At 46.4% G+C, this 105,314-nt stretch overlaps 1 protein-coding gene and 1 pseudogene across 4 annotated transcripts; one reads left to right on the top strand and one right to left on the bottom strand.

Annotated features, from left to right (window-relative positions):
- Nucleotides 1–11,772: 11,772 nt before the first annotated feature.
- On the bottom strand, nt 11,773–13,195 carry LOC102119637 (aldo-keto reductase family 1 member D1-like; annotated as a pseudogene).
- Nucleotides 13,196–14,205: 1,010 nt separating this feature from the next.
- On the top strand, nt 14,206–104,303 carry CD247 (CD247 molecule). Of its 4 annotated transcripts, none has more exons than XM_045392143.3 (8): nt 14,206–14,390; nt 94,562–94,665; nt 95,929–95,985; nt 96,679–96,759; nt 99,887–99,919; nt 100,883–100,939; nt 101,856–101,897; nt 103,154–104,303. In XM_045392143.3, exons 1-8 carry the CDS (start codon nt 14,333–14,335, stop codon nt 103,217–103,219), a joined length of 498 nt encoding a protein of 165 aa, XP_045248078.1. In that variant the 5' UTR covers nt 14,206–14,332; the 3' UTR covers nt 103,220–104,303. The 4 variants fall into 4 exon arrangements, with proteins under 4 accessions (XP_045248078.1, XP_005539934.1, XP_065376987.1 ...); XM_005539877.5 differs by having other exon boundaries at nt 99,884–99,919; XM_065520915.2 differs by lacking the exon at nt 14,206–14,390 and adding an exon at nt 77,985–78,073.
- Nucleotides 104,304–105,314: the final 1,011 nt, after the last annotated feature.

Raw genomic sequence — 105,314 nt, 5'->3', positions numbered from 1 at the left:
GGAAGCAGAGGTTGCAGTGAGCTGAGATTGCAGCATTGCACTCCAGCCTGGGCAACAAGAGCAAAACTCCATCTCGAAAAAAAATTTTTTTAAATTTAAATAAATAAATAACATGGAAACTGCACACCAATATTGACAACCTTACTGAGTCATCAAGATTAAAAAGACAATATGGCTGGGCATGGTGGCTCATACCTGTAATCTCGGCACTTTGGAAGGCCGAGGTGGGAGGATCCGTTAAGGCCAGGAGTTCAAGACCAGCCTGGGCAACACAGTGAGACCCCTATCTCTACTAAAAAATAATTAAAACGTTGGCCGGGCATTGTGGTGTGTGTACCCATAGTCCCAGCTACTCAAGTGGCTGAGAGAAGAGGGTAGTTTGACCCCAGGAATTTAAGGCTGCAGTGAGCTCTGACTGCACCACTGCACTCTAGCCTGAGTGACAGTAAAACCCTGTCTCAAAAATAAATTTAAAAAAATGCAATATATTAATATGTGAAAATGACACACAAATGTAAGACACCCCTATTAAAGCAAAAGAGGTTCTTTTTTCCAATGGAAGGGTCTTGGCTATCAATAGCAATATTTAGTAGGTTATATATAACTATAGTTGACCCTTGAACAACACGGGTCCACTTATGCATGGATTTTATTCTACCTGTGCTACCTCTGAGATGGCAAGAGCAACCCTCCTCATCCTTCTCCTCAGCCTACTCAATGTGAAGACAACCAGGATGAAGACCTTTGTGATGGCCGAGCACAGTGGCTCATGCCTGTAATCTCAGCACTTTGGAAGGCTAAGGCGGGCGGATGACCTGAAGTCAGGAGTTTGAGACCAGCCTGGCCAACATGGTGAAACCCCGTCTCTACTGCAAATGCAAAAAATTAGCCAGACATGGTGGCGGGCACCTGTAATCCCAGCTACTCAGGAGGCTGAGGCAGGAGAATTGCTTGAACGTGGGAGGAGGAGGCTGCAGTGAACTGAGATCGCTCCACTGCACTGCACCACTGCACCCTGGGCAGAGTGCAGAGTGAGACTATGTCTCAAAAAAAAAAAAAAAAAAAGAAAAAGAAAAAGAAAGAAAGACCTTTATGATGATCCACTTCCACTTAATAAATAGTAAATGCATTTTCTAATTCTTATGATATTCTCAATAACATTCTCCTTGCTTTAGCTTACTCTCCTGTTAGAACACAGTATACAATACACACAGTGTACAAAATAGGTGTTAATTTACTCTTTATGTTGTTGGTAAGGCTTCTGGTCAACAGTAGGCTATTAGTAGTTAAGTTTTCGGAGAATCAAAAGTTATACGCAGATTTTTTTTTTTTTTTTGAGACAGTCTTGCTCTGTCTCCCGGGGCTGGAGTGCAGTGGCGCAATCTTGGCTCGCCGCAACCTCCGCCTTCCAGGTTCAAGCAATTCTTCTGCCTCAGCCTCCCAAGTAGCTGGGATTTCAGGTGCTTGCCTGGCTAATTTTTTGTTTTCAGTAGAGATGGGGTTTCACCATGTTGGCCAAGCTGGTCTTTGAACTTCTGACCTCGTGATCCACCCACCTCGGCCTCCCAAAGTGCTGGGATTACAGGCTTGAGTCACTGAGCCCGGCTATACGCAGATTTTTTTTTACTGAGTGGGGTTCAGCAGCCCTAACCCTTGAGTCATTCAAGGGTCAACTGCAATTCATCTTATCCATTCATAGTATCTCTCTAATCTTGCCCATGTCCCCAGCTTATTTTTTGCCATCTTTCACCGTGGTTTTTGATATAAAATCTTTGTGCAGTCTTTTACTTTCTTTTTTTTTTTCTGGGGTGTTTGGACATTAGGTGTGTTTTTCCTCCTTAGTGTCTCATTGAAAAAAGGCCCCAAAATTGTGTGGTTAATTTTTTAAAGGGCAATTAGTCTTTTGAGGGGTATGGTACACTAGGTAAACCTCCCACCAAAGTGAACTTGTGCCAGCTGTGAAGTTTGCAAACATGTCTTTAATAGCCATGCAATTTCAGCATCTGTAGTACTCAAGACCATTTCAATTCCAAGTTGCAGAATCAAAGTCAAATAAGAAAAAAGTTATTGGCTCGTGAGATGGAAAAGTCCCTGGGGCAGGCAGCTAGGCATGGCACGATCCAGGTTCTCAACAATGCAGCAAATGCTCTGTCTGTCTTTATGTCTCTTGCTCAGCTCTTCTCTGTGTTGGCTTCATTCTCAGGCAAGCTTCTTCCGTCTGGTGAGAAAGATGGATACCAGGCGTGCCTGATCCTCCCAGAGGAAGAAGGGAGCATGTTTTCCAACAGCATTTCTGTGAGAGATGGGATACTAAGGTGGCCTCCAAGATTTACACACCGTGGTACAATCTCCGTGATCATAGGAAGAACCTGTGAATACGATGAGTTATCACTCCTGTGCTTATGTGGTTTTATATGGCAAAGGGAGAGTGTTCTGGGTGGACCTGACCTGATCAGGCAAATCCTCTAGAATTGGAGTTTTCTCCAGCTGGTTCTAGAAGACTAAGTCAGAGAGATACTCTCTGGTTGGCCCAGAAGAAAGCAAACATCCACATTGTGAACTGCCTATGGGGGCCACCTGGCAAGGAACTGCAGGTGTTTTCTAGGACCTGAGAGCATTCCCTGGCCAATCATTAGCAGGAAAACAGGAAGTCACTCCTATAATTGTGAGGAAATAAAATTTGCCAACAACCAATGAGCTTAGAAGAAGACCCTGAGCCTCAGATGAGAACTGTAGCCCCAGCCAGCACTGATTTCAGCCTTGTAAGTACCTGAGCAGAGAACTCAGCCATGCTGTATCAGGACTTTTGACCTAGGTTACTGTGAGATCATAAATGTGTTGTTTTAAGCCACTACATATTGATAGTTTGTTATGCAGCAATAGAAAGCTAAAACAACTTCCAAAAATTCTACTGTGTAAGTTAGTATCCTTTGGTTGCAAGCAACAGAAATCAGCTCTGGATAGCTTAAGCAAAAAGGAAATTTGCTGGAACAGTGTTTGTGTAGTCACAGAATATGAGCAACTCCTGGGATTGGACCCAAGAAGGAGAAACAAACAAGGGTTATGTCAAGGTCTTCTTTCATTCCGTTAAGATTTAAATTCCAGGGGAGAAAGCAGCTGACTGACATTACCTGAGATTATAATCGGCAGGCACGGTGGCTCACACCTGTAATCCCAGCACTTTGGGAGGTCGAGGCAGGCGGATCACCTGATGTCAGGAGTTTGAGACCAGCCTGCCCAATATGATGAAACCCCGTCTCTACTAAAAATACAAAAATTAGCCAGGCGTGGTGGCAGGCACCTGTAATCCCAGCTACTCAGGTGGCTGAGGCAGAGAATTGCTTGAATCTGGGAGGTGGAGGTTGCAGTGAGCCGAGATTGCGCCAGTGTACTCCAGCCTGGACAACAGAGCGAGACTCCATTTAAAAAAAAAAATGAGATTATAGTCATGGAGGATAACTGACTCTTCAAAGCAAAATTGATACTATTGCTAGAAGATAGGGGTCTTAATGCCAGGCCTGCAAAAACATCCCTGCATTAATATGTTCTTCCCCTAATCGGTTACAATGGCCAGGGAGACAGAATACTCTAATGGAGCAGGTCTAGTCATGTGACCATCCCTGAGTGCAGAGAGGCTATGGGTTAGCTCCACTTGTGCTGCATGGGTTAATATGGGGGATCGGGGGAGGAAGGGATGCTGGGCGTAAATATATGTATATAATGTCTATTATGGCATCCCGTTTACTGAGAATCAGAGCACTTCAGTTGCAGTCTGGACTCTGAAACTAGCAATTCTGTATCTTCAGTAAGTCATGTTACCTTTCTGGGTCTTAATTCTCTCATTTACTAAATAAAGGTTAGACTAAATGATTTCCAGGCCCCATCTAACTGGGACAATGGTCTATGACTCAGTATTTAACACAAAGGTAGAAATAACTGATAAGGCTTTATATATCTCTCAAGGGCATGTGCTTCTGAGTGGAAGAAAAGCGTTCAATCAGTGGTGTGCTGGGGCATACAGAATGAACTTTTATATATAATGTCTGCCCCCACCGCAGCCAATTTCAAGTTACCAATGGTTTAACAACCAACTGGAAAAACTGAAAATTTAACAGCTGGTTCTCATGTGCTGATATCAGCCAGCTCCCGCACACTAGTATTAGAATTTTAGCCAAAAGAGTGACTCTCTAAGCGTGTATTTTTGGGTGGATATCAGTGGGTGAGTGGAGAGGGTGTGTTTTAGGGATCAGAAATCCACTGAAATTACATTCTATATGCAGTCATATCCTGGGCCACACTCAAAGTCAGCCAAATTCAGCTCAGATAAAGACTGGTGCTGGGTGTGGTGGCTCACGCCTGTAATCCCAGCACTTTGGGAGGCCGAGGCAGGCAGATCACTGGAGCTCAAGAGTTCAAGACCAGCCCAGGCAACACGGTAAAACCATGTTTTTACAAAAAATACAGAAAAACGTTAGCTGGGTGTGATGGTACACGCCTGTGATCCTCACTACTCGGGAAGCTGAGGTGGAAGGATCATTTGAGCCCAGGAGGTCGAGGCTGCAGTGAGCTGTGATCATGCCACTGCACTCCAGCCTGGGGTGACAGAGTAAGACCCTGTCTCAAAAAAAAAAAAAGGACCAGCAGTTACTGATATGTCAGTTTCCTCAGCCTCTACTCCCAGCCAGTGGGGGCTCCTTTAGGCTCTGCCCCCACCTCCAGCTTTGGTCAGACATGAAAGAGTCCTGGAACCCAAGGAGTCAATCAGAGCCATAAGATGTGGATCTGTGTGCAGGACGTGACAGGAGAGGGCCTTGCTTGGCCCAAATTTAGTGTCTTAGAAGGCAGGTTCTACCTGGGATACCTTCACTAAAGGGATGCTTGACCCTTTCTGCAAACCCATTCCCCTCTCTCCCCTCTTGATAACAGTAGTTGGGGTCCTGCACCCTCACTCCTTCAGTAAATTTTGATGGAGCACTTTCTATGTGCCAAGCACTGCATTCAGTTCTGGCCATTCAAGTTGCCTAAGACATGGTCTCTGACCGTGGGGACTGAATTTCCCAGACAGCATTTAAATTTTGTTTCCTGCTGCTCTCTGTCCCATCTAGTTTTCGGGTCAGGAATGGTCCGGTCTCTCTCTCTCCCTTCCTTCCCTTCCTTCCTCCCTCCCTTCTTCCCTTCCTTCCTTCCTTCCTTCCTTCCTTCCTTCCTTCCTTCCTTCCTTCCTTCCTTCCTTCCTTTCTCGCTCTCTCATATTATCAGTTATGTACTGGACACTATAGATTGCAAAATGAATAAGACCCTATCCATAAGACCCTCTTGAAGAGCTTGGATTATCATCCTGAGAACATCTATGTAAACAAATAACCAAGGCAAAAAAGTGACAAGTGTTTTTTTAAGGGAGCACTAAACAGTATGCGATGGACATAGCTAATAGGCTTGGTAGGTGTGGGCCAGGCTTCACAGGGAAGGGATATTTACGCCCTGTCTAAGAGCAAGCTCCTCGGGTGGGGAAAGGAGAGAAGGGCCTTCACACAAAGGGATTCTTGTGAGCCAAGGCTTGTGGTCACAAAAGGAAGGGCTGACACACAGGCTATGACGGGAAACTTCAGGTTGAGGCTGAAGAGACGAGGCTCCACCAAGGTGTTTGGCTGGGATCCTGCCAGTGGAAACGCGCTTTGTGAGGGAATAGCCTGTGTGGGCCTCCAGGTGCTGGCCAGCCCTGGACCAGTCAGCTGAAGGGAGCACAGGGCCTGGGTCAACATGCGGGGGTCTCAAGGGCTGGGGAAGTGCTTCCCCTCACAGGGGTCTTGGGAGAGGCTGCCTCTGGACACCCCAAGGGACAGAGACCAATCCTCTTTTTTGTGCTGCTTTCTCTGATGATCAGGAGCCAGGAAATTGGGAGGCTCAGTGCCGAGTCCCTGTTGCCTAGAAGGGGCTGTTGTAGAGAAAGAACCCCAGGGAAATCTGAAGCCTGGGAGGGCCCCTTGGGAGCAAGTGTTGTGAGAAGAGACCCAGCTCACCTGAAGCACGATGGTGCCTCAGAACAGCTTCTCCTCTAGGTGCAGGCAAAGCTTTCCCACTAAATTCTGATGAATCGACCCGAAGAGCAAAAAGGGGTCTTTATTGGCTCCTGTAATTGACAAGAGGACAATGGGCACCATCCTTCTCTTCCTGTCTCTGGGCTCTGCTTCGCTCTTGTTGGCCTCATCCCGTCAGGCTCTCTCCCGGTGGGAAATAGACGGCCTCCACTGCTGCAGGCCGCACTACCCCATGATCACCATTCTCTACGGGAAGATGGTGCCCCTTTCCCCGGAGTTCCAGCAAGAATCTTGAAAAGGGCTCTCCTGGGCCCTCCCCGAGCCAGTCTTTGTAGACAGCAGGATATGATGCCTGACTGGCTGTCACGGGGTCCCATGCCCATACCTGGAGCCAGCCAGCGGCGTACATCCCACTCCGTTGAGGGAATATGCGCTCCCCTCCAAGGGAAATGAGGTCGCTTCCAAAAAAGGGAGAGGAAGAGATGCTGGACAAGTTAAAATAATTACTTCACCAGAATTACTTATTTGAAAAATCATGATAATGTATTTAGCGCCAGCATCTCCTTCTTACCACACGGCTGCTTATGTTCTGCTTGGCCCTACACTTTGGATTGTTCCTGCCTGTAGCTGTAGCCATTTGGCTTCCATCAGTTCAGTCCCAGTCCTGAGCTCCAATCCCTTCCCCCATACCTTGTCTCTACATTTTCTTTATGCTACCCAATTTTCCAGTCAGTCGGTCACAGGGGCCTTTTTCTCTAATGACAATGACAACTTTTCCAGCTAAAAGCTCCATTCACCAGCTTCTGGGTTTCCCTTGCTATGCTCTTCCTGTGAGGAAGCTGGAGCATCCTCCTACTTATTATTGGACTTCCTGCCATCCTGAATGTTGCCATCCACCCTCCTACACATTCATCCGTCCAGCCACTCATTCACTGGGTCGCCCAACCATCCATCCATCCATGCATGCATGCATGCATGCATTCATCCATCTGTCCATCCACCCACCCATCAAAATATATCAGGAAGCAGGGATTCAGTCATGAGGAAGAGCCAGAACGTCCCTCAAGAGACACTCACAGCTCCCAGTCATCACGTTCTATCCAGCTTCCTCTCAGCTCCAGCTCATGGCCTTGCCTGTGTGCCCCTCTGCAAAGCTTGAGCCTCGTTCTAGTTGCCAACCCATCCTACTGCACACACCAGGGCAAGGCTGGCTGTTGCGGACAGTCATTGTTGTACGTATGCCCAGAATTCTTTCCCCTCATTTCTTCTATTACAAATGATTCTGTAAAGCTGTTAACTAGAGTTTACCAGCTCCAATTTCGTCTTGACCCCCTGGAAGCAATGGTCAGCCCAAAAAGTGGGCATATGGCCCAAGGTGGGCCCATTAGAGCAATTCCTGAGATTGATATGGGGATATTGAGTATTTTGGTTATCATTTGGTATGTCACAATCCTCCCAAACTCAGCGGCTTAGAACAAAAACCGTTTTAGTTTATTATTCTGTAGGCCAGCAATTTAGGCTGGACTCAGGCAGTGCTTTGTCTAGTCTCACCTGATGTCACTCACATGGCTGCAGTCCTCTGTTGGTTCAGTTGGGTCTGGATGATGTCAGAGAGCCTTCCTTGTCTGGAAGTCAGTGCTGGCTGTCAGCTGTGCCATGAGTTTCCAGCGGGTTAACACAGGCTTCTTAGTGTGGAGACTGGATTCCCAAAGCAATAAGAAATATGGCAAGTTCCAATGTGCAAATGCTATATAAGTCTTTGAGTTTTTTAAGATGAGAGAAGTAACATGCTTGCATACTGATAGGAATGATCCAGTTTAGAGGAAAATACTGACATATAGGAGAGAAAAAAGAGAATTTCTGGGGCAATGTCCTTGGGAAGCAAAGGAAGACGGAACCCAGTGGAGAAGTTGATAGCAATCTGATATGTAAATAAGTGTATTCATTGTAGTTTTAATTTTGATTTTTACCTACTATGAGTGATTTTGGTAATTTTTCATTCATTTGAAAGCTATGTGTTACTTTTTTTTTTCCCCATGAACTCTCTGTTCAAGTCCTTTTCTCATTTTTCTAACATTGTTTTAGACTCCTGTCAGCTTGAACATTTCACGAGGGCAAGGATTCTGTCTATTGAACTCTCAGTTATATCTTCAGTGTATAGTACCATGCTTGGCGCCTGGTGGACACTCAAAAATTATTTGCTAAAACTGAACAACGTTTGGGTGCTCTTTATGTATTAAGGAACTAAGCCCTTCGTCACAGTGCTGCGAGTGCCTTTTCTTAGTTTATAGTTTGAAATCTGTTACAACAGATTAATTTAGATTTTGTAGAATTTCCTATAAGTAGACTCTTTCAACATGTACTCTTTTAGCCTGGTCTCTTTCACTCAGTATATTGATTTTGAGATTCAGCCATGTCGTGTGCACTAGTAGTTTATTTTTCTTTTATTGTTCAGTATTATTTCATTGAATGGATATACCATAATTAGTTTTTCCATTCATTTGTTGATAAATATTTGGGTAGTTTTCCAGTAGTTTATTGCAAATAAAGCTGCCATGAGTGTTGATGTACAAATCTTTATATGGACATATATATATATATTTTTCTCTTGGTTAGATACATGAGTGCAATGGCTGGATCATATGGTGAGTGTATGTTTAACTTTCTAAAGAAACTGCCAGATCTTTCAGAAATTGTTGTACCATTTTACATTCCCCCCATCAGCGTATGAGAGTTTCAGTTCTTTCATATCCTGAGCAACACTTGATAACAACCAGTTATTTAATTTTAGCCATACTAACAGGTATGTAGCAGTGTCTCATTGTGGTTTTAACTTGTTTTTCTTTAATTATTAATGATATTTAGCATCTTTTCACATGCTTATTGGCTGTTCATTTATCTTCTTTTGGGAATTGTCTATTCAAACTTTGTGCCCATTTTCTTATTGAGTTGATTACCTTACTATTGAGTTAAAATAGTTCTTTACATATTCTGGGTATAAGTATCTGATGTATGTGTTTGGAAATAATTTCTCCTAGTCTATGGCTTCTTTTTCATTTTCCTACTGGTGTCTTTCAATGAGCAAAAGCAAAACCTTTTAATTTTGTTGAAGTCCAGTTCACAAGTTTTTTCTTTGATGGTTTTTACTTTTTGTGTTCTATCACAAATATTTTTCTCCTATATTTAATTCCAGAAATTTTATAGTTTTGGGTTTTACATTTAGGTCTATGAACCATTTTAGATAATTTTTGTGTATGGTATGAACTGAGGGTCAATTTTTTTTCAGTATAGATATCCAGTTGTTCTACCACCATTTGTTGAAAAGACTACCATTTCCTGCCGAATTTTTCTTGTACCTTTATTGAAAACCAATTGACCATATATGTTTAAGTCTATAGTACCCTAAGTACTGCATGATAATTACGCCCCTTTTAATATTTGATATCTGGCAGGGTTATTTCACTCTCTTTACTCTTCTTTGCAAGAATTTTCCTGACTATTCTTGTGTTTGTTTTAGCATTATTTTTGTATCAAGATATAATTAAAATAACATAAAATGTATCCTTTTAAAGTATATACTTAAATGGTTTTTAGCATATTCACTACGTTGCATGCCATCACCACTGTCCAATTCTAGAACATGTTCATCATCTCAAAGGAACCCTCATAGCTATTGGCAGTTAGAACCAATTCCCCACTCTCACCATCCCCTGGCAACTACTAACCTGCTTTCTATCTCTATGAATTTGCTTATTCTGGACATTTCATATAAATGGAATCATACAATATGTAACCTTTTGTGCCTGGCTTCTTCCACTTAGCATAATGTTTTCAAGGGTCATCCAAGTTGCAGCATGTAACAGTGCTTCATTCTTTTTGATGGCCGAGTCATATTTCATTGTTTGGATACAGCACATTTGCTTATCCATTCCTAGTTGTGGTCATTCGAATTGTTTCCAGTTTAGGGCCACTATGAATAATGCTGCTATGAACATTCTTTTACTAGTTTTTGTGTGAGCCTAGGTTTCTGATTCTCTTGGGTATGTACCTAGGAGTAGAATTGCTGGGTCACATGATACTATGTTTAACTTTTTGAGGAACTGCTAAATAGTTTTTCACAAGGGCTTCACCATTTGTATAACCCACAAAAACTATATGAGAATTCCAGTTTCTCCACATCCTTATCAACACTTGTATTGTCTGTTTTCTTATTTTAGCTTTCCTAGTGGGTGAGAATTGGTATGTCACTGTGGTTTTGATTCGTATTTCCCTAATGACTAATGATGTTGTACATCTTTTCATGTACAAACTGGCCATTTGTATGTCTTCTTTGGAAAAATGTCTATTTAAATCTTTGGCCAATTTTTCATTGGGTTATGTTTTTTATTGTTGAGTCATAGGGGTTATTTATATATTCTGAATCCTAGACCCTCATCAGTATATTTATAAGTGTTTTCTTTCATTCTGTGGGTTGGGTTGTCTTTTCACTTTCTTTGTTCTTTCTTTTGTCTTTCTTTGTCATTATACTTTATGATTTCTTGTGAACTAAATATTTTCTAGAGGACAAGCATTGTAAGTATTAACATCGGAATCAGTGAAAACGATCAGTATAGATCAAGTTTTTAAGTGATATTTTCTCAGAAATGTATGTGTACAGGCTATTGAAGATTATCTATAAGCAATTGGTCTTGGAAAAGCATAATTTTTGAAGAACTCTCTTGCCCTGTGAGAGTGATCTAATATGAATGAATAAAATATATTTCTGTAGTTGAACTGAAAATAGGTACATCTCTGTTGTTGAATTCTAATAATTTTATTGTCTTTAAAAATTTACATACAGTACAATTCCAGTGTTCTTTTGAACTTGCTATTTTCTCAAAATTCACATAGCTATCCCAATAACACTCTTAAAGCCTTAAGCATGGTAATGTTATAAAGCCTCTTCTTTTAATGTGTCTCCTAAAGTCCCCTTATAAAATGTCTTCTTTTAAAATAGCCATCTTTGGAATACTTTATGATGCAGAGTTTTATTTATGTATGTTAGTTGTTTCAAGCCACTTCACATCATGGTTGTTGTATGATCAATGTGGCAAGAGTGAATATAAGACAATGCAAGTATGGACCACTAGTTATGTTGAAACTCAGACCCTTTGAGGATGCAAAAGAGAACCAGCAAGTATGCATCCTTCAAGTTGAGTAAAAGCTAAACAAACATACATCGGATAGAAACAAACAACAACAAAATCCTTATGGCTTTGTTGATCACCGTGGTGTTTAACTGACTCTATTTTAAGACGTTTCTACACTTAGCCCTCTCTCCCTACTCAAGGTGCAGCAAATCACTTTCTTGTTAATAATGCATGTCTGTATCTTATCTTGGCTGTGTCTGTATTGCAGTCCACGGTTCAAGTCCTCAAGGCCACTGCCAGCACCCTGGCACACAGGGGCCTTCTGCTGTCTTTGTTGTCCTGTTGACTGCTAAAGAACTCAGACTAACAATGGTACTGCCCACATCCATGAGTTACTTTTTGCTTGTTGTCATCTGTTGCCTTTCAAGTCTTTTCTGGAATCTAATGGGGTTTTTTTGTTTGTTTTATTTTGTTCTGTTTGGTCTGGAACCCAGAAGACATTTATCTAGTAAAATATTAGGTGATAATTTCCTAAGAATTATTTCAACAGATTTAAACATTTTTTCTTTAACATAGGTGAGTCAAAGTCATTTACACTACACAAAAGTTAAGCATGTTTCCATCACCACTTTGCAGATAATAAAACGTTTTCATTTCCATGTCCATGGGGAACTATGCCCCCCAAGGACCTCCACACGTGGGAGGGAAGAATCTGTTCAGGAACTCTCTGAAGTCAGTATTCATCAAGAAATGGGTATTTTGGATGATCACACCACATGAGCATTTCCACGAAGCGGACATTTTCACTCCAGGCTTCAATGTCCTTCATTCAGTGAGAGAAAAGTCAAAGACCTGAAGGTTTTCCTTGATCTTTTCAGGATTAAACCTTTTAGGAATGACAGCCACCCCTTACTGGATGTTGAAACGCAAAACAACTTGAGCTGTCATTTTATTGCACCTTTTTAGAAGTGCGCCCTTTAACGAAGGCGGAGAAGACATATTTGTCCAGGTGGGATTCCTAGTGGTCCCCAAAGGGCTATATGCAATCATGACAATGTCATGTTGTTGGCAAAATTTCAAAAGTTTTGGCTGGGTGTAATATGGGTGGCACACAATCTCGTTGCTGACTGGCTTGGGTTTGAATCCTGGGTTGTTCTGGATGAGCTCCAGCTGGCCTGCTGTTAAAACTGGATACTCCGAGGGATTTCACCAAGCCAGCATCTTTGCAAGCTTCCGAAGTCTCCCAAGTGGCACACAGATTTGACTTGTGATATAACCATTTGCCATTCTCACGTATAGGGTAGACTTCATCTCCTGGCTTACGGACCGTGGGTATTTCAATGATGTAAAGATCCACACAATCTAGCTGGAGAACCTTGAGCATCCTCTCTAGGCTTGGGCAGACCAGCTCTGGGTCATGATTTGTAGCCCACAGCTTTCCACAGTAGAAGATATCCTTCCTCTGCACCTTTCCTTCTGCTATTTCCCCCTGATAGCCTCCCCAACTTCATTTTGGTAGATGTAGGCTTCATCAGTGCGTCAGCACCCCAGGTCAATGACAACCTTCACTGATGAAGACTCAGACTAAATGTAGAGACAGACTACTTGGGCTTTAGTGACATCTCTACCTACCACCTATTTGCTGTGTGGCCTTGAGTAAGTCATTGGCTCCCTTAGGGGTCAATTTAGGCTCTGAGTAGGTACCAAGTCTGACGACAGGAATGCTGTTTCCATCACTTAGAGGTATGCAGTGATCTGTAGGACTCATTTTCTTCATAGTGTCCTTTGATGCACAAAAGCTTTTAATTTTGATGAAGTCCAATGTATTAATTTTATATTGAATTGCTGTGACTTTGGAGTCTTGGCTATTCTTGTACATTAATTTTTCATATCAATTTTGGAATCAGCTTATCTTGTCCTAAAATTTTTTGTTGGTATTTTCAATGAAATAGATTGATTAATTAAGGGAGAAGTGTGGTCTCCTTAAAAGAGAGCTTCCTATCAAAGAAGGGTATGCCTTTCCATTTACCCAAGTCCTCTTGGTGTTCTTCAGCCATGTTTTAACATTTGTTTTATATAGATATATTACAACTTTTAGACGAAGTTCATGTCTAGGTTATAATGTTTTATTATTGTAAATTACTCTGATGTTTAAATGTTGGCAACTAACACAAGTGTTTAAAATACTATGTGAGCTATAGTATTTCAAACTATTCTATGATCCAAATTCAGGCTAAGTTCAGATCTGCAACCTCAGATCTACTCCAGCTCTTTGCTTTATAGATAAGGAAGCTGAAGTCTAGAGATGTTGAGTGACTGACTCCAGGCCACACAGCAAGTAGGTGGTAGGTAGAGATGTCACTAAAGCCCCAGGAATCTATCTCTACATTTGTCCTGACTCTGAATCCAGGGCTGTCATTTTACCAGCCACCATAAAATATTTGAGAGTCTAGGAAAACGGCAAATGTTCTTATATCCATCAAGAACTTGTATTTGCCTGGAGGTGGACTTTACCAATCAAGATAGGAATTAGATAAGAATTATTTTTTAATTTTTTTTAAAATCTTTTTTTCTGAGATGGAGTTTTGCTCTGTCGCCCAGGCTGGAGTGCAGTGGCGCGATCTTGGCTTACTGCAAACTCCACTTACCAGGTTCACGCCATTCTCCTGCCTCAGCCTCCCCAGTGGCTGGGACTACAGGTGCCCACCACCACGCCTGGCTAATTTTTTGTATTTTTAGTAGAGATGGGGTTTCACCGTGTTAGCCAGGATGGTCTCAATCTTCTGACCTCGTGATCCACCCACCTCGGCCTCCCAAAGTGCTAGGATTACAGGCGTGAGCCACCGCGCTTGGCCAAGAATTATTTTTTTTAAAAAAAGAACATTAAAAGAACGGTCAAATGAGAGAAAAAGCAAAATTCAGACAGACAGATACATACACACACCCCAAACCCTCAGACCTCCGGGGCTTCCTGCCTGTGAACCGAAAGGGGGAGTGTGAGTTTCTTGGCCTGTCGGCAGGTGCTTCTCAAAGGCCCCGCAGTCCTCCACTTCCTGGGGAGGTAGCAGCAGAATAAAACTAGCAGAGACTCCTTTTGTCCTCATCCTCCCGGCCACCGCTGCCTCAGCCTCTGCCTCCCAACCTCTTTCTGAGGGAAAGGACAAGATGAAGTGGAAGGAGCTTGTCACCGCAGCCATCCTGCAGGCACAGTTCCCAATTACAGGTAGGGCCCATGTGTCCACTGCAGGGAACTTCTAGAAACTCTTTGTGTATGTGGAGGGGGGCGGGGTGGGCGTGGGTAGTGGAGGGTGGTGAGGGGCTGGGGTCTCCTTCGAATCCTGCCCTCCTCAAATCAATGGGCAAGTGAGCAGTGAGGGGTTTGGCCCGGTGCTGGCATCGGCTCCGTCACAGCCGAGCTGGGCATCAGTTCAGAGCCAGCTGCTAGAAAACACAGCTCCTCCGGGTACAGATTTTTCCAGTGATAAGAGAGGAAGGAAGAAGGAAACAAGAGAGCAAACGAGGCAGGCCCAGGGTGGAGAAACGGAGAGCGAGTGTTTCACAGAACCTGGACAGGATCAGAAAATGTCAGCCAGGCCGTGTTTCGTGCTGCGACGTTCTAGTCTCTTCGGCTTCTTTCACCCTTTGGCTGGCTCCGTCACTCAGCCCCTTTTTTTCTTCCTTTGCCAACAAAGAAGATTTCATTGGTCAGTCAAGGCCATGGCCTCAAACACCCCAACGGGCCCGGGAGTAAGTGGAGGTAACTAAGGAGGAAAGGGGCACGGGCAGGAAGCACCGGGTGGCAGCCTCCATGGTGCCTTCGCCACCTCATGGCCAAGGGTCCGTGTCTAGGCTCAACCCTGTCATGGCTGTCCCCACACCCCACCGCCTGGGGCTGCCAGATGACTCACCGTCCTGGGCTCCGTGACTCACCCCAACCCGCCCCTTAGGCGGCCATCTAGCCCAGCCAGAGGGCCAGGCATTGACAGAACATGGGGCAGATGAGAGGATGTGCCTGGTTAAGTCACCACCACGAGCAGGGCCCAGCCAACAAGAGCGCTCGCTCCTCACCTCATTCCCGTTCGTGGGAGCTTTGCTGCAAGCCTTTAGCTTCCACCATGTTTTCTAGCCCAGGTAATGAGGAAGAAAACCAGTGAAAAGAGGACAAGACAAACTGCTCAGGGGGATTGGCCTCGTGGCATCTTCCTGAGAAGCGGGGCAGGCTGAATTTCAATCTAAAGAAACAGGGAAGGTGGAGCAAGCAAGTGTCCTCGGCCCACCTGACGGCTCCTGGCAGCTCACCTTGGTGTGGGAGTTTGTGTAGGGGCCCTGTTGGGAGGGCGGGAGAGGCCATGGGCACTTCTGCTCCCATCAGGGAGCAGGTCACAGCCCGGACCAGCGCCTGGGGGATTCTGAGGCCTGTGCAGCTGCAGGGGTTTCTGTCAGATCACAGCTGTTTTCTCAGAAGAGGCTTGTGGGGTCTGAGTCACACACACAGTGTGGCAGAGTGTACGTGCCTGAGCTTGCTCAGAGCAGCCCATCCTTATGTGCTGGGGACAAGGGGACGCAGAACAGCTGGAATTTAGTGACTGCAGAGGAGACAGCCAGGGGCAATAGCTCCAGCCTCTGAGCTTCAGGCTTGGGACACCCCACCAGGGAGATCATGTAACCTTTCAGGGTCTTTACCTGCAGTTTCCTTACTGGTCCATTTGTGTTCGGCTTGGAGAGACCAAGGTACAGGCAAAGTGAAGTTAGAAAAATGAAAGGCTGCTGGGTGGATGTGGCTGCCAAGCGTCGTAAACAGAACCCCACCCAGTAGACAAGATGGGGGCCGTGCCCCATTTCCACAAATAGGGGGCAGGAGGAGAAAACTGCACATTGGCTGGATTTTTTGCTTCTCAGTGCCACTTACTTTGCCTCTGTGGAGACTGACATTTTAGCTATTTTAGATAAGGCTAATAGACAAAAGTTTTTCAAAGTATAATAGCCCAGACAACAGGTACAGTAAGACAAGGCGTGACTCAGAGAGGCCTCAACACCGAGGGCTGCGGTGGTGCTTGTGCTGCCTGAGGGGACACCTCCACAGTCTTCTATGAGCGGAAAGGCTGCTTATAGCATTTCAGTCAGGTCTTCTCTCTCTTCTTGCTCAGTTACGTGACCCATTGCATACGTCCCTTTTAAAATGTCTACTTTTTACTAAGCTGTTGCATTTGCATTTCTTTGGAAATGACCAGATCATTAGGATCAAAGCAAATGATGACCTGGTCTGTCCACATGAGGAGGCCTCCCTAAGAGAGATTCTACCAAGATGGTCACCAGGGCTTGAGGCCAGAAGAACCTATGATGGCGTGGCTGCTGGCACGGGCACGCTTGTGCCTGCAGAGCCCCTAGTGCCTCTAACTCCCTACTCTGCAGTAGCCAAGAATGCACCCGGCGGTCAGTGTGGTCTTTGTCTTTTATCAGTGAGGAGATGCAGCTCTGACATGCAGCCTTGGGAAACGCAAGGCTTCCAGGCTTGTGAGCAGCTCTGCTTTTAGGAAGGTGGCTGGACGTGGTGGAAAGAGCCAGGCTAATCTCAGGTGCTGTCCCAGCGCTGCTGCTTCCTAGCTGTGCAACCTTAGGCAAGTGACTTAACCTCTCTGGGCCTCAGTTTTCTCACCTCTAAAGAAAGAATTATAATACCTTCTTTGCAGAGATGTGACAATGAGAAGTAATGTAATGTGTCTAATACATAGTAGACAGCCAATAAGTAAAAATTGTGTTTACTATTACTATTATTACATCTTGGACTGTCTTCTTGTTCTCAAAACCCAGAAACAGGCGATGGAAACCCGCGGCTGGAATTCTTAATTTGCTTTCAATGTGTTGTAAAGCAACAGTGGGCATTTTCTCCATCTGTTGCAATCCAACTCATCCTTCTTCTGATTTCTGGGCACACCCATACCAGCACAGAAACATAACAATTATCCCAGGGGTAGGCCCGATGGTGAACAAGGAGCAAAGCTCTGGCTGGTCATAGGATGACTGTTACATCCACCATTTTCATTTTTTAAAGATACTTACTCTGTAGGGGAATATTCTCCCGAAGTAAAAACATGTCCGAAAAAATATATACAAGATGGGGGCCGTGCCTCATTTCCACAAATAAGGGGCAGGGGAATTGGCTGGATTTTTTTACTTCTCAGTGCCACTTACTTTGCCTCTGTGGAGACTGACATTTTAGCTATCTTAGATAAGGCTAATAGACAAAAGTTTTTCAAAGTATCACTTTGAAAGGAATTAGAAACAAAATCCACCCAGTCATCACTGGTCGGGGTAGCCACCTAGATTCTGAAGCCAAAGGGCTATTGCGGGTGCACAGCAAAACAAGTATCTAAATGCAAACTTCTTGAACACTAAATCTTTGCTGACATTGCTGGGAGGTGAATGTCAGGCAAGTTAAGTGATACCAGTACACATTTTTCATCAATGGCATTTTCACCATCAGATTGTTTCACCCTCCAATTGCCTAGCTCTGCTCATCCAAATGAGCTATTTCATTTTTTGATTTTAGCATTTCTCAGGCTTACTAGCCTAGAGATCACATCTGCTGCTGCTAAGCATCCCCCAGAAACAGTCCTGGGGAGCTCTGGCTTAGGTGAATAACCACTGCTCTACTTAATTTTAAATTCTTCGTATTTTTGCTTTTGTTCTTTAAAAAAATGCATTTAATTGTTATTGGATATACACTTTTCCAGTCAAAAGTGACCCAGCATTGTGTGTTTGCTTTGTTTGGAAGGGTCCAGATGCCCTGAGGGAAGTCTCTTAGATTAGAGTTGTCCAAACACGCACTTTGGGAATCCTTTCTCCCAAGCCTTATTTAAATAAGGCTTAGGACCTTACATAGGTCAGATAATTGATTTAATAAATACCGGAAATAGTTCAAAATAAATTTCTTAGCTCTGCTTTGGCCAAGGCTAATTTTAACACTGAAGTGATGGTGTTAGTCACTTTGAACAAACATTCAATTTGGTTAAAAAAAAAAAAAAAAATTAAACCGGTCATTTGACCTGTTAGGCGAAACAAAATGATCACTTTAGTCAGTGCATGTACATAGTATGTCTTCCGGTCTAAAAAACAACTCTAAGTTCCCTGAAAACAAAGACGTCCCTGTCACACTCACAGCTCTACCCAGCACTTAGCATGGTGCCTGGAGCGGAGTCCATGCGCGATAAGCTCTACCCAGCACTTAGCATGGTACCTGGAGCGGAGTCAATGCGCAATAAGTACCAATAAGAATTGTTGAATGCACATTGGGAGGCCGAGGCAGGTGGACCACCTGAGGTCAGGAATTTGAGACCAGCCTGGCCAACGTGGTGAAACCCTATCTCCACTAAAAAAATGCAAAAAATTAACTGGGCGTGGTGGTGCATGCCTGTAGTCCCAACTACTTGGAAGGCTAAAGCAGCAGAATCGCTTGAACCTGGGAGGCGGAGGTTGCAGTGAGCCGAGATCGCACCACTGCACTCCAGCCCGGGCGACAAAGCAAGATTCCATCTCAAAAAAATAAATAAAATAAAATAAGAATTGTCAAACGAATTAAAAGGTGAGTGAATGAAGGAGATCTACATGCTTTCATATGATTAAATTAACTTTAATAGTTTATTTGGCAGGTATATTGAATTGGCATTATTTGGACCTTTCCTCTAGAGAATGTAGTATTAAACAATGTATTTTAAAAACAAAACAAAAACCAGAAATTAAACAGGTGGAGGGGACAGGGCAGTTTGAGTGATTAGAATTATTTGAGATGAGTTGCAAGGATGGTTTAAGATAAAACCCTGCCGTTATTAAAATTTTCTGGTTGGACCATATGAAATTTCCACTATTTGTTTATTTCAGATCTACAAAAAGGATAATTTCATATGATTCAACTAACATTATAACTAAAAATAAAGAAATATGCTCATTTTTTTCTGATTAGGCTTTAACACCAGAGAAAAGCAGAAAATAAACAAGGCTAACACTGTTGGAGATTGTTAACTAATGAACTAAGAATAAACTAACGAAAGGCATCAAGTAGAAAAAGACTGGATTAGAGTATAAATCGCAGTATCCAATCCAATCACCCAGTTTCCTCAAAATATAGAAAGAAAAAGCAAGATACTTACTATTAGTCTGGTTTGATCCAGGTTACTACATAAATATTTCAGGTAGCCAACATTTTTCTCTTCTCTTAGTTTGAGGTATTTTAATAAAGATATAAAAATCACTGAAAGAAGTTAAATTTTTTTCAAAATTCCTAACAAGCCAGCCCAATAATATTGCATTCTCACTTCTTTATATTCAATCCAACATTTTTTACAAGTGCGTACATATCTTTTTATAGTTATCATAAAAAAGTTTCAAGTGCTTTTTTTCTTAATATTTTATTGTAAGCATTGTTTTCATATTTAGCCTTTGTGATTGTTTTTAATTGCTATGTAAGCTTCCATAACACCCATGCATCATATTTTCTTCACTATTTCCTTATTGTTGTTCATTTGGACTATTTCTAATTTTTGTTATTTTAGCTAATCCTACAAGAAAATCTTTACATATGTAGCTTTTGTTACTTTCTTGGGCAAATCCAGGAATGACAATTGAAAGAATAGGTTAAAGTAAAACAGCATTTTGCGGGATACGCTAGACTTCTCTTGAAAACAATCCCATCAAGGAAAGAAAATGTGTCTCTAACTCTCTGTGACCATCTCCAAGCCTTTGTGTCTTCTCTGGAGCAGGCGCTATGGTGGAGGGAGAGGAGGCTCTGGAGCCAGAAGTCCTGTGCAGCCTTCCCCTCCCCACCTCAGAACCCCGTTCTTCCTCTGTGAGATGGCGGCAATGGTGCCTCCTCACGCAGGGGACTGTGGAGCGGAGATCTGATTCGGAAGTGCCTAAACACTAAAGGCACTTGGAAAGCCAGAACCATTAGCATATGTGTCTCAGTTTCCCAATCTGCAAAATAGAATATCATTTTCCCAGTGCAGTAATGGGGAAACACTGGACTGACATGCTTTTTTTCTTCCTCTGTCATTACATTGCAGTGTGTAGCTGGGCAGAAATTTCTCTCTAGGCTTTAGTTTTAGCATCTGTGAGATAAGAAATGATGAGAGGGTTGAACATCCCTTTTAGCTACAAAATAAGTTGGGTGTGCGCTTGAAATTACAAAGTTTTAAAGAACGTTTAATGACTCAGCCCCCGATCCTTACCCCACCCCACAGATACTGGCTCTCAGAATTCAGAGCCTGAACTTCCTTCTTCCTTGCCTCTCCAAATACTTTTTAAATCTGGGCTTTCACCTTATCACAGTATTTTTAACGTTCTAAGTGGGAGCCTCTGCTGTGAAAAATCCAAGGACAAAGTCCATCCCTTCTGCTTGTGCATTGGCTGCAGATTTACTGGGGGCCATGCAAGGACTTTGGTTGGTGAGAACGGACTTGAAGAGAAAGCAAATTACTGCCCGAAGCAGCCAAATTGCAGTGGTGAAAAAGTTAGGCGTTTGCACTGTCCACTTTGCTTGCCTGTTATGATTTGTGCTACCCAGCAACTAATTTTCAGGCTCAAGGAGAAAAAAATAAATAGAAAGCTTTAGAACAAAGACAAGCAGGACCCTTGCCAGTCCAGACCGCCGTTCTCTGAGTGCAGCCATCCCTTTATAGTTACAAAATGCGTTTCCATGCCTTTGTTTACTGGATCCTCATAGCCATCCTATGGCAAGTAGCAGAAAAAGTAGCAGGATTTATCTCTGCTCAAAAATGAAGAAAGTGAGGCTCATAGGTCTGGGGCCTTGCCTATGAGTAGAACCAGGCCACAAGCATGGTTTCTCGGGGCCCTTGTACAGCGCCCACACCTTGAACAGTGTGCAGCTGCTCGCCCAGGTCCGTGCACCGTCATATACCCAAAGACTGAATTCTGAAGCCTACTTTTAAAGATATTCCCCTTACTAAGCACTTACTCTTTTCCTCTCAATTTTTATGGTAAAAAATAATTATTTTGGTGCTGAACATTCTCATTTGATACACATTTTCTGCTGAGTATGAATATTAGGTTGTTAATATAGAACTATGTTTTTCTAGAATATATTATTATGGTTCTAAATGGAGAACTTACATTTTCTCCAAATCTGATAACTCCATGGTTTCCATTTTACTCTCAGAAAATGTGTCTCTTTTGGAACTTCTTGAGAGGGATGGGCCTCAATTTGCAGTTCAACCCACTCCTGTGTGTGCAGGTGTGCACAGCTCACCACGCCACCTTATGCAGAGGTTATAAGTAAAATGTAAGTTAAATCATATTTGAGAGGTTTTGCCCTAAATTAATCTGCTTGGTAAGAGTGGATCTCCATGTGGTGTGAAGGTTTTACATGTATGAGATTCTCTAAAAGAACAGCACACCGTCATGCACAGACTCTGAATTGAGATTTGCTTTTTTGCGAACTCCTCCAGGACTGGGAGAGTTATCTTTGAATGGCAAATGTCTATAATCTATTCACAATTATTTATGTCACATTTTAGCCTGGGGTTCACCTGCAGGCTCGGCGCAGGTAGTGCAAATCCTTGTGCTGTTGACTAGAGCAAAGCAAAAGATGGTTTTCTGGTGCTCAGAACAAACGCATAAAGCATTAAACAGCTGGAGATGTGAATATCTGAGACTCTTAGTGGGCTACCCCCAAAGCTGGCTGAGAGGAGGGCTGGGAAGAGGGGAAGTATTCAAGTGCTGCAGCAGGACGTCTGCGATGGGCTGTAGGTGCTGTTGCCTTTGCCAAGCCATGGCAGGTGGGGAGGAGGGCTCAGAATGGAAACCAACATCACCATTTAAGATGAACAAACCTCTACTCTCCTCTTTTGCTGTAGACACTAGAGTCTACTGTGTCTTCTTGTATTTTGCTAATTCCCCACCGTGCAAAATTGTACTGGCTCCAAGACAGAATGTGAATGACAGCCCTCAGTTAGACCTGCCCTTTCGTCATCTGGGTTGGGCATGATGGTGGAGAATGGGAGAGAAGTATGATAGGGGAAGAGAAGAAAAGACAGACTGGGGGAGGGGTGGAGGTTGCAACCTGTTCCCCTGGGTTGATTGGCCTGAGCAGCCTGCTGCAAGGAGAAGGCAGCTGAACCAGGTGACCCACTATGGGAAGAGCCTGAGCCCAAGCCCCAGGGTTGCAGGTCAGTGTGGGTGCTGGCAATGTGCACACCAGCATGTGTTTACCCATATGCTGTGGTGGTTGCAGGTGTCTGTGCCCCTGTGGGCATGTGCTGGCGCATGTGGTGCTGTGTGTTTGTAGATGTGTCCTGACATGCATGTGCAGGTGTGCATGCGTTGGTGTGTGTGGCGCATTGTATGCTCCCCTGTATGCTGATGGATGTGTGCCTGTGTCTGCAGGGAAGTGTTTTTATGTGCAGCAGTGAGTGATTTTGTATGTATGGTGTGTGTGTTTAGGAGGAGTTTGGTGGCAGCAGGACAGCTCCATAGAAGGAAGGGCAAACATTACTTGAGCTCAGGGCTGGCAGTCTGGGTTCTGGGTAGGTGAGCAGAGAGGTGGAGATGTCACAGATCATGTTCCAGGGATTCTGCAGAGAAGGGAGACAAGAAAATCTCTGTCGGATCATGAAGAGGTGTGAGTGGCTTCTTCACAGCTGCATAGACTTTTCAGGTTGGTCTGGCCTGACTCCCGTCAGAGCTCTCTCATCTTCCAAGTAAGCCTGGGGTCTTTCCTTTTTTGTAGCTTTCTTCCTCTCAATTCTCCAGACTTAGAATGCAGACCCCACCCCATCCCCCACCTGCAGAAACCCTATTCACCCCTTAATTCTAAGCCCAGATGTATGGGGATCCCCCAGACCCACTGTCGACATTGTTACCAGCGTTAAAGTGACACAAGCAGGTGGAAAATTGTTGTTCTCAGAATTCAGGGTTAAAAACCCAACAGAAATAGTTCCCTCGAGTGAGGCGTTCCCAGAGCAGAGACTCGGCACCCAGATAGTTTCAGGAACACTTATCTGTCAGCAGAAAATGTCACCAGCTCCCCAAATTCTCACCAGTTCTTCCCACAGCGACCATCCTACGTATTTTGGCTAAAATAGGCAAAAATGCATTTAATGTTTTTATTTTTTCACCCTCGGAATAGGTTGGCAAACAATCCAATAAGGTGGTTCCCAATGGCCTAATTTGCCCAGCAAGATAACCAGATGGATAATGAATTTTTTTTTTTTTTTTTTTTTTTTTTTTTGAGACGGAGTTTCACTCTTGTTGCCCAGGCTGGAGTGCAATGCTGCGATCTCGGCTCCCGCAACCCCATCCTGGGTTCAAGTGATTCTCCTGCCTCAGCCTCCCGAGTAGCTGGGATTACAGGCATGTGCCACCACACCTGGCTAATTTTGTATTTTTAGTGGAGATGGGGTTTCTCCATGTTGGTCATGCTGATCTCGAACTCCCGACCTCATGTGATCCACCTGCCTCAGCCTCCCAAAGTGCTGGGATTATAGGCTTGAGCTGCCGTGCCCAGCCATGATTTTTAATATTTGATTATTTAAACCATCTGACAGGCCACTTGACTTACCAATTGAGTAAATATTTACCAAGCACCTCTCATGTGCCCCGAATCAAACAAACAGTCCTGCAGATGGTTGGCTCAACCAGCCCACTGACCAGGCCAGTGTCTTGAAGATGAAGGTTAAATGATTGAGAGCCCGTAAGCAAAAGAAAGTATCCCTGGTCCCGGAAATCACGTTCTCGATTTTTACAAAAAAGTCTAAATTTGTCTTCAGGCTCACTTCTTTATGGTCTCATCTAATTTTCTTCATTGTGTGGGCCTGTGCTAATTTCCATGCTGAGTTTAGTAGCAAAGGAAGCGTATGTGGGGGATACCACCCAGGATTTTTGAGTCAGCTGAGAGAGCTTCAGAAATTCCTCCTTTGATTTCCTCAGAGTCTAGAGAAATCTTTGTCTTTTCTCCCACTTAACTATCAACGTTCAAAGCCCAGACCTACATAAAATACACAAATGCTTTCTGGACAAAATGAATCTTGTCCGTTTTCTTTGGGTTTCATTGGGAACAATAAAGATTGAGCTACAAAAGGTTGGCAAAGAGGATTATCCTTTTTCTTTCTATTAAACATAGAGGCTTCAAAAGAACAGCTCAGAAAGTCAAATAATTGTACCCACTATCGCTCACCTATCCATCTCCCTGCTGACCTGGCCTGTGAAATCCCCTTTAAAAACTTGGCCAGCTCTCACCTGCCCATTGCAAATGCCGTATTGTTAAATGTTCCCATCTATAATTCCATGAGGGAGGCTGCTATAAAGCAAACTCCTTCCATTTCAATGGAGCATCTCGTCAGGGAATAGCTCTTTGGGGTGGGAGTGGTGGGGTGCCTCTAATTTTCAAAGTGTTGTGATATCTTGTTGGAAAGGGAGCTACTTGGAAACCAGAAATGGGTTGTGAATAGAGTTATAGCCACAAGCTCTTGCGGTCCAGAGGGGCTGGTGGGAAGGACATGGAGGGTAAGATTTTGAAAGCCGTTTTTGATCTTCATGACAATTTCTTGATTTTGTCAGTTTGGAAGACACATCTGTTAGTTTTTAGGTATGGCTGTAAACACAAAGTCTCAGACTTGAAGCTGACCTAATTCTTCATTTGGTTTCAGACGACAGCTTCCTCAGAAAATTCCTGTCAGCCATTTTGAAGAGCACAAAATGGCTCCTATATGCCAAGGGATAGAGAGAATTTGCTATTTAGGGATTTTTTGTTTTGTTTTGTTTTTTGTTTTTTTAGATAGGGTCTCTCTTCTTCACTCAGACTGGAATGCAGTGGTGTGATTACAGTTCACTGCAGCCTCGAAATCCTGGGCTCAAGCAATCCTACCACTTCAGCCTCCTGAGCAGCTGGAACCATAGGGGCACACCATCGTGCCTGACTAATTTTTTCTTTTTTTGTAGATACAGGCTCTCACTATGTTGCCCTGGCTGGCTTTGGAAACTGCTGGGCTCAAATAATCCTCCAATCTTGGCCTCCCAAAGTACTGGAATTGCAGGCATAAGCCACCATGCTGGCCTATTTAGAGATTTTTAAATTTGGAGTTGAACATTTAATAGCAGCATTCAAGCCTGGAATAATATCAATTAAGAAAGAAAAGAATAGAAATCTAACCTTCCAATTGGCCAACCATCTAAAATTCAGTGTAGAATGATCAACACTGGGTCCTCTGTATGGAGTCAGAACAGAGGCCTGGTTCACCTGGCTCTCCATGTTTTCCCTGTAGAGTCCTTCAAACCGATGGTCTTTCTCCACCAACTTTGACCCTGGGCCATCATCTCTCTCTCCAATCACCATTCCTTCTCTTTGAAGGTTAAAAAGAAAAAATTTCAGGCCAGGCATGGTGGCTTACACCTGTAATCCCAGAACTTTGGGAGGCCAAGGCAGGTGGATCACCCGGGGTCCAGAGTTTGAGATCAGCCTGGCCAACATGGCAAAACCACATCTCTACTAAAAATAAAAAATAAAATAAAATAAAAAATAAAAAAAGCCGGGTGTGGTGGCATGCTCCTGTAGTCCCAGCTACTCAGGAGACTGAGGCAGGAGAATCGCTTGAACCTGGGAGGCTGGGGTTGCCATGAGCCAAGATCGCGCCATTACACTCCAGCCTGGGCGACAGAATGAGACTCCGTCTCAAAAAAAAAAAAAAAAAAAAAAAAAAATTCACAGGGAACATACAATAAGCCTTATTTAATGGAGTTCTGAATTATGTACATTTGAAAACATGCAATCTAAAAAATTCATAAAGTCTCACTATTTGTAATATTCAAGATAATGTAAGATTTTACATTTATTCCTATGAGAAACTAATCAGAATTTTGCAAAGTCTTTAGGAATGCATCTCTCATGTAAAGTGTAACTACTTTGTAGTCAGAAGTGGCTTGTGGCAATATCATGATTAGGCTGGGGTAGGGTTAGGGGCAGTACCGCTTAGTTCTACCTTTAGTGATAAGAAGAGTAGACAGCCAGCCTCAGCAACATAGCAAAAACCTGTCTCTTCTAAAATACAAAAAAAAAAAAAAAGAGAGAGAGAGAGACAGAGAGAGAGAAAATATTCACTGGGCACGGTGGCACCTGCCTGTAGCTACTTGGAGGTTGAGGTGGGAGAATCGCTTGAACCCGGGAGGCAGAGGTTGCAGTGAGCCGTGATCACACTATTGCACTTCAGCCTGGGCAACAGAGTGAGAGAAGGAAGGAAGGAAGGGAAGGAAGGGAAGGAAGGGGAAGGGGAAGGGGAAGAAAGAAATGAAAGAAAGGAAAGAAAGAAAAGAAAGACGGCATCTCTCTGGGAAGATTTTCTGTGACCAGAGTGGGACTGGGCTGGTATGTCAGAATCTTGGAATATTTGAGCTGGAAAGTATTATAGTTACCTTCAAGTTCCACTTCTGGATTTTATCAGGGGAGAAATGATGGCCCTACAGAGAAAAATAATCCAGATCAAGAAACTGCCATGTCATAAGCAAATGGCAAATTCAGCCCTTAAACCCAGGACTTTTGATTCTTGCTCTAGCTGCCTGTCTTCTGGGCTGCCAAGCTGCTCTGTTATAAGTAAATGGTGCTTCTGGAGCCAGTCACTGGGTCTCAGGTGTGTGTGACGAGACCCCACACTAGAATGACAGCCACAAAGAGCTGCAGGTGGCTGGGCCACCTGAGCTCATCCTGTCCATGAAGGGGATGGCCTTCAACTGTATCCGGGGGTACAAAAAGGCATTGGGTCATCCCTACAGTGAGGAAACCCCTACCCCGTCCCCCTACCAGGTAGCTGTCAATGCTGCTGAGAAGCCTACCGTGGTCTCCCTCCACTCCAGCTTCTGCAGGCCAAGTGGCCATTGTTGCTAGATTTTTTTCGCCCTATAGTGCCATAGGCCCTGACCTGCCTACCTCCTGGGCAACAGGCTGCTGGAGGGTGAGGGGCAGCCCTTGTGCCTTGCCTCACATGAGCTGCACTCATGCCACCTTCCAGAGAAGATGAATTTAGCCTTCCACCTGAATCCTTTCAGGAATGAAGCAGGCAGGCAGGCAGGCAGCAAGAAAGCTATAGACACACACAAGTAAATGTAGCCAGAGTGCTTTTAGTCTATAAAGATGTTCAGTAAAAGTTTAAGGAGTGAAGAAATGACAAAAATACCACGTATTATTCGTATATTCTAGGCTCAGACAATGTCTTATGGTATGTAAACCATATCTTAACAACAACAAAAAAGCTACTCAGGAGGCCGAGGCAGGAGGATTGCTTGAGCCCAGGAGTTCCAGGCTACAGTGAGCTATGATCATACAGTCTAGACTGGGAGACAGAGCAAGACCCTGTCTCTAAAAAAGAAAAAGAAAAGAAAATGTCAGCTATGTGTAAGGCAAGCTTCACTCACCAGAGGAAGCCCTTGGAAAGTTTTGTGCAAGAGAATATTATAACAATACGTAAATATAGGTAGGATATTTAAAGAAAAGCTGTAGTGAATTATTTGCTACTATGAGGACTCTTCTAATCTACTTGTTTTCCTGAGTGTGAATTTTCATTTATTGAATTTTTGTAGAATCGACAGATATATTAACTTTTCAAAAATAGAGATGTGCCCAGATTTTCCTGTCAGTTGTTCACCAGTGGATGAGATCTCAAAAGGTAGGCAAGATTGATCGCTAGGTTTTAGAAGGGTTTCCTTTTAAGGGCTTTTTAATGAAGCCCATTCGAACTGAGATTCCCACTGCCCCACTGCCCTAGCATCCCATTAATGACAAGGAGGGGCAGATAAATGCCTCTTTGTGCCAATAAATCAATGGCATCTCTGATTCTCTGCTGAGACTGTCCAGGACCATGGTGATCATAAGGACAGTGACCCACTGATCTTAGGCCTTGGCAGGCAAACTAGCCTTTATTAGTGATGGTGTGTCCTGTTAGGCGATGCTAGCTGGGGAGAGGAGACTAGAAACAATGAGAGAAAAACAAGTAATTTTCCTATTAGTGAAGAGGGCATGTTTTAATCATGTATTTCATCATCAGAAATATTGTCAGAGGTAGAAATGAAATGCAGAGCATAGCTGCACATTAATTCATTTTAAATGTATTTTCTGAGCAAGCACGATTGTATGTCAGGGGCTGCATTACAGTTGCTGCTCTCAAAGAACTCACGTATTTCTAGAGGAGAGGGATATGCCTGGCTGGTAAAGTGATAGAGGGTGGTAACTGTGAACACTTATGGAGCCAGGGCTTGTTTTATATGCTGTTTGCATGCATTAGGTCACGAATCCTGTGGCACTTTTATTGATGTCCCCACTTGATAGGTGGGGAATTCAGCCTTGGGGGTCCATGGCTGGCAGGAGCACAGCCAGCCTTTGGCCCCAGGCAGCCTGCCCTCCCTACCCCCACCATGAACCGCATTGCCTATACACAGCACCCCAGGAGCCCAGAGGTAGGAGTCTCCCTCATATTTGCTTGCCATGGACTTGGAGGCAGGAGTTGAGGTTTGTCTGCCACAGGGAGAAGGGAATTAGCAAAGGGAAGATCTGGTGGTAGGAATAGGATTTTCTGCCCCAGAAAACCAGGGAACACCAGCTGTGACTCTAGGTAACCCCTATTCCATCCCGGAACCTCGCTTCCCATCCTCAGGCTAGATGAAGAGGGGGTTGGGGGCATGGCCCTTGGCACTCTAACTGGTAGCCCACCCCTCCTCCAGGCCAAGTCCTCACCTGGCCCCATGGTTCCTGGTCCCAGGCAGACCCTGTTGCTACCTGCTTAGATGTGTCACCCTTCCTCGTCCCAAGGACCTAGCTCCTAAAGAATGTGTTCAGTGACGTTTATAACAAAGGCACTCTTCCCCAATCCGTGTTCAGCAAGATGTTAATACTATACTACAAAAAGAAGGAATGTACATTTTGGAAACATTAGTTTAAGTGCCCTGAAGAAGAGTTTTGTTTGCTGTTGTTTAAGTGCAGGACTTTTCCAAACCTTCTGTCGGCAAATGTGCATTACATGTTCCCAGGGGGAAGGGAGGAAGATATGGTTATGCAATATAATACAAATTAATTTCACCCCTCTTGGCATCTGGTTTTTCAGGGAACACCTATTAAATGACCTGCAGAATACAGAGTGAGGGCTCTAAGAGGAAGTTATAAGAAGGCTGGGCTAGAGGAGTAAAAGAAAGCATCCTGGGAGGTAGGATTTAAATGGGTAGGATTTAATGCAAAAAGGAGGAGGAGGAGACTTTGCAATTAAGGGCATGGCCTCAGCCTGATGACAAATGCCCCAGGGGGACCTCCTAAACTCTGTTCATTTTGAATACCTGTAGGAGCAGACACAAGCTGCCACCCCTCCTGTGTAAGGCTGAGGTGGTTCTTCCACAGTTTCCTGGGACTTGCCAGCAGGATGAAGTTCCAGTTGTTAACCGCAGTAGCTAGCCTCATAATGATTCCTTTCTTCACCTGCCTCACTTCCCATGTTCTTACTGTGTTCATTTCCTAGGGTTGCCTTAACAAAGTGCCACCAACTGAGTGGCTTAAGGAGCAAAATTTTATTGGCTCACAGTTCGGAAGGCTAGAAGTCCAAAGTCAAGGTGTCCGCGGGGTTGGTTCCTTCTGAGGGCTGTGTGGGAGAATCTGTCCCATGCCTCTCCCCAGCTTCTGGTGGTTGCTGGCAATCTTTGGTGTTCCTTTGCTTGTAGATGCATCACCCCAATCTCTGCCTTCATCTTCATGCTGCATTCTCCCTGTGTGTGCATAGCTGTCTCTGTGTCCAATTTTTCCCTTTTTATAAGGACACCAGTCATATTGGATTAGAGCCCACCCTAATGACCTCATCTTAACTTGATTATCTGAAAGCACTCTATTTCCAAATAAGGTGACATTCACAGGGGGTTAGGACTTCATTATCTTTTGAGGGGACACAGTTCAACCCATAACACCTACCAATGGTTTCTGGAATCATCTCTCAAAATAAACTATCTGTACTCTAATCTTTGTTTCAAGGTCAGCTTCTAGCAGAACTCATGTAAGACACCCTTTTAAAGATGGTACCTCGGAGGTACAGAGAGATTGTGAACCTTCCCTAGCACAATGTAACAAGTTCCTTGCAAAAATCCTGATTTGAGTCAACATTGTAATTTCTTACTTAAATCTAAGAATATGCCTCCCAGCTTCTTCCAAGACTATCTGGGGGAGTTGTTTCTAGGATGGCTCAATTTATTTGTTTTGAACGCTGATGGCGGTTCACCACATTGTGGCTCAATGAGTGTTGAGTATACGTTCACATGTAATAAATGCACAGGGCTTTGCCATTAGGCATCATTAGGGGAAGGACACTTCCAGCGTACTGCAGAGGCATTCTCTTCCAGCCTGGTTGCCTATCAAGCACCTGCTGAGATGACTGGCCCAGATGGAGATTGTGGGGTTGCTGAGCCAGCCCTGTCCCCTCCTTATCTCCGGAAGATGGAATAAATGCGTGTCAGAAGGGAGGGTGCCTCCCATCTCGGGATCACCGGGGTTGCCCTTCAGAAAAACATTGCCTGCACATTTTGTAGTCTTGAAATGAATCTGAGTGGCAATTCAAGAGGCAGAGCTTGTTTTAGATTTTAGACAGTTCTACCTGCGTCTTCCTCTTCTCTGCTCCAGCTCTGACATCTTGGCTCCACATACAGTGGTCTGAACTGGCAGACAGACCCTGAGAAGAGGAGAGGCCAAGGTGGCAGCTGTGGCTGGCCCCTCCTGCCTTCTGGTCTCCTAGGCTGGTGAAGGAAGTACAAACACCATTGTGTTTCCAGGTCACAGCTGCCAGGGCTCCACCTGTGGGGTGGGTGGCTCCAGTTCTGTTCTGAGTTAAGAAATGTTGCAAATATGTTTCCTTGAGAGAGACACTAGGAATTGACCATTCCTTTCTGCAACTTTCTGTAGCCAATAAGCATTTGAGAAACTGGAGAAGGGTTTAGCCCTGACTTGCAAGGGAAGACTGTGTGAGTGTGTTTTAATTAAGAAAAAAGTTAATTATAGTGAGACCTGCTTGTTTACAAAACAGATGTATAGTCCAGACAGATGTACAGGGATGACCTTGACTTTCTTTGTCATTGCAGGAAGGTGGGATATGTATGACCCCTGGTTAAGAACAATAGGAGGCTGGGCATGGTGGCTCATGCCTGTAATCCCACACTTTCAGAGGCCGAGGTGGGCGGATCACCTGAGGTTGGGTGTTCGAGACCAGCCTGACCAACATGGAGAAACCCCATCTCTACTAAAAAAAAAAATACAAAATTAGGCAGGCGTGGTGGCACATGCCTGTAATCCCAGCTACTCGGGAGGCTGAGGCAGGAGAATAGCTTGAACCTGGAAGGCGGAAGTTGCAGTGAGCCGAGATTGCGCCATTGCACATTGCACTCCAGCCTGGGCAACAAGAGCAAAACTCCATCTCAAAAAAAAAAAAGAACAATAGGATCAGAAGTCAGATGGCTGGGTCCATGTATACCTCCACCTCTCAGTTTTCCATCTCTGTGTTTGAAAAGAAGTCTGTCTATAAGCCTCTGCCTACCTCTGCCTGTTCCCATCCCATAGCACCAGGCTGACTTAGGCAGCCACAGAGCTGGGGTGGGAAGTTGGCCTCAGTGAGCAGATGGTACAGGGGCTGAGCTTAAAACAAAAATCACACACATTTCTTGGGGGGTATCCTCAAGGCCGATAACCCTCTTACTAGAGTGAAATGGAAAACCAAATGTGATTGAGCTGCCTGAGCGATAAAAGCATTTGTTGTTATTCTCTGATTCGCTCTGTTCATGGAGAGTTTAGTCATAGGAGTTTCTATTCTCAGAAACTCACAGCACATCGCAATACATAGCTCATTTGTCCTCAAAATAATTCTGTCCTGCATAAACGGCTGTGTATGTGTGGGGGGTGGCAATTATAAGAAACCATGTGTGTTGGAATTGCTGTCAGTTCTTTGAGATCATCAGATAAAAGCTAATAAATAACACGTACGTGTACAGGCCACCCCTCTAATTCATACCAGAAGTGCTGGTTGTAATCAAAGCATGGCATATTTTATTTTAAGCTATTTTGTAAATAACCTTTGAAACTGTGTTGACTGTGAAAGCAAAGATCCGACGTCCTGTTAAGGAAAGATGAAAACAGGCTAGAATTAAAGAGCAACATGAGTCTGGATAAAAGCAACAGGAATTACTGTAGTACAGTAAAGCATTGGGTCATGTCAAGTTTTCATCACATGGAGAATGGAAAGCTGCATCATAAATGCTCTCCACCTAATCATCCTGGGCATTCTCATTTTAGTGCGATGTATTGTCCTCTTGGAAGCAATAACCTCCTTTGGGTCGTGAGTAAAATAAGTTGGGTTCAGTGTTTTCGTTTCATGATCTAGAGAATATTTCTCCAGTGCAGCATAAGAAATAGAATATCACCCAGGAGAAGCTTTACATAGGCAGTGATAATGTGGAAAACTCTAATAAAGAGAACCCACATACCCCAGAGAGGAGAAGCCCTCTGTGTGTGTGATTGTTGTCAGGTGAGCAGTTATGGCACACTTTGTAGTTTTGCCAATGCTTTTATGTAAATGACTTTATGAAAAATCCACAGCCCTCTGCGATGTGTGGGTATAGCCTCTGTTACTGATGGAGGGACTAAAGCTTCAGGAAGGCAAGTGATTTGCTCAAGATTGGTTATCAGTAGAGTTGGGGTTTGAATTCCATTCTTCTGGATTCAAATCCAAGCTCGCCCTCTGCACAGTTACATGTGGGCAGGCTGTGCATGCATATCTGTGGCCTGGAGGAGTGGGTGAGTAACCTTACAGGAAGGAATACCCTGCAATAAATTTGCACCTAAGCTTCCATTATTACACATACTTTTCATTTTCTGTTTGTTTTCCTCTTAGAGGTTAAATTTTCCATTCTTGATTTTAACCCAAAGAAAGGCTAAGTAAATTCCAGGGGCCACTCTCGAATAAGGGCAGCTGGAAAAAAATACACAGTGCCCACCATCTAGCTTCACAGGGGGTGGACACCTTCAGTCATGGCTAAATCTGTACAGTTTAACCCTAGGAACAATTTCCCAGAAATAAAACCGCTGCTCTTTCTGATATTTGGTTAGTCTCCGGTTGGGTCAAGTCCCTCTTGATCGAATGCTTGCAGCAGGGTTTCTCGAGCTCTGTACTAAAACATTTGGGGCCAGATAATTCTCCGTGGCCGTGGGTACCGGGGAGGCTGTTCTGTGCATTGTAGAATGTTCAGCAGAATCCCTGACCTCTACCCACTAGATGACAGTAGCACTTCCCAAGTTGTGACAACTCAAAATATCTTAAGACTTTGCCAAATGTTTCCTGGGGGCAAAATCTGCTCCTGGTTGAGAACCAGTGGATTGGAGTCATCATTTGAGTTGATCAATCACTTCATGATGATTAGGCTATGATGGACAATTCAGGCTGACTTTATTTTGCTCATTAAGTTGACCAGAAGGCTGGCAATTGATCCATTGCTAAGCACTTTCCTGACACAGCTGAAATGATGTCCTTAGGGACCCCATGTGAGCATGGGTTTTGGGATGGTTCTTCCCAAGGAGGACAGCCATAAACCATGGAAAGCAACCACTTGACTCTGGGTGTCCCTGGTTTGCAAGTGCCTCTTGTGTCTGCCATCTGCATTTTTGTCTAGATGGTAAGGTTGAGGGAGGTCAGTTTCAGCAGAAAGTAAAAAGAGCATAGATTCATGAGGCAATCAGACCTAAATTAAAGTTTGGCTTTATCACTACCCAGCAGTGTGATCTTGGGCAAGTTTCTTGTCCTCTCTGAAACTGTCTTCTTCTTTATAAAAAGATTACCTACCTTGCAGGGTCATTGGGAGATTTAGAGACAATGTGTGTTATGGGCCCAGATGGAGCTAGGCCCATAGCAGCACTGTAATAAATGTTTTCGATTACTATAAATTGTAAAAGAATGAATGCCTGAATGGAAAGGTAGAAAGGCCCAATAGAGTGCCTGAGGCATCTCCATGGAGGAGGGTGCCGGTGGCCATGTCTGTCGGTGGTTGACTGCAAGACTCTTTTGATGGTCCCTGAAGCCTATGCTCATCCTCAGCTCTCTTGAGGCCCTCTTCACCTGGCCTCACCCAGTGTCCCTGCTCCTCTGACTCCTGAGGGACCTGAGCATTCCAAAATAGATGTTAGGAAGATGTGGATTCATGTAGAAGCATGCCAAGGCATTGTTGGTTTAGCAGTTGATCTTACCTGGGATGTGAAAGACAACCGAAGTCTGTGAGCAGCAGTGATAGAAATGTGAGCACATGGGCAGGATAGGAAGGCAGTTCTAGACCTGAGCAGCAGCGGAAGCCACTGCTTTTGGCCAGGAGTGGAGGAGACACAACAGAACAGGACTGGCAGAAGACACCACAGCCCAGTGTCCCCAAGACCAAGTTATGGCACCATCACCCATCTACAGCAAGATCTGTAGCAGGCACCAGGGAGAAAGGTCTAGACCCTCAGTAAACTATATGGCCAGGACAGTCCGAGGTCAAGCCATAAAAGAGGCTTTTTTGGCATCTTTTTACTTCTCCCTTGGGCATCATGGAATCCGTGCTTGGTAAAGAACCTTGGAGATCCCCTTTGCCTTGATTTCTTTGTTTCACTGGCCCTGAAAAAGGAGGTGGCAGAATCACAAAGCTGGTGGCTGAGCCAGAAAGTTTGTAGGTGGAATTCAGGTTATGGATTGGGTTGGGTTCCGCTTGAAGAGGGAGTACTGAGTTTGTTCCATTGAGAATTTGTGGTTCTAGCTCTGTAACCCAGGACTGAGTCTCAGCCCAGTGCTCTTTCTGTTATGCCAGGATGCCTCCTCATCCTATATCTTATTTTAACTCATACTGTTTCCAAATCAAATACCAACAACATTTACAACCTTTACTTTCTTATTTATTTAATGCTGCCCCTGAAAGTAGTAATTTGCCACTAAGAAAGCCCGCCCTGCCTTAGAATACTAAAGAAAACGAGAACTTGGCTGGGCGCCATGGCTCATGCCTGTAATCCCAGCATTTTGGGAGGCCGAGGCGGGCGGATCACGAGGTCAGGAGATCGAGACCATCCTGGCTAACACGGTGAAACCCCGTCTCTACTAAAAATATAAAACAAAATTAGCCGAGCATGGTGGCAGGCGCTTGTAGTCCCAGCTACTCAGGAGGCTGAGGCAGGAGAATGGTGAGAACCCAGGAGGTGGAGCTTGCAGTGAGCAGAGATTGCACCACTGCACTCCAGCCTGGGTGACGGAGTGAGACTCGGTCTCAACAACAACAACAAAAAAAAAAAAAAAAAAAAGAAAGAAAGAAAACGAGAACCAGGCAAAACAATTGCTGATTGTAGTCAGCAATTTCACTGTATCCTATTTAAACTGAAATGGACTTTATTTTCTGCTCTGAGAACCTAAAACACCACACTTTAAAAGATGATATTTATCATATCTTACAAGGTCAAAGCATACTTATTGTGTAAAACTTGGAAAAGGTAGAAAAGAACAAAGAGAAAATAAAAATCATTTTAAAAATTGTTACCCCCAAGTCTCATTAGCATGTTGGTGACTGTCCTTCTAGGCTTGGATATGTACATTTAATTTTGTAACTGTTCTTTTTACTTTAACAATAAATCATGGTCATCTCTCCCTGTCATGAAATATGTCTCTACATCAACTTTAGTGCCTGTAAAATGCCATAATTTATTTTACCACTGTCTTTTGTCGGACATTTAGATGGCTTCACGTTTTGACGCGTTATGAATTGTGTCACTGTGGACATTCCTGTGCATACATCTGTGCTCATCTTTGCGGCTATTTCTTTGGAATGCACTCCTGGCAGTGGGGTTGCTAGGTCTCCCCTCACTGTCAGTGTCCCTGCTCTCCAGGGCCTGCCTTTTGCATCACCTGCCCCCCCACCGTAAAGATTCCTAAGTTCTAGGACTATCTCCTTCTGATGGAGATCTCCCCGGTGATGTGGTGCACATCACCCACACCCCTGCCACCAGCCTGCTGTCCAACAGATGGAGCTGATAACCGGTGAGGAACAATCCTCAAACTTCTAACCAACTCAGTCCCTGATTAGACTTCTTGTCTTGCCTTATTCCTGGTTATGTCCCTTCTCCCTCCCAACCCTTGCCCACTTCTCAGCCCCATGCAGGAGACCCAGTTTGTCAGCTGGCCTTGCTAATTTCTCTCTTGACCCGGCCAGTCAGAGATCGTCTAGGTTCTTTCTTCCTACTCTCTGCCTGCTCTGTAGAGTCAGACCCTCCACAGGATGGAGAGCTTCGAGGCCAGAGAGATGTAAAACCTTTTCACTTCAGGATCTGGGGACAAGCTGCGGCTTTTGAGCAGATCCCCTCTCACGCTGGTTCAAGTGCTGACCCAAAGAGCAGGGGGGTTGCAGGGCTCTAGTGATTCTTGTGTGGCCCCAGCAGACGGGAGCTGGTGCAGCAGTCAGACATTTGGTGATATCTACAAAATCATCTAGTCCAACCTCTCTTCCAACAGAACTCACACTCAATAGCTTCTTTGATGAATGGAAATCCAGACTTCTGGGAACACTACTGTGATGAGCTACTCACTACCTTCCTTCCTTCCTTCCTTCCTTCCTTCCTTCCTTCCTTCCTTCCTTCCTTCCTTCCTTCCTTCCTTCCTTCCTTCCTTCTGCTTTATTTCACAATTCTTGCCATACAAAATGAACAAACACACAAAAACCACTACTGATGCTATTCATTCATTTATTTATGCAACCAATACTTATTATTTACTATGCAGCAGGAACAGTCTAGTTGCTTTGGAAACAATCATGAACAAACTGAACAACAACAACAACAAAATCCCAGATCCCATAGAACTAACAATTAAAGACGGAGACAGGGAATAAATGAGGTAAATTGAAAAATATATAGTTGTGATACATGCTGAGAAGAAAAATAACACAGAGAAGGTGCATAGGAAGTGTCAGGCTGGTGGCATGGGGATACAGTTTTGGGTAGGGTATGCAAGGATGTCCTTGCTAAGATGGTGGCATTCGAGTCAAGCCCAGAAGGAAGTGAGTGAGCAAGGCAGGTGGGAACCTGGAGAGGGTGGAGGTGGCAGTGCAGACTGGTGTGTTCCTGGAACTGCAAAGAAGTGGTATGAGCGAGGGGAAGGCCAGCAGGAGGTGAGGTCAGACGTACAGAGTTCTCGGGGGAGGGGGAGAGAATGACAGTTGCAAACAGCCTTGAAGGATATTTTGCTGTAAGGGAGGTGGAGGTCAAGGACTGGGAGCAGAAAAGATACATGATTATATGTTTTGGCAGGATCATTCTAGCAGCTGGGCAAGGAACATGCTGAGGGGGAATAAGGGCAGAAGTAGGCATTACTTAGTGATGTTTGTTCAAGAAATATTTGTTGCGTTCCTATGTGCCAAACACTGCATACATGATAAGGATAAAACAGGAGCTCACTCTTCTTCCCTCCAGTAGGTCACTGCAACAACTACTCCCACTCTGTCATTAACGAGTACTTACCCGGTCCCAAGCTCTGGGCTGAGCACACCCATCCATTATTGCATTTATTCCTCTCAGCAAACTGTAAGGTAACAACCCCAGGATATCCTCATTTTACAGATGAAGAAACTGAAGCTTAGAGAGGTTATGTAACATATCGTAAACCACACAGATACTAAGCAGACAGCCAAGATTTAAACCCAGGACAGTCTCACTCCAAAGCCTGCAATACTAATGACAGTGCTGTTGCTGGAAACTTTTTCTTACGCTGGCCGTTGAAAGTTTGCCTAAGACAGCATGAGAAGTGATCATATCTTCCAGGAAGCCACCTGGGCCGCCAGCCCTCCCCTCCTTGGGATCTGCCTTCCCACTGTATCTGAATTGAGGGTCCAACACTGCTCCTCGGACACAAGGTCCAGGCGGGGAGAGAACAGAGTCCAGGCCGACCAAGGCAAGTCACCTGGGCTCTCTGGAACCTAGACTGCTTTGCTGTAAAGCCCTGGAATAGGTCTCTACCCCTCTTTCCAGCTCTGAAATCCAAGGCGTATGTGATTTGAGGTAATCATTGTCTTGCCTCTCATGCTTGGTTTTCGATGGGACCTTCACATTCTTTAATAAACATTTATCTGTATCCAGGAGTTATAGGAGATACAAAATGCAAAGCAAAGCCCCTACCCTCTGAGGAATGCATGACTCATGATCTTTTCTGATCCTTTTAACAATCCAGAGACGTGGGCTGTGTAAAGCCACAGTGCAAAATAAAACTAGGAAAACACAGCAACAAGACCGCTATAGCTTTGAACGGCGCTGTTCACTAATTATTACCTCCCCACCCATTTTCTAATCTGACCCTCACAGCAGCCCTGTGAGGTCGACAGGGTGAGGACATTATCCCCATATCACAGATGGGAAAACTGCAGCCCAGGGAGCTATGCAATTTCTCCCGTGGTCCTCCTCACAGTGGTGTAGTGGAGCCGCTATGTTTATTGACCCCAAATCCAAGTCAACCCAACAGTCTCTAGAACATTCCAATTACCTGGCCAGTCCTCATTTAGGAGAACATCTGACTCTTTCAGAAAAGATGAAACAAATCCCCAATTTATTGGCAGAGGTTTTCCTGAACTGGCCCTGGGGATCCAAATTGATCGTGGCCATCAACACAGGCAGCAAAGACCCTTCAGAAGTGTTTTATTGACGAGCCACCTCCATCCCCCAGCCCTCCATCATCTAAAGTATCTCCTGACTCAGTTCTCTCCCCCTGCTTGTCCTCTTCTCCTGTTAGCTCTGGGGACACAGTCCAGATCATAGCCCCAAGCTCTGTCATCCTTTTGCAGCCTCCAGCCTCCCCCACCCCACCCAGCAGAGGCCTGGGAAGAAAGTCCTGGGTCCCTGAGGCTGCACCTGCAGACACAACAGATTCTGCAGCAGTGAGAACATATAGGATATTGTTGGTCTCTGGGGGGTGTGGGGAGGGGGGGTTACTGATTCTGTGCCTGGCCAGGGCACATGCTTACTGGAATTAATATTCTAGATGGAGAAGCCTAGCAGATGCCCACCTATGGAAAACACTTCAAATAAGAAGAATCTCGGAATTAGGAGGCCAGCTTCTGGTTCTCAGCACTGCCCCTAACTAGCTGTGGGGCCTCGAACACGTCACTTGATGCCTCTGGTCCTGTTTTCTTCTGTACATTATGGAGGATTTGGACAGAGATGATCAGTAAGGTCCCTTCTAGCCAGACTGTCAAGGTTCAAATTCTAGCTCTGCCACATTCCAGCCATGTGATCTTGGACAAGTTACTTTATCTTTCCTAAGCCTCAGTATCCCCATCTATAAAATGGGCACAATAGCACCTATCTCATATGGCTGTTGTGAGGACCCAAAGATACAATGCATGTCAGCCCTTAGCACAGGGCCTGGCACAGAGACAGTGCTCAGCTAAGTAGCTGTTCCTAAGCTGTTTATGATTTGAAGCTGAGGATAGAGATGCTTATTCTGAGAAGCAGAAAGGAACAGATGGAGAAGGAAAAAGAAAGATGGGACAAAAGGAGAAAAACTGACTGGGTGCGGTGGCTCGCACCTGTAATCCCAGCACTTTGGGAGGCCGAGGCTGGCGGATTGCCTGAAGTCAGGAGTTCGAGACTAGCCTGGGTAACATGGTGAAACCCTGTCTCTACTAAAAATGCAAAAATTAGCTGGGCATAGTGGTAGGCACCTGTAATCCCAGCTACTCAGGAGGCTGAGGCAGGAGAATCGCTTGAACCCAGGCAGTGGAGGTTGCAGTGAGCCGAGATTACACCACTGCACTCCAGCTTGGGCGACAGAGCAACATTCCGTCTCAAAAAAAAAAAAAAAAAAAGGAAAAATATTAAGGAAAATAGGACAAAATTGGGGGTGGAAAAAGGCAGGAAAAATTTGAGGGTAGAAACAGCAATAACTTCAACAGAAAAGTAGAACGATAAGCATACACCCCCAAAATACTCAGCCCCTTTCCTGCCACCCCTTCCTCTCTGCCCCTGGCAGACTCCATGGTAGCTCCTGGAATGATGCCTTTTATAACTGTGGGACATGTTCTTCCAGGCTGACACCTTCTGGGGGGGTCCCTGAACACAGCACGATCTCAGCCTCCCTCCCACACACCCACCCCAGGAGGCATCCCTTTGAGATGGATCTGAGTGGTTTCCCACCTCCTTCTAGGGGTGAACTGTCAGTTCAAGAAGGAGGTTTAGGGGGATGGGATGTCCCCTACCTGGGGCTAATGGGGAGACTGGGAAGGTGGTTTATGAATTGAAGCCGAAGACAACAGCCTACGTGACCAGAAAGGAAAATTCCCCTCCCTGCTAGGTAAGAAGCTTCACAGAAGCTCACCAGACTGTTGTTTTCTTTCTTTCTTCTTTTTTTCCTTTGTGCACACATAAGCTTCTAAATTTTGCAAACTGTTGCCTACCTTTGTCTCTGAGAGCAGTGGAAAATGTTGGACTAACAAAAATAAGTAACAGCCAGTGGGAGAATAATAGAAAGGCCAGGTCTCCTGGTCTACTTGGCACCGCAGGGGTTAAGCCTTTCTGTTGGTGAGGCAGCCTAACAGCAACCCCTGAGCCTGCTGACCTCTTCCGGCTCTCCTGGCCCCTCACACATGCGAACCGTGAGCATGCTCCAACACTGCCAAGACAGTCTTTGCCTGAGATCATTTTCATAGCATAGGCTGCCGATTTTTCCTCCAGGTTGTTTGTTTTTTTGCCTGGTAAAATACACATAACGTAAAATTTACCCTCTTAGCCATGTTTAAGTGCACAGTTGAGTGGTATTAAGTACATTAATATTGTTGTGCAACCATCGCCACCATCCGTCTCTAGAATTCTTTTCATCTTGCGAAACTGAAACTCTGTACCCATTAAACCATAACTCCCATTTCCCCCTCCTCCTAGCCCCTGGCAACCACCATTCTACTTTTTGTCTCTATGATTTTAACTACTTTAAGTAACTCATATACGTGAAATCGTACCATATTTTTCTTTCTGTGTCTGGCTTATTTCACTTAGCCTAATGCCCTCAAGTTTCATCCATGTTGTAGCATGTGTCTGAATTTCCTTCCTTTTCAAGGCTAAATAGTATTCCACTGTATGTGTCTGCTGCATTTTGCTCATCCATCCATCTGTCGATGAGTGCTTGGTGCTTCTACCTTTTAGTGATTGTGAACAGTGCTGCTATAAACATGGGTGCACAAATATCTCTTAAAGACCCTGCTTTCAATTCTTTTGGGTATATAACCAGAAGTAGAATTGCTAGATCATATGGTAGTTCTAGTTTTTTTTTTTTTTTTGAGACGGAGTTTCACTCTTGTTGCCCAGGCTGGAGTGCAATGGCACAATCTTGGCTCACTGCAACCTCCCCCTCCCGGGTTCAAGCGATTCTCCTGCCTCAACCTCCCAAGTAGCTGGGATTACAGGCATGCGCCACCACACCCAGCTAATTTAGTATTTTTAGTAGAGACGGGGTTTCTCCATGTTGGTCAGGCTGGTCTCGAACTCTGGACCTCAGGTGACCCGCTTGCCTCGGCCTCCCAAAATGCCGGGATTACAGGTGTGAGCCACTGCGCTCGGCCAGTAGTTCTATTTTTAACTTTCTAAGGAACCACCAGACTGTTTTCCACAATGGCTATACCATTTTACCTTTCCACCCACAGTGCACGGATCCTTCTCCACATCCTCACCAACACCTGTGATTTTCTGTTTTTTTAACTAGTAGCCATTTCAATGAGTATGGGGTGATCTAAATTTTTTAAGAAGCAAAACATGCCAAAACTAGGATTTCAAAAATTGTAAATACAGAATAAAATAGACTATTTTAAATGTGACAAATTAACAAATTAATTTTAGACTGCTTATATAAGTTCTTTCAAAGATAATTTCTATTTATTTATTTATTTTGAGACAGAGCCTTGCTCTGTCAACCCAGGCTGGAGTGTAGTGGCACGATCTCAGCTCACTGCAACCTCGGCCTCCCACGTTCAAACGATTCTTCTGCCTCAGCCTCCCGAGTAGCTGGAATTATAGGCACCTGCCACCACAGCAGGCTAATTTTTATATTTTCAGTAGAGACAAAAGTTCACCATTTTGGCCATGCTGGTCTCGAACTCCTGACCTCAAGTGATCCACCCGCCTCAGCCTCCCAAAGGGCTGGGATTACAGGCGTGAGTCACCGTGCCTGGCCTTCAAGAATAATTTATTTTATTTTATTTTATTTTTATTTTTTGAGACGGAGTCTCACTCTTGTTGCCCAGGCTGAAGTGCAGTGGCGTGATCTTGCCTCACTGCAACCTCCACCTCCCAGGTTCAAGGAATTCTCCTGCCTCAGCTTCCTGAATAGCTGGGACTATAGGCATGCACCACCATGCCCAGCTATTTTTTGTATTTTTAGTACAGACCGGGTTTCACCATGTTGGCCAGGATGGTCTCGAACTCCTGACCTCATGATCCACCCGCCTCGGCCTCCCAAAGTGTTGGACATACAGGCGTGAGTCACCGCGCCTGACCTCAAAGATAAGGAAGAAAGGGAGATAGAGAGGGGAAGATAGAATGAGAGAAGAAAAATTAAGAAAGATGAGGTCAGATGGCAGGGAAGGTGGAGAAGCTTTGCAGGCAGCGTCTGGAATACTGTTTTTGGAAATGTGAGGCCAGGCCCCACGCCTTCCTAATGCACCTGATCTTTCCACTGCCGTAGGTCCGGATATATGGATTTGCTTGGGGACATTGCTTGCCTTCACAGGGAGCCTCTGTGCTAGGCAAGGACACAAAGATGAGCGCTCTACAGTTCCCTATTTGGGCCAGAAGGTCAAAAAAGGGGGTGGGGTGGGGGGCACAGGCAGCTAAACTGGCTCTGCCTCCTGGGGCCAAAAGGCCAGCTTCCTCCCTGGGCCTGGCTGCTCAGAAACCTTGGCGCGGGCACAGGTCAGAGGCCGAACTGGGTGGTATTCAATCTTGGGTTTAATGCATTTTAAAAACGGCTTTTGAAGGTGCAAATGCATCACAGTTCTTTCATTTCAGGGAAACCGCCTGTGAGAAAGGGGGAGGTGGGGAAAACGCTGAGCCCAGGAGGGGGCTGCCCTGGGCTTTTGTCTGACAAAGCCGCAGCTCCTCAGCAGCGGGGCTCTTGCCCTTTGAAAACCAATCGGGCAGGAACCCTTCAGCCTCCTTTCTGAGAGCCAGTCACATCACATTTTACAGGTCTCAGAAAAGAGAGCCAAGTCCCTGCGCTATGTCACTCTGGGTTTGCGTCCCACGTCTCTGACACCCTGTTTTTCTGAGCAAACAGCCTCTAGGTGAACAACAGTATTTTACTTCTCTCATCGCTGAATAGGGTCAAACTTCCCATGGAATTCCACTACCAAACCAGATGAATAGAAAGAAAACTAAGAGACTACTAAATAGACAGGGCATTGCTGCTGTCTCAATGAGAGTGTCACCTACCCACAAAGCAGGCAGGAAATCTTTAATTAACCCTGTTTCTAGACACAAAAGCCCTTAATAACATTTCATCCTATTTAAATAAATATTTTCAAAGAAGGTGATGTAGGAACACTTATTTTTGCTATTGGAGTGCTAATTTAATATCATATATAGTTTAAATTATCATATAAGAACCTATAAGCAGAGTTTGGGGTGGGAAAGGGGGGTTGGATCCTTCTAGGAACTCTCCTTTATCTCTTTCATTTTTATTCCACTGTGACACTTCCCCCTCGGGAAAATCCTGCCCCGGATTTTTATTAGTCTTTTGTCTGCTGTCGGGTATTAAAACCTCACAAATCCATTATGTGCTTCTCGGAGCTGCCTTTCAAGTTGCCTCGCCACGAGGTGTGGACTAATGAATCAAACGGCAAGGGAAGCAGCTGCCCTCAGCCCTCTCCGAAGAGGCTGGGCCCACAGCCATCCTTCAGAAAATCCTCTCGGCAGGCCTTCCCTGTGCTCAGCTCACCCTTGCTTCCTTGGGTTTTTATTCAGAGCTGTCTGAGCTACAAGAACATATTCACATACGTGGCATAAAAACACGCATGCACGTGCAGAAAGGGAAATACTTGTTTGGCTCCATCAGGGAGAATATTTTTTTCAAAAATATCTCAATATTGTCATTATATCAACTGCTAAAGATTCTCTGATTGACTAAGGCTTCCAAACTTTCTCCTAGGCCCATCCGTGTACTTTCTTGCGAAATCCAGGTTTAGCAAAGAACTCTGCCAAGTTAGTTGAGCACAACTCGCTCACGACCCTCAACCCTCAATATCTGGTCCCCCTCAGTGTCAGATCAGGGTCCTCATCCTCCTCCATCCCCCCAGTGAGGTCTGATCCCCCGGGGCCTGTGTTCAGCTAGAGTCTTGTTGAGTTGGTTTAGCCAGAATCCCTCTCACTCCTGATATTTCCTTTTGGTAATTTTCTATCCATTGACCCCCTACCCTGCTCCTTGGCATAAATGCCCACTTGCTGTACTTGGAGTTGAGCCCAATCTCTCTGTCCTGCTGCAAGACCCCATTGCAATCGTCCTTATACCTGTCATGACAGTTTTGAATGAAGTCTGCCTTACTGTGCTTTAACAGGTATCATTGAATTATTTTTCTTTAACACTATTTAAAGTGTTATTTTATTTAAAGAAAATTATTTTTCTTTAACACTATTTAATATTTAACAATATTTAACTACTAAAATTATTAATCTTAGCAGTAAAATTATCTGTAAAATTTTCTTAGAATGTATGATCATCATCTCTTATCGCTGTACCCTGATTTCCACTTTACAAAGAGTACTCATATTATCATCTCATTTGTGCCTCTTAACAAACCTTTTGGGGTAGCAATTGTTATTTCCATTTGACAGCTGGAGAAACTGAGGTTGAATGAGTTCCTCAGGGGAACACAGCTAGAAAGTTGTATTGTGGGGCTGGCACACAGTGGCTCATGCTTGCAGTCCCAGCCCTTTGGGGGCTGAGTGGGGAAGATTGCTTGAGGCCATGAGTTCGATACTGACCTGGGCAACAGAGTGAGACCCCCCCATCTCTACACACAAAAAATTTTTTTTAATAAATTAGTCAGATGTGGTGGTACATACTTGTAATCACAGCTACTCAGGAGGCTGAGGCAGAGGGATTGATTGAGCCCAGGAATTTGAGGCCACAGTGCACAGTGGTCGTGTGCCACTGCACTCCAGCCTGGACAACACAGTGAGACCCTGTCTCAAAAAAAGCAAAGTTGGATGGTGGGACTAGGACCCACACTTCTCACTGCTAGCCTGGTGCTTATTCTTTTTGATCATGCTGGTGTGTCATGAAGTGGCACTCAAACAGTGTTGTTGGAATGGTGGGTTGTGCCTGCCTCATAGACTGAGATTGGAGCCCACTTTGGTCAGTGCCTCCAGTAAGGTTCTGCAGTTTAAGCATTGGATGGAGGTGCCAGGCTGAGGCTGCCAGTGGGTCCTGGGACCCACCTGTACTTGCTCCCTGGCAGTGTGGATTCAGGGACGCCCACCTGGAGGAACGGGCATCAGCTGGCCTGAACCTGCCAGCCCTGGAGCTGCCTCTTCTTCCTTTCTTTTTTTTTGAGATGGAGTCTTGCTCTGTCGCCCAGGCTGGAGTGCAGTGGCGTGATCTCAGCTCACTGCAAGCTCCACCTCCTGGGTTAAAGCAATTATTTGCCTCAGCCTCCCAAGTAGCTGGGATTACAGGCGCCTGCCACCAAGCCCGGCTAATTTTTGTATTTTTAGTAGAGACGGGGTTGCACCATCTTGGCCAGGCTGGTCTTGAACTCCTGACCCCGTGATCCACCCGCCTCAGCCTCCCAAAAGTGCTGGGATTATAGGTGTGAGCCACCGCACCCGGGCATTTTCTCATTTTCTTTCTTTCTTTCTTTCTTTCTTTCTTTCTTTCTTTCTTTCTTTCTTTCTTTCTTTCTTTCTTTCTTTCTTTCTTTCTTTCCTTCCTTCTTTCTTTCTTTCCTTCTTTCTTTCTTTCTCTCTCTCTCTGTCTCTTTCTTTCTTTCTTTCTTTCTTTCTTTCTTTCTTTCTTTCTTTCTTTCTTTCTTTCTTTCTTTCTTTCTTTTCTTTCTTTCTTAGATGGAGTCTTGCTCTGTCACCCAGGCTGGAGTACAGTGGCATGATCTCAGCTGACTGCAACCTCCATCTCCGGGGTTCAAGTGATTCTCCTGCCTCAGCCTCCCAAGTAGCTGGGATTACAGGTGCCCACCACCACGCCTGGCTAATTTTTGTATTTTTAGTAGAGACAGGGTTGCACCATCTTGGCCAGGCTGGTCTTGAACTCCTGATCTAAGGTGATCCACCCGCCTTGGTCTCCCAAAGTGCTGGGATTACACAGGCATGAGCCACCATGCCTACCCAGAGCTGCCTTTTCCAACTCACACAGAGGTATCAGAGCAGCTTGCAGTGGCCTGCGTAAGTGGCCAGAGCTCTTTCCTGGGGGTTGCAAGGGGTTTCTGTGCTGACCCCTAAGCAGGCAGCAAGCCCCACAAGCCAGAGAGAAAGGATGTGGTAGCAGAAACTGGCCTCTGAAGCGTGGGAAACAGATCTGCTTGCTGTCGGTGGCATGCCTGCCAAATCATGCTATCCGCAAACTCAAGGCGGGCGCTGGACCGGGGGCTGGGCCTGAGGTCATCTGGGCTCTAGTCCTAGTTCTGCTGCTGACACTCTTTGGTTTTATTTTTTTCAGTTTACAAAGTGTTTTCATATAAACAGTCTCAGCTGATTTTCACAACAACACTCCGAAGTTGTCCCATCCCTCGATTTTGCTCCAGTGCTCTGAGAGGTTAAGCGACCTGCTCACGTCCCGTAGCACTTCCTCGCCCTCCAAGGCCAGGGCACTTTCCCCAGAGTTGCCTCTCTCTGGCTGTGGTGATTCAGGCAGGTCCTGTGTCCCTTCTGAATTTGACTTCTCATTTAACAACTGAGGGGGCTGGTGCAAGAACAAAACCAGTGTCTTGATCTTGCTGTGATGAAAACATGTTTTCTTTCCACTCACTTTTCCATGTTGCTAATTTCTTTGGCCTGACAATGCCTCTTCTCTTGCTGTCTTGAGAGCAGCAGAGCTGAGGCCACCTGCCCCTCAGAGCATGGTGGTGTGTCCTTGCAGGGGTCAGAGTGGTATGTGGATGGCAGTGGGGACTGTGGAAGGAGGCTTCTGGAAGGCGGCCCACAATGACTCTTAACCCTCCCCTCCCCAGCCTCCAGTCGTTTTCTTTCAGCTAATTACCTGGTTGTTCAACCTTCTGGGCAGCTCCATAGCTTCTTTCCCCACCCCCAACATCCACAGCCCTCCTGGTATCTTCAGAGTTCAGCCAGAAGGAGGCAGAGAGTAAAACTCATATTGTTTTGGTGGGAAATAGTTAAGATGAATTTTACCCACCATTCGTGGTGGGTTGGATGTGGGGCTGGTGACAGGACTGAAAGGAGGGATTCCTGAGCTTGTACCCCTTAATTTACCTCCCCTCTGCCCTGGCGTTAACCACCCAGTAAGCCATGCCGGGGTACCCTCCCTACGGGAGCCTAGCACAGCAGCCAGCATGCTGACAAAAGGAGGAGTAAGGCAGCTCCCTAATCTCAGGCAGCTCTCAGCCTTTCAGGAAAGGCAGGTATGTGAACGGGTTGTTTTCCTGGGTCTCCCTCAATCCACACCCTAGACTGGGGTTTTGCTGCTGCTTCCACCCCACTACAATCCAAGGTGGGAGCTTCCCCACCCAAAAACAAACCTCAGCCTCTTCACTTTGTCCTTCTCCTTCTGCAATGCCAAGTGGTCAGGCCATCCCATTCATTTATTCACTCAACAAATATTTACTGAGCTCCCCAGACGCAGTGCCAGGCCACAGTGGCACAGGGACAGAGCTGTGAGCAGGGCGTGCAGGGGTCTGTCTGCTCTTGGATGGGCTGAGTTGGCTGCTCTCCCTGCAAGCTCCCTTTTCACTTTCAAATGTCCCCTTTAGATCTTCCGATAGGTCCACAGAAGGCAGAAAAGATCCCAGGTGAGCGCGGGTTGTAACCAAGTGAAGGAGTCCGTGCCATCTGCATCCATAAGGGTGTGATGTGTCTGGTTGTCCCTCACAGGGGGGTGCTAAAGGATGGGGACTAAAGGATTCAGGAGAGGGCCAGCATTTGGCCTGACTGTTATTTCCTGGGTTCTCTAGATACCAAATACCTGGGTTCTGCCAATGTGAGGCCTTCGCTTTTGAACAGTCTGACAGCAGAGCAGCAGGGAATGAGACCCTCCCTGGACAGCCAAGGACCAGGCAGTCCCTCCGCCTCAGTCCCAGCTGGAGAGTCATTCCGCCTCGGTTTTCTTCTGAGGTTGTGAGAGACAAGTGAACCTCTACAAGCCCTTCTTTTTGTTTTGTTTTGTTTTGTTTTTGAGACAGAATCTCGCTCTGTCGCCAGGCTGGAGTGCAGTGGTGCAATCTCAGTTCACTGCCACCTCCGCCTCCTGGGTTCAAGTGATTCTCCTACCTCAGCCTCCTGAGTAGCTGGGACTACAGGCGCCCGCCACCACGCCCGGCTAATTTTTGTATTTTTAGTAGAGACGGAGTTTCACCATGTTGGTCAGGATGGTCTCCATCTCTTGACCTCGTGATTTGCCCACTTCGGCCTCCCAAAGTGCTGGGATTACAGGCATGAGCCACCATGCCTGGCCTTTAAGCTTTTCTTAAATTCTAAATCATCCGACAAGTGGTAGGGCTTCCATCCTGTCATGCAAGGTGGGGGATGGCAGGTAGGAAGGGGCAGGTGTCCCCAGCACCACCCTTGGGCCACTGGCCACCACCTTGGGGTCATCTGCAGGTGGCCCAGAAGCTCAGGCAGAGAGGTCTTCCCTTCAAGACCCAGACCTTTACTTATTTTCCTAGGGTGGTAAAGGCAGCAGGTCGGGGGATTAATAAAGAACGTGGCTTTTTTTTTTTTTTTTAAGACAAAGTCTCACTCTCATCCCCCAGGCTGGAGTGCAATGGCACAATCTCTGCTCACTGCAACCTCTGCCTCCTGGTTTCAAGCGATTCTCCTGCCTCAGCCTCCCGAGTAACTGGGATTACGGGCACACACCACCATGCCAGGCTAATTTTTGTATTTTTAGTAGAGACAGGGTTTCACCATGTTGGCCAGGCTGGTCTTGAACTCCTGACCTCAGGTGATCTGCCCTCCTTGGCCTCCCAAAGTGCTGGGATTACAGGCGTGAGCCACCGTGCCCGGTCGAACGTGGCTCTTAAAATGCTCCTGCCAGAGCACTCCAGACAGTGCCTCCTCCTCCAGGAACTTGACCTCGGCCTCTGGGTTCCCCGAGGGGAAGGGTGTACAGAGGGGACTTCAGGGAGCTGGAGAAGCTCCTGCTGTCCTTGTGACTGAGATGGAGGTTTAAGGAGCCCCCACAACACAGTCAGCTTGTGGGGAAGAGGAGGAAACAGAGGGAAGGAAGATGGGCAGGGAGCAGGTGGTGTCTGCTGATTGGCGGTAAAGGAAGTGGTCTCTAAAAGGCCAAATTACCCCCAGAGAAACAAGAAGGGAACAAAGGGAGGACTCAAGGCTCTGCCTGTGTGGGGCACAGGGAATGAGGCTTGGGAGAGCTGTGATCTCACCTGCGATTTTGTATTCTCCACTCTGCCTCTGAACCCCACAGGCCCCGGCCTGGCCCACCATTCAGGTTCCCCAGCCCTGACTCCCACAGGGCACCAGCGGTGGCAGAGCAGTGGGACACTTGCTGTGGGCAGTCTGGGCAGCCTCTGTTCAGGAAGCCTCCTGCTACCACTGCAGCCAGCCAAGTGGGCAAGCCATTTCTCCTGTTCCTCCGGAAGTGGCTAAGGTGATGTGTGCTGGGGAGGGAGTGGGGAGGGGCACCCCTTCTTGGACTCAGTGAGTGACCTGGATTCAGAGCTGAGGGGCACTGCTGCAAAGTGCTGTGCAAATATAAAATCCTTTCATAGTCATTGTCATCGCCATCACTGGGCATATTGTGCCACCTCCCAGAGCAGGTGCCACGCTGCAGGTGATGTGGTCTTCCTGTCTTATGGAAGAGCTCCTCTACCAACTAACTGTGTGACCTCAGGCAAGTAAGTTAGTCTCTCTGAGCCTCTGACTCTTCTATGAGATAGGGAGAGTGTGGCCTATTTTCTGAGCCAGTTCTGAGGATTAAATGAAATAAACATTTATAACCAGTGTTAGGAACATAGGAGATGATAATAAATTCCAACTCCCTTGTGGGAAGAACTAGCATGAATCCAAAAAAAAATATCAGAATCTTCAAGGTTGGTGGGAAAGCAGGGTAGGGAGGGGGAGGGAGTCTATTTTTAGGGTCTAGACACCACAACCCTGAGAAGAGCCCTGATTTTCTTCGCTGGACACTGTGATTGATCAACTGAAGTCATTAGAATATTGGTTAGCTTGCTGGGTGCGGTGGTTCACGCCTGTAATCCTAGCACTTTGGGAGGCCGAGGTGGGTGGATCACCTGAGGTCAGGAGTTCAAGACCAGCCTGACCAACATGGAGAAACCCCATCTCTACTAAAAATACAAAATTAGCCGGCTGTGGTGACACATGCCTGTAATTCCAGCTACTCGAGAGGCTGAGGCAGCAGAATCGCTTGAACCCAGGAGGTGGAGGTTGCTGTGAGCCGAGATCACACCATTGCACTCCAGCCTGGGCAACAAGAGCTAAACTCCATCTCAAAAAAAAAAAAAAAAAAAAAAAAAAAGAATATTGGTTAGCTCCTTTGCAGCCCAGTCTGTGTGGTTACTGGATCAGATTAGGTACCTCAGAGAGGGCCAAAACCATGAGCCAAACAAGGGCTTACCCAGGCCTTCTCCCTCCCCACATTTTAGTTTTTCACCCATCCTTGAATAGGCCTGGGCTCTGTCCTAATGGGCTGTGGTAGCTGGGGCCGGATAAACTACCCCCACCTCATCTTCCCTTCTCAGGGTACGGGCAGCCCAAAGCCTCTCCGTCAAGTGAAGAGGCACGCAGCCCTTTGGATACGTGTCCAGAAGGATTCCTTAAGATCACTCCATGGTCCTCCTTGGTGCTGGAGGCCCGAGGTCCCAGCCTCCCTAGAAGTTGTTGCTTTCATAGCAGCTAGGTTTCCCCTGCTGTGGAGTCACAGTTCTCTACTCTTAGAAGTCAGCCCGTGCCCCAGCCAGCAGGAGCTTTGCTTCTGGAGAGGCTGAGGAGAGAAAGGAAGGGAGTGGCAGCCCCGAGTGCAGAGCTGTGTTTGGAAGACACGCAGAGAGGAAAGATGTTTACTCCACCCACCCCCACACAGGCCAGGGCAGGTTCAAAACAAACCCAGGCGGAGCCCTGAACAAGCTGTCTTGACTGTCAAGCAGCCTCTTGGCTGTTGGTGGGGAAGACCCGCCTTCTTTCTTGATCATCAGAATCTTGTGAGCACCAGGGGGGAATTTATGGGCCTGGTAGCTTTAGGCTCAGAAAGGTCACTGAGAAAGGAGATGCCAGATTGATCCCTTCATTCCAGAGCACCCAGGGATGGCGTTGTCTGCAGTTGGGTGGTGTTGGGGGCTGAACCTGCTGTGGTTCATGGTCATCCTTAGGCCAGAGAACTGTTCACAGGACCTGGAAGACCTCTCATTCATGCTTAGACAGTTCAGAGGCTGAGCCTCCTTCTAAGAGTTGTCCAGAGGGTAAAAAGGAAGGTCCCCAGGAAGTCTTGGTTGAGAGGCAGAGGAGGGAGTGGGCAGGTTCTTAGGCAGGGATAACACACTGTAAAAGATACAGGCAGGTCCTACTGCAGAAGACCCCAGATCAACTTGGACAGAGGCCTAGAGTCCTACTCAGCACCCAACCTTGGGTTCCATCGCTGCCTGCCCTGGGCCTTAGTGTGTCCCCTTTGAAATGGGGCAAACAGGAGTCCCTGGCCACCCTCACAGAACTGAATGCAGTGACAGGTATGGTCCTGTGACCCCCCTACCACTGCTTTTCCTGGAGGAAATTGAGACAGTGGTGCCATTTTCAGTGTGGCTCCATCTGGAGTATCATGTGCACCAATCAATTCAATGAGCCCCTTGTGCTCACTGCTGGATCGTGTGATGAACTTACTGCATCTGTCCTCAAGACATGTATGGTTTAGAAAAGAAATAAGACATTTCACACAAAATGATCAGAGCAGTCATTCTGAGTTTTTCTTTCCGCCCCCACCCACATTATAGATGGCACCAAAATATATGTTTCTCATGAGCTTCTATGAACCCATCCTCCCCCTGCTCCCAACTCTCTCCCCTACGTCATGAAATCTTTTGGAAAGCAAATGAGTGAAAATGATTTTAATATAGGTATAGGTTTGACTCTACCTGTTCTAATGAAAGTAAGTTATTTCCAGGTTTTAGTATTCTAACTACTATAAATGACAGTTTTCTTTCAGTGCCTCTTTTTGTTTGTTTTTGAGAGGGAGTCTCTCTCTGTTGCCCAGGCTGGAGTGCAGTGGTGTGATCTCAGCTCACTGCAACTTCTGCCTCTCAGGCTCAAGTGATCTTCCCACCTCAGCCTCCTGAGTAGCTGAGATCACATGAACATGCCACCACACCCAGGTAATTTCTGTATTTTTTGTAGAGATGGGATTTCACCATGTTGCCCAGGCTAACCTCAAATTCCGAGACTCCAGCAATCTACCCACCTCAGCCTCCCAAAGTCCTGGGATTACAGGCATGAGCCACCACACCCACCTCAACACCTCTTAATGGATAATGGTTGAGAATCAATATATGTACTAGAAACCAAGTCTAAGACAATGTTATAATTGTGCTATACGTCAGTCTTGTTGTTTCACATGTAAATCTTACATGTGAAAACAAGCTGTAGGTTAGTTTTATCTCGTCACAAATGTTCCCAAGAATACACAATAAAAGCCAAGAAATTGTAGCTTGTCATGAATTAAACAAATTACTTGTAACCAAATAATTTCAAAAGCAAAATTATAAAAATGCTTTCAACTGTTTTTATAGGAAAATAAATATATATTTAATGTTTAATGAACATTTTTTGTCACATTTGATTTAATGCAAGGTGAGCTGAAGAATTAAAAGGGTTTAAAAGGTCTTGCTTAAACCATCCTTCGAAATATGTCCCTATTTTCTTTAAAATCATCTGAGCAGGATATCCCACAGTCACTCTTGTTTACATGCTCCACAGCCTGAAGTTTCAGGTTTAAGAAGTTACAAAACAACCTTTCGGAGCTGGAAGAGATCTTGTTAGCTGGAAGGCTCCTGGGCTGGTTGAGCAGGAGGAGAGCTCTGGGGGTGTCAGGGGCAGGCCGGGGACAGGAGATGATCTTAAGAGCGGAAGTAGTACCAGTAGCATGCATGCTGCCTCAGTTTTTCTTGGTGTATTTAAGACTGGTGTGGCCTCATCTCCACTCCTTCTCCAACTAAATTAACCCTATTCTCTTTATTTTTATTCTACTTTCTAAACGGTTTCCCATTTTCGTGGCCCTGCCGAGACCTCTGCAGCTCTCTAAACCAAACGAAATGCTCAAAGTAAGAAAACTGTTTCTTTCTCTGCAGGGCAGGATTGTGTCTTAACTGTGGGGCTGCCCTGACAAATCACCTTTGACTCACAGGTCTACTATCCTTCCAGATCTAAAGAATGTCGGCCCAATCGGTTCTTGGCCGATTTTGGAATGGGGCATCAGATCATATGCAGTGGTCATTGAGTAACAGTGATCCAGCCGGTGCTGCTTTGGGTTCTGAGTCTGCTCTCAGCAGCAAGCTAGATGTTTTGGTTTGGGGCATAAGAGGCAAAAGAGAAGTAGAAAATGTGGCTCTGCAGTCATGAAGCTCATGCCAAAGAGGAGACGCACGAAGCAGTAAAGAATGCAGTCGTGCTAAATTATTTGGTGCAGGCGAAGAGCTGGCATTTGCAGAAGCCCAGTGCCCCTGGAGCATCTTCAACCAATGGGTAGAATGTGGATTGGCAGGAGGAAGGGGCATCCCCAGTCAGGGGTCAGCGGCAGTCCAGACAGGGAGAGGGTAGGTGTTAGTGAGTTCCCAGAGGGGTGGACCTGGCTGGATGGAAGAGATGTGGACTGGGGACGCAGGTGGAAAGTGAGCTGACCAGAATATGAGACCCTACAGCCACATGATGCTGGGGGGAGGTCTGTGATGTGATGCAAAAACAAACCTGAACTCCTGGGGTGGTTTTTGAACAGGGGGAGGCATGACCACCACTGGGCCGTAGTGTGCGGCAGATGGAGGCGGATATGTCACATCATGCAATTGCCAACGCTGTGTGGTCACAGAATCATGGTCGTGCAACCTAGATTAGCAGCTCTATGGGGGCCTTCAAGCTCATCTGGACTGAACTCCTTTTTTAAAAATTTCTTTTTAGTTTAGTTTCCATTTCCAATTAATACCACTCCCCTCCATTTTCAAAGTAATACACATGTAATTTAGAAAATTCTGAAAGTCGAGAAAAGAATACAGAAACAAACAATTTCTCATCCACATCCCCAGAGTAACCATAACCAGTGTCACCTGTTGCCCTGCATTCTGCATTTTTACGTGCTACTTTCTTTATATGGTTGGGATTAAACAGTAAGAATAATCCAACTGTCCATTAGCTGTGTGAGTTTGAATACTTTTAGTAACAGGATGGTTTATCTTTTTTGGTAACTAGGATCTCACTACACTTTTAGGTATGCCATGCCTTTTTAAATAGATAGCAAAATAAAAATGTTTTTCCATTATGAAGTAATATATGCTTATCTAGAAAATATGCAATATTAAAAACTGTAACGCTTTATATCACCCATAATCCAACTGTTCAGAAATTACCACTGTGAATATTTTGGGGTATTTTCTTCGAGTATTCTTCTAAAATAATGTGCATTTTAAAAACAAAATTGGAATTACACCATATACAATTTGAATCTTGCTGACTTTATTTATGAAATCATGGACGTTTCCATTTCCACCTCACATTTATTGGGTACTTAGCATGAACCAAGCTATCCAAAGCATTTTACCCATATTAACTTACTTAATCCTTACAACAACTTTTTGAGATAAGTGCAAATTTTTAATCTCGCTTTCACAGACAAGGTAAGAGGCACAGAAAGTAGGATTTGGAGACAAATAGTCTGACTCCAGACTCTGCATTCCTGTCCACAATACTGCCTCTCCAATTGGTTTTTAGTGAAGCTTCCTTCTACCAATCTGACCGGTGTTCCACTAGTTCTTGTTCAACCCCTCGAAGCCCCCCACCAAAAACACACACATACATAAGTCCAATCTCTTTTCCATGAGACAGCCTTTCAAATAGGAAAGCAGCTTTAAAGTCCTCAAGTCTTTTCTAGGCTTAACATTCTTATCTCTGCTGTTTTTCATGTCCCGAAGGCCCTTTGCCATGTTAGATACTCAGGCAGGTCTGGTTCTTCTATGTCCCATTAACTGAGTAGCTAGAAACAAATGCACGGCTGTGGTGTAACCTGCCCAAGGAAGTCTGGGGCCAGCCTCTCCATCTGTGTGTGAGAGACATCAGACAGCCGTCAGTGTAGCCGGAGGTGCATTGGCTTTTCCGTATAGCAGCTGTGCTGCAATGAACAGAGTGCTTCTCCACATTCTTCAGCCCCTCACAGCTCTATGGTCTGGCTCGTCTGGCCTGTTGATTCTTTGCCTGGTCTGCAGAGCGCAGCCCAGAAGAAAAGAAGAGTTGCCAAGGGCTTTAGCACAGTTGGACTAAGAACTTTCATGACATCCTGGTGGGGACCAAAATGGTCATCACGACAGAGGGGGAGACCAAGGCCCTGGCAGCAGGGCCAGCAGTTGCCCCCTCAGCACCAGCGTTTCTCCAGATGGCTTCCAAGTTTTGCACTAAGATATACCAAGAAATTATCAAGACTTCAGACCCAGGCCAGGCCCAGTGGCTCACGCCTGTCATCTCAGCACCTTGGGAGGCCAAGGCGGGGCAATTGCTTGAAGTCAGGAGTTTGAGACCAGCCTGGCCAACATAGCAAAACCCCATATATACAAAAAATAAAACATTAGCCAGAAGTGGTGGTGCACACCTGTAGTTCCAGCTACTTGGGAGGCTGAGGCGGGAGGATCACTTGAGCCCAGGAGGTTGAGGCTGCAGTGAGCTATGATCTGCTGTGCTGGACCACCACTGCACTCCAGCTTCCTGGGTGACAGAGCAAGACCCTGTCTCAAGAAAAAAACCAAAAAATCACTTCACAGCCAGTGTGCCAGAGTCCAAGCCCACAGGAGGGATCAGTGAGGCAGGAAGCTCTGGACACTGGAACTGCACAGATGGCACATTCAAGTCAGGGCCATCTTCCATCTCTGGGTCTGTTTGGAAAAAAGAAAAGCAGCTTTGCTTGTCTTTCTTCTGGCACTGACCACTGGAGGTTGGGCTCAAGGCAGGCTCCAGGTAAAATTGTCAAGGTCATAGACTTTGTTCTTAATGTCTTCTTCCCTTTTGCTTTCTCTTGGCCCAGCCACTCCTATTTTCTCTAAGGGTCCTGATAGAGGAGGGAGAGTAACCTGATAATTTCATATTAAGGCATTCCAGGAGGGCAGAGGTTTAATGTGTCACCCCCTCTCAGAGTAATTTCCCTTTTAACAGTAATCTCTTGGATTCCAAAATGCTTCTAGCTAAAAATATTTTCAGCAGGAAGACAGCTTTCAGCTGTCCCTCAAATTACAACAGTGGGGCCAATGGCCTCTTCCATCTATGTATGATAAGGACAAATACTACATATTTGGCACTGTAACCTTTACATCTTTGCCCCCTAATTTCCACACTTGTGAGATGAGGCTAATCATCAAACATACTGCATAGGGTTTTATGAGAATCAAATGAGATAATGCATAGAAAGCCCTTAGAATGAACGTGAAACATAATAAACCTTCTATATGTGTTAGATATTATTATTATTATTATTATTATTTTGAGACAGGGTCTCACTCTTGCCCAGGCTGGAGTGCAGTGCACAATCATGACTCACTGCAGCTTTGACCTCTTGGCTCAACTGATCCTCCCACCTCAGCCTCCCGAGTAGCTGGGACTACAGGCACGTACCACCACGCCTGGCTAATTTTTCTATTTTTTGTAGAGATAGGGTTTCACTATGTTGCACAGGCTGGTCTCAAACTTCTCAGCTCAAGTGATCTGCCCGCCTAGGCCTCCCAAAGTGCTGGGATTAGAGGCGTGAGCCACCATGCCCGGCTGCTAGCTATTATTGTTACTCTGAATTGTTATTTTAATCACAGAGAAGATTCTCATATATTATACTATTTTATCTTTACAAAAATCCTGTGAATTAAGAATCATTGGTCCTATTTTATAGATAAAGAAAGAAAATTAAGAGATTAAGTATGCAGCTAAGTAAGACGCGACAGAGTCAAGAGCTCTCTGAAAGGCTCATTCCATTTGCTTGGTAGGGCTTGGGGAGAGTGCACAGTGGGCCATCCCTGGGCCTGGTGTTCCAGAGGGTATAAGAGAAGCCAAGATTCAGAATCCACCCTCAAGAAGCTCAGCAGAATCTGAGAACGTGTCAGCAGCCCGAGAAAAGTGCCATTTCAACCCATAATGTTATAGTTGCCAGTGGTGCTTCACTTCTCACCAACTACTTTTCTTCTGAAGGGAGACCCCAGGATTACTTTCCAGGGCAACTCTTCCTTTTTCAAACATGTAGAAAAGTAGAGAAAATAATATAATAAACTACATATACATACTTTAGTATGTATTTCCAAAAGATAAGCACTCTTAAAAAAAAAATACTATACTACCATTATCCCTCCTACAGAAAATTCAGTAATTCCTTAGTATCATCAAATATCAAGTTGGTGTTGAAATAATTCATCTTATTGCCTCATGTATTTTGTTTCTACTTCACAGTTCATTTTATCCAACAGAGACAGTTTCTCTGTCTCTTGCATATCTAGAATTCCTTCCCTCACAGCCCGACCCCTCTCTTTCTTTCTTTGAACTGTATTTGTTGAGGAAACTAGGTTATTTGTTCCCTAGAATCTCCCACAGTGTGAATTTTTGCTGATTGCATCCCTGTGGTGTCATTTAATGTGTTTCTCTGCCTCCTGTGTTTTTTATAAACTGGCTGTTGAATCTGGAGGTTGATGTGATTCAGGTTTAATGTAGCAAGAACATTTTAAGGTGGTTATTGTACTTTCCTCAGGAGGCTTTGTGTCCTGCTCTTTCTTTTGGTGACACAAAAAGCCACTGATAATCATTGCCTAGAGCCTCTATTTCATTAGGGATTATCTTTTCTTTTTCATTTATTTGCTGGAATATTTCTATAGAGAGAAACTTACCCTTGTCAACTCTTTGGTTATCCTGATAAATGCCCAGGATAAGTGTTCCCTTTATTTTCTTCCCTTTATTTATAATGATTTATTATTTACAGATCAAATGACATGATGCCTGTGATGTGATAAATCCAGGGGAGAGGGGACCGGGTGGGGATATAGAAAAACAAGAAGAGCCGTGAGCTGATAGTCGATGTTGTGCAGCAGGTGCACAGAGGCTCATTCTACGATTCCACTCTTACGTGTGTTCGATCATTTTATAATAAAAATGGTGGGTTTTTTTTTTCCAGGAAAAAATTAAGTAATAATTTGGTTCCTTAGCATCCTCCAAGGGTGAGCAATAAATATGTTGGTTGATTGGTTTTAGGGTTGTGATGAATGTATGAACATAAAAATATTTGACAGTTTTGGCGGGCGTGGTGGCTCACATCTGTAATCTAGCACTTTGGGAGGCTGAGGCGGGTGGATCACCTGAGGTCAGGTGTTTGAAACCAGCCTGGCCAACTTGGTGAAATCCATCTCTACTATAAATACAAAACTTACCTGGGCATGGTGGTGGGCGCCTGTAACCCCAGCTACTCGGGAGGCCGAGGCAGGAGAATCGCTTGAACCCGGGAGACAGAGGTTGCAGTGAGTGGAGATCACACCACTGCACTCCAGCCTTGGTGACAGAGCAAGACTCCATCAAAAGAAAAAAAAAATTGACAGTTTTAACCCATGGTAGTCGTTTCTCTTATACGCTCAAGTTGTTCCATCTTTGGCCAGTGGGAGCCTCTTCAAGCTGGCTCCCAAATACTTTTTGAACTGAACCCAGTAGTCTTCGCTGGTGTCCGTGCTTTCAGTGGGCCAAGGTGTCCCATTTGTTGTGCATTTCCTCCCCAGACCGGGGCTCAGCCAGTTTTCTGAAGTAGAGCTCTTGTCTTTCACTAAAAATCTTTTCTGTGGCATAACTCTCATCATTCCTGCCTGGCCACTGTTATCTAAAAAGATCTCTTTGAGCCTCCAGTTAGGTTCTGTGGCCAGAAGCAAAATTTTTCTCCCCACACCCCAAACAAGTGTGCCTCTGCCACCCCCTAACCCCACTACCGCCACCCTCCCACCCCTACCCAAGCAGGTGTCTCAGTGATGCGTTGACTGTGCTGGTGGGTGGGTGGAGGGGAAAGGAGATTAAGGAGATTAAAATCTCACTTTAAAGTCTCAGGCAGTAACTTTGCCTGAGGTTGGCTCCCCCTTCCCAGCCCCACCCCCAGACTCAGAGCCAGGGAGAAGAAAAGGAGGGCAGTGAGACTATACAGTATCTCTATCCATCTATAATTTGGCAGATTTCTCTTGCAAATGAAATCAGAGAGAAATATTTAGGGAGAAGGAAGTGGGGTACCTCTGGTTCACATGGCTTTATCTAGTCTTCCGGGGGTGGCAAAGGGAGAGGGTGAGCAGAGCAGGCAGAACCCTCCAGAGACAAGTGCAAGATGAAAACGGCATAGAAGACCAAAGGGGCACAGGCCAGGAGCAGCCATCAGATACGCAAGGTGCAACCAAGTAGAAGACAAGAGTGTAGTGGTTAATTTCCAGGGCCAGAGCTAGTAGATCCATGTGTCAGTGTGACAAGGAGGCTGGTGACCAGTAAAACTCCCCAGCAAAGAAGTGAGGGGCTGCAGTGTGCAGGAAGGAGTTCCCCTTCACAGTGAGAGCTCCTCAAAGTCTGGAAGGTCTCCAGTCAGGAATGCTTAGGAGAGGGGTTTCTATACCCTGACCGGACACACATCATCATCTTGCAGAACAGAGTGACCATTGGCTCAAAGAGAGAACATGGACTTGCCTGTGGCGGAGCAGAAAAGACTTAGGACTCCCAGTTCTGCATGAATTCACCGGCTGTGTGAACTTGGTCTGGGCTGTTCCTTCCCATCTTTCTTCTAATGGGAATAATAACAGCGCCTCATTCTCAAGCTGCAGTTGGGGTTGAAGGAGTTGGCGAGAAGCTCCGTGAATCACTGGCTGTAAGCGCGGCTAAATGACATTTCTCCTAGTATCCTGTGGGCGTGGGTGGTCTGCAGGTAGGCAGGAAGCAACCTTATTTTCGAAACAACATGCAGGTTGCAGCTGCCCTCAGATGGGCCTCGGAGGGGAGAAAGGCCCAGAGTGAAGGAGATGGCAAGCAGGGGGCCGGAGAAGCCACACTTGCCCCCTGGGCGGTGGAGGGCGGCTCGGGACAGCTGGCTATCTCAGGTCATAGAACCACCCAGAGGGTGTAAGAGGGAGTCTGAATATAGAACCACAGCTCTTCAGGAAAGGCCTCAGAACAGATCTCCCTGTAAGACTACAGAGGGGGGGGGGTGTGTATGTGTCTGTGTCTGTGTAAAACTTGAAGAAGACACCTAAGGAGTAGACCTCTGATATCCTTCAAGGCCCCAGCAGTAGAATACTTGTGCGAACTGGAGGGCAAAGGTGGTCAGGCCAGAGGAGCAGGTGGGCAGGGCTGCCGGGAAGGCCAAGGAATTCCACATACTAGCAAATGTTCACTGATCCTTCATGCAGGCTGCACAGGGGTGGACACACAAAAAATCCTCTCTAGGCCATGGAGGTCACTAGGCCATGAGGACACCAAACCGAACAGGCCCTCACAGTGTGTGAGAGTGGCAGCATCAGACACAAGAGGGTCAGACACAAGATGAGTCATGTTGTGTTTCCCTCAAGAATATCTGCATATTTAGAGCACTTCTGACAGATGCCTTTGCCCACTTTGATTTTACTTCTTTAAAGAAAACTGCGATAAATACACAATCTGCAGGAGGACCTGATTTCAACAGCCAGCAAAATCCTACTAGATGTGCAGCAATACCCTCCCTAACACAGCTATGAAACAGAATTCCTGGCTTCGTTGTTACTGTCCCCTTGAAAAAAAAAAAATCTACATTTCGCTTTCTTAATTGTAACGCATTTAAATAGATAAAACAAATTTTGCTAGACTTGCCTTTCCCCACGTGCACACACTGTGTGTGAGTGCATACAAACACATTTGGCCATAGGCATAATTCTGCCAACCTGAACTGCAGTCTAAAACACTTCCTAATTTTTTATTGTGAGCATTTTATCAGGACATTGAAAATAGTACCCCCAAGAAAATATAAGTGAATGATCTTTGATCTCAAAATGAGGAAAGATTTTCTAAGCATATGAGTAAAAGCAAAAATTTGATGACTTAAATTTCAATTTCTATGGTCAAAGACACCAAATAAAAGGTGGATGGTAAAGAGGGAAAATATTCACAATATATACCATAGGAAAAGGGTGAATCCTTAATATATAACATACTGTTAGAAATCATTTACGGCTGGGCACACTGGCTCATGCCTATAATCCCAGCACTTTCAGAGGCTGAGGCAGGCAGATCACCTGAGGTCAGGAGTTTGAGACCAGCCTGGCCAACTTGATGAAACCCCATCTGTACTAAACATACAAAAAATTAGTTGGGTGTGTTGGTGGTCACACTACTCGGGAGGCTGAGGCAGGAGAATCTCTTGAACCCAGGAGGCAGAGGTTGCAGTGAGCTGAGATCGCACCACTGTACTCCAGCCTGGGCGACAGCAAGACTCCGTCTCAAAAAAGAAAAACAGAAAAAAAAAAGAAATCACTTTGTAAGAGGGTACATCAAAAGAAAAATAAAGCTGAGTGTGGTGACTCATTCCTGTAGTTCCAGCTACCCTGGAGGCTGAGGCTGGAGGATCGTTTGAGACCAGGAGTTCAAGGCTGTAGTAAGTTAGGATCATACCATTGGACTCCAGCCTGGGAGACAGAATGAGACCCCGTCTCTAAAACAGATAAACAAAAAATAAGCAAAAGTCATCACCACACAATTCATAAAATAGAAAATACACAGGGTGAAGAAAACACATGAAAAAAATATTCAACATTACTACTATTCAAAAAAATGCAAATTTTAAAATTAGACTATTTTTGCTTACTGGGTAGGTTGAGTTGTTTCGTTTGCTGTGTATCTGTTTAATGATAATACCCAGTGTGGTGAGAACACAATGAATTAGAGTCTCTCGAAAACTGCTGAATGTAAATTGGTTTTGTCTTTCTGGAAAGTAAGTCAGCCCTAAGTTTAAATAGCCCAGAAAATTTAGAGCTGAATTACTTTCCAGAAAGATAGAGCCAATTTTCTTTAAATTTAGGGGTCAGTTACTTTCCAGAAAAATATATTTTTCTTTTTGGCTACACGTTTCCATGTGTCTTAATTTATTCTGAAGAAATAATCAGGCTGGGCACGGTGGCTCACGCCTATAATCCCAGCACTTTGGGAAGCCGAGGCAGGCAGATCAAGAGGTCAGAACATCAAGACCATCCTAGCTAGCATGGTGAAAACCCACCTCTACTAAAAATACTACAAAAAATTAGCCGGGCGTGGTGGCGGGTGCCTGTAGTTCCAGCTACTCGGGAGGCTGAGGCAGAATTGCTTGAACCCGGGAGGTAGAGGTTGTAGTGAGCAGAGATTGTGCCACTGCACTCCAGCCTGGGTGACAGAGCGAGACTCCATCTCAAAAAAAAAAAAAAAAGAAGGAATCAGTGGAATAAAATATTTATGTTCAAGGATGTTGACTGCAGCACTATAATACTAAAAATCAACAATAACCTGTATTTCTAACAATAAGGGCATGGCTGAGTAAATTATTATACATAACAATACCTCAAAATAGTCAAAAAATAGGTAATACTAAGAAAAATCAAATAAACACAAACCTTAACATATGATCCTAATTTTGAAAAAAAGAAAGCATTAGAAAAAAACAGAAGAAAATATAGCAAAATGTTAAAGATTATGTTTGAGTGGTTGGTTTTGGCTAATTTTTATTTTCTTTTCAACACTTTTCTGTATTTTCCTTGTTTTTTTGTTTGTTTGTTTTGTTTTGTTTTGTTTTTACAATTAACATTTTTACTTCTGTAAGCCCAAAAGCCATATAGGAAATGAAAAAAATATCGTCCCCAGTTTTGGATTGAGAAATCAAATTCTTCCTCATGTTACCCAATGACCTTAGAAAGAGCAGGTTTGTTGGGGAAGAAATAAGGAGTTCCACTTAGGACAAGTAGAGCTGAGTTGTCCATTAGATATTGAATGAATGTTCAAGTCTGGATTTCAGGAGCGAACTGGGGCTGTAGATCTAAGTGGTGGGGTCAACAGTATATGGATGATATTTTAAAGTACCGAGAAAAGGCCAGGCATGGTGGCTCAGGCCTGTAATCCCACCACTTTGGGAAGCTGAGATGGGCGGTCACCTGAGGTCAGGAGTTCGAGACCAACCTGGCCAACATGGTGAAACCCCATCTCTACTAAAAATACAAAAATTAGCTGGGCATGATGGCATGCGCCTGTAATCCCAGCTACTCAGGAGAATGAGGGAGGAGAATCACTTGAGCCCAGGAGGCAGAGGTTGCAGTGAGCTGAGATCATACCATTGCACTCCAGCCTCGGTGACAAGAGTGAGACTCCATCTCAAAAAAAAAAATAAATAAATAAATAAAAATAAATAAAGTACTGAGAATGAATAGATGAAATCACAAAAGAAGTGTGTAAGAAGATTAGAGAAGAGGTCCAAGGCCTGACTCTTGATTCTCTCCAAGACATCTAGGAGAGGCAGAAATGTCATCCAAGGAGGCTATGCCCCAGTGACTGTAGGAGGCCGATCACAGGCTTTCAAACAGCTCTGTAATGGCTAGGACATATTTATTCTAGAACCTCAGATCACTTGTTTGAACACTTTCCTTTATCTCTCACTCTGCTTTCAGGCCTAATTATTGGAAGAAAAAAAAAGGGTGAGGAGGGGAGACATGCATTGTTCTTGAAAATAAAATTGCTTGAAAACAGAAAATGTCAGATTAAAAAATGCAGAGTCAATGTCTGTGACTGTCTTAATGAGTGTAGTAAGTGTCCCAACATCCACAAGAACCACTTAAGCATATTGGGAAGTAATCCAATGCCAGAGGACAGGGAAAGACTCGATTTCCTTCTCCAGTGAATTCCCTTGTTTAACTGGATCTTACAACTGAAAATCAAATACGTCTCCATCTTCCAACCCAACTCCTTAGCCCTGTGGGCTCTTGGTGTGGATCTGGACATTTGGACGATTTAAATGGACTCAGCGCCACAGATGTATAAATCCTGCTTGCCAAACTTCGGGAGGCTGCATTTTGGGAGCACTTTGGAAGGCCGAGGGGGGCAGATCACTTGAGGTCAGGAGTTCGAGACCAGCCTGGCCAACATGGTAAAACCCTGTCTCTACTAAAAATACAAAAATTAGCCAGGCATTGTGGCACACACCTGTAGTGCCAGCTACTCAGGTGGCTGAGGCACGAGAATCACTTGAACCCAGGAGGTGGAGGTTGCAGAGAGCTGAGATTGTGCCACTGCACTCCAGGAAAAAGACAAAACAAAACAAAGCAAAACAGATCGTGTATTTTTTAGTGGTAGGAACTCCTGTTTTTTTTTATTGCAGTTTGCTCTTCTCTGTGTTTGGGAATGTAGCTTCCTTTCACTGCTTGGAAGGAAAGAGAGCATTTTATTTTTTGGTTCCCTTCATTCACAACAGGTCAGCCAGGAGAAGATCTCTATCTAGGAGCGACTGCCTAACTGGGAATTTTAGCCACTGTGGATTTGTTGGTTACAATGTAGCAGAAGGCAGGGCTAAGAACAAAGGTGGGAAAAGAAAAGTGAGGGTTCTTAGCCTTGGTTTCCCTTTACTGGGAGCAAAGTATCCAGGGTGGAAATACCAGCCCTTCCCAGGGGTCTGGTGAGTTCCTGAGATGAGCCTGGTGATCTGAGCTCTCTGTGTAAGTCACTGAGTGTAACTGAAGGAAGAAGCCTCTAAACCAGGTCCTGCTGGGCTACCAGGAGGCTGACTTTGAGGTGTCTTCGAATTAGACTGATTGATGGTCTCTCCGTGTCTGGAAGAGGTGTTTTGGCTTCATGTCAGAGCTCCCATCAGAGAGGCCTGAGCTATGACAGGTTTGAAAAATGATTCAGAAGAAAAAATTGACTCTGTTCAATAATAAATTATAACGATGCTTTGTATTTATAGAGCATCCTTCAACTGAGGGAGCTCTAAGTTCTTTATGGGCATTAACTTGCCTTTCTCACAATAGAGAAAAGATAATTTTGTCAATTCAATATTTGTGTATCTTTTTTCTTTCCTTTACTGGGGGAGGAGGATAGCTATTACAGGGACGTTTTCTTATATTAATTTGGAGGCAATAAATCTTCCCCTCATTTTTTTTTTTTTTTACTGGAAATGTTTTCTCATTGGATATCACATAAGGAATTAAAAATAAATAGCTATGCCTAAAATGTATGTGTATGTGCATTTATATGTCAGTGTGAGTGAGTGTAGTATCTTCATAAATATTTAATTTTTATGGTCTAAGCCTTCTCCCTCAGTTTTCATGAGTTAGAATTTATTAGCCACTGAACACTGAAGCTATTATTATTTGCTTTTTCGCCTAAATGATTTAAAAGTCAATTATGAATTGGCTAAGGGGATTGGAGAACTCTGGCATGTAATATGCCTCTTATGCTTCTATTTGTTACCAAATGTCTAGAATGAGAGAGTGTCCATGATGGGAAATAGCCCACAGAAGTACCATACTGTTATTAAAGCGACCAGACGGAGGCCCTAGGTCACTGGCATATGAGCAACCGTGCTGGGGTTCGTGTGGGTCGGTTAGGAGGCTGGGGAGAGCATGACGGGGGATGTGCAGACAGACAAATAAATCCGATAATAAAGCAGAAGCTCAGAACTGTCCAAAATGATGAGTGAAAGCCAGCAGCCCAAGGAGAGGCTGCTCTTAACAGCCAGCTCCCAGCACTTAGGGCTGTGCTCTGCACCAACCTGCCCTAGTGTCCTGGGGAGGGAACATAAACATTTCAGCGCTTTCTATTTAACTGCAAAGTGCTCATCTTCTGAGTCACCGAGGCAAAGAAGCAGGCTGGAAGGTAGTAATAATCCAATCCAACAGAATTATCTGTTGAAAAGAAAATCCCCTTTGGAATTTGTGTCCTTGGAACATTCCAAATGGTTTTCAGGTGGGAAAGCGAGGCACGGTGTCATGCGTCAGGGTGACTCTGCGTTTGCATGAGGGCGGCAGAAAAGCAGATTAACCTTGAAATTAGCCAGGAGCGAATGGCAAATCTTTGTTAACAAGCTTGGAGAACACGATAAATTTTAAAAGGGCACCGAAATGAGCATCTGTAATAAATCTTCTGTTGCCTCCTGGTTCAGGTCTGGGACTGAAAAGGATAAAGTACTTCTAGAACAGGAGCAGGGCCTCCTGAAGCCTTTGCACATTAACTAACTAATCAAGGGGCTCCAGCCTGTTGGGCTCACATTGCCTGGTATTTACTCACTTGACTCCTTACAGGCCCCGCTCTTGAAAACTGAAATTGCTGCATGGTACTCATGACACACACGTATATATATATATGTGCATATGAAAATACATTTGCATAGGTACTATCCATATGTATATACACACATACACACGTTTTTCCTCATAAGGGTTAAATTTTATTTTCAATATTCGGTTGACTCTTAAAACTGAGGGGACCCGGGCGCGGTGGCTCAAGCCTGTAATCCCAGCACTTTGGGAGGCCGAAACGGGAGGATCACGAGGTCAGGAGATCGAGACCATCCTGGCTAACACGGTGAAACCCCGTTTCTACAAATAAATACAAAAAACTAGTCAGGCGAGGTGGCAGGCACCTGTAGTCCCAGCTACTCAGGAGGCTGAGGCAGGAGAATGGCATAAACCCGGCAGGCAGAGCTTACAGTGAGCTGAGATCCGGCCACTGCACTCCAGCCTGGGCGACAGAGCCAGACTCGGTCTCCAAAAAAAAAAAAAAAAAAACTGAGGGGAAAAATTGGGGATAAAAAGCAGGACAAGGCAATAATTATTCTGTAGCTTATCTCAAAATGGAAATTTCCCCGATAACATTAGTTCTAAATTCTAATATTAAAAAAAGGCTGGCCGGGCGCGGTGGCTCAAGCCTGTAATCCCAGCACTTTGGGAGGCCGAGACGGGCGGATCACGAGGTCAGGAGATCGAGACCAGCCTGGCTAACACAGTGAAACCCCGTCTCTACCAAAAAAATACAAAAAACTAGCCGGGCGAGGTGGCGGGCGCCTGTAGTCTCAGCTACTCGGGAGGCTGAGGCAGGAAAATGGCGTAGACCCCGGAGGCGGAGTTTGCAGTGAGCTGAGATCCGGCCACTGCACTCCAGCCTGGGCGACAGAGCAAGACTCCGTCTCAAAAAAAAAAAAAAAAAAAAGGCTACCGTGGTATAATATTAAAATGGACTTAAATTTAATACACAAAACATCTAGCAGCTTGGATCAGTACAAACTGATTTTTTTCTAAAGGCTGTCAGAGTTAACTGGCAAACAGAAAACTGTGCAAGGGGGAGGAATTCTTCTGTTTGTGCATTTGTTTGATTTTAGGTACTTCTAAGTGCTGTGATTGGTAGGAATACTGAGATCTGTGCTGAGCCTCGAACTCCAAAGCTGCAACTCAAGTCCCTGATGAAGTTAATTAAGTCTGAGTCTTGGGCTCTGCAGCTAGTTGATGCCAGAATAAATCTAACGTATTGTCAGCAGACTGAACCAGAAGAGCAAAGCTCCAAAGAGGAATTTCTATGCAGTAAATATCACTTAAATTCCTCTCAAAGTTGGAGCTGGTGTCAAAGTCCAGAAAAGCAATATTCCCTGGCAACTGCTGTCAGGAGTATGTGCATGCGCCTGGCCATGCATCATCTGAACACTCAAATTAGCAGAGGAGAAAGATAGTGAGTTAATATCACCCAGTTGACTGCTCAAAGAACAGCTTTAACTGTAGCCAGAGAAATATGGAGAGGGCATGGCCAGTCATCAATGACCTCCAAATGACTAGATGCTCAGAAGTTCCTGGCAACCTAGGCTAGATAAATAATTCCTGCTGCTGTGAAATAAATAAATTCCCCCAAATAATTCAGGGAAACAAATTCTTTCACTTCCCAGTCGCTGAGCTACAAGAAACTAGAGAAACACTACAGGTGAAGAAGAAAGGGGCTGGGTGCAGTGGTTCATGCCTGTAATCCCAGCACTTTGGGAGGCCTAGGCAGATGGATCACCTGAGGTCAGGAGTTCGAGACCAGCCTGGCCAACATGGTGAAACCCCGTCTCTACTAAAAATACAAAAAAAAATATTAGCCAGGCCTGATGGCAGGAGCCTGCAATCCAGCTACTTGGGAGCCTGAGGCAGGAGAATCACTTGAACCTGGGAGGCGGAGGTTGCAGTGAGCCGAGATCGCCACTGCACTCCAGCAGCCTGGGCAACAGAATGGGACTCCATCTCAAAAATAAAAAGGAAGGTGGAAGGCATCTATGAGCGACTTTGTATCTCACTGATCTCTGGTTTACAAGGGACTGGCCACTGGTGGCAGGTTGGCCTAGCAGGGTGGGGGGCGGGGGGCACCTTCTCCAACAACTCTGTGTGTGAGGCTTGTAAACACATGATTCTGTGTCTGGATAGGTCTTTGAAAGAGAAGAAAGGAGGTAGGGAAGGAAGGAAAGAAATAAACCTATGGACAGGAAGATTGAGTATTGGAGGGAGAAGAGAAAAAGCAAGAGATAGTGAAACCAATAAAAAGGAAATAAATGTAAAATGGAGAGAGAGGGGAAGAAAGAGCTGGAATAACACTACATGGCTCTCTAAAGGGTGCTGTGGTTTTTGTTGTTGTTGTTTTTGTTTTTTTACAGAGCACACACTGCAGATAAATAGTGCAATCTTGGGGCCTTTTCGGTAACTGTACTTCTATTCTTCTTTCCCTTTGCTTTTGTCTAATTAAAAGTGTTTGCCTTGAAAACAGAGACAATTGAAATTTCAAGTCAGTGTTGTCATCTTCCGTCCCCAGGCATTTCGAGCTAGAACAACTACAGGCAAAATTCTCCTTTTTGTACCCCTCTTCTTCTACTCACTCGTGTTTCCCTAGCTTTCTAGCACAGTTCAGTTCAAGTTCCCAGTAAATTGGAGGCTGAAATGCAGGATCAAGAGAAAGGAGACGCAAGTTACAAACTAGCTTTCTAGTTTCAGAATAAGAGTGGGGGCTGAGAATGATAAAAATAGCTTTTGAGAGTTCAAAAGATACTGGCCCCTGTTTTAGGAGCCAGTATCCTTGTCCAAAGCAGGAAGCAGCCAGTCCTGAGTTTGAGGGAAGCTTCTCCCCACAGAGTTTCCTTAGGGGACGATTTCTGAGCCATTCTTGGAGGAAGCCACCCCCAGAGATGTTCCGAACTGGAACCAAATCCATCTTCCCCTGGAGAAAAACAGAGGTTTTTAGGAACCCGTCACTCAGCAGGGAGGCCTCTGTATTTGGAGCCAAGTGTTTGGGGAAACAAATAAGCCACCTTCAGTCAGCCCGAGTTGGAAGCGCAGGAAACCCGCATCTTCACGCTGGACTCCGTTGCAATCCCAAGATCCCAAGCTGATTTTAGTTCAAGGAGAGTGGCATCTGCTTGCGGGAAACTGGAAATTTCTTATTTCCATTTATAAATTAGGCTTCACAAAGGAAGAGAACTTGAGAACAGTTTTATTGCTGTCCACTGAAAAGACAATTACTTCCAGCCACAACTGGCACATTCTGTGGTAAAACTAGCACGATCAAACACACAACACATCCACCACAGGGCCATCTTTCTGAGGCTGTTATTAAAGGCATGTGTCTTATTAGCCAGTGTCAGGATTTCTGGGATGTTTTATTGTCTCAAGAAATGAGAAGGCCGTTTCCAGGGCTGTGTGCTTCTTAAGACAGCAAACAAAACATGAAAAACAAACAAACCTCCTTTTCTTTGTCACCGTTTCTCTGACCATCCCCTGTAAATGTGTAGGACATAGTACTCATAGAAAAAGGAAAATTCATTAGCCGAATGAATCGCTGATTTAAATTCAGGCAATAGGTTGACATTCTCCTTAATTTAATAGTTTTAGAGAATGAATCTATGTAGATCCAGCTCAAATTCTAACCAATCGTTGCAATGGGGTCTTTTTTCTTTAACGTTCAAAGTTAATTTTGCTCCACAAAACGATGACTCTTTGGTGCCCAACTAATAAATTAGCACGGTTCAGTTCAAGTTCCCAGTAAATTAGAGGCTGAAATGCAGGATCAAGAGAAAGGAGACGCAAGTTACAAATCTGGATTCTAAATATCCCAGCAGACTAACTCCATGAAACCATCTTTTATTTTTTGTGAATAAGTGTATGTGTGTTAGCCTCCCTCTCCCTTTCTCCTTTTAGAAAAAGAAATGATGACTTTTTCAGGTCTCTGCTTCCAGATATGAGGGGCTTTAGGTATTTGAAGTCAGAAGGGAGGCAGGAATGGGCACTACTAATTGGGTGCATCCTGGTGTGCTAATATAAAAGACAGCCAATGTAATCATGGGTTTGCTGTCTGTACCTGGCCTGCCTGGAGATTAAGAAAGGCTTGCTAGCCCCAGGCCATAGGTCACGTTGCAGACTTGACTGCAATTCCCTGGATGATTCCTGCACCAGAACAGATAGTGTGACTTGCTATGGTAAACAGCTGAGAGCAACCCATGCTAAGTGGCAATGCAGAAAAGCCACACACGGAACCCAGGAAGGGTTCCTGGGATGGCCCAGGGACTGTCCATCCTCCAGAGAGAGCTGGATCAAGCAAAAGAAGTAGTCCCCAAATTCTTAGGGCCAGGGCTGCCAGGTAACCTGGCACCCAAGGCTATCTGAGGAGACAGGCAGTGAGGCTATCAAGAGTAAAGATGGAAGAGCAAGCACAGATGAAGGAGACGAAAATAAGGCTAGTGGGAGGGATTTAGGGAGGGAAATGCAAGGAAGAGACAACTGAGAGAAAAACCAGAGGGAAGGAGTGTATCAGCCTGGAGACGGGATGACGCAGGAGAAGGGGGGGAGGAGGGCTGGAAGGGCTTCAGGCCTGCAGGGAGGGAGGGCAGGCTTCTCCAGGGGGTGGGAGAATCGCCCTGGCCCCCTTTTACTGCTCCCATTCTTTGGACATTGTAGAGAGAACTCAGGTGGGGGAAATGGCCCAGCTGGGGGAACCCTGGCACACCTCTCCGAGCAGGGAGCAGGGAGCAGGGATCGGCCCCCAAAAGGAACAGTTCTCCTCCTTTTCTGGTTTAGACCAGGGCAGGCCGCCTATGCAGTTCTCTCCCTTGGGTTCTCGTGTATGTAGATACACTCGTTTACACACACAGGCTCCTACACAAGCACATGCAGAGACGCCTAGGTTCTCAATCTGGGTTGTGACTTCTGTGTCGAGGAGAGCCATAGGAGGCACAGCTTTGCCAGCATTCCTGCCCATTGCTGCGGCCTGTTCCGTAAACCACACTGGTCTGGCTTCATCGCTGGACTCACTGCATGGCCTACAAAGGCCTCTTCTATAGTCACAGGGCCCCGACGGCATTTTGGGAGGGGCTTCAGGGATGCTGGCTGGTAACCCAAGAGCAATCCTAAATCCCAACTTGGTCCATGTCCTAGAACATCAAAGGAGATTGTGAAACCCTGAGTGGGAAGAGGAGCCTCCTAAGCTTGAAGAGAGCCAGGTGGGGACAGGGCCTGGGCTCCATGCAGGTTGGGCACTAGCTAGCCTGTGATGGTGGCCAAGTCCCATGAGACTTACACCACACTAAATATTCAGCTTGCCTCCTGCAGGCATCCTATACTCTGTGAATTGGTCAGAACCAATCTTTAATCCAGCATCATATCAGGCATACCTCTCTCCTGCCGGTATGTGCCCAAAGAATGCTAAGTGATTTAGATATTCATTGACCTAAAGTGCAACTAAGGTTTGGGGGTGGGGGTCACAGAAGGGAGGTTAATACAAGACATCAAAAATGTACTTTGACTATTTTGTCTTTTTTCTTTTTATTATTATTATTTTTTGAGCCTGTCACCCAGGCTGGAGTGCAATGTTGTGATCTCGGCTCACTGCAACCTCTGCCTCCCGGGTTCAAGCGATTCTCCTGCCTCAGCCTCCTGAGTAGCTGGGACTACAGGCACCCACCACCACACCTGGCTAACTTTTGTATTTCTGGGGTAGAGACAGGGTCTCACCATATTGGCCAGGGTGGTCTCGAACTCCTGACTTTGTGATCCACCCACCTGGGTCTCCTAAAGTGCTGGGATTACAGGCGTGAGCCACCACACCTGGTTGACTATTTTCTCTTATTTCAAAATTATATATTCTTATATACTATAAAACTTGGAAAACAAGAGAAAGCATAAAGAAAATTTAAATCACCCATAATTTCACAAACCAGAGATGAAACCACTGCTAACAGTTGCTGTAATTTTTTTCAGTCTCTTTTCTACAGTGAAACCTGTATTTCTAGCTGTCTACACATAGTATAAATCTAGATTTAGAACAAGTAGAAATAGCTCCAGCGTGCTGCCAATGCTGCCCTTGGCTCTGATAGTGAATCTCATTTATCCCTGGGTCCAGGTGAGAGGTCCTGAGGACCCAAATTATGGGACAACAGAGAGAGAAAGAGAAGAGGTGGCATGCCTGGGGGCAGCCCAGGCTGAGTTTGGAAGCCGCAAGGTGAACTCCTTCCCATGGGAGAAAGCTGCCATGGGAGGCGGCAGCCCAGCAGTCTGGCTCTCAGCCCACGATCGCCCACGTCCCCAGCATGTCCCCAGCGTGGCAGCTGCAGGCGCGGCAGGCTTTGTGGGGCCTTTGATCCACGCAAAGTACGTCATAGGCGAATGCTCACAGCGCGTGGGCTGGGCACACCGAGGGTTGCCAAACTGACAAACACACCTCCAGGAAAGCCTTTTGGCTCTGGCTGGGCTTCATTCTGGCTACCTGGACAGCATGGCCTGAATAGGAGACTTGCAAAGGTGTGTGCCCTGTCCACCTGGTGTCTCCCAGCCCAGACTCAGGAGCTCAGAAATAACTCCCTGAGAGTTGAAAAATGAGTACACATGGACATAAGGCGGGGAACATCACACACCAGGGGCCTGTTGTGGGGTGGGGGTGCTGGAGGAGGGATAGCATTAGGAGAAATATCGAATGTAAATGACGAGCTGATGGGTGCAGCAAACCAACATGGCACACGTATACCTATGTATCAAACCTGCACGTTGTGCACATGTACCCTAGAACTTAAAGTATAATTTTAAAAAAAAGAAGAAATACCTCCCCGAGGTCGTGGGAGTAGTTAGTAGAGGGGCATGGGGCCAGCTGAGAAGCTGGTTCTCCTTTCTGCACCTTTCGGCACACGGGGCAGATTTTTCTGAAGCACAGGTATATTGCCCTTCAACATCTGAGACATACGGCTCTTGGTCATAATCTTATTTCTTTTTTTTATTTTTATTTTTTAAGACAGGGTCTCGCTCTGTCACTCAGGCTGGAGTGCAGTGATGTGATCTTGGCTCACTGCAGCCTGGACCTCTTCGGGCTCAGGTGATCCTCCCACCTCAGCTTCCCAAGTGGCTGGGACTACAGGTGTGCACCACCACACCCAGATAATTTTTCTATTTTTTGTAGAGATGGGATTTTGCCATGTTGCCCAGGCTAGTCTCAAACCCCTGGGTTCAAGCCATCCTCCCACCTCAGCCTTCCAAAGTGCTGGGATTACAGGCGTGAGTCACCACACCTGGCCCATAATCTTATTTTTGTCAAACTTTCAGAGGATTAGGGAGGCAGAGTAGAAAACACAGGAATGATGCCAGGAAGCCCACCATGGGTTCAGCCCCCAAAACAAGAATTCGGGGAGAACCGACCTGACTTGATCATTATTCATTCATTAAACCCTTATGATTGCTACTGCATGGTGATTAGCTGGGGAGTGAAGAGTCAAAGAAGGATAAAAGATATCCCAGACTTTGTGGAATTCTCAATTTTTAATGGAGACAGACCTGTCACCAAATAATTAGTGAAAAATGTGCCAAGAACTACAGAGGATCTAAAAAGTTAGAAATATTACCATAAACTTACTTTTAAATCGAACTTTAGCCACATTTTCCAATAATATGCTCATGTTTTTCTTCAACCTTCACACACCTTTTCAGGAAGTATCTCTAAATTTAAAGCGAGTCCAGTTGTTAATGTAAAAAAGGTACAAGAGGCCAGGGCACAGTGGCTCAAGCCTATAATCCCAGCACTTTGAGAGGCTAAGGCGGGCGGATGACCTGAAGTCAGGAGTTTGAGACCAACCTGGCCACCACGGCAAAATCCTGTCTCTACTAAAAATACAAAAATTAGCCGGGTGTGGTGACGTGCGCATGCAATCCCAGCTACTCAGGAGGCTGAGGCAGGAGAATAGCTTGAAACCGGGAGATGGAGGTTGCAGTGGGCTGTGATTGCGCCACTGCACTCCAGCCTGGGTGATAGAGCAAGACTTCGTCTCAAAAAAAAAAAAAAAAAAAAAAAAGTACAAGAAAAAAGCCAGAGAAAATAGTGTATTTCTTGAACTTTTAAAGAAAAATTAACAATTGGACCCATTTCTTTACATTTAGAGGTACTTCACCTGAAAAGGTATCTAAAGGTTACAGAAAAACATATTGACTATATTATTTGAAAATATAACTAATATACTGTTTAACAATAAATTCTCCCCATGATTTTTTTTTTTTTTTTTTTTTTTTGAGACACAGTTTCATCTTGTCACCAAGGCTGGAGTGCAGCAGCACGATCTCGGCTCACTGCAACCTCCCCCTCCCAGCTTCCAGCAATTCTTGTGCTTCAACCTCCTGAGTAGCTGGGATAACAGGCGCACACCACAACGCTCAGCTAACTAATTGTTTTTGTATTTTCAGTAGAGACAGGGTTTCACCATGTTGGCCAGGCTGGTCTCAAACTCCTGGCCTCAAGTGATCCGCCTGCTCAGCCTCCCAAAGTGCTGGGATTTACAGGCGTGAGCCACAGCTCCCAGCCAGTTTCTCCATGATTTTTGACTTTTAGGTCACTCTGTAGAACAGAAACAGATGCCCATCGTGAAGGTTCAGTGAGCCAAAACTGCACCACTGCACTGCAGCCTGGACAAGGGAGTGAGACTCTGTCTCAAAAAAAAAAAAAAAAAAAAAAAAAGAAAAAGAAAGAAAAGAAAGAAACAGATGCCCATCCAAGGGAAATGAATTTTGCTGAAAGTAGTGCAGTTTTCCCAGAGAAAGTAACATTTGAGCCGAGCCTTGACAGATGAGTAAAAGTTTGTCAAGCTGAAAAATTTCATCGTAATATGAGTTGAACACAGGGTCATTATGAGCAGTTGGCTGGCCCCCAGAAGGCTGGCAGCCCCTTTCAGGTGAACCTCCAGTCTGTTCTTTATTCAGGCACCAGTAGGACGCTGTGCTGGGTGGCATTCCTGCCCCGGCAGGGGCTAGGGCTGTGTCACATGCAGGGCAGGGGCCTGGTCACAGCCTGGGGCCTCACCTGAGAAAGACCTGTGAGAAAACATCCCAATCCCACTCATTCCTGCCCACACCAGGGCCAGCCACATCGGGACAGCAGGGACGGTGAAGAGCATGTTTGGGAATGTGACACTCTGTGGTGGCTGCTTGTTAGGAAATCCTAAGTAGCTTTCTCCTGATGACTAGCCTGAGCACTGGATCGCTGAGCGGGGCACAGCTGGAAGGAATCAGAAATTACTGTATTAACACCAGTATTTTGGAGGCACAGAAACGAGGGGTGAAGGAACTTCCCTAAGGTTACACACTTTAGGTGATAGCCACTGGTGTAGGCTCCCATAAAAATGTTCTCTCAGGTCTCTTCCAACTCATAGGTTCTTGGAAATGTAAGGGGCAAAATTCATTCATTTTATGGCATTAATGACCACTAATCAATCAATCATTCTCTCAACTATCCGAGCAATTGTATAATTACTGAGTCCTAGTGATGCCTACAACCGGGCTTCTTACAGTCCTGCAGTGGTAGAAACAAAGGAACTAGAAATCATAGTGTTTACCTTGGAGCAACCTGCAATCTAGTTGCATAGGAAATAACCCATTTGACACAATGAGAGTAACAAAAACAACGAATGCAATTGACATTGGAATGGGCTGGAGCTCTGGGAGAAGGAATCCTTAGGGGAAGATGAAAGCTGAGAAAGGCTTGGAGACCATCAATGGAGAAGAAGGGAAAGGGCAGTATCTGGATGGAGGGCTCTGGGCAATATTTAGGAAAACTCAAGAGCGCCTGCCCATGAACAGACGGACAGACAAGCGTGTGCTCCCTCCTGAACTCACAGGCTTACTGGCTCAGCTCACGGCAGGGCTCCCCTTCCAGGCTTTGCAGGTGATATGGTTCCTTCTTCATCCAAGATAGCTCCAGTGAAGGATGGACACAGGCAAGATTCTAGCTCCATTCTGGCTTCAATGTGTCCTTGTTCTTTTCTCGTTTGCTAGTCATTCTGGTCTGTTTGGGAACTGGACTCGTTGTCTTTGGCCAGCTAACCTCTAACCCTGCCAGGGGGACTAAACATGCTACAGAGTGCCCAGGTCCCCCACCTCCCACTTCCATAGAGCCCTGAGCAAACCACTCAGTCTCTAAATGGCCCAGAGCAGCTTGTGGCTCCATTTCAGAAGCAAAAGCACCTCTGAGAACGCGCGAATGCAGCCTGAGACCCGCACGGTGCCAGCTCCTGGCCCTAAAGCAGGCTGGTACCTCACACTGCTTTTGGAATCTTCCAAGACACTGTGGGTGTGAGGTCTTCCAGGCAGACGCCAGCACCCACCAAGCTGGTCCTCAGAAAACGACTGGAGGTAGAGAAAGCAGCGCTGGAAAGAGACAAATTTCAGGACTGTCCTCATTAGCATATTCTAAACAAAGCAGATCTTCAGGCAGCCGTGTTAGGTAAGATGTCGCTGTAAGAGTACACATTAACACGGCAAAATTTGAGGAATGAACATTAGATGGCCATGCAGTGTCAGAGTCAGGGCTCGCTCGGGTGCTTCTCTGACAGAAGAGACAGAGTGTGGCACCAGTCGTCCCTGTTGGATTCTGTGTCTACAGCAGAGAGCTTTGGGGCTGCCCTCCCTCACAGAGCAGGCTTTCTGCAAATGCTCAGGTAGGGCTGGATATATTCGTAGAATCTTCCAGACCCATCCAGCCTAGAAGGTGGTGGTCCCCGAAGAGTGGTGGTGTACATGAGAAGCTGGGGGAACGTGTGACAAGGCAGACCCCTGGGCCGGCCTTCAGAGAGTCTCATTCACCTGCTCTGGAAACACCGCTAAGGACTTGGCCTCTGCTGTGAGTTAAGAGAAAAGAAACCCCTCTCACTCCAGAACTGCCTTTTTCTGTCTCAACCACCTTTTTTCCTGTCTTTTAAAAATGTCCAAAAGTCTCTGCATCTGTAGTTTTCATAAGTACTTTGTCATGCAACCTGGTTAGCTCAAGCCAGAGACAGCCAGAAACAGCTCTATCAGTGGCTGTCAACTCGGCCACTTCCCTCGGAACCGTGGCCCCTCATTCCTGCGGTTGGGTGGGAGCCAACACAGCCCCAGGCACAGGCAGTGTGGGCATGGACTCCCGGAGCGCCACACAGGAATGTCCCACTCTAGAGGGGAAGGTAAACTTCGGTGCTCTCCATGCACTGGGTATGTGTGCCAGGAAAGCCCTGAAACTTTTGCTCACAGGGCTCAAAATGAAAGCAGCTGTTGATTCCGAGAGTGGCAGGTTTGACGACATTTGGAGTCCCCCTGTGTGAGAACAGAGAGACCCCTGGCGCTTCCTCCCTGCTCTCTGAGGAAGGGGGAGGCGGCTGGGGGTGGGGAGGCCCAGCCTCGCAGCGTTGCGTCTCTCCGGGGCTTCCAGAGGAGGCAGCGCCGGCCCTCCCAGCCTTGCCACCGTCGTCGTGCGCGTGTGTCGGGCCAGCCGGAGCCAGGCCGGATCCTGGCCACTGTGCCTACCACCGAAGGCAGGCTTCAGGCCAGGTCCTCTCCTTGCCTCTCGGGGGGACGCTGGTGTCGGGCTCCTTTGATATCTAAAAACCAGACCCTCAGCCCCCAGCGCCCGAGCCCGGCGCAGATCCACGCCCCGGCCTCTCAGCGTGGGGGCCTGGGGGCGGGCGCGGTTCGGGGGCAAGGGACCGCAAGTGGGGGCGGGCGGCAGCGTGTGAGCAGCTCAGATGGGAGATCACGCGCGATAACCCGGGCCCTGGATGGCAGCGCTCAACAGGAAACCTCGAGCGAGGAGCCAGCTGGGGGCCGGCGGGGCGGGGCTGCTGCTCCCGTAACCGCACGAGAGCCGCGGCTGGCGGCGACATGGGGCTGGGAGCCCACCCTGGCTGCACGGGAGGAAGGGCCGGAGGTTCCTTCCCAGGCCCAGCCTCCTCTCTGTCTTGCGGAGGGCGTCCTTCACGGGTGTGGTTTGTGACTTTGGGACGGCGGTCCCGGCCGCCTGGGCTTTGGGCGTGGTGGGAGAGCTGCCCAGCCCGCAGCACCCCCGGCGTGGCTTTGACCCGGGAGGGACCCGACCCCGAGCCGGACGCGGGGAGGCCAGGGCGGAGGGGCGGCGTGAGCGTGGCTTGGCAGGCTCAGGCTCGTCTCTTTAAAATCCTAGTGAAATGTTCATCTATAGCGTATCGGTGACGGTTTTAAAATCCAAGTGGCATTTCCTCTCCCAGCCTCCGAAAAACTTGGTGCAGTGGGCAGCGGCTTGGCGGGGCGTCTTCCTGTGCCTTGCGCCCAGGCGGGCGACCCGCAGCGGGAGGGGCCCAGGCGCGGGCACCGAGGGGCAGAGGCCTGGCCCCGGCTCGGGGAGCTCCGGGCGGAGGCGGCTCGGGCTAGCGGATGGTGCACGGGTTTCTGCTGGGGAAGCTGCGGGGGCCCCAGGGCCTCTGAGGAGGCGCCCTCAACAGCCTGGGGCCGGCGGGACGGCTTCCAGAGCCAGGGTGACCAGCGAGGGCGGCAGGTGCGGCCCTCCTGGCTCCCCCTCCGCCGCTGTCCTCCCTTGCGTTGCCCAGGCAGCCTGAGCTCCCGAGGCCCAGAGGGTCTGCAGCTTCCAGTCGCAGTGGGACTGATAGGATGGATCGGAAAACCGCTTTCATCTCACTGGTCTGCTGGTGAAAGCATCTCGTCCCTACAGCATTGGATAATAACAATAGTGATCATGCTATTTACCAGCAGTAGTTGGTTTTTTGTGTTCATATAGAAATGTAACCATATTCACCAAATACCATTATCGTGAAAGTTTCTGTATAGCTGAGGTCCTTCCAAACCCCGGCAGGTCATCACCAGAAATGTACTGAGCCAGGGCTGGGGGCAAAGCGCTTCGCTAAATGGGCCAGCCCCTGTGCCTCCACTTTCTGCCCTGCCAGAATCTTGCCTCACACACCTCCTTTGATTTAAGGGTTCATGTTATTTGTTTTTGTTTTGGTTGTTTAGTATTATAAATATTGTATACTATCATAGTCAGAGTTTCAAACACCACAAAAGGGTGTAAGGTGGAAAATAAGTGAAATTCACCCAGCCTCCCCCTCCCCTGGCTCTTCTGCAGAGTAACCGCAGATGATACTTTTGTGTGTGTGGCCCTCCAGATATACATATATTTTTAACCTGTTTACTTGTTGTAAAATAATATAACATAAAATTTACCATTTTCATTTTTAAGTGTAATTCAGTGACATGAAGTACATTCACAGTATTATACAATCATCACCACTATCCATTTCCAGAACATTTTCACCATCCCAAACAGAAACTCCATCTAGATGTATTTTTGTGTATATACGCAGCTTACATAGTGTTTTTTTCATACACAAATATCTAGAGCTTGCTTTTTTTTTTTTTTTTTTTTTTGAGGCGGAGTCTCACTCTGTTGCCCAGGTTGGAGGGCAGTGGCACCATCACAGCTCACAGCAGCCTCCACCTCTCGGGTCAGGCAATCCTCCCACCTAAGCCTCCGGAGGAGCTGGGGCTGCAGGTGTGTGCCACCGCACCCAGCTAATTTTGTATTGTTATTATTTGCAGAGATGGGTATTGCTATGTCTCAAACTCCTGAGCTCAAGCGATCTTCCAGCTTCAGCCTAAAGTGCTAGGATTACAGGCGTGAGCCACTGCATCTGGCCACCTTTTTAAAAACCTGATTATCTTGAAGATCTTTCATGGTGGCACACATAGAATTATCTGTTGTGTGTGTGTGTTTTTTTAACGGTTATATATGAATATGCCAAAATTTATCAGGTTCCCCGTTGATGGACATTTACATTATTTTCTCTGTATACTGTGAGAGTTTATCCTCAGAAAAAATTAAATTCTCAGAGAAATGGCAAAATCCTGCCTGGAATTTTGACATAAGGGGTTTGCTTGAAAGGGTGCTAATTTTCAAGAGCAAAACTTGAGGGCAGTGTGCTGTGTGAGAAAGAACAAAGGCCCGGCAAGACCTGGCCTCTTGTCCAGACTCTGACACATGAGCTGTGTGACTGCGGGAGAGTCACTTCACCTCCCTGACCTTCAGTCTCTTTATCTGCAAAGTGGAGCAAATAAGATCTGCCCAGCTTACCTCACTCAATTGTTGTTAGGATCAAATGAAATAAAAAATATAAAAGGATTTTGTAAACTGAAAGTGTGGAGCAAATGTTTGGTAAGACCATGATGTTACAGCATCAGTCCCTGGAGTCAGCCAGAGAAAGCTACATGTCCAAGCTGGCATCAAGAGGTAAGAGTAAGTGTCTTTCTCTCTGTATATCTATAACATATATATACACACACACACATACATTGCTCTCTATGTATATATACACACACACACACTACTCTCTATGTATATATATACACACACACACACATTACTCTCTATGTATATATATACACACACACATTACTCTCTATGTATATATATACACACACACACATTACTCTCTATGTATATATATACACACACACACATTACTCTCTATGTATATATATACACACACACATTACTCTCTATGTATATATATACACACACACATTACTCTCTATGTATATATATACACACACACACACTACTCTCTATGTATATATATACACACACACATTACTCTCTATGTATATATATACACACACACATTACTCTCTATGTATATATATACACACACATTACTCTCTATGTATATATATACACACACACACATTACTCTCTATGTATATATATACACACACACACACACATTACTCTCTATGTATATATATACACACACACATTACTCTCTATGTATATATATACACACACACACACATTACTCTCTATGTATATATATACACACACATTACTCTCTATGTATATATATACACACACACACACATTACTCTCTATGTATATATATACACACACATTACTCTCTATGTATATATATACACACACACACACATTACTCTCTATGTATATATATACACACACATTACTCTCTATGTATATATATACACACACACACATTACTCTCTATGTATATATATACACACACACATACATTGCTCTCTATGTATATATATACACACACACACACACATTGCTCTCTATGTATATATATACACACACACACATACATTGCTCTCTATGTATATATGTACACATGCATACGTATATGTTTGTATTGTTCTATTTATGTGTGTGTATATACACATATGTACGCAAGTGTGTGTTTGTGTGTCTCTTATACTCTATGTGCCTGGCATATAGCAAGTGCTGTCTGCTAACCTGAGAGACTTGTCTGCTGGCCTTGGGGGGCTGTAGGTGGAATGAGCAGAGGGAACTGAAACATATAACCTGCTCACCAAAGGAGGTCACTTGCCTGTCATTGTTTACTCCCAGAGCGTGACTGCAGGCATCGTCCCTCCCTCGTGTTTCCTTAGTGCCCTGTGCCCCTCTCTAGTGGGATGATCCGTTTCCTTGCCCACCTGTCTGCTTGACTGGGAGGTTACATCTGTGTCTGTCACCTCCACCCTCACTACCAGCACAGTGTGTGACATTTTCTCCTAGTAAGGATGGCCACCACATGACCTCTCGTGAAGCGTCTCTCCTTGGCTTGTAGGTGGCCGTCTCTCCATGTCTTTACATCATCTTCACGGTGTCTTCCCTCTTTACATGCCTGTGTCCTAATCTCATCTTTTTATTTATTTGTTCTTTTTAATAGAGTCTTGCTCTCTCGCCCAGGCTGGAGTGCAGTGGCACAATCTCGGCTCACTGCAGCCTCCGCCTCCCGGGTTCAAGGGATTCTCCCACCTCAGCCTCCTCAATAGCTGGGACTATAGGTGTGTACCACCATGCCTGGCTAATTTTTTATATTTTTAGTAGAGATGTCTGGTTTTTGTTTTGGTTTGCTTTGGTTTATTCTGAGATGGAGTTTCGCTCTTATTGCCCAGGCTGGAGTGCAATGGCGTGATCTCGGCTCGCTGCAACCTCTGCCTCCCAGGTTCAAGCAGTTCTCCTGCCTCAGCCTTCTAAGTAGCTGGGTTTACAAGTGCCTACCACCACACCTGGCTAATTCTTTTGTATTTTCAGTAGAGACGGGGCTTCACCATGTTGGCCAGGCTGGTCTCAAACTCCTGGCCTCAGGTGATCCGCCCACCTCAGCCTCCCAGAGTGCTGGGATTACAGGCATGAGCCACCGCTCCCAGCCGAGATGGGGTTTACCATGTTGGTCAGGCTGGTCTCGAACTCCTGACCTCAGGTGATCTACCCACCTCTGCTCCCAAAGTGCTGGGATTACAGGCATGAGCCGCCTCGCCCAACCTAATCTTGTCTTCTTATAAGGACACGAGTCATATTGGATCAGGGCCCACACTAATGACCTCATTTTAACTTAGTGACCTCTTTCTTTTTTTTTTTTTTTTTTTTTTTTGAGACGGAGTCTGGCTCTGTCACCCAGGCTGGAGTGCAGTGGCTGGATCTCAGCTCACTGCAAGCTCCGCCTCCCGGGTTTACGCCATTCTCCTGCCTCAGCCTCCCGAGTAGCTGGGACTACAGGCGCCCGCCACCTCGCCCGGCTAGTTTTTTGTATTTTTTTTAATAGAGACGGGGTTTCACTGTGTTAGCCAGGATGGTCTCGATCTCCTGACCTAGTGATTCGCCTGTCTCGGCCTCCCAAAGTGCTGGGATTACAGGCTTGAGCCACCGCGCCCGGCCTTAGTGACCTCTTTCAAGACCTTTTCTCCAAATACAGTTACATTCTGAGGTATTGGGAGTTAGGATTTCAACATAAGAATTTCAGGGGACAAAATTCAGCCCGTAACAGAAACTGAGGTTTAGCGATTATTATGTGTTAATGGATGAGGAAGGAACAAAAGAGTGAATGGGTTTCACACCTTCAGGACAAACAACCACTTTCTGGGTGGTTTGTGGGGCAAGAGTAGGAAGAGCTTGGTTTTGGGGGCTAGGGGAAGAAGAGATGAAGATGACTACGTTTGGCTGAATGCAGACAGATAATGGAGGCTGGCAGTATAGCCTGGATTTTAGGGCTGATTTGAAGCCTGTCCTGGGGCTCGCCAGGGCATCTCCAGCTAGAGTAGGGGCCCAAGGCAGCTGTGAACCTTGCCTTGTTCCAACTGGCTTTAATTTTTTTCTTTGAAATGTTATTACCATATTTTAAATAAAAAGATAATGTGTTCTTGTCAAAAGAGAAAACCCTGCAAATGTTGCCTATCTCATTCAGAGGAAAAGCCACTGGTCAAGGAAGTTCTACCTAACACCCCCACCCGCTTGTCGCCCTCTTTCCTGGTCTCCTAGAACTTCCCCTCATTCATGCTACCCTGGCCACACCCCTCCTTGCCTCTGACCACCTGTGAAAACCAGGAGCCATCTCTTTGTCGCTTCATACTTTCATTTCTGGGCTAGCATTAAGACTGAATGTCTTTTTTTTTTTTTTTTGAGACACATGCTCGCTGTGTCACCCAGGCAGGATTGCAGTGGCTCGATCTCAGCTCACTGCAACCTCTGCCTCCTGGGTTTAAGCGATTCTCCTGCCTCAACCTCATGAGCAGCTGGGACTATGGGCGCATGCTACCATGCCTTACTAATTTTTGTATTTTTAGTAGAGATGGGGTTTCACCATATTGGCTAGACTGGTCTCGAACTCCTGACCTAGTGATCTGCTCACCTCGGCCTCCCAAAGTGCTGCGATATCTGACATGAGCCACTGTGCCTAGTGTGTCTTTTTATATGTTTGTAAGTAATCTGTTTTTCTGTCTTTGAGAATTGCCTATTTATGTCTTTCGCTGATGTATCTCTTGGACTATTAGTCTTAGCTTTCATTTTCAAAGTATTATTATTTATTCACTTATTTTTTTTTTGGAGACAGGGTCTCACTCTGTAACCCAGGCTGGAGTGCAGTGACGCGGTCCGGGCTCACTGAGTTTTGACCTCCTTGGGCTCAAGTGATCCTCGCACCTCAGCCTCTGAGTAGCTGGGACTAAGGCATGCACCATCATGCCCAGCTAATTTTTTATTTTTTGTAGAGGTAGGGTCTTGCCATGTTGCCCAGGCTGGTCTCTAACTTCTTGGCTCAAGCAGTCCTGCTAGCTCGGCCTCCTCACATATTGGGATTACAGGCCTGAGCCACCGCATCTGGCCCATTTTTCAAGCTATTATTGACTGAATTCCAAACCTGTAAAAAGCTTTAGGAATGAAGCTATTCATCTCAGAATTATTTACAATGGCGAAAAATTGGAAACAAATGACCACCAATGGGGAATGATTATGTAGACAGTGGAAAGCTTATTAGGCAACCATTAAAAAGGATATTTATTAATAGTAAAATGACAAAGTAACATGAAATACAAATATATGAAATAACATGAAGTCTTAGATTATAACATAATACTAAATGAAAAAAATGATTCTTCAGGAAATTTTTTTTTTTTGAGACGGAATCTCGCTTTGTCACCCAGGCTGGCATGTAATGATGCGATCTTGGCTCACTGCAGCCTCCGCCTCCCAAGTTGAAGTGGTTCTCCTGCCTCAGCCTCCCAAGTAGCTGGGATAACAGGCATGTGCCACCATGCCCGGCTAATTTTCATACTTTTAGTAGAGATAGGGTTTCACCATGTTAGCCAGGCTGGTCTCAAACTCCTGACCTCAGGCGATCCGCCCACCTCGGCCTCCCAAAGTATTGGGATTACAGGCGTGAGCCACTGCACCTGGCCGGGAAAAAATTTTATGTAAAATGATTACAGTTTATAAATAAAGACTTTGGATGGCCATCTGCCATCATATTAATAATGGCTGTGTTTGAAAGTGGTATTATGGGCAACTTTGATTTTTTCCAACTTTTCTGCACTTTTATATTAAGTTGATTTACTTGAAAATAGAAAGCAAAATGATCACAAGGGCTTGGCTCAGTGGCTCACGCCTGTAATCCCAGCATTTTGGGAGGCCAAGGCGGGTGGATTACCTGAGGTCAGGAGTTTGAGAACAGCCTGGCCAACATGGTGAAACCCCATCTCTACTAAAAATACAAAAAATTAGCCAGGCATGGTGTCGGGTCCCTGTAATCATAGCTGCCTGGGAGGCTGAGGCAGGAGAATCGCTTGAACCTGGGAGGCGGAGGTTGTAGTGAGCCAAGATCATGCCATTGCACTCCAGCCTGGGGAACAAAGTGAGACTCTGTTTCAATTAAAAAACAAAACAAAAAGAAAAGAAAAGAAAAATAATCACAAAGTATCACTCAAAACATAACAACTTTAATGGAAATAAAAATACAAGAAGGGAAACATTTGCTCATAATGTGCTACCCCTAAGAAACCACACAGCCCTGTTCTTCCCTCTTCCCTTGGAACCCTTGTCTATAGGAATACATAATGTGTAGGTAGTTTTGAACAAACGATCCAATTTTACAATGAAACATGAATATTTGAAATCTAACACTGAGGAGAGAATTTAGGAGGCTGTGGCGATTTTTAAAAATTTATTTATTTATTTATTTTTTTAGACAGAGTCTCACTCTATCACCCAGGCTGGAGTGCAGTGGCGCAATCTCAGCTCACTGCAACTTCCGCCTCCTGGGTTCAAGTGATTCTCTTGCCTCAGCGTCTCGAGTAGCTGGTATTACAGGCGCCTGCCACCACACCTGGCTAATTTTTTTGTATTTTTAGTAGAGACATGGTTTCACCATGTTGGCCAGGCTGGTAGCAAATTAAACAGAGTAGTAAAACATTATATGGTGCCACTAAATTATCTGGAGTTGTTCCACAGGTCAGGGTGATTGAGGTATCTCTAGTGGGTCATTGCTACGAGCACTGGGCAGTGTGAGTCCTGGCCTCATATTTGGTAGCAGGCCATCTGTATCTATCAGCCCCCCAGGCCCCTCAGCCCTCAATGAAAGAAAGCTAATTGTAGAGTCAAGAATATGACCTGCTATAATGGTTCGATCCTCAGAGAAAGAAGGACTCCACAGCCTGGTGAGGACCCCTCTCCCCAGCTCTGAGGATCAGCAAGTCATTCAAGGGCAGTACCAGGTGGTGGTTAAGACCTGGACTATGGATCCAGAGGTACCTGGGTTCAACCCTGGCTCTAGACATTAGGCATGTTACTAACCTCTCTGAGCCTCAGTTTCCCTAGCTGTGAAATCAGTGTCACTGTGAAGACTGAATGAGGAAACTCATACATGTGGTTCCTGGACCAGAACAAATCTTCAACCAGTGGTTATAATTATTACTCTGTGTGTCTATCCTGTATCTTTTCTGCTGCAGTGAAAGTTAGTTATTCAATGAAAGGGAGTAACCTGCTGATGGGGGTTGTCTGGGTGCCTCGATGCTGTGGTCAGTGGGTTGGCATCACACTCAGCACCGTGCCCAACACAGGCACCACCCCCGCGCCCCCATAGCTGCTGCCACTGCCTTCCTAAGAACAGTGACTTCCTGTTTTCTAAGTTCTTACCCTGCAATGTCATCACCAGTTGTGCCTGAGCCTGGGGGTGGAGCTGGGCAGCAGCAGGACTCAGGACTCAAAGTTGAGGGGGTCAAAGGAAGGAAGGTTGGGGAGTAGAAAGCTGGCCACTCCTACCTGGATCGTGAGATACTGTGATTCATATTGATTCCATTAGTACCTACCAACTGAGCGCTTAGCAGGTACCAAGCCCTTCCCATTTGAGTGTCACACACCCTGGGAGGTCGCTGTGATTACTCAGGGATCGCACAGTAGCAACGCCAGGACTTGGATTGCAGTTGTCTCCTTCGTAGGATTTATTCTTACCTGTCGGGCTTCCTACCAAAGTGGAAACAAGCTGGATGGGGGTGAGGTTTGAAAGACTGCCCAGTAGAAATGGGAGGATCTGTGTGATTTGTGCTTCTGAAGGCAGAACTAGGTTCAAAGTTTTTTTTAACTCTGAAAATTAGAGCTCTCCACCAGTGATTGCTGGGTGCCGAGCTTCCTGTCACCAGAGATATTCAAGCGGAGGCCAGAAGTGCTACCAAAGAAGCTCCTGGAAGACGTGGGAGGTCCTCTGTATGAGAGGAACCCCCAGAGGCACTGGGATAAGAGAAGGGACTTTGCATCAGATGCGCTCAGAAAATCTCTAGCTGTGTGACCTATTTGAGCCGCAATGTCATTGTCTGCAAAATAGAATTGGTAATAATTCTGCCCGTATTGTGCAAGGTTGGTCTGAGGATTAAGCCGGATCATGCAAGTGCGAAGAGCTCTCTAACCTATATGCTTGGTGCATGCGTTACATCATTATCTTTTTGTGAAGTGAGGAGTTCTCAGAAAGTCTACTCACTACTGAGCTCCTACTGTGTGCCAGGCACTTTGTACATACCCATTATCTGTTTTGTTTTGTTTTGTTTTGTTTTTTTGTTTTTTTGAGATGGAGTCTCACTCTGTTGCCCAGGCTGGAGTGTAGAGGTGGGATCTCCGCTCACTGCAAGCCCCACCTCCTGGGTTCACGCCATTCTCCTGCCTCAGCCTCCCAAGTCGCTGGGACTACAGGCACCCGCCATCACGCCCGGCTAATTTTTTTTTTTTTTTGTATTTTTAGTAGAGACGGGGTTTCACCGTGTTAGCCAGGATGGTCTCCTGACCTCATGATCCGCCTGTCTTGGCCTTCCAAAGTGCTGGGATTACAGGCATGAGCCACTACGCCCGGTCCCCATTATCTGTTTTTATCTTCACACACTCCTGAAGAGTGGGTATCCCCATCCTGAGCTGGGAAACCTGGCCAGGTTCTGTCCCTAACTCTGGCATGATGGGGTGGGAGGTCGGAGGGCCGTCCCCTGCTGCCACTGCTTGTATCTGCAGAGCCTCTCAGCATGCGCCACTGTGCAGGGCACCCCACAAACTTTACCTTATTGCTCCGCACCCATGAAGTCGGTCTTATCAAAGCCCTTTTGCAGACAGGAGAACTGAAGCTCAGAGAGGTTAAGAAAGCTGTTCCAAAACAAGCCAATAATGGGGCAGATTCCACATTTGAGTCTTAGAGTCTTTCTGACTCGAAGGCTTATGTTCTTTGCTCTTCTCTAAGCCTGTGATGTGCTGGTGAGGAGGGGAAACGAGCAAATGAAACTATATGGCACCATCTGCGCTTGCCAGAGCCAGTGGTGGCGGGAGGACTCGAAGTGAAACATTTACAAGCCATTGTGACTAAGTGTCAAAAGTGGGCAAAATGGCAAGGGCTGTGAATTCAGAGGTAGGTGGAAACTCTGGGTCCTGTGCCAGGTCAGGTGCATCGAAGGCATAAGGCTAAGAGAAGTACCTGGAGTCAGGAGACCCAGGAATTCCCTTCCAGCTTTGCCACTAACCTGCAGGTGTCCTTGGTGAAGTTGCTTCATTTCTCTGATCTCAGTTTATCCACCTGTGAATTGGGCCCAATAATAGCCCCCTGTTTGTCTCCTGGCACTCATAAGAATCAAACTCCATCAGACACAGGAAGTCAGTTTAAAAGTAGAAATTAGGGTTCGAATGAGAAGAATCCTTATTAGTTGGATGTGAGGGAGTCCTGCAGATGCCCAGCTCCGAAACAGGATTTGCTGGAGAAGGAGGTTGACTGGAGGGGAAGAGGGCACCAGTGTGTATTTGCAGCCTCAGGGTATGGCAGGACCAGGTTGATTAAGGCCTGATCCCTGTTAGCAGAAGTTCACAGTCTGGCTCAGAGACAACACAGTTCAAGTAAATCTCACCTAGAGAAACCAGATTCTGTAAGGATAGGTGTGTCTCCCCCAGGGTGCACTCTGGGGCCCCAGAATCTTCCGGTTAATGGTCAGTGCCATGAGACTTCCTGAACTCAGGGCTTTTATGAAGATGACAAAAGGCTATAAAGGGATGGTGAGGCTCACTGTCACTAATTAGACTCACAACACTTAGATACAATGACCCATATGCCTAGATACTCTGTGATCCTCTTTGGCTGCCCTCAGCCTCCTCTGAGCATCTCACATGGCCTATTCCTGGTATCTTGCTACAGGGCAAGAAGGTTCCAGCTTCTTGTGCATGGGCTTAAAGTAGAAATCATGGCAATAACAATAGGGGGCATAATGGAATACATACTCTTATGGGGTCCTTCGCCCCATAAGAATTATTTTATTTGATCTTCACTCCATAAGAAGTATCGTATTTGGCCAGGCACGGTGGCTCATGCCTGTAATCCCAGCACTTTGGGAGGCCGAGGGGGGTGGATCACTTGAGTTCAGGAGTTTGAGACCAGCCTGGCCAACATGGCGAAACCCTGTCTCTGCTAAAATTATAAAAATTAGCAGGGTGTGGTGGTGCATGCCTGTAATCCCAGCCACTTGGGAGGCTGAGGCAGGAGAATCACTTGAAACCGGGAGGCAGTGGTTGCAGTGAGCTGAGGTCATGCCATTGCACTCCAGCCTGGGCAACAGAGTGAGACTACATCTCAAAAAAAAAAAAAGTATCATAATTAACCCTCACCACCATCTAACGAGACAGGTTATATTGTTATCCCCATTTTACAGATGAGAAAACCAAGGCTTAGAGAAGTTCCATAATACACAGTTCGGAAGTACAGTGTATAAGAAAGACCAAAGCTTTAATTTTGTTCCTTCTATCTGTTTAACAGAAATTTACGTTTGTTGTAGGGTGTAGCTGCATTTCTATGGAAGGCCGGGCTTCCCTCTCACATGCTCTGGCCGCTGTAATGATGCAGGTCTGAATCTCAATCCATTCATGGCCATGCAATGAAGTCCCCATGCTCAGGTTCCACTCCAGGCCACTTAAGTCAGAGCCTCAGGGGAGAGGGCAGTGGATTGAGAGTCTGTGTGAGAACTCTCTGTCAGTCTCTGGGGCTCCTTTCAAATGCTGAGGTTCTCCTGGGTGCTGTAAATCTTGGGTAGGGATCAGGAACATGAAATAAAACAGCTTCTCCACTTGTACAGAAAAGTAGCTACCATGTAAAACCCAAAACCTCCTAGGAAGCAGCTGCTGGTCCCTTTGGGATGGAATTGGTAGAAAGATGAAGAAGTCGCAGGAGGGCGTGCAGGGAAGAAGCCAGGACCAAGAATAGAGTGGCGATGCGGTACCTTTGAGCTGGCATCCTGCAAAACTGTCTGCTGTCCAGGGAAGCCCCTGCACCTCGTATGTGGCCTCAAGAGCTAAGCCTTAAGCCCCATGAAGGTAGGGACTCAGAAGACTCGACCCAAATATCAGACATCATTGTCTTTTGATTCTCATCACAACCCTTAAGGTAGATATGATTACCCTCCATTTAACAGATGAGGTAACTGAGGCCCAGAGAGGGGAGTTACTTGTCCAAGACCACACAGTTAGTAAGTGGCAGAGGAAGTACTTGAACCCACCTGCACGCAATCCAGAGTTCATTCCATTTCAATAGTTCCCCACACGAGCAGATGCCCAATGAATATTTAATTAATTGCATTACTGAATCAGGTCCTGCATCCCTGCATGGAGCTTTCTGGGCCATGACTGTCTTCCTCAGGCCCATCTCTCCCAGCACAGGCATAGTGGGACTGACGAGAGGAGGGTCCGACACAGGGAATTATATTGGGGTTGATATCCCCTCCTCCACCCAACCACACACAGCACACTTGTCATCAGTCATAAAACTATGCAGAAAAGAAGGAAGGAAGGAAGGAAGGAAGGAAGGAAGGAAGGAAGGAAGGAAGGAAGGAAGGAAGGAAGGAAGGAACGAAGGAAGGAATGAAGGAAGGAAGGAAGAAAACTTGTTCATATTACTTATCTCAGGGAGGTGCCCAATCCTCCTGCCCCTCTACAGTGCTGAGTCTGCACAACACAAAGAAATATTTCTTATTTGTGCTAAATTTACTGTCCAGTAATTTTTCTGTTCTCATTTTCTGTGACAAGCAGCTGAGTGATTTTCTCCTGGCTTTTCTTCTGAGTCTCAACCAGTCCCATAAATCGCCACAGTTATCTCCTCTGCAGTCCTAACAGCAAAAAGTCACCCCAGCTTTGGTGGCCTTCATGGGGGCTGGCTTGTCCCCCAGAGGCCTTTAGATCCTCCCTAGGTCAGTGAGGACTTCCAGCAATACCTTGGGGTCAGAGGGCAGGCACACCTGGGGCTGGGCCTGGCATCTTCCTCATCACTGAAGCTCAGCCCTGAAACATTCCATGATATCGAGTGATTGTCTACCCTGTGCCCTGCACTCTGATGCCGGGGCTGGAGGAAGAGGCAACAATGAAGATGCAGCCATTGGTCTCTGGTGCTGGCAGCCTAGATGGAGGGGCATCTGAGTCCTGAGGAGTTGGGTCTGTAGAGCACTTTGGGAGATATCGGCTCTTGAACTGACATCCTCTCACTTTTTCCTCAGGGGTTCAGGTGGTAGGATAGTCTGATTTTAACAGGTGTTGAGTGGAGGGGTATAACACAGGCCTGGAAGAGGATCTAGCTCAACAGGCAAGGGGGTAGAAAAATATGGGTGTGTTCAAGGAAGAATGGGGTATAAAAGACAAGAGCAGAGGGACAGGGTGGCATAAAGCTGTAATCTTTTCAGGCCTGGACTTGTTATGGCAGAGCCCTAACATGGCTGGACAAAGAGCTTGGACTCTCATCCGAGTGGCTGGGTCTCTGGGCAGGGTCTGTGGGAAGTTTGCAGAGATCAGCTGCCTGGGGGCAAGAGGGGTCCTGAATTAGGAGTCAAAAGCTTGGGGACAGAGGGATTCAGGGTGGTGGGGGTGGGAACACTGGCGGTTGCCTTTGAATAATCTGCTTCCATAGTTCGTCGGGAGGCCAAAATGTTGCTGGTATGGAGGGGCAGGCAGGACTGGCCCAGGGGCAGGAAGGGGGAGAGAGCTGCTAGGGGTCAGTCCTGGGCTGCCTGTCACTGTGTGCTCTGAACCGGAATCCTCGGTGCATCTGTCAGAGGGTGGGTGGCAGGAGGATCTGACGATGATTACATTTAAGGCAGTGTCTGCAGAAATGTTAGTTTCCACCTGTTCAACTAAGAGGCAGCTGACAGAGCATACATAACCTGCCCCAAATCACACAGCCAGAAAGAATGACAGTACTCCCACATATGGCCTCCACTCCCTCCGCCCGCATCTGGGTCCAAAGGCCACCAGAGGGCGCCCAGGCCTTGGGAGACAGACACTGGCTGGGCTGGCCTGGCCTGGGACCTCTGCTCTAGTTAGGAGGCACCGGTGGAGTGAGATGGATACCATGCCCTGTTTTACAGATTGAGTTGCTGCACATTTACTTAGTAGGAAGTATGGTCAGACTAAAATCCAAGTTTCCTCATTCACAGGGCTGTGATGTTTCTAATAAAACCGCTAATTTTTTTTTTCTTTCTTTTTCTTTTTTTCTTTTTTCTTTTTTTTTTTTTTTTGAGACGGAGCCTCACTCTGTGTGCTAGGCTGAAGTGCAGTGGCATGATCTCGGCTCACTGCAACCTCCGCCTCCCAGGTTCCAGTAATTCTCCTGCCTCAGCCTCCAGAGTGGCTGTGATTACAGGTGCCTGCCACCACACCCAGCTAATTTTTGTATTTTTAGTAGAGACAGGGTTTCACCACGTTGACCATGCTGGACTTGAACTCCTGACCTCAAGTGATCCACCCGTGTTGGCTTCCCAAAGTGCTTGGATTACAGGCGTGAGCCACCGCACCTGGCCCAAAAATGCAAACTTTTAGTTAACCAAGAGTGTATACTGTATCTGCATTCTTCAGCCCATTGTACTCCAGTGGCAGTGCCAACTAAAAGTGCATTAACTATAGCTTGACAAAGGTTAATATGGCACTAGGAGTTAGGGGCCCCTGGGAAATTTGCAGTGGGAGAGGCTAACACAGAAGAGACCTTTGAGCGGCATTTTGTAGGATGCATCAAATGTTACCGAATAGTAGGGTTTCAGGGAGAGAAATGGAGGGCACATCAAGAGGGAACAGTGCATGCAAGGCACAGGGCAAATAGTTCGGAAGAGCAAGGCATATCCTGGGAATGCGGTGTGTGTAGTGGGAGGAGGGGAGACAGGGAAGGCTGAGGCCATGGAGCTGGGACTGGGGGGCAGGGAGATGCTGGGCCTAGGTGGGGAGGGGCACCAAAGGTACCTCTGTCTGTTGCCCGTGAAACCCTTCAGGGCACAGGGAAGGGAAGCTGAGCACCAGATCCCACTGTCCTGGGTGGGAGAGTGCCTGGTACTGAGGAGGTAGGGAGTGTGGGGAGAGTTAACCCAGATTCTTGCTGTCCTAGTTAACTGTTAGATATTGAAATGATCTCATTTGACCATCGTTTGACCTGTTGTCTCCCATGGGTAGGCCTCAGAGCCACACACCTCAGGCAAGGAGTACCATTCATCCAGATGTGAACACCTTCCAGAGGCTTCCAGAGGCTTCCAGAGTTCTTGGTTCACACAGGCGCTAACATGGCTGGGCTTCTGCCACTGAGGCAGGAGCTCTGTGCACAGAGAACAGCCTCATCTGCCTGCCTTGTTTCCACCTCCCCTCCCCCATATTGCTCCAGGCTATTTGGCCCCACAGGGGCCACATCTACCATTGGTGCCAATAGGTTTTCCAGGAACTGATTGAGGTGGGAGGGAGGGAGGGGGTTGTGATCAGGCTGAAGCATGGGGATTGGATATAGTCCCCGTGTCATGATTTCGTTGGTCACAGTCAGTCCTAGTGCCACCCTGGGATGATGGGGATGTGTTCTGGTCACCTTGGGCCTGGCTGACCAGCTTTCTCTCTTGGCACAGAGGCACAGAGCTTCGGCCTGCTGGATCCCAAACTCTGCTACCTGCTGGATGGAATCCTCTTCCTCTATGGAGTCATTCTCACTGCCCTGTTCCTGAGAGCGAAGGTGGGCACCACTGGGCTTTGGGAGGAGGGCACAGGGTCCTCCGCTTGACGGATGTTCAGAAGGGCCTTGGTCTTGCAAAGTCTCAAGCTTGGGTGGTGCCTGGGGCTTGGTATCCAGGAGCAAAGCAGGGACCAGCCAAGTGTGTGCCTTGAGTGGGCTGAGGAAGAGGTGGCAGTGGCTGGCTGAGATGGACAGGGTGGGAGGGAGAGCCTGGTGCTAGGTGCCTCCATGACAAGCTGTACAAATGTGTGCACATCAGAGTATCCCAGGGAAGGCGATGCTGCTGGCGACAAAGGGGCTTACACTTAGGCAGAGGTCCTGCTGTCCAAGTGTGAATGAAGGCCATGTTAGCCTTTCTCTTGAAAAGGCTCTTTCCTCACCTGTAGTGGGAGAGCGGACAGAGCCTGGGTTTTCACTTGGTGCCTTGCAGACCCTGGATTTCTTTGTGGGGCTGGTCATGGTGTGGGCAGAGGGCGGAAGAATTTAGGAGTAAAGGGGAGGATCCAGTCCCAGTCATCACTTCGGTGCTCCCCAACCCATTTCTTGTTTGAATTTTGGACTTTGGCATAGTATTTTATTTGAAAAACCAAATCTTACTGAGTTTCTTGTTTTAAGTTTGAAAATGCTGCCCTAGATGATTTCTAAGGTTGTTTCCAATGCTCTAGATCTGTAAGACATTGCAGTTTCTCCCGCCTGAAGCGGCATGAAGTGAAGCAAGAGTGAGCCTATGTCAGCTTCCAACAGATGCTCAGGACACTAAGCGAACGCTAGGCTTCCTGGACACCAGTGCAGCCGGGCGATGGCTGAGGGCTGGGCGCGTGATGCACGTACAGCACCCTGCCCCCGGGGTCAAGATAGGAGGCGGGACCTTGACCAGCCACCATCCACCCTGGATTGTCCTCAGAGTCCCCGGAGGAAGGGACCCTAGAGAATACTCATGTGCCCGGGGATGCAGACCAAGAACCTTACACCTCTGCGCACGCACGCGCGAGGGCGCTAGCCCGGGAAGAATAAACGCCAGCGGGTCCTGGGCCAGCGTGATGGATGCACGTGTCACAGGCGGGAGGAAAGACAGTTGGGCTCAGAAAAAGGGGCTGCCACACCCCAGCCCCTGCAAGGGCTCAGCCCCAGGAGGCAGGGCACGCATTGTTAGTTGCCAAGGAGCGGAGTAGGGCTGTCCCTCAGGTCACCGCGCGCCCTGGCACCCCGGCAGTCCTGCGCGCCCTCGCGTAGCAGTAACGCGCTTTGCTCTGTGTGTTGCAGTTCAGCAGGAGCGCAGACGCCCCCGCGTACCAGCAGGGCCAGAACCAGCTCTATAACGTAAGTCAGTCTCGCCGCAGACCCTCTGGAAAGGAAGGGCAGTCCCCTCCTCGGACCTAGGGAACATGCCCGCCAGAGTCTCGGGTTTAAGTCTGGTCCCCAGCTATCACCTCTGCGACCCGGCTGCAACTTGTTTAACCTCAGTTGTCTAACCCGTAAATCAGGTGTAGTAATTGTACCTGTCTCAAAGGGCGCCATAAAGATTACATGCTTTAATGGCTTGATGCGTGGAAAGAGCTTAGTATAGTGCCTGCCATTAGTGAGCCCCCAAGCCATCAGCAATTTGCAAAGGCTAGAGACGGGAAGAGAAGGCGTGTATTAGAATCTTCCCAGAGGAGGGGAAAGCGATTTCACACTCCCTGTGCAATGGGACTGTGGTGGAATTGATTACCACCTCTGAGCCCCAGCTTCTCTATTTGCTCATGAGAATGTTGTTCCTTATCCCGTTGGACTGATCGGCATATAGTTCTTGGTGACCTTTGGGGATCCCATCCACCGTCATCTTAATGCGTGTTCTCTGAGAGGTCCTCTGGGATGATGGTCTCCAGATGGACCAGTTACCATCCCCTCCCCAGCCCCTGCCCCTCTTTTTGTGAGCCACCCCAGAGAGGGAAACCATACTTTCCAGACCAGCTGGCCCCATCCTTCTGGGGTTCCTCTGTCCTGTGTCTGACACCTTCTTGTCTGTTGTAGGAGCTCAATCTAGGACGAAGAGAGGAGTACGATGTTTTGGACAAGAGACGCGGCCGGGACCCTGAGATGGGGGGAAAGCCGGTAGGGGTTCCTCTATCTTCCTGTGTGTTCCTGCATGTGTGGTGGGGTTCAGCCCAGGCTACAGGGGAGGGTTCCTCAGCTCACTCTGCAACCAGACTCGACCCTCACGTGTGGGCCCGGGACAAGAGAAGAGATGGAGACCCATTCGCTGCCGCAACCTGTTCCTTCCTCCTTGGCTCCATTCTGCATCTCAAGGGGCCGCATCCCCGGAAGTGGTACCCACTGCTCATGTCTAAGCTCTACCCACTTCCCCTCAAACTGTTCCTTGGCCATCTTGAGATGCACACATGGTGGCACCATCTGCCCCAAGAGGACAGACCTGGTGAAGAGGTCCATACAGGAAGGGCCCAAGACCACTGGATAACCCACGTATAGTTGGGGTATGGTCCCTGGGGGGCTCTGATCTTTTGGCTTTGTAGACACTATACCCTGTGGGTAGGGGAGCGGCTGGATGAGACCACAGTAAGGTAGGGTCCTCTTTGTTTTTTCTCCTTCATTCTGATTTCCTTCCTTCCTTATTTCCTTCCTTCCTTCCTTCCTTCCTTCCTTCCTTCCTTCCTTCCTTCCTTCCTTCCTTCCTTCCTCTTTCTCTATTTGTTTTATATTGACAAATTATAGTTCTACATATTTATGGGGTACGAAGTATTGTTATGATTTTTGAATATCATGTGAAATGATTAAATTTAGCTAATTAACATATTTATCACTTCAAATATTTAACTTTTTTGTGATGAGAACATTAGCAATTTACTCTTAGAGATATTAAAATGTATAATACTCACATATTAGCTATATTCAGCATGTTGTGCTGCTGATCTAAAAATAAATTACTCTTCCTATCTAATTGAGGCTTTGTACGCTGTGACTATCATCTCCCCATTCCCCATCCCCCCATTCCCCAGCTTCTGGTAAACATCATGCTACTTATCCATGCTTCTGTGAGTTAAACTGTTTTAGATTGCACATATAGGTGAGAACATGCAGTGTTTGTCTTTCTGTGCCTGGCTGATTTCACTTAGCATAATGGTCTCTAGATCCATCCATGTTAGAGTGAATGACAGAATTTCTTCCTTTTTAAAAGCTGAATAGTATTCTATTGTGTGTATGTTCCACAGTCTCTTTATCTGTTCATTCTTTGATGGACACTTAGGTTGATTCTGTAACTTGGTTATTGTTTTGTTTGTTTGTTTTTTGTTTTTTTGACGGCGTTTCACTTTTGTTGCCCAGGCTGTAGTGCAATGGCGCAATCTTAGTTCACCACAACCTCCACCTCCTGGGTTCAAGCAATTCTGCCTCAGCCTCCCGAGTAGCTGGGATTACAGGCATGCACCACCACACTTGACTAATATTGTAGTTTTTTAGTAGAGATGGGTTTCTCCATGTTGGTCAGGCTGGTATTGAACTTTCGACCTCAAGTGATCCACCCGCCTCAGCCAACCAAAGTGCTGGGATTCCAGGCGTGAGCCACCACACCTGGCCTTGTTTATTGTTAATAGTGCTACAATCAACATGGGAGTATAGACATTTCTTCAACAAACAGACTTCAAATCTTTTGGGTCAATACTCAGAAGTGTGATTGTTGGGTCATATGGTAGTTCTATTTTTAGATTTTGAGGAGCCTCAATGCTGTTTTCCATAATGGTTGTATTAATTTACATTTCCATCAAGAGTGTTCAAGGGTTTCCTTTTCTCTCTATCATCATCAACTATTGTCTTTTGTCTTTTTGGTAATACCCATCATAACAGGTATGAGGTGATCTCATTGTGGTTTTACCTTTTATCTCCCTAATGGTTAGTGATGTTAAGCATTTTTTCATGGATCTCTTACCCATTTTTATGTCTTCTTTTGAGAAATGTCTATTCACCTATGATTTATTATTAATACGAAGTTTTACAGTTTCAGGTCTTGTGTTTAAGTCTTTAATCCATTTTGAGTTGATTTTTGTATATGGTGTGAGGTAAGGTCCAATTTCATTCTTTTGCATGTGGATATCCAGTTTTTCCCATACCATTTATTGAAGAGACCATTCATTTCCCATTGTATATTCTTGGCATCTTTTGCTAATTGCTCGGCTGGGACTTATGTTACTATATTGAATAGAAGTAGTGAGTGTGAGCATCTTTGTCTTGTTTCAGATCTTAGAAGAAAGAGAGCAAAGGCTTCAGCTTTTCCCTGCTGAGTGTGGTGTTAGCTGTGGATTTATGTATGTGGCCTTTATTGTGTGGAGGCGCATTCCTTCTATATCTAATTTGTTGAGAGTTTTTAGCATGAAAGGAAGTTAAATTTTGTCAAATGCTTTTCCTGCATCTAGTGAGATGATCATGATTTTTGTTCTTCATTCTGTTAATGTGGTGTATCATGTTTATTGATTTCATTTGTTGAACCATCCTTGCATCCCAGGGATAAATCCCACTTGACTACAGTGAATGATCCTTTTAATGTGTTGTTAAATTTGGATTGTTAGGGTCCTCTTAAGAGCAGGGCTCAGGACAAAGGCCAGGACTGTCTTGGTGGAAGGGCAGTGCTGCCAGATGCTGACAGTGATTACACCTGTCCATCTAGCCCCTGTCCAGGCTGAGCCCTGTGCTGGTTGTGTTGTTGCTAGAGTGAATGGGCAGTAGAGAGGCTGTTGATTTCATTGACCACTCCTCACCCCAACTATCCAAGCTTATCTTGCTTCCTCTCCTCTTATCTGGACTAGGAGGGTGTGGGGAGGGCACCTCTCAGTAGGACCTCACTACCAGTGGCTGGCCCTGCTCCAAATGATGGTATGTGACACCTTTTGTCTTCAGTCAAAAGTCCCACTTGTCAGCTTGTGATGTGTGTGGTGTTCTGTCTGCAAAAGGACAATCTGCAGGCGTCCCCATGGCCTGCCCTGGGCAATGCTAGGGTTGGGTGGGCCCCTCTGGGAGAGCAAAGTGTATATCCAACTGCGGGTAACCAAGTATGAGCCATGAGGCCCCCAGCAGTGGCCTAGGCAAGGCTTGGGTAGCACAGGGAGGAGAGAGGCAGAGGGCAGAGCCCCAGGGAGCTGCGGTCAGGGGGCAGGATGGAGTTTGCTGTAATTTCATGGCTTGGGTTTGTGTTTCTCTCCCGCTAACGTCTTCCCTTTGTCTTTCCTAGCAGAGAAGGAAGAACCCTCAGGAAGGCCTGTACAATGTGAGTAGAGGAGACCTCACATTTGACTTTGGAAAGTTGGAGGAAGGACTGGAGGAGGGCTCCAGAGGAAGGGCTGGAGGAAGGGCTGGAGGAGGGCTCCAGAGGAAGGGCTGGAGGAAGGGCTGGAGGAGGGCTCTGGAGGAAGGCAGTTGCTCCACACTCTGTGGTCTTTGTCCAGACCTTCCCTTCTTGGGTCGAGTAATGTCTCACCTGCTTGTGGCCTGCAGGAGCACCTGCTTCTAGGAAGCCTCCTTAGCTAAAAAGTGCCGAGTAATCTCCCTTCCCTCCCTCCCCGACCGCTTCTGCTGGATTTCCCAGGTCGATCAGCCTGGGGTGTAGGGAGACACAGCAAGGTCAAGCTAGGCAAGGACAAGGTGGCTGGCCCCTTCGAGGGGCTCCTGTTCTGAGTGCTGAAGTCTTCTGAGTGTCCGCCCTTATAGGAAAGTCAACCTCACACTCCTGGGTGTGACCCTGAACCCTGATTGTCGATCTGGTTTGCCATGCAGGACACCCTTGCTGGTGGCAGCCTCCTGTTAGGGAGATGCCTGCCCACTCCTCCCGCGGGGAGGGAGGGTTGATCCACAGCCCGTTTGTCTGTGTAAAGAGACAACTTGCTCAGATAAATGATTCTGGGGCTCCAGGTGAGCCTTTGTTTTGCCCAGTCTCCATGTCTTTGTCTAGAGCTCCACATCCTATCTTTTTGAGCCTAACTTAGCTCCTCAGCTCAGTGCAGAGAGCTGACAGCTCAGAGGAGACTCCAAAGGGCTGAGGACAAAGTGGGTAGGCTGGAGCTGGTTGTGGGCAGAGAAGTTTGTGTGCATAAAGTTTGGAGCCTTGATTGTGGGAGCCCTCCCTCCCTGCCACTGCTGCCAACTTGGGGATCAAGAAGCTTCCTCTTGTAGGGGAGCCTGCTGCTGTCTGCATTAGTTGGTAAAAATCAGTGTTCCATGCCCTGTTCTACAGGCACTGCAGAAAGATAAGATGGCGGAGGCCTACAGTGAGATTGGGATGAAAGGCGAGGTGAGTGTTACTGTTTCTTAATTCCCAAGGGAGTTCCTCGTGGTCCTCCAGACATGCCTGCTGCAGGCCCCCTTTCCCATCCACTTCTCATCCCAGCGGCAAACGCCCATGTGGTGGCCATCAGAGGTGAAGGCGAACCTGGCAGTCACCCAGTCGGGCACAACATAAGAACTAAGGAAGGGCTGATGCTCTTTCAGGACTGAAAACCAAATCTAGATTCTATGACAGCCTAAGGTTTGCAAGAGCAGGTCCATTTTAATAATAGAAAGCATCGAGTGCTTAATACGTGCTGCCATATTCAGTGCGCAGGACCACAGGTCCCAGGGCAACATGAAAATGTGGGACCCTCTTGTTCATCAACAATTAAGGATTTCAAAATGGTGAGAGTGAAGCACTGACCCCTTCCAAGCAGGGGTTCTCTGTAGTTTTATTTAATTCCCACAACAACCCAATGAGAAACATGTGCCCTGCGAGGCACAATGAGGCAGAAGACCTTACCCAAGGTCTCCTCGCTGGTAAAGGGGGGCGTGTGAGTGAACTGACTATGCCAGAGCTCATAACTGCTCAAAACAGCTGGTTGTCAGTGAGCAAAAATGACTAGCCAAGAACTTTAAGAGCTGAAGGGAAGCCCATTTATCCAAGCAGTGGGCAGCACAGGTCCTGTGGGCCCCGGACCTCAGGAATCTGATGTCTGTGAGGACCTGACTGGGGTGGAGCAAACCCAAGCCCCATCGTGGCCAGGCCTCACCTTACTCTGCAGAGATGAAGGTCTGAGGATCCTTCTGTCTCAGGGACAGGGGTGCTGCTGGGAGACAGTTACCTCTGACTTCCTGGGTACCTTGGAAGGGGCCCTTGAGCAGAAATGCCACTACTGACTGCCTGACTTTCTAATCCTTTTCTCATTTCACTCCCAAAGAACCAGCGCCGGAGGGGCAAGGGGCACGATGGCCTTTACCAGGTAGGAGCTGCCGGCGTCCCTTCTGCGGAAGGGGCACCACCTGACAAGGGGCAAGATCAAGGCCCCCACATTTTGTCTGCTGGTGGGCAACAGCTGGGCAGGGCAAGCCCAGGGCACCCATTTAGGCCAGCGGCAATGCCACTGCCAATAAGTCCCTAGAGCACAGCTGGGACTCAGCCATTCAAGCAAATTACTTGGCTCCAACCATGCCTTGCTTGGCCATGGCAGATAGAGCAGCAGCTGTTCAGAGGGTATGCGGCCTCCCCGCAGGTGCAGATGGAGGCAAAGGACCACACGAGTGATTATCCTGCCTCTTTGGGTTCTTGCAGAACCCTCACTCTGTGTCATTTCCTTAGGCCTTGTAAGATGAGAGGTTGGATGGGAAGACTGAAGGAAAAAAAAGCTAAGAAAAATGGCAGCTTCAAAAAGAAAATGTTATGTAGTTAGGTGCCTGGTTTTTGCAAATCAGTGCAGGCAATTATGTAAACTAAGCACGGTCTACTTCTCTCAAATACGATCCCCAGCAGGTTGTCATTTCTCTCCTTCTGGCTCCCATGGGCTGTTCACAGCTCACTCTTCTGACTCCAGTGTCAGCCCAGCTTGCCTGAGTTGAGTGATATCAAAATGGCCCCAGAAACTTACCTGTGTGTGGCTGCTGTTGATCCGTCTCCTTCCTGGCCCCCGGACCAGGGGGACACGCATTCCAGCAGGTTTGGGGCCAGCCTTGTGGGCCTGTTCCTGACCAAGAAAATACTAGAATCACTGGGCCTGGGAGGGAGGCTCGCAGAGGGCTGAGGCCAAGGAGTCCCTCTTCTCCCTGTGACAAGTCCAGGGAGACAAGTCCTTTGGGCCCAGGTATTAGGGACAGCAGATTCTCTGGAGCAGGCCTGGGCCCTTCCCCCTGATTCCTGTCCAGTATGGGAGGTGGGAGACTCCTTTCTCTTAGGTCCAACAGGAAGTTGGCGGCGCCCAAGCACTGTAAGGGACAGCATTTGAGGAGCTGAGAAGAGGGGTGAGAATTTAGCTGGAAAGGAGTTGCTGCAGGGACGTTCCCAGCAGGGCACAGAACCCATCTACCAACGAAGCTGTTGCAGCCAAGGCTCCCGCCCGTGGGGTCAGGGGGATTTTTCCTGGGCCTCTGGAGGCTGCGTGGGTGGTCACGGGGCTGTGCTGCAGAGACACCTGTTGGCCTCCGGATTGGCTCCTGCCCACACAGGTTACTGACCCACTTTTGTTTTCTGATTTGCTTTCACCAGGGGCTCAGTACAGCCACCAAGGACACCTACGACGCCCTTCACATGCAGACCCTGCCCCCTCGCTAACAGCCAGGGGATTTCACCACTCAAAGGCCAGACCTGCAGACGCCCAGATTATGAGACACAGGATAAAGCATTTACAACCCGGTTCACTCATCTTCTCAGCCACTGAAGTATTCCCTTTTATGTACAGGATGCTTTGGTCATATTTAGCTCCAAACCGTCACACACAGACTGTTGTCCCTGCACTTTTTAAGGGAGTGCGCCCCCAGGGCTTACGGCCCTGGCCTTGGGCCCTCTGGTTTGCCAGTGGTGTAGGTAGACCTGTCTCCTGGCAGTTCCTCATTCTCCCTGGGAGGCTGGCACGCTGCCTCTCACAGCTGAGTTGTTGAGTCTGTTTTGTAAAGTCCCCAGAGAAAGCGCAGATGCTAGCACATGCCCTAATGTCTGTATCATTCTGTCAGTGTCTGAGTGGCTTCACTCCTGCTGTAAATTTGGCTTCTGTTGTCACCTTCACCTCCTTTCAAGGTAACTGTACTGGGCCATGTTGCGCCTCCCTGGTGAGAGGGCCGGGCAGAGGGGCAGATAGAAAGGAGCCTAGGCCAGGTGCACCCAGGGAGCTGCATGGGCATGGGAAGGTGGGCGGGCAGGGCAGGGTCCACCAGGGCCTGCGAGGGTAGCGGGAGCAGGGTCCACCAGGGCCTGCGAGGGTAGCGGGAGCCTCCCTGCCTTGGGCCTCTGTGCCGCATCATTGAACTGTACCACGTGCTACGGGGGTCAGAAGATGAACAGACTGACCTTGATGAGCTGTGCACAAAGTGGCATAAAAAACAGTGTGGTTACACGTGTGAATAAAGTGCCAGGGAGCAAGAGGAGGCCCTTGATTCACCTCACACTTCCAGTGAATGACAAAATCATCATTGTGAAGGCCTCGCAGGAAGACCCAACACGTGGGACCTGTAACTGCCCAGCGGACAGTGGCAGGACAGGAAAAACCCCAGTCAATGTACGAGGACACTGCTGTGTCATTACAGGCCACAGGCCATGGATGGAAAGCGCTCTCTGCTCTGCTTTTTTTCTACTGTTTTAATTTATACTGGCATGCTAAAGCCTTCCTATTTTGCATAATAAATGCTTCAGTGAAAATGCAGCTTTATTCTAAGCTTTATTTCAGCAGTCAGGCTTCTAATGGCAATTCAGCCATCAGTAAATCAGCAGGTTGCCTTTGAGGGAGGAGGGGAGCAGAACTGCTGATTCTCAGGAGAGAACAGGACAGTTCCTGGGAACCAGCACATGAGCGCAGGTGCATCCTGCGGCCCGGAATGCCGCCATGTGGGTGGTGTCGCACAGGGCAAGTGGGCCGGGCGTCCAGGCTGGGTGGCTGTGCCTTAGAGAGAGTGGGTCTCGGTGCAATAAGATGTGCCAGGATGGCCCCAGAACCAGAGAGGGCTATGGGAAAGGAGCCCTGCAGCACGGCACCAGCTTGTCGGGTGCAGGAAAACAAGCGCGAGAGACCGGCCTGGCACTCAGGCATTGGAATAGGCAGTGTGTGAGCAGGTGTCCGGAAGTTATGCACAGCAGCCGACACCACAGTGCAGAATGTCTCAGTGCAAAGGGTTTGAGGGAGGGATGGAGGACAAGTCTTTTAGGTGTTTCCGTCAACAAAAGGTGGCCCCGTTCCTAGCAGTATTTCCTCTAACTGCAGTGGCTGTATCTAAGGCCCCAATTCAACAAGCCCACCAACTAATATTGTGTGAAGACTGAAATCTGTACCTTGACTTTTTCAAAAAAGAAATCCAAGACCATGACTGTTAAACGTCCCTGAAAATTTGGGATTCCAACAGGAGCCAAGCATATCATCGCTAGGCATATTTAACAATTCACAGGCAACTCATAAAGAGAAGCCATTGGATTTGTAACAGCCTCAGGGGAATTCTGCTACTCATTGGGCTTTTAAAACTGAAGTCTGGTTCATCTATTAGTGAAAGAGAGGGCCACTCATACCGAGGGCTTGTGCTACACCAAGTTTCAAGGTCAGCTGACTTATACATACAGGCTGTGTGACCTGGATGGCTAGTTTGAAAAAAGTGAGTTGACCCAATTCTGTCAAGAATATGTCTCAGTCTAGGCATGGTGGCTCATGCCTGTAATCCCAGCGCTT

This window comes from Macaca fascicularis, chromosome 1 (genome assembly GCF_037993035.2).
Source record: "Macaca fascicularis isolate 582-1 chromosome 1, T2T-MFA8v1.1".
NCBI classification, from domain to species: domain Eukaryota; kingdom Metazoa; phylum Chordata; class Mammalia; order Primates; family Cercopithecidae; genus Macaca; species Macaca fascicularis.
Note: the sequence above shows the minus strand (reverse complement) of the source record. Positions and strands in the feature narration are given on the sequence as shown.

Bases quoted from the DNA above. Each gene is read 5' to 3' on its own strand.
- CD247 (XM_065520875.2), top strand. From the start codon at position 77,998: ATGGACTCCCGGAGCGCCACACAGGAATGTCCCACTCTAGAGGGGAAG. The intron at 78,074-94,561 runs GTATGTGTGCCA...CTCTTGGCACAG, and splicing joins CGGTGCTCTCCATGCACTGG to AGGCACAGAGCTTCGGCCTG. The intron at 95,986-96,678 runs GTAAGTCAGTCT...TGTCTGTTGTAG, and splicing joins GCCAGAACCAGCTCTATAAC to GAGCTCAATCTAGGACGAAG.